The 112,372-nt window shown below is 39.1% G+C and overlaps 2 protein-coding genes and 1 pseudogene across 3 annotated transcripts; 2 read left to right on the forward strand and 1 right to left on the reverse strand.

Moving 5' to 3' along the window:
- Positions 1-986: 986 nt before the first annotated feature.
- GPALPP1 (GPALPP motifs containing 1) lies at positions 987-40,724 on the reverse strand. Its single transcript, XM_082700646.1, has 9 exons — positions 40,550-40,724; positions 27,851-27,980; positions 26,930-27,031; positions 24,378-24,486; positions 18,199-18,330; positions 17,614-17,778; positions 12,384-12,482; positions 5,043-5,261; positions 987-4,296 (listed from the first exon to the last, which is right to left on the reverse strand). Exons 1-8 carry the CDS (start codon positions 40,635-40,637, stop codon positions 5,043-5,045), a joined length of 1,044 nt encoding a protein of 347 aa, XP_082556772.1. The 5' UTR covers positions 40,638-40,724; the 3' UTR covers positions 987-4,296.
- Positions 30,728-32,979, forward strand: LOC309849298 (large ribosomal subunit protein eL21 pseudogene; annotated as a pseudogene). Its single transcript, XR_014316583.1, has 2 exons — positions 30,728-31,309; positions 32,235-32,979. The product of XR_014316583.1 is annotated as a large ribosomal subunit protein eL21 pseudogene (transcript).
- A 100-nt stretch (positions 40,725-40,824) lies between the features above and the next one.
- NUFIP1 (nuclear FMR1 interacting protein 1) lies at positions 40,825-85,884 on the forward strand. The gene is made up of 10 exons (XM_082700645.1): positions 40,825-41,263; positions 43,478-43,560; positions 44,816-44,914; positions 45,619-45,681; positions 46,501-46,577; positions 59,334-59,426; positions 66,522-66,715; positions 75,967-76,083; positions 83,747-83,964; positions 85,579-85,884. Exons 1-10 carry the CDS (start codon positions 40,831-40,833, stop codon positions 85,693-85,695), a joined length of 1,494 nt encoding a protein of 497 aa, XP_082556771.1. The 5' UTR covers positions 40,825-40,830; the 3' UTR covers positions 85,696-85,884.
- The last annotated feature ends 26,488 nt before the right edge of the window (positions 85,885-112,372 follow it).

The following is a 112,372-nucleotide window of genomic DNA, read 5'->3' on the forward strand; positions in this document are numbered from 1 at the left end:
AGAAAAATGACTCCAGCTCTACTTAAAAAATAATAATAATACTTAAAATAATTAGTTTTGGTGACATGTATGGGCAGAAGTTCAATGTGTTAATTTTCTGTTGAGGACATGAGTACATGCTGTCTTCAGAGCACTGGGCCTAAAGGGTGAATTCAGACATGGTTGGGAAATTCAGACATAGCCAGGAGGGTAGATCTTTAGTATTAGGACCCATCTGGCTAACTCCTATGTGAGGTTTATGACTTGGCTAAAGCATACTCTCCTCTGGGAGGCTTCCTTTTGCCTTCTAAAACTGGGTCAGATGCCCTTGTATGGGGTTCCTAGCATCAGTAGCAGGGACCAACCTTGAGCCCCCATATTTTTTATATACCGCCCACACTAGTACAGTTCTTCAAACACTTCCCAACTAATGCTTCAAGGCCTTTGCATATGTGGTCAGTACTGCTCATTCTGCTAGCATCTTTTTCATTTTTAGGTTTCAGCTTAAATGTCTCTTCAGACTTTCCTTACCATTTTACCTGAAAAGTTTCTTGTCCTCAACTAACCCTATATAATAAAAAATCAGAATGTTATAAAAAGGGGGATTAGCCTCCCCACCTCAAATTAAAAAAGAACACATGCTTTCTGAAAGAATCTGGGAAGTAGAGAAAGGAAAAAGAAAAGGTGATCATCAAACACCCCTGAAAACACCCACCAACTGTTCTAAAGTCTTATGATTCACAGAACAATGGAATCTTGGTTATAAGCCAGCTCTATCCCCTCTTGGGTCATGATGCTCTTAAGAGCATTTCCAATTTGTCTTGCATGTCTAAAGAAACAGTTAATATTTGTAGTTAGACCGGGATAATGAAAACGTGGCAAGTGAGGTTTCTTCCTAAAATGATCTGATTGGCCAGAATATATTTTTGTGGAATATTTTTTTTGCTAGTATTGCTGGCTTCAGACAAGTTAATTATATTAAGAGAACACAAATAAAAGTCCACAACTTCTCAGAGATGAAACTTTATTTATACGTAAAAAATTATACACCAAGAACTCTTTTCTAAAAAGTCTTTTCCTGTAGAGTTCAAAATGAAGAGATTCAAAGGGGCAGTGTATAGCTCTTTATAGTATTTTACAAACTAGAGTCACAGTTGAACAATTTTTTAAGCTGCAAAAACCCCCAACTCTCCTATAATAGGAAATGCATGACTTCTGTAACTGCAGACTTAAATCTCACGATGGCATCAAAAGTCAAAGTAAAATAAATTAGTATCATGAAAGAGAAGAGCTGGCACTGATGTTACACAGGCACTATTTCTAACCAGTTCCCCCCACATTAATTCTTCCTCTGAGCTACATAACTCAACAGAGAATTGCTTTTTCTGACAATGCTTATCATTAGCATGGAAGAAGTACAAAAGAGACATGACAGAACTCTTGTAGACAGTTTAACAATTCATCTCCCATGATCATACGTTTGAGTAATAATATTAACATTATCCACCCTATATAAGAAATAAAAAGTGCCATCATGTTTGGGGACCAAATAATTTATAGAATAACTACTAATCTATTCTGGAGCATATAAGTTTTGGTACCATGTCAATCTCAAACTCACTTCTTTTTTTTTTAAAGATTTTATTTATTTCCTTGACAGAGAGACAGCGAGAGAGGGAACACAAGCAGGGGGAGTAGGAGAGGGAGAAGCAGGCCTCCCGCTGAGCAGGGAGCCTGATGCGGGGCTTGATCCCAGGACCCCGGGACCATGACCCAAGCTGAAGGGAGACACTCAACCGACTGAGCCACACCCAGGTGTCCCTCTCAACCTCACTTTTAAATAAGTCATTAAGTCAGAGAAATACTAAAAGTTTAAGAGATAAATTAAATGTCGAATGGTTGCTATATCCGAAGACAATTAAAAACTTTTAGTAAGACCATGGCTTTTTTTTTTTTTAAAGAGCAGGACTTAATTTACAATATTTTGCCCAATATAAAAAGGCTTTAATTTACCTGATAATGAATGGGTGAAGCCATCATCTCTCACTTTCTGTCCCCATTCCCAATTCTCTCACTTGCTAAAGTCACCATTTATTTATCAGTAATGTGGTTACTTGTGGAAGTAACTCAATCTGAGATGACGATTTACAGAGGTGGACAAAAATCATGTACTTTCAGGTACAATGAACTTAGATGTCACCTTCAATGGAAAAGAAAGTTAAAGTATCTGCTTCACCCTTTGAACTGAGTGTTGTTCTTTTTTCTTCTTCATTTTGAAGTTTCAAAGGAGGATGCAGTTCTAGAAAACTTAGCCAAGAAGTATAGGAAATTAAAAAGTTCTTATTAGAAGATGTCAGCAAAGCCAATTTTCTGCCAGATGGATGGAGACTTGATTTAAGTAGGCTTTTCACCACTTTGGAAGAGGGGAGGGGCTGACATGAGCACCTTTCCATTCTGTGTAAATAGCAACTCTATTCTATTATCAATACTGTTATATTGGGCATAGTCCCTGTTGGGGGAGGGGCATAAAAACCTCCCGTCTGGCCTTACATTTGATTAAAACTGTCCTGGGGTGACAAGAAGCAATAAGGTGGTAACTCATGGAAAGCATTAGGCCGAAAAAAGAGGTTTTCTCCCTTTTGCTGAGGACAAAGATGCTTCAAGGTGAGGGGAAAAACAGTAAATAGGTGATATGGAAATATCCTATCTCTTTAAGATGAAGAAAACAAAGAAAAATAAGTAACCAAAGGTGACATTTTTACTTTAAAAAATACCAAATTTCCCAAAAATATATGTTAGGAATTCATACAAGGATAAGGAATTAGAAAACATTTCTTCCTTTCATTGGCGAAAAATTGTAACAAAATTAAATAAGAGCAATGGATGCTTTTATACAAAGTTTTGGGTTCAGAAAATATTACTCACTAAAAATGAGATCTTAGGCAAACGGTAGTTCTGTTCAAGTTCTGAGACAAGAGGCTTTCTCGGTTTGCTTGGGAGAATAATTCATCGTTTTAGTAGCTACACTCCTTGATTAGGCTACTGTTTAGGCTGATATCATAAAAGCAAAGAATAATTTGTGCCATAATCTGAAGAGGTCACTCAATTGTCATAAAGCCTAAATGAACAAGGAATCAGAATGTTTTTCCACTGAAACCTCACACTTCCCACCTCGTCTCTCATTTTGTGTTTTTCCCCATAAAAAACAAAAAACAAAACCCTTCATGCTTTATCAAGAATAGACCACAGAACTAGTGAACAATTAGAATGGCTCCGTAAGAAAACAAAACTTAGAGAATTTGAATTTAGGATTTAACCATTTAGAATATTCTATTTAACATCCCGACAGATGGTACCTCAAGCATTACAAACTTACATACTCTCATTAGGGTGGTTATGATTAATGTGTCCATTTATATTTCTGTATTCAGGGATTAGGAGCTTGATTTTTTTAAGAGACTATTCATGACTGATAAAAAAGATCAGTTTATAATAAATTAGCTAAAATCTATAAAAGGGTAAAATAAGATCATCGCAAAGCAAAGTTTAAAGACTTAATTAGAAAGCTTTGACTGAGACCATGGAGACCAAGGCTTAGACTTCACACTGCTAATGCTTAAGGGCATATTTTGTCCCTCAGATTGCCTCCCCCAGAAATACTTATTAATATTGGAAAAATCAATATAGTTTTTCCTTAGCACATGAGATAATGCAGAGGCCCTTCTTGCTGACTTAAAAACAAAAACCAAATAGAACCAACCAAAATAGAAAAACAAAAGCCCAAACAAATAAAAAACCCTGATCGCCCAAACAAGCAAATGTGAACAAAACAGATGAAACCTCTGAGCCCTCTATTTGTAAATGTGTATTCACAGTTTAGAGGGAAAACCCAAACAATTTCAAATTCATGGATTTACTGCAAGGACCCGGCACATTTACTCCAGGGGCAGGTGAGTAACATTTGATGAGGAGGTCTAAGCTTTGGTGGGGATTTGGTGGGTAGTCCTGACCAAGATCTTACAGGATACTTGTGAGACACCACAAAAATTAGGGCTCGGATGGGAGAGCCTCAAAATAATTATTTGAAGAAAAGCCCACACTTCCTCAGAAGCCGAAGACACACAAAATTCTATTCCACATAAGAAATACTGACTAGGTTTCCATAGAACTTACAGGATATACACACAAGGTAAGTTTGTATGGTTTTTAAAACTGAAGTCATCTCTAATCTCAAGAAACTCAAAACAAAGGGATAAAGGTGGACAGACAGATAAAAGCGTATTCTTCAACTTTTCTTCACTGCACAGAGAAATCCCCCTGAAGAATAAGAAAGTTCAGTAAGTTGGAAAATATTTCTAACTTTAACTGTATTTTCCTTTATTTTTTTAGATTTTATTTTTAAGTAATCTCTACACGCCGTGAGGCTCGAACTCACAACAACCTTGCGAATAAGAGTCACATGCTCCACTGACTGAGCCAGCCAGGCGCCCCTGTATTTTCTTTCAAAGCCACACTTTAATATTGATACAGGTTTCATACATTTAAAAATGCTCAAGATTTTAAGAAGCAACCTCAGCTTTTACATAATTCCTTACTCACCTTTACGAACCCTTGTCAGACTGGGCTGTGGATGAAGGATATAATGATTTTGAACTTAAGCTTAACTCACAGAGAAGCTTTCAAAGCAAAGAATGTTTTCTAACTGTGATCTTGTTTAACACAGAGATTATACATGCATCTCCTTTCTTCGTTCTTTAAAAAAGCATGCATATTTAACCAAGCTTCAAATCACTCATTCTTTGGCCATTTCTTATAAACTTTAACTTCAGTGTCTTTAATAGCAATGCCTGAAGACAAAGCTATTTTTCAAAGTAAACTACATTTTTTAATCCCACAAGGCTGAATATTCAAAAAATCATGATCGACTTATCAAAAAAGATTTTCATGTTTATAATCTACTTTATTATAAAAGGAAATAGATTTTACACACAACTATTTCTGGATAACAGAGTATTTAGAAAAGTTCAAATTTATCAGTTTGAAAAGAGACCTCTCATACTTACTTATAAAAACATACTGCCTTTGCCATGTGAAAATCTGGTGTTTAGTTCTCTAGATTTCTTTATCAGAGCTTTTTTCTGAGCTTCATCAAACCGATTAACCTTGAGATCTTTATCACGGTCAAATGGTATTCTTTCTTGGGGCTTATTTTTTTCTTCAGCAGCTTTATTCTTTAATTTTTTATGATGAATGTCCATAAGAGATTCTGATCTTTTTGATTCCTGGGGGAGAGCAAGAGAGTAGAAATGAAAATCCTTGTCTAGATTGTGGACAGAATAGGATCATGAAGCAAAATGACTAAGCAGTAATGATGAAATTAAGGAGGGCTTTTTATAGACCCTGTCAGGTTTTGCCAAATCCAAGACAGGATCCATGAAGAAAATATGTAGCGGAGGCAAATTCAATTCAACCATAATGAAGATATCTACTAACTACCATTACATAATAGTAATAAAAAAAAAAAAACCAAGACAGAGAGGAAATACATTTTGAAATAACCACATGTGGTGTGTCATAATTAGAGTCCAAGCCAAGAGCATGGTGAGGACGGAAGAGCAATTACATCGTCACTGAGGAGCCTGGGTAAAGAGTCATGGATGTGCTGGTCTGCCGCCTGAATAGGTGCACAGGAAGCAAAGGGTGTGGCCAGGCCAACGCAGAAACAAGGGCAAACCCAAAAAATAATGGCACAGGAGTGACAAAATTCAAGGCCCGCTCAGGATCTACTGGCATATTCCATAAGCTAAGAGATTTTTGTTCCTTTCAGTTTACTGTTCTTTCTCTTACATCGCTCATTCTCTTTCTTCTTAGTTGGGACAGGTGCTCACGGTTTCAAATATACCTAGTAGGATGAGTTCTGAGCAAAGGCCATTAGTTTCAGTGGGGGGCAGATGTGGGCCTGCGGGCTACAGAGAGTGGAATTCGTGTGGTACAAAGACATGGATAATTTTAAGGTTATCTACCCACAAAGCTCAACTTCTTCATGTACCCTCACTTAAAATTGACTTGCTCCATAAGGCATCTTGCTAGCTTGATCTCTCCCCTTTTATTAGAGCCCTTGGCTACTTCACAAAAGAGAGGCCTCTCAGAATCTTACTGTAAGAATACTGCCTAGGAGAGCAAGTCTCCAAGGTTTCAAACAAAAAATGTGAAATACTTCCTCTAACTGAGGTACTATAAACTCAGGAAGGCTTTGGTTCTTCTGTGTGTGTGTGTGTGTGTGTGTGTGTGTTTTAAGACTTTTATTTATTTAGAGAGTAGGAGTTGGCGGGGGCAGAAGGAGAGGATCTTTTTCTAAAAAAGATTACCTGACAGAGAGAGAGATAGGGAGAGAGAGAGAAAGAGAGAGAGAGAGAGAGAGAGAGAGAGCCTGAGCAGAGGGAGAGAATCTCAAGCAGACTCCCCACTTACTGGGGAGCCCAAAGTGAGGCTTGATCTCACAACCCAGAGATCATGACCTGAGTGGAAATCAAGTCATATGCTTAACCAAACTGAGCCACTGAGGCGCCCTGTTCTGTGTCTTAAACATATTTCTCTTAAGTGTGTGGTGTCTCTCAGAAATTGGTGTTTTGGTTTTTGTTTGAATGTTCTGTGCTCAAACAGACTGAATAGAAGGGCAGTGGAAGAAAGGGCAATTTTTGCTTAGCAATGACATCTCTTCCAGGCCCTACTCTGTTAAAGAATGTGTTTGAGAGCAAAGAAGTAAAGGCAGTGAAAGCAACATAACACTGGTAAGAAACGGTGAAAATGGCAGCACCCTATTTGATCCAAGAGAAAAACTATCCTGCCCACCCATCTGCTTCAGAGTTCTGAAGTGTCACTGGGATAATCATTAACACGTCTATTTGAATGAAAAAATGAAGTAAGATTTTCTGACAGAAAGTGAGTCTTTTTTTTTTTAAAAAGATTTTATTTATTTATCTGTCAGAGAGAGAGCGAGCGAGAGTGAGCACAGGCAGAGTCAGAGGGAGAAGCAGGCTCCCTGCGGAGCAAGGAGCCCGATGTGGGACTCGATCCCATGACGCTGGGATGATGACCTGAGCTGAAGGCAGCTGCTTAACCAACTGAGCCACCCAGGCGTCCCCAGAAAACGACTCTTAATTGGCTGATTTAGCAACCAGAACCGACTTTGCCAATTAGGTCATGTGGTAGTTATTCCCCATCAACTGAATGAGTTCAATCTGGAACTGTAGGTTTTAGCAGAATGTACAAAAGATGTTATGTTGGGGCACCGGGGTGACTCAGTCAGTTGAGTGTCTGTCTTTGACTCAAGTCACAATCCCAAGGTCCTGGGATCAAGTCCCACATCAGGCTTTTTGCTCAGCAATGCGCCTGTTTCTTCCTCTGCCTGCTGCTCCCCCTGCTTGCACTCTCGCTTTCTCTCTCCCCCGTGCTCGCTTTCTGGCAATTAAAAAAAAAAAAAAATCTTAAAAAAAAAAAGATATTATGTTAGTTTAGTATTTATTTGAATTACCACTCTCAAATTTTCCTAACCCCTCTCACTCATTTCATAAATCTTCGTAAAATCTTTTAGAAACAAATTGATTTGCAAGTCAAGTGCTTTCCACTTTTTTTTTTTTTTAAGACTTGTTTATTTTAAAAGAGTGTGCATGTGAGGTGGGGAGGGGCAAAGGGAGAGGGAGAGATACTTGTCAATATTATCATAAAAGATTTTCAAGTGTAAGAGACTTCTATTATGAAAAAATTCTGTGGCAGAAGAGAAAATTATGAATTCAAGGAGAAAAAAGGATGAAATAAAACTGTCAAATGTTAAGAAAGTGCTTTTTCAGGTATATATTTTAATGGCTAATAACTGATCCTGAATTGCTATGTCACTTGGATTCCATCTGAAACACTGAACAGAGTAATACCCTATACTATACATTTTTTGTAATTACTGAAACTTACAATAAAAATTTTTAGTTGTTAAGGATAAAGGTTTCTTTTAGGGGATACCAAGCAAAAACACCTGAAGACTGCTGGTCTCCACTCCTGACTGAAAAGAAATACAGATTCCTGAGCCCCGCTGTTAGATTTCGTGAATCTAAATTGCCAACTCTGAGTCTCAGAAACCCGTGCTTTTAAAAATCAGAGGAGAGAGAAAGCAAGACAAAGGACATGAAGAGCAGGGTTAATTGTAGGATGAGGAACTATAATGTATCATATATATATATATAATATATATATAACTATAATGTATCATATATATATATATCATATATATATATATACAATATATATATATACAAATGTAAGAAAGCCATACTAGAAAACCTTAATCTTTTAGATTTCTCCACATTTTCCCCTCCCTCCCTCATGAATGAGAAAAAACCTCATTAGTGGGGTAGTAAAGCTGAAGGTAGACAGGCTATCAAGAGCTGGCAGGGGGTAGGCCTGAAGTATAAGAAGGTGCTGGAGAAAACAGAGAACAAGGTTTGAAAGAGATGTGTGGTGATGTGAGAAAGAATGATGCTATAGAGGCCCTATTTCACCTTGAGCCACTTGAAGAACGGGATTGATACCGATGATCAAAACTGCACAAAAGGATGGGGTGCCTGGCTGGCTCAGTTGGTTAAGTGTCCAACTCTTGATTTCAGCTCAGGTCACAATCTCAGGGTCTTGAGATCAAGCCCCACGTCAACTCGCTCTTCCTCTCCCTCTGCTCCCCCATCCCTCTCTTTAAAAAACAAAACAAAACAAAACAAAACGGGAAACTGCACAAAAGGTAACAAAATCAAACAATAACGGAGGAACAAAGATGGCGGGCTTCAATTTACCAATGCCCTCTATTATTAAATTAAACACCAGTAAAGAGAGGACTACGTTAAACCACTGGATTACTACAATCAATTCAAACGATTCAAGTGCTCAAATTCTTTATGATAAATGAGCTGTTTTGTCTGCAGCTTCAGGGACACTGTTTCAGCGTAATTTGTACCTTGAGATCCCCAGGACCAAACCAATGCTGGAGCTATAAAAAAAAATTATGGAAACAACCAGAAACAGTCCATTCACTAAAAATCACCCTGAGGACCATTCACGTACAGAGTAATTTGCTAAATGACCAAATTGCTGATTTGCCAAATTTACTCATTTAACAAAATGTGTGTTTTATAACATTTTCTAAAAGCCAGTGCAATTTATTTTGAATGAGATCATTTTTTAACTGCTTTTGAAAATTCACGCTAAGAGGCTAGTTTTTTGTTTTTTGTTTTTGTCTTCATGGTAATACTTTAAAAGAGTGTTCGATTTATCCAAACCAAGAGTTAGAGGGTGGTCTTAAGACTATTACTATTTTGAAAAGTAAATCTTGTGAATAAAATTTCAGCATAAGATTATAACTATAATCTTTTTCATATATTTTTAAAATTTATTTTATTTTATTTTATTTTAGAGAGAGAGAATGTGAGGGGAGCTGGGAGGAAGGGCAGAGAGAGAATCTTAAGCAGACTCTATGCCCAGCACCGAACCCAGCTTGGGGCTCAATCAAAATCTGGAACATTTCTATCACTGAACACTTTGCCTCTTCCTAGTCAACGCCCACACTCAACTCCTACAACCAGTATTCTGCTTTTTTTCAACCACAGACTCATTCTGCTTAATGTAGAGCATCACTTAAATGGAATGGTGCAGTATGTACTTCCTTGTACATATTTCCTTGTACTCAGTGTAATGACTTCGAGACTCATCCATGTTGTTCCATCTATCTGTGATTTGTTTCTTTTTATTGCTAAGTAGTATTTCACTGCATTCAGTTTTTCTTTCTCTTCCTGATGAACATCTGAGCTGTCCATAGATAGTTGCTTATATGAACAAAGCTTCTATGAACGTTCTTATAGAAGTCTTTTTTCAATGTGCAAATCTTCTTTTTAGTTTAAATTCAGTTAGTTTACATATAGTGTATTATTAGTTTCATAGGTAGAGTTTCTTTTTCTTTTTCAAGATTTTATTTCTCAGAAAGTGAGAGAGAGAGAGACCACAAGCAGGGGGAGCAGCAGGCAGCGGGAGAAGCTCGATGTGGGACTCCGACCCTGGGATCATGACTTGAGCTGAAGGCCGACGCTTAACCGACTGAGCTAACCAGGAATCCAGAGTTTCTTCTAGAAGTTTTTTTGAGGACATTAACAATAAAGCATATTCAAGTCTTTGTGTGAATAGGTTTTCATTTGCCTTAAGTAGATAGATGCCCAAGGGTAAAACTATAGGTTCTGGGGGTAGATGTATGTTTACTACTGGAAATGCCTATTTGGAAAGAGGCCCAGCTCATTGATTTTTAGTTAGTCTTTTCTAACAGAACTCATGAGAGCTATAATTTTGCCTCTAAGTACCACCTGATAGTGCACTGCCCACATTTTTGATATGTAGTATTTTTGTGTTATTCATGTCTACGTATTTTCTAACTTTCATTATCATGTTGTCCTTCATGCAAAATTTAAATTCTGAATTTTTCTAATTTTAAGTTGTACAAGGCTTTTAAATTATTCCAAATTTTAACTTAAATTCTTTGTGGTCAGAGAACATGGTTTTAATGACAGTAATTCTTCCAGTTTTATTGAGATTTGACTCTTAAGCTGGTCAGTTTTCATAAATGCTCCATTGTGGGTTGAGTTTTGGTCAGTTTAAAAAAAAATGTTTCATGTATGCTTCACTGTTTGTATACTGGTCTACACGGGTCCAATTAATCACGCTAACTATATTTTTAATGTTTGGGAAACTTTTCATTAATTAATACGCTGGGAACAGAGGTAATTTTCCTTAGATACCTGAACACTGTAGGGCCCAAAGGGTCTGGTGATTTACATTTAGCTGGACCACTCAAAAGTTTTTGTTTTGTTTTTAAAGTAAGAGAATATAATGAAATAACAAAATGTTAACTGAACACTGTTTAGTTTATAAATTTAGATTGGACTGTATCTTTTTTTTTTGATTGAACTATATCTTAAAAACCATTTTTCTTCCATATTTAAATCTTCACATCAAACATTCCAAATCGGCTTATAATTTGAAATATGAACTGAGGATCTCTAGGAGTTAGTAGGGCTCTTGCTTTCTTTTGTTGTTGTTTAGTTTTCACGCCACAATCATAAACTTAACTCTGCAACCGGCTGGATTTGGAAGGGGGCCAAGGAAAATATGGAATCCATTAGCACTGCAGCAAGAGCACAAAGATTACCGGTACTTCGAGCAGATGGGGGTGGAGGTTGCTTTCCTGGGCTACGGAAGGAATGGTCTGCCAGCTAAGGTAAAATACAAGTCAAATTTTTTAGGTGCGTCTACAGTCAGCAATAGTGATCTTGCTAGTCTTGCCGTTTCTGGTCCCAAACAGCCCCATGGCGTGCACAGTATTCCTGCCCTCTCACCTCGCCCGAGACCACTGCCTGCTGCCCAACCACTCTGTGTGGGTGGTTCCGATGAAAACCTGGCAAGCGTTTGTGTGGGGTGCAGCCTTTGGACAAGATGCCAGGACCTGTGTGCTTCAGGACGAAATTCTCGCCAGCGAATTTCTCTTCCTGTATGGACAGGCCACCAGTGCCAGTACGGGGGGGAAATCCCCAGCCTGGCACAGAACTGCCAGAATGATCCTGTGAAAGCCGGCACTTTATCACCGAATCCTTTCTCCCCAGAGCTCAGAGCACGGAAGTTCTCTGCTGTGTTTGGAACCTGGTCTGAAACAGCTCCAAGGTGAGGCGGCCCAAGGGCTCCCTGTTCAGGGTGACATCACAGAACATGGTGGGACTGACCATGGCTGGATGGTGCAGGCCCCCTGGTGGGGTGGGGAGTGGCTGCAGGGCAGGGGCTCTTGCTTCTGATCATCTGTTTCTAATCTCTACAAATTAAATTTCTAACATAAGACTTAAGTAAAATACAAACTGAAAATATTATACACATACATTAAAAAAATCCTATAAATAGGATTTTACATAAAGACATGTAACACAATAGATTGGAATATTTCTCAGGGCAGTTGTACAGAAAAAGACCAAGCTAAAAAGGAAGACATAGAAAAGAAAGAAAAACAAGAAAGAGAAAAAATATGAGAAGAACATTGAAGGATAGAAAAAAAAAATAAAAGCTTAGGGGCGCCTGGGTGGCACAGTCAGTCTGACTCTTGGTTTTGGCTCATGTTGTGATCTCAGGGTCTTGGGATCAATCCACAAGTCAGGCTCGGCGCTCAGCGCGGGGTCTGCTTGGAATTCTCTCTCTCCCTCTCTCTCCACCCCTTCCCCCACTCACGCATGCTCGCTCTCTTTCAAATAAATAAATAAATATTTAAAAAACAATGAAACTTATGACCACTCTGTTAAAAAAAAGAAAAAAAGCTTATATATTTTATTCTTACTTACATTGTATGAGGATACCTGCTCAGCCAATCTCTTTTCCCTTCCTGACAATGTATGTTCTTCATCCTTCTTATTAAATGATTTCCTTGCTTCTTGTGTTTCCTGAAAAATGAACACAGGCAACACATTACTGAACCATATAGTTAAGAAAAACTAAAAAAGAAATATTATTTTTACTCAGATTGAGTACTAAGAGACTAAACTAAGATTGTTGAATCTTTTCCTACTAGGAATATACATATACATATAGTTGATAAGGAATCAGTTGGTGTTCTACTCGATGATTTTCTTGAAAACAAGGAAGAAACCTATCCAATCAACTAATTGGAAGAAGCCAATTATTTATCAAACTCACAAAGGAGTCTGACAAACAATGATGAGATGTAGGAGAGAAAATGAGGCTTTAAAAAATCCTACAGGGGTGGCTGGCTGTCTCAGTTGGTAGAGCATACGACTCTTGATCTCGGGGTTATAAGTTCGAGCCCCATATTGGGTACAGAGATTACTTAAAAATAAAATTAGAAAAAAAGAGAAAGAAATTCTGCATTATCTGTTTTTAAAACTAGTAAAATCACTTGAGGGGACAAATAAAGAGAAAAGGTTTAAAAGTTTGGAAAAGAAATAAAACTATCTTTATTCATAGATGACATGATTGTTTATATAGAAAATTCCAAAGCATCTACAAAAATACTCCTGGAACTAATAAGCAAGTACACTATAGCAAAGCTGCAGGATACAAGGTCAATATACAGAATATACCAACAGTGAACAACTGGAATTTGAACTTAAAAAAAAACAAAAACAAAAACAAAAACACAACATTAACAACACTGCAGGGAAGCCTGGGTGGCTCAGTGGGTTAAAGCCTCTGCCTTCGGCTCAGGTCATGATCCCAGGGTCCTGGGATTGAGTCCCGCATCGGGCTCTCTGCTCAGTGGGGAGCCTGCTTCCTCCTCTCTCTCTGCCTGCCTCTCTGCCTCCTTGTGATTTCTGTCTGTCAAATAAATAAATAAATCTTAAACAAAACAAAACAACATTGCATATACAAGATGAAGTGCTGATATAAATTTCCAACAAATCTCAAAGCATATTTGTAAACTGTTGTTATCTGCTTAAGAAAACCAAGGATGTCATCTAAAATTTTTATCTTAATAATGTACAAAACGGGCACGTGGCTGGCTCAGTTGGTAGAGCATGTGACTCTCAATCTCAGGGTTGTGATTTCAAGCCCTAAGTTGGGCATGGAACCTACTTAAAAAAAAATTCTATAGGGACACCTGGGTGGCTCAGTCAGTTAAGCCCCTGTCTTCCATTCAGGTCATGATCCCAGAATCCTGGGAACAAGTCCCGCATCAGGTGCCTTGCTCAGGAGGGAGCCTGCTTCTTCCTCTGCCTGCTCTGTTTGCCACTCCTGGTTGCGTGTTCTCTCTCTGACAAAGAAATAAAATCTTAAAAATAATTGTACAGAACAATGCTGTATTTAATAAAGCACTGTTAAAAACAGGACTAGCTCAGCTCTTACTTTCTCATAAAATATTTTCCTAGAAAACAGATGCTTTCATTTATAAATATTAAGGAAGAAATGATGTTATGGTAAGACAGAGATAAAACCTGACCATTTAATATTAAGAGTTAATAGATCTAGGGCGCCTGGGTGGCTCAGTGGGTTAAGCCGCTGTCTCTGGCTCAGGTCATGATCTCGGGGTCCTGGGATTGAGTTCTCTGCTCAGCAGGGAGCCTGCTTCCCTCTCTCTCTCTCCGCTTGCCTCTCTGCCTCCTTGTGATCTCTGCCCGTCAAATAAATAAATAAATAAATAAAATCTTTAAAAAAAGAAAAAGAGTTAATAGAGCTAGTCAAGACTGGGAGGCGAGGGCATAACAGATGTCTGTCAATTTATAGTGAACACTTCCATTTCTTTCTAAAGAGCAATCTTACTTCTTTTAGGCCACCTTGGCTAAGTGAATGTGAGAATTTAGTAGCTTAGTCTCCACTTAGCTTAATCTCCACCTAGTGGAGATTATGCTGGGAACTCAAATATTAAAAAAGAAAAATGAGTAGAAGAAATAAAAAATACATGGAAACAAATGAAAATGAAAACACAATGGTCCAAAATCTCTGGAATGCAGCCAAAGCAGTCCTCATAAGAAAGTATCTAGCAATACAGGTCTATCTCAAGAAGCAAGAAAAATCACAAATCTAATCCTATACCCAAAGAAGCTAGAAAAAGAATGGAAAATGAAGCAAGCCTAAAGCCAGCAGAGACAGTAACGATTACAGCAGAAAAAAATGACAGAAAATAAAAAATAGCAGGACAGATAAATGAAACCAGGAGCTGATTCTTAAAATAAAGATAAATAAATAAAATAAAATTAATAATCCTCTAGCCACACCTATCAAAAAGAAAAGAGAAAGGGCCCAAATAAATAAAATTATGAGAGAGGAAAAATAACAACCAACACCCCAGAAATATAAACAGTCATAAGAGAATATTATGAAAACTATATGCCAACAAATTGGACAATCCAGAAGAAATGAATAAATTCCTAGAAATATTTAAATTACTAAAACTGAAACAGGAAGAAAAAGAAAAGTTAATAGACTGATAACAAAAGTTCAAGACCAGATAGATGGCTTCACAGAGAATTCTAACAAACATTTAAAGAAGAGTTAAAATCTATTCTCAAGAAATAGAAAACTTCCAAATTCATTCTGAGGCCAGCATTACCCTGATACTAAAACCAGATAAAGATTGCACTAAAAAAAGAGAACTACGGGGCACCAGGGTGGCTCAGTCAGTTAAGTATCTGACTGTTGTTCTCAGCTCAGGTCTTGATCTCAGGGTCATGAATTCACAGAATGTCTACTTAAAATTAAAATAACTAACTAAATAAATAAATAAAAGAGAGAAACAGAGAGAGAGAGAGAGAATGAAGGACAGGCCAGAATTCCTGGTGAACACACATGCAGAAATTCCCAATGAAATGCTAGCAAACCAAATCCAACATTACATTAAAAGAATCATTCACTATGATCAAGTGGGATTTATTCCTGGGTTGCATGGGTGGTTCAATATTTGCAGATCAATCAATGTGAGGCATCACATTAATAAAAGAAAGGGTAAGAACCATATGATCATTTCAACAGATGTGGAAAAAGCATCTGACAAAGTACAACATCCATTCATGATAAAAGTCCTCAACAGGGTAGGTTTAGAAGGAACATAACCTCAACATAATAAAGGCCATTTATGAAAAAACCACAGCCAAGATCATCCTAAATGGGGAAAAAGAGAGCTTTTCCTCTAAGGTCAGGAATACCACAGGGATGTCCACTCTCACCACTTTTATTTAACATAGTACTGGAAGTCACAGCCACAGCAACCAGACAATAAAAAGAAAGAAAAGGGACCAAAGTCATCAAGGAAGAAGTGAAGCTTTCACTATTTCCTATGACATGATACTCTATACAGAAAACCCAAAAGACTCCCCCTCCACCAAACACTATTAAACTGATAAATGAATTCAGTAAAGTCACACAGAACAATATCAATGTATGGGAATCTGTTGCATTGGTATACAACATAACAAAGTAAGAGAAAGAAAAATTAAGGAATCAATCCCATTTAAAAATGTACCCCTATTACCTAGTAATAAACCTAACTAAAGAGGTGAAAGAACTGTACTCTGGAAACTATAAAACACTGATGAAAGAAATTCAAGATGACACAAAGAAATGGAAAGACATTTCAGGCTCACAGACTGGAAGAACAAGTAGTTAAAATGTCCATACTACTACTCAAAGCAATTTACGTATTTAATGCTACCCCTATCAAAACACCAAGAGCATTTTTCACAGAGCTAGAACCAGCAGTTCTCACATCTGCACGCAAACACAAAAGACCCCAAATAGCCAAAGCAATCTTAAAATAGAAGAAGCTGGTGGCATCACAATTTTGCACTTCAAGATCTATTACAAAGCTGTGATCATCAAAACAGTATGGTACTGGCACAAAAAGACATACAGATCAACGGAACAGAATAGAGAGCCCAGAAGCAAAGAACCTACAAGTATATGGTCAATTAATCTTCAACAAAGCAGGAAAGAATATCTACCAGGAAAAAGAATGTTTCTTCAACAAATGGTGTTGGGAAAACCGGACAGCAACATGCAAAAGAATGAAATTGGACTACTTTTTTACACCACACACAAAAATAAATTCAAAGAGGATTCAAGACCTAACTGTGAGACCTGAAACCATAAAAATCTTAGAAGAGAACACAAGCAGTAACTTCTTTGACATCAGTCTTAGCAGCATCATCTCGATATGTCTCCTGAGGCATGGGAAACAAAATAAAAAATAAACTACTGGGACTACCTAAAAAATGAACAGCTCTCTGACACTGATACTATATAGTTCATGCCATAAATACAGGTCTGCTGTACTATATGCTTAACATCATACAGCATAAAATTTAAGGAGTTTTAATAACCTCTTTATGAGTTCACTGTAAAACTCAGAAAAACACTTTCAGTACTGAAAAGGAAAGGATCTAAAGAACTCAATCTCAGGACCTAAAATCACTGTGTTGCTTAATTTCCTTTTGCTCCATTTTCTGTCATAGTGTCCTCTGAAGAACAGTCCTTGCATATCTGCCTATATGCTAATCTATTTGCCTATAATGAGGAACAGAAGGACAGAGAAAAGCACAACTAAACGTAGGCATGAATAAATCCATGTAAACAAGGGAATGTCTTTTTTGAAACAATCTTAAAGGCTAAATTACAAAAATTCCAATAGATTATTTTTGTAAAAGACCAGTTACAAAAGAGTAGAAAGGCACTCCAACATTAGCCATTCCAAGTGGGCCGCTCACTTCCACATCTCTTTTGTTACCTCCTCTCCTTTTACAGGAAGGTCTAGAATAGAAGCATTGTTCATTACTTACCAGCCCTCTAATTCCAGAAAAGTCGACCTCATAAAAGTTGGTTTCTTCTCTATGAAATTAAGTCGAGAAGTCTTATCTCTGAGTTTTCTTGAGATGTAAATGAGACAGTTCACTGGGACACAGTACGCAACTGCTGTCACTTTCCTTATTTTCTTTCAGGGAGAACTCTGTATTTTCCTTTTGGAATCATAATTTTAAAAATAGTACCCTGAGACTATTGTGCCTTATATCCTTGCAAAATAGAGTGAACGTGGGCAGAAATACATGAACAAACAAACACTCTCACCTTGGCTTTCTTCTCCCTGTCTGCTGGAGTGTCTGTCCAGACTGATCGATCTCCAGATTTGTCATCGGCCCTTCTCTTAAAAGTTCTGGGCCCCAGACCAAAGTCTTTCATTTCTGGAGGAAGCTCAGTCATCCATGACTCTCTTGTCATTGGTTTAGATGAATCCTTTAAGAGAAGTAAATAGTCAAAAAAAAAAAAAAAAAAAAAAAAAAGGTAGCCTAGACAGAATGTGTGTGTGTGTGTGTGTAAAATTCTCTATAAATGGCCATGTTTTTTAATTGAGGCTTTAAGGTTAAAAAATATACTTTAAGAGAAAGAATTTAATATAAATTGATACTTTGTCATATATGTTATAAATACCTTCATCTAATTTATCATTTTTTGGATTTTTTTACCTTTTGCCATACAGAACTTTTTAGATAGGCAAATTTGCCAGTCTTTTCCTTTACCAGCTTCTGGGTTACCTTGCTCCTAAATTTTCCTTATATACATACGTGCCTATATTTTCTTTCATGTCTATTTTTAAAATTTAGATTTTTAATTCACTTAGTCTATCTTTCAGAGTACAGTCTCTTTAAAACTTACATTGTCTCCTTTGGTCAGTTTCTCTTTCATTCGCTGGGCCCTTTTTTCAAACTCTGTTGTGACGCTATAGTTAACTGGTCCTTTGGCAGGCATTGGTCCAACAATGTCCTCATCTTCACTGCTATCTGTTTCCTTTTGAAATAAGACATTACCTTTAACCCAGGAACAGAGCTACAGGTTATAGAAAATGAAACTAAATTACTTAAAATTTTGCCGAAATTGATTACCCAGAGACACTGAAACAAAAATGCAAACAACATATTGCTAACCATTGAACAATGAGGAATTTTTCCTCATCTTCCTAAAGTTCACAATACAGAGACGACAAATCCACACAATGTGCATTGTCCCCGCCCTCCCCTGGTCATGGCAGACCTCATTAAATGATTTCAGCTTTTTTCCTGATGGACATAGATGTGGCCTCACAATTCTTCTCACAGTAATAGTCCAGGTAATTACTACTAGCTGGTCAGAGATGACACAAGTTGAAACCATTTTCGTTCCTGGTACAGAAAAAGCTCTCTGGAACAAGACACAGTTCTTGGAAGCTGTATGAGCCTTTATGAATCAGCAAGGTGCACAGAAATAAATGCTATACAACAGCTCACAAATACTGGCCCCAAAGAGTTAGCTTCGTTTTCAAAACACTCTCTTGACCCTAAACACGTAATAGTATTGGAATAAGTGAATTCAATTTGCTCTCAATAAATCATCTGAATAAAGGGTTTATTTTGCATGTAAGACTCTGTGTTAAAATCTAGATACTCTAGGGCTTCAAGCAGTCCTTGGCCTCAAGGAAGAGGTAGGTTAAGATGAACAACAATAAGATATTTGTCCTCCAGCTTGAACCCAGCTTCTTGCTTCTATTTTTTAAAAATTATCAGGATCAAGTTCATTTGTGTTGTTTACATTTTCCCCACTAGCTACTCGGTGGTAACTTTGTATCTGTGGTTTCTTCTCTGCACCCTTAAAGCAATTGCTATTGGTACAAACAATCAGATAATTACGTATTATCTCTCGGCTTACTCTAAATTACACACACACACACACACCACACTTTCTCTAACTATGGACTTTGGTATACAATGCATCATTTGATCCTTATAACACAATTGTGAAAAGACATTATTATTCCTGTTTTCTTTTCCAGGAAACCTAGGTTTAGAGAAGTCTATTTAGGAAGGTTAAACAAATTGTTCAAGGTTACAAAACTGGTATTTAAGATGAAAATATTCTAAGATTAAGGCCAGTGTATGTTTTCTACTTATACTAGAGACTCTTCTCTATTTTTTAAAAAAATTTCACTTGTTAATGTTTAACCTTAAGTGTTTATAGCTCATCTCTATCAGGATAAGCTCCTTGATGTCAAACATTATTATAAGAAGCTATAATATGTCAAACATATTTATAGCCCTTACAAAATAATACTTGGTGACATAAAATGAGGAAATATAAAAGATACAATGAACTTTTACAACTATAAGAGGCATGACATTAAAATAGTATTAAAGTATGGGATAAGAAAATTTTATTTTTACTTCCATCTAACAAGAGATGATCTTATAAAGATAGAATTTGGCACATCTTGCATGTCTTGTTAGGATGATGCCTGGAATTTTTAGAAATAAAGATCACTTAGGGTGTTGGGAGTTATAAACTAAGGGAGCAAAATGAAAATCAGGCCCAACATACTAAAATGAAAAAGAGAAGCTAGAATCATAATCCAAATCCAATCTAGATATCTAATCATTTTGGTATCCTGGTTGAGTTAAAACTAGGTGAATTATTTTATCTAGAAATACAGTAGAAATCATATACCTTACTGGTTTATACTATGGGCTGCAGTTAGAACTAGTTTCAAGGCCTCAATCTGCTATCGTATTAGCATGTAACCTCAGGAGTGCTATTTAGCCTTTTTAGGCCTTGGTTTTTTGTCTTTTATTTATGTATTTTAAGATTTATTTATTTGAGAGAGAGAGAGAGAGAAACAGAGACAGTGGAGGAGTGGAGGGGAGAGCAGAGGGAGAAAGAGAATCCTCAAGCAAACTCCCTATTAAGTGTGGAGCCTGACGTGGGGCTTGATCCCAGGACCCTGGGATCATGGCCTGACCTGAAATCAAGGGCTGGCTGCTTAACTGACTGAACCATCCAGGTGTTCTGGCTTTTTGTCTTTTCAGATGGGGATTATAACAGCTCCAACTAGTAACTACTCTAAGAGAACCCTGTTTCTGTTCATCCTCTTAGGGGCCATGCCTTTCTCAGGAACCTGGGAACTTCTCTAACTCCTAGGGGAAAAAGTTGGTAATTCTAAGCCAGTCAGTTTGGTTGAATTCCTCTTGCCCAAATGACTAGCCAAGGCTTGGGCATGTGATCCAATTCTGGCCAAAGAAACCTGAGAACAGGTCTACAGGAAACCTGGAAAGGTGTTTCTTCCTCTACAAAAGGGGCACAGGGTAAGATCATTCCCTCCTCTGTCTGAACATTGGCATGTGCATGGGAATCTTAGAACTTTGACAAGCTTCCTGGTATAATGAAGGGTCACCCTAAGAGGAATGAACATCCTGTAGAGGACAGAAAAGACGGGAAAAGCTGCAGTCCTGTATCATTTAGGCTGCTCAACCAACCAACCTACAATGACCCTAGTTGTATAGCTTTTATTACATATGAAACACATTCTTCTTATTTTGGGAATATAGATGGCCCAGGCAATTACATATACAGCCCATTTGCTAATAAAATAGGTTAGGACAAAGTTCCACGTTGAGTAGCATTTTCTGTTATTTGCAGCTAAAAGCTTTCTGGCTGACACTTCCTGACATTTCCCAGGATTGTTGTTTTGATTAAATTAAGTTTATGTGGTCTGGGAATATAATTAAGTCATGTAAATATATGTTTATGTTGTGCTATGCAGTGTCAGACTTATGGCAAGTGCTCAAAGAATGCTAAATATTAGTACCATTACGTATATCTTAATTTAGGGGTATATGTTGTGAATAAGAGACTAAGAGAAGCCCCTCTTTGAAAAAGTAAAATATGAAAACGAGAAGTGTTTTTTGAAAAAGGTTTCATCGGAAGGAAATTATAAAGCAAGTAATTCAGAACCAAGAGTACAACCAAGTGCAACAGGTATGCGATGGTGTAAGCCCTGCCCTACCATTACCCCTCACCCTTTGCTAAGAGAAGCAGAAAATATAGAATAGATACCACCAGGGAATTAAACTATACATCTGCTGTCTAGGTGAGTTAGGACAAAATCCAAGCATGAATAAAACTGAATTATGCTTGAACAAATTTTTTGGAAAATGTAGTTCACAACTAACACTCATGTATCCTCACCCAAATCCATCAGCTGCTAACATTTTACCGTATTTATCTTTCTTTTCCCTTTCCCTTGCCACTCTCTGTGTGAGGCAGACAGATAGACAGACATATTGGGAATCATCTGAAAGTAGGTTATGGAGAGCATGAAACTTCCTTCCCACATTCCAAGGGCTGCAAGTTCTATTTCTCCAGGACTCCTTTTTTTGCAGAATGGAACCTGGAGGCTGTGGGTTTTATTCAGAGACTTCAATTCCCTCTGCTCTGCCTGCACAGCCGAAGCTACGGCTCTGGTCCCCAAGCCCAACTCTAGGGCTTATGACTGGCTTCCCTAAAACCACCCTGGTCCTCTGCTGTGTAAGCTTGTGTTTCCTGCTCTAGCTCTGAATTCTCACAATGTCACTAGCAGCTGTAGACTTCCCTTTCTTTTTTTGGAGCTTAGCTGTGTATTAACTTTGTTGCTATTCCCCACAGCCTGGGCATTTCTTTGAGTTTGTGGCAGGGAGCCCCAAGCAGGACCCGCCAGCTCAGTCTTCCATGTGCCTGGAGGTACTTCCTTTGGTAATGTATTCTTGTATTTAGCAACCTTGCTAGAAAGATTTCTTATAGTTACACTAAATTTTTCAAAGATACTCACATGGCATCAGTAGTGAAGATGGTAAGAATGATGACAATGATGAGAGCTCTTGAAAGTTGAAAACCTACTGTTCTGACTTAATCCTTGTAACAGCCCTCTAAGATAAGGAAAACAACCCGCACGATACTGATGTGAAACTAAGCTCGTCCAGGATTCCAAGCTCTGATGGCTCTTGCCTTCTCTCTTTCTCCTCCGACTGCAATGGACTTCTTAAACCCTAACTCTCCCTCTCCACACTTTTTTGCCTTCAAAGAAGATATCTGTATGTTCTGGAACAATCTTTCCTGCCCTCTTTGCTGAGATATCTCCAACTTATCAATCTTTAGACATTTTCTCAGAGATAAAGACTTTTTCTCATTTCTTCAGATTAGTTTAGAGTCATCCATCATGGTTCCATTGTATTTCGTTTCACCTTTTGAATCACTCATAATGTTAGATTTTTGTTTAGTGTCTGTATTCCCCACTACATTGCAGGTGTGATTAGCTGGGACTATGTCTAACTTATTCATTCACTCAACAAACCCTTCTGAATGTCCACTAGAGAGAAGACAAAAATCTCTGTCCTCAATAGAGTCACATTCTAGTGGGCAGAGGTCATCAATAAATAAAAAGAAGCAGTAAAATAAATGGTGTCTGAGGTGGTGACAGATGCTTGGAGAAAATTAAAGGAGGGAAGGAGAGAGGAGTTAGGGGAAGAGGAGTTAGCAATTTTGGATTAGGAGGTCAGAAATGACCTCATTAAGGTGACATTCCAGCCAAAAACTGATGTTCTGGGAGGCAAGCCACATAGATACCTAGGGGAAGACCATTTTGGAGAGACTTACAGGCATCAACACTCTGGGGTAGGAGCCTCCCCGGCCTCTGTGAGGAGGAACACCAAGGAGCACAGTGTGGTCGGATTAAAATAAGAGGGGACATCAGGGAGCTAAAGGAGACCAGACTGTAGAGGGGGCCCTGGGCTTTGGCTCTTATGCAGAGACAGGAGGAGCAATCCGATGGTTTTGGGTGTGAGTGACACGATCTGACTTCATTTATCTGGGCCACTCTAGCGGCTGTGTTGAGAAGAGGCAGCAGAAAAACCAGGGATAAAGTATCAAGACCAACAAAACAGGGGAAGTATGATGTTGACTTAGACCAGGGTGACTGCAGAAATGGTTGGATTGTGGTTATCTTTTGAAGGCAGGACAATAGGATTTGTTGACAGACTCACTTCTGTGACTATGTGCCTGATACATTGTAGGTGCACTATAAATATCTGTTGAAGGAATGAGTAAACGACTCTGAAGTTCATGGTTTTAACCACTGTATTTTATTTTCCTTAGTAGCAACCTCAGTGTAACTGCTGAATTCTCAGTAGAGATGAATATACAGGAAGCTACTGGAGAATAACAGACCAACAGGTGATCTAAAATCTTAAGAACCGGGTTTAAGGGGCACCTGGTGGTTCAGCTGGTAGAGTGACTCACTCCTGATTTCGGGGTTGTAGCTTCAAGCCTGAATTGACTGTAAAGATTACTTTAAATTGTAAACAAAACAAAAGAAAACAAAAACTGGGTTTAAGCTGTGGCTTTGATAAGTATAAACTGCAACATTGGGTAAATTACTTAACTTCTCTGTTTTTTAGCAACTGTAAGATGGCAGATCATATTTATTGCATATGGTTGCAGAGAAGATAAAAATAATACTCACCCATAGATGGGGAAAGAGCATTACAAGTTATAAAGTACTCTACAAATCTCAGCTATTGATAAGGACCAGGCCTCTAACAAGAAAACAGCTTTTGTACTTGACTCATCTGATCTATCTTTTCATAACATCACTTAACTCCCAGCTTTGTTATATACTGGCACTATAGCTGTATACGTAAGAGCTGATTTCAAGTCAAAGATCATGGTCAACAAATTCCTCAGCTTCCTCTTTTTCAGGTCAAATCACAATGATTCCTTAAACTTTTTATCATGTTCTATTTCCTAGCACTTTAAAGCTTCCCTCAAAGATGAGAAGGATGAATAAATAACATCCTTGTCATCATGTAACTGTCTTGTTATTTTTGTAACATCTCCATTTTGGGACAAGCTTTTGATTTCATCTCTGTACTTTACAATCCTAGATTCAGGCTAACAGGGCTGCATATTCGTTACATTTGAGCCAAATGAATACAGTTATTACTTTGTAAAGTTTTGAGTTTGCTACATCTTATTCTTTAGCCAAAAATTTTCCAAACCTCAGAGTTGAAATATGATGATACTTGTTGTCCTGGATCATCTCTGCCTTTGTCACTTTTCTGAGTAGATTTAATAAAACCAGGTGGTAGTGCAGGACCTATTATAGGCCTGAAAAATAAAATGTACCTTTAGCATTCTCCCTGACTTTAAAAAGCAGTTTTTAGAATAAAAGTTCACAAAGCCAAAATATAACAAAATGTTGAAAATAACAAAATAACAAAATGTTCAAAGCCAAAATATAACAAAATGTTGAAAACAAGAATTTTATTTAACATATTTTTATTTTATAACCTAGTATTTTTCCACTTAGTAGTATCTTTAAAAAAAATCTATTTTCTCCTTTTTACTTTCTATTTGTTAGCCAATGCTAAGATATTAAACCAGTAATTCCCAATCTTTGTGGCACTGGTGTATGCCACTTCCTAAAAGAACTACATTAAATAGAAATACCAATTTTTTAAAAAGTCCTTATTAAGAATTGAAGCCTGTGTAGATCTTTTTCTGTTTTGTGCTTTGGCTTTCACTTTTGACTGTCATTGTCCACCGACACATTTTTCGGGGGCGATCTAATTATAGTCAGAACTCCTTAAGTAGAAATTGAGTTCTAAGAATGTAAACAGCACACGCATACAACGGAAGTTGGCAATTAATGGTTATGTGTGCCAAGGTAGTATAAAAATCTAAACACTGTCCTCACCAATGATCCAACAATGATGTGGAGCTCTACAAGAATGAACGTAAGTCTACAAGAATGAATATAAGTCACGTGAGACCTCCAGACAAGGGAAAAGGTGCTGTGCTAACCACATTTCAACTAGAGCACCTTTCTGTTCCTTCAAACAACCCTGGTTGGTGTAAGTCATTCCATTTTCTAGGTTAGCAAAATCATACCCAAGGATATCACAAATAATTAAGTGGCTGAGCTAGAGTTTAAACCATGGTCTCCTTGATGCCAAAGTTCATTTTCTTTTCTTTTCTTTTTTTTTTTTTTTAAGATTTTATTTATTTATTTGACAGACAGAGATCACAAGTAGGCAGGCAGAGAGAGAGGGGGAAGCAGGCTTCCCGCTGAGCAGAGAGCCCCATGTGGGGCTCGATCCCAGGACGCTGGGATCATGACCTGAGTGGAAGGCAGAGGCTTTAACCCACTGAGCCACCCAGGCGTCCCCCAAAGTTCATTTTCTTTCAAGCTGCCCCACTGCCACATTTCTGAGGGAACTGACATCATTCCAAATGAGAGAAGCGCCTAAAATCTCATCATTCCAAATGAGAGAAAGCCTTACATCAGGGAAAAAAATAACAGACAAGATATTTTCTCCTCTCTTTTGAGCTTTTCAGTTTCTTCATTCTTTCATACCAACATTCTCCCCAGAGATGTCACTGTGCCAGGATTACCAACCAACATGGCACTGAAGTCCTGAGCTGAATTTTCCAGGTTGTACTGAGTTCAACTAGAGCCTCACAGGCAAGCTTCTTGGCAGAGGAAAAACGCTACCAGGAGAAGATCTGGGTTCTGATCCTGGCCATTTAATAGCCAAAATACAACTCTCAAGAAAGAAATTGCTCTACACCTAATAATGTGTTTTCTTGAAAGGAATATTGTGCCCCAGTGGTCAGCAAATTTTCTGTAAAAGGCCATAGAGGACATTTTAAGCTTTGAGGCCACCTATGGGACTTGTAGGCATGCTTGTCTTTGTTTTTTCAGTGACCATTTAAAGATTATTCCTGACTTGGGGGCCATACAAAATCAGTGGAGAGTTTATCCCTGTTAATTCTAAAAAGACCAAAGTAGTATGAAAATTGGAGCTGACGAATGTGATTACAAAGTTTGAAAGTAAAATGTACAATAGCCCCTTCTATTTGCTCTTGTATATGAGTAATAACGTTCTGAAGTATAAACAATTTGCTGTACAATTTCATATTCAGCATTTAAAAATTATACAATTCCAAGAAGATAGGAATCAATACTTACTATATACTCACTTGGGGCTAGGTATCATGTAAGAGACATACACACATGTGTATATGTATGTAAATATGAAATCTCAATCATCGCAACAATTTTGAAAGGTACTTGTTGTTATCCTATTTATCAGATGGCAAATTTGAGGTACAGAAAAGTCAGTCAAACTGTTAAACGTGGCATACAGGAATTGTTTCTTCTATCACCAAAAAACTGAAAAAGTGTCTGATATTAAAAGTCAAATACCAGGATTCCAGCCCCAGGCCAGACAGGACACTCCCTATGTGTGCAACCTTAACTATTTTTAAAAAAGGGGGGAAGAAGGATAATGTTCCAATCAGTCTACTACAAAACACTCTTGTGAGCATCACCTAAGAGATGCAAAGTTTTTTTTTTATAAACCACAAAATTTTTATACAGAATGAAATAATCATTTTTGTTATAGGAGACAATTACTTTTCCCTATGCATTTCATATGTTACCTAAGTCTGTAAGTTAAACAACAATTTTGGACAACTCTTTAGTGAATTAACAAACACCAATTGAAATATTCAGACAAGACAGGCTTGAACTATCACACATTATCACCTTGGAGGAGAATCATCCTGCTTTTTAAATCCAGGAGGAAGAGCTGGTCCAAAAAACCCTTCATCATCATCATCGTCGTCATCTTGATTTCTCCTTTGTTTTCTAAAAATACAGTAGCGCAACTTTATGCTAATGTTTTTCACAGAGAAGTTTTGAGTTTTAAAGGAAGCATTAACTCCCAACTAGTTGTATGAATGCTGACAATAAATACTAACAAATTAATCTTGCCCAATAACAGCAAATGGATACCACAGTAGATCTTACACTAACCTTTTCTTGGAATTTATTTTTGGTCTAGAATAGAGACTGGTTAATTCTCTCTGGTGGGAATACTTTATCAGTTTTCTATATTTTCTACAGTGTTAATTCAAGATTCCACTTGCTGAGGTTTTGAACAGTGTACATGCTGAAAATTTTGGAGCAAAAAGTTCATGATTCTCCATTTTAATCTCATTCAGGAAGGGTTTTAACTTGCTATTTCTGTCCATAATCTTTAAAATGCATAAAAAAAACCTTGCAACCCAATACTAAACAAAGATTCCACTTCTTATTTACATGGATCTATGGTAAGTAAGATTGTTAGAGGGAAGTCATTCATTTACTTAAGCAAAAACCATCCACTATAGAAAAAATTTTTAAAAGAAATGCTATGGCTTATTTAGAATATTTAGTCATTGCAGCAATACTTTCAGGAAAAATCCTTTCAATAAGAATTTAATCAAAATCCTAGGTATCTCCACAGCTATCTGCTACTAGAATAAATTTCTTTCTCCACAGCATAGTTCATGAGGCAATGCTGTGTGAAAGGATTTCTTCTTCTGCTGTAAAAATACAGATATGTTGTTCTCTGACTAGCTATCTGTTTCAGCCAATGTATGCTAGATTTGAAGCTTGGTTTATCATTTAATTTAAGTGACCGACCTTGCCACTGGACCACTGTCATCGTCTTCAGATTCTTGATTTTCTTCATATAATGAACTACTGTCCTCATCACTGTCTGAGGACTCCGAGCTACTGCTTTTATAATTAGGGGGCAGAGCTGGTCCTGCAACTGAAGAAAATTTCTTGTGTAAGTCCTAAGTGGCCACAACTGTTTCAATGAACCCCCTAGCTGACATCTTATATCTTCTCTTCTGAAATTCACAGCACCTGTGGGCTATTACTTATTAGGAACATTTAATCTCATTTGTCCCTGTTTTGTATGTTGTGGCTTTGTCTTTCCAACTACAGAAAGGCAGCAATCGTGGTTTACGTAGTATGAGATTCACAAAAAAATTAATATACCCAAACTTGTAACTGTAACAATGGCATATAACTTCCCTGACATCTTACAATTTTTGCATTGGTTCCAATTTTGGTTGGTGCAACTGCCAAGATAGTTTCACGAGTTTTTGCTCCTACAGACAGCATTTGATAGGCAATATTTACGTCACGGTGCTAACCAAGCAACAAATTTGCCATTCCATACTCTAAAAATCAATAATCAAGACTATCCATTCTGGTTTATGATTAAGAACCACCACTTTAAAAAGTATCTTTACTGGCATCATCATACTTCCCAGTTTTGTTTTGTTTTTTTAAGATTTTGTTTATTTATTTGAGAGAGAGAGATAGCACAAGCAGCGGCATAGGGAGAGGGAGAAGGAGAAGCAGACTCCCCTGCTGAACATAGAGCACAACTCGGGGCTTGATCCTAGAACCCTGGGATCATGACCTGAGCTGAAGGCAGATGCCCAACTGACTGAGCCACCCAGGCATCCCTGTTTGCTTTTTGAGATGATTTTTCAAGCTGAAACAAAAATTAGTGTCACTTTAAGCTTTACTGCTTACTAGTAAAGTCACAGAGAATGAGGCTACACCAGGATGTCTATGCTGGGGATGGGGGATGGGGATTTTCTGGAACCACTCACCACAATGACTTGCTCTCACTCTACAACTTAGCAAAATTACAAATTACTGTATAATGCCATTGCATGATGTCACGTCATACCTGTCTATACTGAACCTGAGCAGTGACGCTAAAACTCTGCTGCCATAGTTCCCAAACCTGGATGCTTATCACAACTGCCAAAAAATCATATATATATACATATATATATATATATGTATGTATATATAATATCTATCTATGTATCTACATATGTATATTTATGCATGCATGCCCTAAGCCAGAATATCTTTTAAAAAAGATTCCTGGGCCCTTTCCACAGAGATTCTGATTCAGCTGGCCTGGAGTAGGGCCTGAAAATATGATTTTCCAAAGAACTTTCCTGGCATGCTAGTCATTCAATATTAATAATAGCAAAAACTTGAAAATAATAAATAAAAGAGAAAAAATATGTCTTGAGTTCTGATATGCGATGCACTTTTACCCACAACCCTGAGATTAAGAGTCATATGCTCCACTGACTGAGCCAGCCAAGAGCCCCTTCTATGCCCTATTTTCAGAAATTCACATGCAAGGGGCACTTGGGTGGCTTAGTCAGTTAAGTGTCTGATTCTTGATCTCGGCTCAGGTCTTGAGGTCAGGGTTGTGAGTTAGAGTCCTGCATTGGGCTCCATGCTGGGTGTGGAGCCTACTTAAAAAAAAAAAAAAGATTCACATGCATTACCATTAACTTATTTAATTCTAACAACAACCCTATTAGGAAGTATTATTATTTCTACCTTTCAGATAAGGAAACTGAGGCAGAAAGCAACTTGCCCAACTTCACACAATTAAGTACAGGAGTTGGGATATGGACCCAGGATTCTGATTTCAGAGCCTCTACCCTTAATCACTATACTAGGCAACATTCAATGAAGAGTCAACATCCATCCATCCAACAAATACTTACTAAGTAAATACTCCTACAAAAACAATATAAAAAGGAGACAAATATAAAGAGTGACTGTAAATATGTGGGAAAGGAATTTTAAAGACAGAGGTCAGGGAAGGCCTTTCAGAGAAAACATCTGAATGGAAACTTAAATGATGAGATGACAGTGGCCACCAAACCATCTAAGGAAAGAACAGTCTAGACAGAGAAAGAGCGACTGCAAAAATCCCATCATGGAACTAAGATTGATATGCTTGAAGGACAAGCCAAGTCAGCAAAATGACAAGATAAGGCTGGGATAAAGGGGTCAGACTGTATGCTCTGGAGTCGACTCTTTGGCTTTGCATTCCAGCTTAGCTGCTAACTAGCTATGTGATTTGGATGTTATTTATGCATTAAAGATTTATTTATTTATTTGAGAGAGAGAGAGATAAAGAGAGAGCATGTGCAAGTGGGGGGAGAGGTGAGGGAGAATCTCAGGCAGACAGTCCCTGCCCCACATTGAGTGGCAGTCCAGTGTGGGACTTGATCTTACCACCCTGAGATCAGGACCTGGGCTGAAACGAAGAGCTGGTCACTCAGCCCGCTGGGGCCACTGGGGTGCCCCTGGATATTATTTAACCAACCTGTGTTATACTCTTGATCTGTAATATGAGGTTAATAATATTCCCAATCTCAAAAGGCTATTGTGAAGATTATGTCAATTAACACACGCAAAGCATCTTACACAGTAGCTGGCATCCACTAAGCACTCAACAGATACTAATATGAGATGTGGTAAGGAGTTTGGGTTTTAATGATAGGCAGTCACTGAGAGGTTTTAAGTCTGGAGAGACATAATCTGAATTACATTTTTTTAAAATACCTGTTTGCTTATGGACAATAGACTGGGGGATTGGGAGTAAGGGAGATGAGTTAGAAAGCTGGCAAGAAATAATTTGATTTGCAACATAATTTGAAGGAAGGGCAAAGAGGACTTGCTAATGGTCTGGATGGGAGAAGTGAACCCCCCCTTCCCCCAAAAAGGACTTGAGGCCTTTTGGCTGGAACCGCCATCTTCCAGTAATTCACCAAAATGACCAACACAAAGGGAAAGAGGAGAGGTACCCATTATATGTTCTCTAGGCCTTTTAGAAAACATGGAGTTGTTCCTTTGGCCACATACATGTGAATCTACAAGAAAGGTGATATTGTGGACATCAAGGGATGGGCACTGTTCAAAAGGGAATGCCCCACAAATGTTACCATGGCAAAACGGAAGAGTCTACAATGTTACTCAGCATGCTGCTGGCATTGTTCTAAACAAACAAGTTAAGGGCAAGATTCCTGCCAAGAGAATGAATGTACACATTGAGCATATTAAACATTCAAAGAGCCGAGGTAGCTTCCTGAAGTGTGTGAAGGAAAATGAGCAGAAAAAGGAGGAAGCCAAAGAGAAAGGTACTTGGGTACAACTGAAGCGTCAGCCTGCTCTGCCCAGAGAAGCACACTTTGGAAGAACCAATGGAAACGAGCCTGAACTGCTGGAACCCATTCCCTATGAATTCATGGCATGACAAATGTAAAGAAAATAAAAGACCTCAAGACTGTGTGTGTGTGGGGGGGAGGACTTGAGGTTGAGTCTTAGGTTTCTGGCCTGAGTGGCCAGCCAGGAGGATGGTAATGCTATTTGCTAATATGGGGAAGACTAAGAGGAAGGCAAGTTTGGGGGAAGTGTCAAGAATTTGTTTTCCACATCTTTTTTTAAAAAGCTTTTTTAAAAAAAGTTTATTTATTTAAGTAATCTCTTTACTCAACAGGGGATTTAACTCATGACCCTGACATCAAGATTCACAAGCTCTTCTGACTTAGCCAGCGAGGTGCCCCCAAGAGTTTGCTTTTCACATTTTAAGTTTAACATGACCACTAAACATGTCAGTGGCACTACCAGTGGTATCTGGGTTTACCGGTATTAAGCTGAGGGAAAAAGGGCCAGTTTTGGAACATTTGGTCTATTTCTGAACATTTTTTTCCTATCCCCTCTTCATGTATTTCTACAGAAGAAATACTCAAGGGGTCACCTAGGTGGCTAAAGCCTCTGCCTTCGGCTCAGGTCATGATCCCAGAGTCCTGGGATAGAGCCCTGCATCAGGTTCTCTGTGTGGTGGGGAACCTGCTTCCTCCTCTCTCTCTGTCTGCCTCTCTGCCTACTTGTGATCTTTGTCTGTCAAATAAATAAATAAAATCTTTTTTTTTTTTAAGTACTCAATACACAGTAAGTTGACTTAAAAATCCAAATTTTTGTTTTTAAAAATCTGATGCATTTTTTTCAATATTCTTCTGTATGTCATTAAATAAAGGTAGGAATTTTACCACATGCTACACTAGTAATTCAGCATGCCTAGAAAAGGACCATCAAGCAGCAAAAGAGGAAAACATTAAGAATTAAGGGACAGGAACCATATCTCCAACTCTTTTTTTAAAAAGATTTTTAATTTTTTTGACAGTGAGAGACACACTGAGAGAGGGAACACAAGCAGTGGGAGAGGTAGAGGGAGAAGCAAGCCTCCAGACAAGCACAGGGCCTGACGCGGGGGCTCGATCCCAGGACCCGGGATCACGACCTGAGCTGAAGGCTGATGTCCAACGAGTCACCCAGGTATCCCTCTCCAACTCTTGTTTAAGATTGACTGCATAGTTAGTAGGTAAGTGTTCCCCAACTATACATGGAGACTGAATCTGACTTGCAACCTTAATGATTAATGTCTTTAATAATTTCTAATTATCTTTTATGTATATTAATTCCTAGGGAAAACACCTTTTAGACTATAATAAGAAGGGGAAGATACCACCTTCTATCAATAACCCTTTCTTCAGAATTCTAGAGGTCACAGCTGCACCATGAAAATGACTATGAAAATTTCCCTTTCATAGAGATTAGCTCTAATCTCTTCCTCTTCATTCTATGTATTAAAGATTTTTTTTTCCTGTCTCTCTCTTTTTTCTCTTTTGCTTCCATCTTTTTCTTATATGAGAGTGTTACCAATGTAATTTGTCAACTTGACACTAACTGGGTAATTTTGGATTGGTTTGGATTAAGGAAAGATTTTATGGGGAGCCTGGCTCAGTCCGTAGAGCACATGTCTCTTGATCTCAGGGTTGCAGGTTCAAGCCTCATGCTGTGTGTAGAGATTATTAAAAAATAAAATCTTGAGGGGCACCTGAGTAGCTCAGTCAGTTGGGCGTCTGCCTTTGGCTTAGGTCATGATCCCAGGGTCTTGGGATCAAGTCCCCCATTAGGCTCTCTGCTCAGCAGGGAGCCTGCTTCTCCCTCTCCTCCCCACCTGTGCTCTTGCTATCTCTGTCTCTCTGTCTCTCTGTCTCTCTCTCAATAAATAAATAAGATCTTTAAAGAAAAAAAATCTTAAGAAAAAAGATTTTACTATTCTTTTATACAGTTTGAATGATTAAAAGACTAAATGGTCTAAATAGGTGCTGTCCTTGGTTTTATAACTAACAGATAAATTTGCCTTAAATTTTTAAAGAAACAAGTGTGGTATATAAAAAAGAGCATAGTTAAATAGATGGAGATAAAACTCATCTGAGAAGAATGCAAAGCCTTATTTTTGAAAAATGATCACAGGAAAAATACTGTAAAAGAGTGAGATTCTACTTGGGTTGTATCAAAGGAAATACCTATTATATAATGAAGGAATAGAATATTAAGAGACAGTGACCTAAAAAGGAAAAAGAATATTGAAAATGTAAGTTGGTATAAGCCACTATAAACTTTCTAATAAAATTAAGGACACACCTGGCTTCAGTCTTTCATAGGTATTCTTCTTTAGGATTTGTCTCAAATTTGTCTCAAAATTATTTTAGGCACTTGTAATGAACTAGTTCATCTCTGTCCTAAAACAGTAATGCTATATTAGAATTATTAAAGTAGATCTCTCATTGCAATGGTAATTTTACAAACAGATAATTAATTCCATGAGAATAGGGGTTATGTTTCATTATTTTTCCCTTGTAACATCTGTAATGCAAAACTATGCACAGAAAAAAATATATTCAGTATAGTAAATAAAACCTTGTTACGGGGCACATGGGTGGCTCAGTTGGTTAAACATTCAACTCCTGACTTCTGCTTGGGTCATGATTGTAGCGTCATGAGAATGAGTCCTGCATCGGGCCCACACTGGGCTTGGAGCCTGCTTGGGATTCTCTCTCTGTCCCCCTCTGCTCCCTGCCCCAACCAAATCCTCATGTACACACCCTCTCTTTCTCTTAAAGAAACAACCTTCATTACAGATTAGCAATGGATTCTGATGACAGGAAACACTAACTCAGAACCCCAATTAAACGAAATGTTATTCCCACCAAAAGTAATCCCATTCTTCTCATTAGTAGGCTTATACATACAATAAAATTGTACTCCTTTTTGTTTTGGATTTCAACAAAAATTATGAAAATTTGTTTTCTCTCTTATTGTATACATACTTTCACACTAATCTTGATTTTTACCTGCAAAGTCTAAAATGTTTGCTATCTGGTCCTTTATAGGAAAAAAAACTGCTGATCCTGGGGCATCTGGGTGGCTTGGTCTGTAGAGTGTCTGACTTCAGCTCAGGTCATGATGCCGGGGTTCTGGGATGGAGCCCCTTTGCCTGGCTCCCTACTCAGCAGAAAGCCTACTTTTCCCTCTCCTTCTGCCTGCTGCTCTGCCTACTTATGGTCTCTCTATCAAATAAAGAAATAAAATCTTAAAAAAAAAGATTGCTGAACTTGTGACAAGATTGAGTCTGGAAATATCATTAAGAACCCAATTCAGTCTTTTGTAGAGAATAGTTACGTCAGAGAATGTTTCCTGGAGAAAGTGATGGTTGGGACGGGGCTGAAGGATTCAAGTGACTTAGCTGGTGAGGATTGCCGGACGCACCATCCAGGCAGAGGCAAAAGGATCTCTAAAGAACTGGAAACACAAGGGCCTATCACATTTAGAAAAACTGGAAGTGTGATCAGGGACTGGTACCAAGAATGGATAGAAAGGAGGCATCCATGGGGTTCAATGTTGCAGTGGGGTCAAGCACGGTCAGGACTAAAAAGAATGCCTTGGATTTAGCAAAATGTGTGAAAAACAATTGGTGGGTGGTCTTCATTTACTTTCACAGTGAAATCAGTGGACTGCCAAGAACAGAAGCCAGAATGTAGTGGGTTAAGAAGGTACAACGCAGGGGGTAAGGAGAAAATGGAGAGGATCCAGAGAGAAAGAATACTAGCTACAGGGGGATGTAGAGTAGAATTTTCATAAAGACAAGAATGATTGGAATGCTTTGGTCAAATGCTGCGGGCACGGAGCCCTGAGAACAAATACTGCATGGGATTCAGAGTAAAAATGGAAGGATTTAGCCTTAGAAGCCAATAGTGTACAGTTTCTACTGTAATCAAAGAGAAGACATATGGGGCATAGATTCAGGAAAGTTTTAGGCACACTTACAGAAAATTAAGGAAGATCTTTTAAGATGGCATTTACTCCTTCAGCAACGTAGAGGGAAAGATAGTCTCAGGGGAAAAAAAAAAAGAGGCTTTTAAAGAACCACAGTTGATAATGGGGAAAGAGCTGCACAGGGAAACCTCTGAGGACTGCTGGGCAGAGCTGAGAACCCAGCTGGGGAGGAGACTGTAATTTTTAGTAACATTAGCCTGTGGAGGTCTGAGGTTTTTTCCAGCTGCATTTGGAAGACTGGAGGTAGGCTCACAAGAGGTCAACATTTGGATTTATCCAGAGCTGGGTTTTTGCCAGATGGGTTTAACAGAATCCTGAATGGGTAAGGCAGTTGAAAATATTACAAGAGAGTGGATGAAGTGATGCATTGTGAGGTCTAGGTCTGGGGGCAGAAGTGATTAAAAGAAGGAGGCCAAAAAGGACAGAGGGTAGAGATGGCATAGCTTAATGAGGTTTTAAAACAAAAATTAAAAAACAAAACAAAAGAAAACCAAGCAAGTGTAACAGGAAGTGAGAATGATGGCTGAATGAGGGATTCTTGCTCTGAATGAAATTTGAATTTAAGTTTTCAGAGACGAAAGAGTCCAGTGTGTGATTACAAATACAGCTGAAATTAGTGGAGGTGAAGGTCATTGCACATGAGGAATCTGGGGTTGGAGTCAAAAGAGTCAAGGCTCCACTTAACTTCCACAAAACAGCATCTGGAGTATATGGACTGGTCTTGAGAAAACATCTCCACCTTGAGTTTTTCTAATGACAAGATCTAAGGGGACATTTTCCAGCATTCAATATTCTAGAGTATTTGAATAAAGTTCATTTGTTCCACTCCCTCCTCCGAATCCTGTCAGTGATCTCTCTCGGGGAAGTAGCTAAGTACGAGAACACAGGGCAGATATCCGACTGGGTCTAAGAATTCCCACCTGAGGAAAATTCTGGCACATGCTGCAACATTGACAAAACCTGAAAACATAGTGGTAAGTGAAATAAGCCAGTCACAAAAAGAAAGATACTGTATGATTCCACTTACTTTTTTTTTTTTAAGATTTTTATTTATTTATTTGAAGAGAGAGGGGGAGAGAGAAAGCATACCAGTGAGAGGAGGGGCAGAGGGAGAAGAAATTGAGGCAGAGCCCCAATGTGGGGCTGGACCCAGGACCCCAGGATCATGACGTGAGCTGAAGCAGACTTTTTTTTTTTTTAATATTTTATTTATTTATTTGACAGACAGAGATCACAGGTAGGCAGAGAGGCAGGCAGAAAGAGGAAGGGAAGCAGGCTCCCCACCCGAGCAGAGAGCCCGATGCGGGGCTCGATCCCAGGACCCTGGGATCATGACCTGAGCTTAAGGCAGAGGCTTTAACCCACTGGGCCACCCAGGCGCCCCCTGAAGCAGACTTTTAACTGACTGAGCCACCCAGGTGCTCTTGTATGATTCCACTTATACGGGAGACCTAGAGTAGTTAAATTCATGGAGATAGAAAGTAGAATGGTGATTGCCAGGGGCTGGAGGAAGTGGCACCGGGGACTCACTGTTTAATGGGTACAGAGTTCAGTTTTGCAAGAGGAAATGTTCTGGAAATGGATAGTGGTGATGGTTGTACAATGTGAATGTACTTAATGCTTAAAAATGGTTAAAATGCTTAAAAACGGTTAGCATGGGATATGTTATGTGTATTTTATCAGAATAAAAAAGTAACTAGATGCATATATATGGTCACATGATATATAAAGAAGGTGACATTATAGTATCATGAAGAAGGGAGGTTGATGACCAATTGGATATCTGTAAGGAAAAATATAAATCTTCACCCCTATCTCACACCATACAGAAATATCAATTCCAGATGAACTGCAAATATAAATGTGAAAGCTAAAACAATAATGCTTGTAGGATAAAATGAAGAACAACTCTGTAACCTTAGAGGAGGCAAGGACTGCTTAAATAGGGTACAAAAAACTCGAACCGTAAAAGAACCCCCCCCCCAAATCAGAATATGTTAAAATTAAAAACTTCTGTTCAACAAAACATACTAATGAGAGAGTGAAAAGGGAAGCCAGAGAATTAGAGGAGATACCTGCAACACACGTAACTGAAAAATGATTTGTTAAGACTATATAAAGAACTCAATAGGTCAGTAAAGGCGGACAAATCAGTGGAAAAATGAACAAAAGACTAACACACATCAGCGTTTCCAAAAAATAAAACAAAACAAAAACCCAACAACAAACAAATGAAAAGGTAGTGGACTTCAATTTGTTATCATAGACCCGCAAATTAAACTATCTTAAGACACTGCTACAAACCATCAGATTAAAAAGACAGAGACAACTAAGTGAGAATATGGAATCATTAGAATTCTTACCCAGGCTGGTGGGAGTGTAAATTGGTACTACTTTGGAAACTGTTTGGCAAGCTGAACCGATGCATGCCCAATGATCCAAAAATTTCCAAAGGAATGCAACACGTGCTCACTAAAAGACATGTACTATAACGCACAGCAGGGCGCTGTTAACTGCCAAAAGAGGGAAACTACTCAATGTCCATCAGGAGTAAAATGGGTGGGATATTACAGAACATTCACATAATAGACTGCTAGACAGCAGTGACAATAACCAATCTGCGGTAACACCCACAATAATTCATCAACATGATGAATCTCACAAAATAATGTTATGCCAAAATATGAAGCCAGTTACAAGGGAGTTCATATTGTATTTTTCAATTTACATAAAGCACACAAAACCAATCTATGGTAAGTCAAGACAGTCATTCCCCTTTGGTTGAAAGAGGGATGGGGAGGCAGATAGTGCCTGGAAGAGGGCAACAAGGTAATTTCTATGATGTAACCAAGTGTATTTCAAGGATATTGGTACTGATAAACTTAAGAAACCAGACAAAAGAATAATGAGATAAGAAATATCTCAAGATGGGGTACCTGGGTGGCTCAGTGGGTTAGGCCTCTGCCTTTGGCTCAGGTCATGATCTCGGGGTCCTGGGATCAAGCCTCCATCGGGCTCTCTGTTTGGCGGGGAGCCTACTTCCCCCTCTCTCTCTGCCTGCCTCTCTGCCTACTTGTGATCTCTCTCTGTCAAATAAATCTTTTTTTTTTTAAAAGATTTTATTTATTTATTTGACAGAGAGAGATTACAAGTAGGCAGAGAGGCAGTCAGAGAGAGGAGGAAGCAGGCTCCCTGCTGAGCAGAGAGCCCAATGTGGGGCTTGATCCCAGGACCCTGGGATCATGACCTGAGCTGAAGGCAGAGCCTTTAACCCACTGAGCCACCCAGGCGCCCCTGTCAAATAAATCTTAAAAAAAGAAAATCTCAAGATTTTTTGGCCAACAGTTATAGTATCAGTCATCCAGGAGGTTATGAAGGGAACGGAATTATAGTAGGGGGGATTTTAGGTGTTAAAAAGAACATGCTGTGCATAAGAGATTGTGCTTGGTGAGCAAGTGGCCATCAAATATCTACCGAGGATCTTTTATGTGCCAGGCAGGGTAAAACTTGGTCAAGATAGAGGGGAGTACCTACACACACAGTGTTAAGTGCTGAGGGTGGGGGTGAGAAGAGAAGGAATACACAAAAGAAATAAACACAAGAGAGTAGACAGAGAAAGGAGTACCTGCAATAAATGCTGCAGAATGATGGAAGCCAATCATTATTAAAGTATCTATTTGGGAGATTAGTGGTTATTTAATGCAAATCCTACCTTGGTTTAAGATCAGGGAATATGGTGAACCAAAAACAACATACATGTAGAAACCCAACTAAAAAACCTGGTTAACCCTACTTTTCTTCAACTTTAGTTGAATGGTCCTTCCTTGCTAAAAATAATCATGACTTGTTGGCAGTTTTAAAAGAAGGGAGATCTGGAAGAGAATCTCTAGGTGGGAACATGCCTCTACCAATTCCCGTATCACCCCCCTCCCCAGTCAAAGAATGAAAATTAGATTAAGAAATTGGAGGGTTAGGGGAGTTTGGGTGCCTTCTGCTGGGGTCATGATCTCAGGGTCCTGGGATCCAGCCCTACATTGAGCTCCCTGCCCAGAGGGGAGTCTGCTTCTCTCTCTCCCTCTGCCTCTCCCCTTGGCTTGTACTCTCTCTCCCTTTCACTCACTCTCTACTCTTTCTCAAATGAATAAAATCGTAAAAAAAAAGAAAAAAGAAAAGAAAAGAAAAAAAAAAAAAGAAATGGGTGGGTTGGTTTTCCAGTTTTACTCTTTTCCAACTTTGGTGTCAATCCCAGTGTACAAATTAGAGCAAACATTAAAGGAGATAGAAAGCATTTATTTGGTAAGTGCTCACTCTGTTAAACTAAAAGATCATACTGCCATGGTGAGGCAGATATATCACAGATCATTTTAAAAAAGTATATTAAAGGGGCGTCTGGGTGGCTCAGGGGTTAAAGCCTCTGCCTTTGGCTCAGGTCGTGATCCCAGGGTTCTAGGATCGAGCCCCACACTCGGCTCTCTGCTTAGCGGGAAGCCTGCTTCCCTTCCTCTCTCTCTACCTGCCTCTCTGCCTGCTTGTGATTTCTGTCTGTCAAATAAATAAATAGAATCTTCAAAAAAAAGTGTATTAAATATGTTATGTAATTAAATAGAAGAAAACCCGGGGGAAAAGGAAGGCGTGACCATTCTTGGGAGAGTTTGGAAAAGCTTCACTGAAGCCTCACTGACATTTAAGTTGGGCCTTGGAGAATGGAGTAGGAGTATGTCAAGAAGTGGAGTGAGGCCAGAAAGAGCCTAGAGTATTGAGGAACAGCGCAGAAACTCGGGACTGGTTTCAGCACTGGGCTGTGTGTTCCATATATAAAGAGAGAAAGAGGAGCTAGGAAGGTAGGCTGGAGACTAGGGAGCAGAGCATCTTCTACAAGAGTTAAGAGCATGATACGTCAGAAGACGAAATGGCACAGAGGTTAGGAGCACTGGCTGTGTTCTAAATCCGGCTCCACCGTTTATTCACTATGCGATCTGCGCAACAGCCTGGGCCTCAGTGTTAGCGTTTGTAACATGGAAATGATAATCTTTGCCTTATACAGTGGCTAGGAGAATGAAATGACTGAATGTGTATCGATCGTTTAGCACAGGGTCCAGCCCATTCACCGCTAAATGAGAATACATCATCATTGTCATCATTATCAGCCCACCCTCTCCTCCCCGCTACCGCTAAAGAAGCCAAGTTAGTTCGGTTCGGCCGCGCCCACAGGCCACCGCTCCGCCCTCTCAGGCCTTAGACCTCTGTTCAAAGAGTGGGGCCGGGCCAGAGAAGGGGCGGGCGGGCCTGGCGGGTAGCGTCCACGCCGCCGCTTACCAGGGCTGGGGTCTCGCTCCTCGTCCTCGGCTGTCCCGCGGGCCTTGAAGCCGGGCGGCAGCGCCGGCCCGATCAGATCCCTCGCCATCCGCAGTAGCGGACACTGCTCAAGCTTACAACTCTAACCACGCAGAGTCAAATCTACCCAAGAGGCAACCCGGGATCCGTCGGAAATGCAGGAAGTTTTCCCGGCGCCTACCGATGACGTGGCAGCCCCTGGTTGGCAGAGTTGCGTAATTCGCGAGAACGGAGGTGACGCCTAAGGCTTGTGCCACATTCGCATGCTGGGTTTCCACCTGGCGGGAGGCATGGCTGAGCCGGCTAGTGATTTCGTGTCTTCTGCAGGGTGGTTGCCAGCATCCGAGCTGACCCCCACTTTGGGGCCTCCGAGGGACACTGCCGCGCAGCGGGACAGCTGGATGCTCTGGGCAATGCTGCCGCCGCCACCACCACCGCCTTCGTCGTCCGCCCCCGTAGCAGGGTCACAGCCTTCCTCAGAGAAGCAGCCCCTTCAGGAAGCCCAGGCTCTCCCCGAGGCGCCTCCTCCCTTCGACGCCCAGATTCTTCCCGGGGCACAGCCTCCCTTCGACGCCCAGTCCCCGCTTGATTCTCAGCCTCACCTCAACGGCCAGCCTTCCTGGAATTTCCAGGCTTCGACATCATGGTATTGGAGACAGTCTCCTGGTGTTTTTCCTGGGCATCAGAACGCTCCAGGTAGGCTCTTACTCCCCTCCTCACCACCCCTTTATTTTTCTTCTCCCCTTCTTCCCTCTCTCACTTTCCCCCTTTTCCTCTCTCTACTTCTGATTCTGCCCTGCACTCTTGAAGGCTGTTCATTCATGTCTCATAATTTGTACGGCAGTAATGTTTTTCCCTGCCTATTCAGTCAGTTCGACAGTTATTTATTGAATTCCAACTATGTACCAGGAACTGGGAACATAACAGTGAAGCAAACATACAAACATCTCTATCTTTATGGAGCTTAACATTTCCTGGTGGCAGAAGACAGAATAAAGCAGTGTGCATTAGAAGGCAATGAGTGCTACGGAGAGAGACACAGCAAAGAAGAAGAATGATAGGTAGGGCAGTTTTAAATGTCAGTGTCAGTCATAAAGAAGGTGACATTCGAGCAAAGGGAGGTGAGCGATCAGAGCTGTGGATAATCTGGGGGAATAGGGATGTAAGCAGAATGAACTGCAAGTGCAAAGATCTTGAGGCAGGAGCTGTAGATTGGAGCTGAAGCCCATGTTGCTAGAGAGGAAAGAGCCCCTAGATTGGGGAAGAGGGCAGACCTGCTAGGGCCTTGTAGATGTTGGGACTTTGACTTTTTACTCCTGTGATAGGGTTAGTTTAGGGGCGTGACACAATTTGATTTATATTTTAGAAGGATTATGGGCCACTGATGGAAATTGACTTAAAGGGAAATGAATTAAGAAGCTTTTGCACCTATGCAAGTGAAAGATATTGGCGACTTGGACCAGGGTGGAGCTCAGGAGATGATGAGAAGTGTTGGATTCCAGATCTAATTTGAAGGTAGGGTAGGGCCAACACGATCTGCTAAAGGATCACACAAGGTGTGAGGTAAAGATAAGAAAAGAATAAAGTTTTTTGCCAAACAAGCAGAAGAATGGGGGTGGAACAGATTTGGAAGGAAGACCAGGAGTTGAGTTTGGAGTATGTTTGTGTCAAATAGAGATATTGAATAGGCTGTTAGTTTGTACTTTCCAGGGGGAGATTTGTAAATTTTTTAAAGATTTTATTTATTTGACAGAGAGAGAAATCACAAGTAGGCAGAGAGGCAGGCAGAGAGAGAGAGGAGGAAGCAGGCTCCCCGCGGAGCAGAGAGCCCGATGCAGGGCTCCATCTTAGGACCCTGGGATCATGACCTGAGCCGAAGGCAGAGGCTTTAACCCACTGAGCCCCCCAGGAGCGCCCAAGGGGGAGATTTGTAGCTGGAGCTGTGAATTTGGGTATCAGCATATAGATCGTATTTAAAGCCATGAGTTTGTTCACTTAAAACACTTCTCCAACTCTGCCTAAGATTTAATTTACATTAACCTGAATCCAGATCAGTGTTTGGGTTCCAGCCAAGTGCTGGGAATAGGAATGTGCCTAAGACAGTTGTAAATCAGATGAGATGAGCTCATAAATATAAATCAACACAGCATGACTGGTGATGGAGGCATATGAAAGGTGATTTCAGAGTGTAGAGGAAGTTGGAAAGCTTTTGGAGGAAGTGTCTTGGGAGAGTGAGTACAAGGTGAGTTCTGGGAATTGCGCTGTTCTGGTGTGACTGAAGTAAAGTAAGTGGAGGGTATGGAGTGAAGAGTAGGTTGAGGAAATAAACCGAGATCTCATTAGAGGACTCTGGGAAGCCATTTATAGATTGTCCAGCAGGATTGTGACCAGTGGAGGATTATTTTGTGATGTCAGTGTGCAGGGTCTGTTGGAAGAGAGGGGTTAGGAACTGGAAGACAGTGGGGTAGGCTGTCAGAGTAATTGAGGTGAAAGATAAGGGTTTCAGAGTTGAGTCATGGCAATAAGACAGGAAAGAATTTGAGAGAAAGTATATTTCACAAGGCTCTGTTTGCCTAGTGTAAAATTGATGCTGAAAGCACTATATTGGGATTTTATTGTTTACATTTCTACTGTTTGAAATAACTACAAGGAATTTCATCAGGTTAGGGTGGCCACTCCTTTCTTTACTTTGACACCTAAAGTATGTATGGATTTGTAATCTTACCAATTATGTATTCATCTGAAAAATATTTATTTGGTAGATTGTTCTTAATCTTTGTTAATATGTTTGAACTATTACTCTTCTCAGAAGAGGTAGTTTTTGCTCAAGTATTTGTGACATGTTAGGGCAAATAAAAATTTAAAAATTGTGTCATTGCAAATACTTATGGATTTATATTTGTTTTTTAGTTAAACATCCTTATTTTCCACGAAAATATGATCCAAAGTTCGCTGATGTCAACTTCCCTCCCAGTAGAAAACAGAAAAAAAAGGTATTTTTAAAGATATTCTTGAATGTGACGCTTGGGTCCCTGTCACTGTTTCATGCCTTATATTTCTGTCATAACGGTCTCAATGTTTTGCATCCATTTTTGACACAGGCCTGGCTAAAATAGGATCTTAACTTTAAGGAAAAACTTTAAGCAAAATCTTTTTGAGAAATAAATGGAGAAATTGTAGAAAAAACATTCAATCCAGTTCAGTATATTTTCATGAATAAATATAATTGAGAATTATATTACTAGTAAGTATAAATGTTATTAAATCTTGCTGAGCTAAAAAAAATATGTGTGTGTGCCGACTTCCCAGTGAGCACTCAACAGACCAGGGCTCAATCTCAAGACCCTGAGATCATGACCTGAGCTGAAATCAGGAGCCCTGGATGCTTAACTGACTGAGCCACCCACGTGTCCCAGGCTTCTTTTATTCTGATGAGGGTTATAAATCTGGTCTGTTTTAAGGTATATGAATGTCAAGGTGCCTTGCTGGCTCAGTTGGTAGAGCATGTGACTCTTGATCTTGGGATTGTAAGTTTGAGCCCCAAGTTGGGTACAGAGATTACTTAAAATCTTAAAAAAAAAAAAGTAATGTCATTATTTTAGAATGAGTTGAATAAAGTCTATAGCATGAAATTAGTATCCTTCTTCATTTTGGCATGGAAACTGTGTAGCTAATACTAAGAAAATATTGTGCATGTATAATGTATTTATTAACGTAATCCCACCATTAAATGGGATTTAATGGGAAACCATTAAATGGGAAACCATTTCCTATATAGTCTGTCATGGTGGTTATCTTTTTTTGTTTTATGTTTAAACATAAAAATAGCAAATTTGAAAAAAAAAACCTGACCTTTACTTAATAATGTTTTTTGGGGGGTTTTAAAAAAATGTAATATAGTTGTTTTTCCTATAAGTTAGAATGCTGTCTTTACCAGGAATACTGATCATTAGATTATTTTGACATATGCTGTACTCTTAATTAGATTACCAATTTGAAATCTATGATTATATTTGCTTTACTTAGATTTAAAATTTCTTTACCATGCCTGGCTTTTCCTAATGTATTTCCAAAAAATAAAATAAAAAAACAAATACTCCTTCATTAGACATGTACTCAAAAGTTTCTCCAACATACATGGGTTATGTGAAAAATCAAAGTACATACCACTGGAAGGATAGTTATATTTTTATTATGGATTAAAATTTTTTTTTATCAAAAGCCTAATGCCTCTGTTTTTGTTTGCAGAAAAGAAAGGAACCAGTTTTTCATTGTTTTTGTGATACCTGTGATCGTGGTTTTAAAAATCAAGAAAAGTATGAAAAACACATGTCCGAACATACGAAAGTAGGTTTTTCTTGGTTTCCCTGAAATTGATAGCAAAGTGGGTATATTTGGTAGAAATTCTGAGCTTTTTTCCATAAAAGTTTATAATTTTCATAAAAAAGTTGTTTGATTACTTGACAAATTGAGACTGAGACCCTGGGATTTGCAGTTTGAGGGCGGGGAGCCCACTGCTTCAGGAAGAGGCAAGATGGCAGCAAAGAAGGGAGGTCTGACAGCTGTGTGTGTGCATCTCCTCTGCTTTGTAAGGGTGCTGGACCTCACCTATGGTCCTCTCTATCACCTTTGTGTGTTTTTTCCCCTTAAACACTTCCCTTGACTATTTAATCACACTGTAACTTGCCATGGCCCATTACTCTCTAAGGATGGTCTGGACCTTATTAAGTACTTTTAAGAAATTTTTAATCATAATGTTCTTAATTTGGAAAGGTTCTTTTCAGTTAATAGGAATGCCCCTTCAACTTTGGGAATTAAGAAAATTTTATAACATTGCTGATGTTATGCATTTACTAAGTAGAGAAGTAAGTGATATACATTATTGTTTTATATGCTTTGAGAATGTCATTCCTTTTTAAATACAATCCTATTTTGAAATGCTGTTTTGCTATGGACGTAAGTAATTCAACCAGATTATGTCTGAATATGTAGTAGTAGGATAAATTTTATATGGAAAACATCGAATGGTCTTTTTCCCTAAACTCTTTCAGTGTCCTGAAGTAGATTGTTCTTTTAGTGCACATGAGAAGATTGTCCAGTTCCATTGGAGAAATGTAAGTTCTTGTGTGGGTTTTTGTTTTTTTTTTTAAATTTAAATTCATGCTCTTTTTATTTCATTGATTTGCTGTCCACAGCTCTTCGTTTACTTAGCCTAATAATAAGTAACAGTCATGGAGTACTTCGTACTTTGTATTATTCAGTTTTATCCTCATAAACCACTATGTGAAGCAGATAAATATTGGCCAGAGTTAATAGATTAAAAAAAATAATAATAACTAACTTGTCCAGGGCCTTAGAAATGATTCTTGCACTTGAGTTTCTTGACCACACATTCTATACTTGTTTTACTACATGGTGCTGCTTCAGATCATTCTATTTATTCATTATTTTTTTAGTTACCTCAGCCAGTTTTGGTTGGTCGGTCATTCATTTGGGTATTTGATGTCGGTTGAGAAATAATGACATACCTACTTTGTAACCAAAGTTATGTTACTCCTTTTTTCTTTATCAATAGCACTAATCTAAACACATAAAAAATTACTCTTTTTCCTTTAAAGGAGGAGTCATAATAATGGATAGATAACATCTGCTTACTTTTTTTTAAAATTGTCTCTGCTAAGAAATTTAATGTTGAGTACAGAGTCTCCATTATCCCTCATGATACTGGAAATTTAGTGAGAAACATACAACATGAGGGGGCCTGGTTGGTTCAGTCAGTATAGCATGTGACTGTTGATCTCAGCATTGTGAGTTCAAGCCTTGGGGACATGGAGCCTACTTTAAAAAACAAAAAGTTAAAAAACAAAACAAAACAAAAAACAGCCAACACATACAATATGCTTCCTGATGTTCAGCAAGCTTTTTCTCCCTAGATGCATGCTCCTGGTATGAAGAAGATCAAGTTAGATACTCCAGAGGAGATTGCAAGATGGAGGGAAGAAAGAAGGAAGTGAGTCAAGAGTTCAGAACTAGTGAAATAACTTTCTTGTACTGTGGCAAGGTTGACTACTTCCAAATAATGCCCGTTCTGGCCCTAATGAGTACTTTGAAAAAGGAAATGATGGTGTTTTTCAACATTGCAAATATTCCTCTGAAAATGACTAGTACTAATTTTGCTGTTCTTCGGGGTTGGTATATAGTGAACTTGAGATTGTTACTTGATGTTTTAAAAAGAAGTGTACAGTTTTTACTAGGGCAGTTTTGATTGATTGAATTCCCTTATAATGTTGATACTAGGGAATGGGGGTGTGAGCTATATTATATGAGGTTTGTTATTGAGGAAGTTTTGAGAAGACCTAATAGGATCTCTTTGTGAATAACTGGTGTTGTCATGGGACCGTACTCTACTCTTTGAGGGGAGCTACCGCATGCCTCCTGTGTTAGATGTTTAGTGCTCAGGTAGTCAGTCATGAGTGGGTGCTCTTATTCAAAAATATATAATACTTCACTATGTTTTTCTTTTGATTTTTTTTTTTCCTCCCCCAACAAAAACTTGTTGGATGACTGCAGTATGCTTGGTAGAGGAAGTATAGCAATGATACATGTGTTTATGCTTGTTAGGGAGAAAGTTTAATAGATGTCTAGCTAGATATACTCATGAAAAATCCCACTCTTTTACTGTCTTCTCAGAAAGGAATATGACAGCTCACCCTGAAGCTGAAACCAGGCAGAACTATTGAATGGTCAAATGCATTTTTAAGTCAGATGATGGTTTTCTGGAGTTAAGAAATGAGGTACCTGTACCCCTGGGGCTAATAATACATTGTATGTTAATAAAAAAATAAAAAAAAAATGAGGAGAGCCTGAGATGAGAAAGAGGATAGTTATCTTCTGAGGTCAAGAAAGGTACTTAAAACTCTTTGGACCAGCAGGTGAAATTTTTGCTTTGTTCAACTTAATTTTTTAGTTTATTTTTAAATTCAACGTTTTTATTTGTAACAAATAATTTGAGACTGTGTTGGCATTATGGAAAGAGGATGTTAGTAAAATTATTGGTGTTTATTATCACCACAGTTGTCATCCCCAGAGTCTGGATATGTGAGTGAGATAAGTTTGATGGGATGCCCAGCAAAGAATAAAGTATGACTTGGCACGTTTTATTAGTTCATTAATATGTGCTGTGGGTACAATGTGAAGTTGTGAGTAAACGTACCAATGAGAAACAGCACAGGGTATCTTTTTTTTTTTTTTTTAAACATTTTATTTATTTATTTGACGGAGAGAGATCACAAGTAGGCAGAGAAGCAGGCAGAGAGAGAGAGAGGGAAGCAGGCTCCCCACTGAGCAGAGAGCCCGATGCGGGACTCGATCCCAGGACCCTGAGATCATGACCTGAGCCTAAGGCAGCGGCCCAACCCACTGAGCCATCCAGGTGCCCCCAGCCCAGGGTATCTTAATGCTTTTGTATAGCACTCACTGTCTCACTTGTAAATCTCTTAAAATAAACGTTTTTGGTTTTTTTTTAATATTTGAGTATAGTCGGTACATAATGTCATATTGGTTTCAGGTATAAAGTGTAGTAGTTCAACAAGTCTATAGATTATGCTTTGCTCACCACAATGTAGCTACTGTCCGTCACCACACAACACTATTATAATACCATTGACTATATTCCTATGCTGTACTTTTTATCCCAATGACTTGGTCATTCCATAACTGGAAGCCTGTGTCTCCCACTTGCCCTTCACCCATCCTTCCACCCACCTCCCCTCTAGCAATCATGAGTTTGTTCTCTGTGTTTATAGGTTTGATTCTGCTTTTTGTTTATTATTTAGTTTTATTTTTCAGATTTCACATTTAAGTGAGGTCACATGATATTTGTCTTTCTCTTTCTGACTTACTTCACTTACCATAATTCCTTCTAAGTCCATCCATGGTATCTTCAATTGTTAATTTAAACCCACTTGCATATGTAATGTCATGGCAGATGTTATACTGTTAGGTGAAAAAGTTAGTGACTGCCCTTTAAAGCTACAGGGATAATTCTGTGGGAAACCAGCATAAACATTAAGATTTAGAACCAATTGAGAGCAAACAGAATTTAGTCGAGGGGTATATAAATATCAGTTATGAATACTGTAAAATGCAGAGATGGATGGTGGTGAAGGGATGATCAGAAGAATTTAATTTTGAAGCAAGTAGAATCTAGCCACTTAGAATTTTAGTCACACCTTTGGCTAACACATGAAGGAGTTTAAGCCACCAGGAGCAGAGTATACTGGAATGCCTTTTTCTCTTTACCTCCTAGGCAGAATCTTATCTTGAGAGACCTGTGTCAGATGTCACCTCAAATGTCACTCTCTTCTTAATCTTCATTTTCTTTATCTCAGTGCTGCCAGAGTACTAGTCTCTAATGAGATAAGGAACTTGTATTAGAATGTAAATTGATACATTACTTTTTTCTTAAGATTCTATTTATTTATTCGACAGACAGAGATCACAAGTAGGCAGAGAGGCAGGCAGAGAGAGAGGAGGAAACAGGGTCCCCGATGAGAGAAGAGCCTGATGCAGGGCTCGATCCCTGGACCCTGGGATCATGACCTGAGCCGAAGGCAGGGGCTTTAACCCACTGAGCCACCCAGGCGCCCCTCCTTTTTTTATTGAGAGGAAATCTTGGTGAAGATGTCAGCTGATTTAAATATTTACTTAGGAACATAGTTGGTCTATACTCTGGCTTCAGCGTGTGGATTGGCTGCCAATCCATGGACCACCCTAACCTAAGGCAGTATGGACTACCTCATTTGTGACTATGTAGCTTATGAATACAGCCATGGTAGCACCTCTTGCATAGTATGCTAGTCATCCCTAGTCTTAGACATCTTTGATTCCACTGCACTTTGCACTATGCCTGGAATTTAGTATGTGGAGAATAAATATTTGTTGATTGAATTTCTGTTAAATGGTACAGGGTAGGAACACCCAGTTTCAGCATGAGGGGAGCTCAGCCAATTGTGTGGTCAAACTTAGGAGCAGTTAGGACCATAATGTGGTTTGACTTAGTGAAGAACTCAATATGCATGGCATATTGAAGCACCTAGCTCCTTGCTCCCTTTAGCTGGCTTCTTTATTGATAGAGTTGTTTCTCCTCACAGCTCCCTAAGTATGTGGTTATTTTGTTGTGTTTTGTTTTTTGTTTTGCTTCTTTGCTTTTATCAATAGGTTATATCTTTTTATTATTTTACACAGAGGAATAATAAAACAAGAAGAATTAACTCCATTTCCTGTTTGATACTTTGGTTTTGAAGATTGAATGCGACCGTGTTGAAGATTGTATCCTGCTAGATGGGATGGAAGTGACCTAACTGCTAAAACACTAGGCTGTTGTTCCCCTTGCTACTTAGCCCTGACTTTGATCAGTTGGGAGTTTGTACTGCTCAATGGTGCCAGGCCTTTTTATAAATGTCTAATTCTTTTGAGGTGGATGACAATGCTGCTAGTCAGCATAGATTATAAAGCAGCTAAGAAGTTAACTAAACTCAGTTGTTGAATCTTGCAAGTTTTGAGTTCACTTAAGTGAGTAGGAAAGGTCTGAGATGAGTTTCTAATTTGCCAGCTTTGGTTCTCTTATCTCTGGTGGCTGTATAAATTGAATCATGAACTTTGAGAAAGTTAGACCAATATTAGTGATGGTCACCACTTTCAATGACTGTTCTACAGTCCACAAGACTGTTCTACAGTCCTTCCCTCTTTCTCAGCATGTAGTCTGGAGGAGGGCAGTGTTCCTTGGCAAAGGGAGGTTGAACTGAACTCAGATCTAGCTAGGAGAAGATGAGGGGAGGCAGGGAGGCATATCTAGATGGATTGGCATGTTCAAGGAACTTGAGTATAGGTAAGAGATTATAGAAGTTTTTATTTTTTATTTTTTAATTTTTAAAAATTTGTTAAAAGATTTTATTTATTTATTTGACAGAGAGAGCTCTCACAAGTAGGCAGAGAGGCAGGCAGAGAGAGAGGAGGAAGCAGGCTTCCTGCCGAGCAGAGAGCCCGATGCGGGGCTCAATCCTAGCACCCTGGGATCACGACCTGAGCCGACAGCAGAGTCTTTAACCCACTGAGCCACCCAGGTGCCCCCGACATGATAGAAGTGGTTTTTTTTTTTTTTTTTAAAGATTTTATTTATTTATTTGACAAGGAGAGAGAGAGCACAAGTAGACAAAGAAGCAGGCAGAGAGAGGGGGAGGCAGGCTCCCTGCCAAGCAGAGAGCCCGATGCGAGGCTCGATCCCAGGACCTGAGATCATGACCTGAGCCAAAGGCAGAGGCTTAACCCACTGAGCCATCGAGGTGCCCCCATGATAGAAGTTTTTAAAAGATGGCAGTGATGTGGACAGAAAGAACCAGGTGGATTTAGAACACTTGGGTGGTAAATGGGCACTATTTGGGGATTGGTTGATAAGAGGTTCAGGAGGAAAGAGGTTTTGAGACTTCTGGATTCTACTCTGAGCCCCTCTGAACAGTGAATTGTGGAATAAGGTTTGGATGTATTGATTTTGGACATTGTTGAGTGTCAGGAGATTCTGAGATATGTATTTGAAGATGTTATGTAGACATTGGGTCTTGGACCAGACTAGGCTGGAGATACATATTTTTAAATCCTAAAGTTATAAATGTAAAGACATCCCCCCCCCCCCCCCCAGAGAGAGAGGATAGAGTGAAAGGAGAAGACAGCCTTACAGTAGAAACCAGTAAGACTTCCAAGTGAGGGCTGGAGAGGTAGAAGAAAATTAGGACTATGACATGTCATGGAAGCCAGTAGAGGGGAGGATTTTGAGAAGGAAGATGTGATTAGTAGTAGCAGTGTAGTTTGCTGTATTAAGAGGAAATAAAAGAAGAACAAAAAGTGACTATTTGATTTTGTGACATATAGGGCCTTCTTGATGTGGATTCAGATGACTGCTCCTTCGCCCTTCTTTGAATTTCCTGCCATCTGTCTACACAGCTCTCTGCAGTTCTAACACCCTCCCCAGTGACTTGTAACAAGATGGGTTCCAGCGGGTTGCAATTGCCTTTGCCACCTGTCGTTGGCATATTAGATGTTCCAGCAGAAGCGTGTATACTTAGAATTCCCCTGACTTTTTGAGACTCATAGCTTATAATAGTTCATTAGGGCCTTTTTATATTTGGATTTCTGGTGTCCTTCACCTCCATGCAATTTTAGCTGCTCACTTTCATGATCACAGTCTGGATTTTACATTCTGGATTTTTTTTGCCTTGAAAATCCTAAAGCTGGGCATACTCGTCTTTCTATAAATTAAAAAAAATTTTTTTTTTAAGTAATTGCTACATCGAGTGTGGGGCTTGAACCCAACCTTGATCGAGAGTTGCGTGCTCTACTGACTGAGCCAGCCAGGTGCCCTTGGGCATACTCCTCTTTTTTTTTTTTTTTAAAGATTTTATTTATTTATTTGATAGATAGAGAGATCACAGGTAGGCAGAGAGGCAGGCAGAGAGAGAGGGGGAAGCAGTCTCCCCACTGAGCAGAGAGCTCGATGTGGGGCTTGATCCCTGGACCCTGAGATCATGACCTGAGCTGAAGGCAGAGGCTTTAACCCACTGAGCCACCCAGGTGCCCCAGGCATACTCCTCTTTGATCATAACTTCCATTCTCTCTGGCTCCCACTGTCACCTGTACCTGGTCTTGCACTATTTGAGACCTCCCATCCCTTACCCCTTTACCTTCTGTCTTCCCTTTCTGTTTTCACCTCCTTACCCAGTTTGTTTATTTATTAAAAGGGTTTTATTAATTTATTTGTCAGGGAGAGGGAGAGACTGAGCATGAGTGTGCACAAGGAGGGGGAGTGGCAGGCAGAAGGAGAAGCAGGTTCCCTTCTGAGCAAGGAGCCTGGTGCGTGCGGGACTCAATCCCAGGACCCTGGAATCATGACTTGAACTGAGGGCAGACACTTACCTAACTGAGCCACCCAGGTGTCCCATCTTTGTTGTTTTTAAAGAAATTGGGTAAAAGTGTGTTGATCTGGTTGGTAATTACAGTTGGAAATCAGTAATAATAGCTAACGGTACTTAAACTACTGTGGTTTTGAACATTAAATTCTCACCACATAGGACAGACCATCACTAGACAAACCAGACTGATCTGTTTGAATGCGTTACTTTCTAGATTAACTCTCCCTGTGTGAATATGAACTATGCCCCCTTGTGGTTTTGTGTAAAAAATGCTTTAAAGGAAAAATTCCCCTGGCTAGAGAAATTTAAGGTATATTAATATGAAGACAAAAACCAGCTTTGTTAGCGAATGTAAAGGCTCTGGTGAAGGCTGGTTTGATTTTCTAATGTTAATGAGATATCTTAGTAACCTTTGAATTTATATTATGTTAATTTGTAAATTATGATATGTTTGTTTTGATACTTTATGTTAATGTATATTATGATACCTTTGGCTAACTTCTTGATAATTATTTAGCTTAAAAGTCAGAGGTGAACATTCAGTATTTGAAAAGGCAAGAATTTTGTTACATATGGCTGAGGTCACCAAAAACATATAGGGAGTAGATATTTCCCTTGCCTTTAAGACTCTTACCCTAATATGACATAAAAGATAAATATATGTGAGATGGCTATGAGACCACAGGCAACTGAAGCATTAATTTTAACCTTATAGGGATAATAATGTTTGGTCAAGGGGTACTTGGAATCTTAGGAAGGCAGGGCTACTAATTTGTTTTGCAAGACTTCTTGTAGGAGGTATAGTACCTGCCCACCCACCCTCTCTGTTTATTTTAAGGTATGTTTTACATACAGTGAAATTCATCCTTTTTAATATATGGTTCTGACAGATGTATATCGACATTTAATCACTGCCACAATCAAGGTATAAGACTGTTCCGCCACAATCAAGGTATAGGACTGTTCCATTAACCCCCCAGAAATCCTCATGCCCTTTGCGGTAAACTTCTACCCCCAGCTCTAGCCTCTGATAACCAGCGGTCTTTTTCCTGCTCCTATATTCATATCTTTGCAAAACATGATGTAAATGGAATCATACAGTATGTGGCTTTTTGAGTCTGACTCTTTGACTTAGCTGTAGTGCATTCGAGATTCATTTATGTTACTACATGTAACAGTAGTCAGTACCTCTCTGTTGCTATTCTGTTTCATAATATGGATGTACCACAGTTTGTTCATTTATTTCCCAATTGAGGGATATTTGGGATGTTACCTGTATTTGGTGAGTATGAGTGAGTGAAGCCTCTGTAAACATTGATGTACAGGTTTTGTTTTGTTTATACTTTTTTTTTTTTTTTTGACTTGGGTAAATACCTGGGAATGGGATTGTTTTGTCATATAATAAGTATAGCTTTATAAGAAGCATATGGTTAACTTTATAAGAAGCTACTTTTAGGGGGATGCCTTGGTGGCTCAGTTGGTTAAGCATCTATCTTCAGCTCAGGTCATGATCCTGGACCTGATCCTGGGTTTGAGCCCGTGTCAGGCTACCTGCTCAGTGGGCAGCCTGCTTCTCCCTCTCTCACTCCCCCTGCTTGTGCTCTCTTGCTTGCTCACTCTCTGTCAGATAAATAAATAAAATCTTTTAAAAAGGAACCCTGCTTTTAGGAGGCAAGTTTTAAATCAAGATACGCCTAGTAGGACTTGGACAGCATTCAGATGAAAGAGGATGGCTAGGACGCAGTGGTGCTTGCATCAGTTAGGATCCTGTTTCAGTAAATGGAACAGCGACCTTACTACCTTAGCTTAGCACAAAGAGGGCTATTTTCCCAGGTAGGAAAAAGTCCTGGGCTACTGTTGCTGCTTAGCAGTACCATCAGGCATATTTTCTTGCTTATTGCTCCTTAGTAGGTGGCTTTCATCTTCGTGTCCATCAGGAGATTCCTGCCTATCCAAATATTAGACCCTCATTCTAGGCAGGATGATGAGAAAAAGGCAAAATGCACACAAAGCTGAATTTGCCTCTTTTCATTGAGACAACAATATCTTTGTGTTTTCAATCCAACCAGGAGACTTCCACCTAGCTGTCATTGGCTAACAAGTGGGTTGCTTGACCACTTTTAGTGACAACAGAGTTGATTGAACATCCATAAACAAAATTGTTAAGGAAGAGGGGCAGAACAGGCCTTTAGGAGTATTTGCCTCAGTGCTTGGTGGCAGAGTTTAAAGCTCATTGTATTTCAAAACTTTTTTTTTTTTTAAGATTTTTTATTTATTTATTTGACAGACAGAGATCACAAGTAGGCAGAGAGGCAGGCAGAGAGAGAGGAAGGGAAGCAGGCTCCCTGTCAAGCAGAGAGCCAGATGCAGGGCTCGATCCCAGGACCCCGGGATCATGACCTGAGCTGAAGGCAGAGGCCTTAACCCACTGAGTCACCCAGGTGCCCCATGTATTTCAAAACTTTTCAGTGGTATTTGGAAGCAGGTCTGTCTTGAAAAAGGAATAACTCGAGCAAGTGTTATTGGTGATGATTTTTATGAAAGATAGGTGAGGGCACAGGGGATAGGCAGTGCAGTTCTGTTTTCTAGAATGTAGACTGAAGATATGCTGTGATAGTGGACAGAAATGTCTCGGAAGAGGAATGGGTAAACCTTTGAAGTGAATAATTGAAATGACAGATTTGTGAAATTTAGAGATGTTTAAAGAGAATAAGGAAATTGGGTGAGGATAACTATTTGGGGTAAAGTTTATTTGTACCTGTGATGTGGCCTTGTTAGTACGGTGTCCTGAAATTATCACTTGGCACTTGCTGATTCATCTGAGGTTTTTCCATATCTTATTTCTGAAGTTCTTTTGCTGTAACGTTCTCATACATTATTTCTATAAATGTACTTTATTAATAAAAAGTATGGGAAACATTTCTCTTTGGCACATTTGATACATTTCTCAAGAATACATTAACATTCTCTCCACTAGCAGTTTTTAAAGAACTTATTATAAAAATATATTTACTTTCTAAATTTCTATCATTCTCAACTTTAAAAAAATGTTATTTGAAGGCCTGAAAAGAATAAATTTCATGTTGATGTGGTAGAATAGTCCTTATGTCTTGAATTTTCTTTTGAGGGCCACATTCTTTCTGAGGAAGGCACCGTGTTCTTTAACATGCTGGAAAGATAAGATCTTTATGTAATAGCTATGTTAGGAAACCTTGTAAAAGGCTTCCATATAGCAAGAATTTTTAGAGTTGGAAGAAAATGCTAAAGATTTGCTTGGTATATTAAGTCCTTCCTTGAAGAAGGCATATCTTTGCTCTTATTCCTTCAACTAGCCAAACCCAGAGGTACCCACTGTGTTTAATTAAAAACTTTTAAGGCTTTCTACTAACAACTTTTAACCCACTTCTCACCCTTCACCCCACCTCACCCTGCTTGAAGTGATTCTTTCTTAATTCCTGACCTGAGAGGTACAAATGCTATATGATTGGGCATTACAGAAAATAGTGATAGAGGTTTGCTGGAAACATTGAAACATATTTTACAGTAGATTGTGAGCCCACTAGGTGGTGTAGTTTCGGGATCTGTATTTCAGTGGTTACTGTGGTGCTGAGGAAATCCTTTTAAATTGTATCTCCGTTTCTTTCAGAATTCTAATAGAGAGGGTTGGCTTCTGAAAAAAAAAATGCTATGTCTTTTTGAAGTTCAGAAAAACTTCGAAATAAAAATACAGCAGAATGGCTTGTGTTGAAGCAGTTTCGGGTCAATGCCAGTAAAGAGGGGTTGTGTTTTTATAGAGAAAAGGCTTAGGGAAAAGTCAAGAAATGGGTGGTGATTTGAGAGGGAAAGAAGCAGTGTATAATGTAACCAAAATGATACGTGCTAGGATCACAATTGGCACAATTTTCCCCATTTATTGCTGGTAGTGCTTAAGGATTGTCACTGCAGACTTAAGGCTTAAGCAAGGGGAGGGCAAAAAGTAGGGAAGACATGTAAGAAAGAGGAGGAGGAGAAAGGACATATGGTTTCAGGGCCAGTTCTTCATGGAGTATTGGGCAAATGTGAAAGTATAGGGAAAAAGTGATTTTAGTAGGTAAAAACACAGAAACCAACTATGGAAATAGCACTTGTCACAGGCTTTATAAGTTCATAATAGCCATTCTCTAACAAGAGACACTGGACTAAGTTTTTTCTGTATGTAGTGGTGTAACATAAGACAGTTTGTGATTTTTTTTTTCTCAGCAGTGTTTGGATTTATTTCAGGTGTACTTTAGGAACCTTAACTGTGTTTCATTTGTTGTTGTTCATCAAAGCTCCAAACTTTTCCTTATTCTTTTATTTTAATATTATGTTGCTGGAGGGGGCTTTCTGATATATATGTGGCAAGGTTTTATGTTTCTGGTTTCCTCTTTTTTTTTGATTATTTGCTATCTAGTGCCTTCATTTTTCTTAGTGTTTTGTCTCTAGGTTCTGTGCAAATAAGAATGATACACATTTTGGATGAGGGTTTGGGTTTTATAATAAGCACTGAAAAAATGGCATCTTCTAGCTTTGCAAGGGGTATTGAAAGGTTTCTTACCTTTCAGGAAGTGTTACTTTGATCTGTCAGAAGGAGAAAGTGAGCTGTTTTAAAAGACTTCCACCAGGGACGCCTGGGTGGCTCAGTGGGGTAAGCCTCTGCCTTCAGCTCAGGTCGTAATCTCAGGGTCCTGGAATGGAGCCCCACATTGGGCTCTCTGCTCAGCGGCGAGCCTGCTTCCCCTGTCTCTCTTCCTACTTGTGATCTCTCTCTCTCTGTCAAAAAAAAAAAAAGACTTCTACCAAAGGAGATTGCACAACATCTTTGATGTCTTGTTTAAGGAATTCTTTCTCAGACCTCACATAAAATCCACTTGCTATAACAACCATTTACATGTTTTACCATTGGGAAGCACTTAGGTAGCATCTGCTTGCTTGTACATGGTAGACTGTAGTACCAAATCTTTATTGTTCAGCATGTGACTCAGCATGTTAAGGGTCTGCAATGCTCAGAAGAAAAATGGTGAAGAGACTACTAGTAAGAATAAGTGCATTTCAGAAATGTGAAGGGTGTTGAGTAGCTGTGAGTTATATGCCTAGACAGCGTGGGGCCTGTGAAAGTCATCACTGTTTTTCTCACCATTTCTGCTTCTGCATATTTCTGTCTTCAGATTGAGACCAGCTGGCTACCATCCTTTCTGTAAGAGCATTTATTGTCACTTCTCTTCCTCTTTTAGAGGCTGCAAATAGTTCCAGTTCCTTTCATCTTTCCTCAGAGGTTTTAGTTTCAGCCTGTTAATCATCTTTGAGTCTCTTCTGAATCCCATCCAAGTTTTATTTTTCCTTAACATTCCTTTTCAGTTTAGAAGCACAAAACTGGACACTGTGCTCTGAGAGTTTCTGACCACTTCTGAGTACTGTGAGAGGGAGATTTCACATGTACACATGCGCCAGACTCCATTTCACATAACCTTAGATGATGTTTGCTTTCCAGAAGTCCAGTCATATGTGCTGACTGGCTGTCAGATTTTTATCTCCTATGACCTTGATCTTTCCCTCTTATGTTTATTTATAGCTTGTGCATTCATCATTTTTTATTTATGGAGTTTACTTTTCTTGGGTGGATTGCTTTGCACTGTCCTCATTGAAATTCATTGCCCTTTTTTCTAATTATTTTACCACTTAATTAATGTCATTTCCATGATTATCTTCCAGTGTGGCCAACCCAAAGGCTTCATATTTTCTGTGCCATGCAAGTCAGTGATGCAGATGTTAAAAAAAGAGAAAAAAAAAAAAAAGGAGGAGGGTGAAACAAAGTTCTAGAAACAGTGGCAGAACACAATTTTTTGGTATTCTTAAAATTTACTATGTTGACTAGCCAAACTGAATGGTAGTGGGCCATCTCTGTTTCCCTTCATTTGTACTTTCTTATACTCCTAGGATCTGTTCTCTTACCACCAGAGTTTGGTGCTTGCATCTCCACACAGCTTTGCCAAGGAACAAAGAAAGCTTTGTTAGAGCAATTCACCTTAGACACTGTTGTCAGATTTAATCTTAATCACTGCCTTGTACATACCTCACCCTGTTCATAACTTTCAGTGGCTCCCCACTGCCACTGAATTACATAAAATTCCTGATTTGGTATTCAAGGCCCATTATTTCATTTTTCATGGCCTTAGCTTCCCTTTCTGTCTGATTGCTTGTAACTATACAAAACAAAACATTTGCCTTCCCTGGATATCTTGCACACCTTCTGAGGCCTTGGTTTGTTTGCATTGTTTGCTCTGCTTAGACCACTGAAGCTTTTCCATTAATTTCTGTTTAACACCATGTAAGATCAACTCACTTTCTCCCTCTTTCTCTCTCTCTTTTTTCTCTCTCTCTGGATTTCTGGATTTCTCCAGCAAGATACCATCTTTTCCTCCCGCCTCATCTTTATACTCTTTGGGGGGTACTTTTTTTTTAGTAGTATTTACAGGTACATGGCAAATAGATGAACTATATTAGTTTGAGCACATTTTATGATATTTGATTCAAATTCTGGTATAAGCTCCCTACCTACTCGTAGCAAAGTTTGTGGATTAATAGCCAGTTTACATTTTGAGTAGCACTGGAACAGTCTGCTTTTTCTCCCTTAAAAAAGTTCCAAAAACAGTTAAAATGATTTATTATATTAGTCATTAATTAAACAAAAATTGCTAATTGCTAATTAAACATAAATTGCTTGATTGCATAATTAAATTTGTACTCTAAAAGCCCTTTTATAATTGACTTTTACTGTTTCCTAGAAACTACCCAACTCTGGCCAATATTGAAAGAAAGAAAAAGTTAAAACTTGAAAAGGAAAAGAGAGGAGCAGTTTTGACGACGACACAGTATGGGTAAGTTCCTTAAAATTGCTTTCATTCTCTATGCTTATTTCAAATGAGTATGCTTACAAATAATAAACAAGAGTATGTACCAAAATCTTAAAATTTCTATACTCCTAATTCTGAAATCTTTGCTTTTGTAACTTTTTTACTTCAAAATTTCTTTAAATTGTGTTTTTAAATAAGTAGTGCCCTATATTCAAGTGGTTTTTCAAAAAGATTTATTGTTAATAAATCTTTTGTCTTTGTCTACTAGCTAAACAGTTCTCCTTCCCAGAGACAACCCATTCTATCCTTCCAGAGATACTTCATTTGTATGTAGCACACAAGATAATAGTCTTTTTTTCTTTCCCTTTTTGACACTATTCTATACTTTTCTTTTTTTTAGCCGAATGATATATTTGGCCATATTAATAAATAACTAGCTTTTTCTTTCTTCAAGGATGTGTAGAGCCCTAAGGGGGTCCCACAGTTTTTTTTTGTTTGTTTGTTTTTTAAAGCCAATTTCCTATTGACAAATACTGAAGTTCTTACCAGTCTTTTACTAATAAAAATTTGCCATTATTGCCCTGACATACATTTTACACATACGTAAGTATTCCTTAGGATTGATTCCTAGAAGTAGATTTGCTAAGTCAAAAGATAATATGTGAATTTATTTTTATTTTTTAGTTTTTTATTTATTATTTTTTTAAGATTTATTTATTTATTAGAGAGAGGGAGAGAGAGAGCATGGCGGAGAGGAGCAAAGGGTGGGAGAGAGGAAGAGAATCCCAAGCAGACTTCCTGTTGAGTGCAGAGCCTGACATGAGGCTCGATCCCATGACCCTGAGACCATGACCTGAGCTACAGTCGAGAGACAGAAGTTTAACTGACTGAGCCAAACAGGCATTCCAGATGTATGTGTATTTGTAATATTAATGGCTAACTGCCAAATACCTATCATAGTTAACTCTCCCACCAGTTGTATATGAGACACCCTATTTTTCCCAACCCCTCACCTTCATAGAATTTTTTTCAAAACTTTTTGTTTCAATTTTTACTAAATTTAATTTTTAATATAAATAGAAGATACAGATCTCAAATGTACAACTCAAATTTATACACATACACACACCAACACACCCGTGTAATCTCCACACAGGTTAATAATATTCAAAATGTCTTCACCTCATGAATTTTTCTTAAGCTCTCCCTAGTTTATTGTGTCCCGACAAAGATGACCTCTTTTCTGATTTCTGTAATCATAGATTTGTTTTACGTGCTCTTGAAACCTTAGGTAAGTAGAATCGTAAGATATATATTCTTTGGTGTGTGATTTCTGTGGTTTGGAATTGTTTTGTGGTATTCACCCATATCGTGTGTAGCTCTAAACTGTTCATTCTTATTGTTGCGTAGCACTCATTAGTGAGAATAGCCATTCTACTGTTGGACATTTGGATTGTTTCCGGTTTGGGTTATTATGAATAAAGCTGCAATGAACATTCTTTTACATGTCTTTTGGGACATAAGTACTTGTTTTCATGCGTCATAGATATATGCTGAATCATTAGGCATCTGTATATTTAGTTTTAATAGATAAAGCCAAGCAATTTTTCTGTAATGGTTGTACCAGTTTACATTCCTACTGATTGTGCATCTAATTGTTCTGTCTTTGGTTCATTCTTGGTTACACCTTTTCCTCATGTCCTCCTATCTCTATCTTGATTTCCCTCTTGACTAATGATGTTGGACACCTTTTTATATGCTTATCAGCCATTTTGATATTTTCTTGTGAAGTGCCAGTTCAAATTTTTGACCAGTTTTAAATGGGGTTGCTTTTCTTGATTCGTAGGAGTTATTTACTTAGACACAATTCCTTTCTTGAGTAGATGTATTACAAGTATACCCTTACAACTTGTGACTTGCCTTTTTACTCTCTTACTGTCCTTTTTCCCCCAATATAGTAATAAGTATTAATTGTTTAGACATCTGGGGTCATTTGGGCTTCAGTTAGACATATCTGCTGATCTTGACAAGGCTCAGTCATGGCTGAGGGTTGGTTAGCTGATGGCTAATCTAGCCTAGCTGAAGGCTGGGATACCTACGTAGTTACCATTTCTGGTACGCTTCACTCTTTAGTGTTGATCCATCATCTGATAGCATTTTCCTTTTGCCTAAAAGACTTTCTTTGGCACTTCTTGTAGTGAGGATCTGCGGAGGTGAATTCTTTCAGCTTTGTATGTCTAAAAAGGTCTTTCTTTGCCTTTCTTTTTGAAAAATATTTTTGCTAGATATGCAGTTCCAGTTTAACAGGTTTATTTATTTATTTTATTAACATATATAATGTATTATTTCTCCCAGGGGTACAGGTCTGTGAATCATCAGGCTTAAACATTTCACAGCACTCACCGTAGCACATACCCTCCCCAACGTCCATAACCCAGCCACTCTATCCCTATCCCCTCACCCCGCAACTCTCAGTTTGTTTTGTGGGATTAAGAGTCTCTTATGGTTTGTCTCCCATCTGATCCCATCTTGTTTCATTTTTTTTCCTTCCCCATCCCCCACAACCCCCAACCTTGCCTCTCAAACTCCTCATATCAGAGAGATCATATGATAATTGTCTTTCTCTGATTGACTTATTTTGCTCAGCATGATACTGTCTAGTTCCATCTACGTTGTTGCAAATGGCAAGATTTTGTTTCTTTTGATGGCTGCATAGTATTCCATTGTGTGTGTGTGTGTGTGTGTGTGTGTGTGTGTGTGTGTGTGTCACACACACACACATATATATATACACCACATCTTCTTTATCCATTGATGGACATCTAGGTTCTTTCCATAGTTTGGCTATTAACAGGCTTTTTTGTTTAGTTTTAGTTTTTCTTTTTTCTTTTAATTTAAGGACTTTGTTCCATTGTCCTTTCATTTGCATTGTTTCCAAAGAAATCTGCGATTAATCATTATTTTCTTCCAATATATAAAATGCTTTTTTTTTGCTAGCTGCTTTTAATATTTCTTCTTTATTACTGTTTAAGCAATTAGATAATGATGTGCCTTTGTATTTTCTTCATGTTTCTTGTGCTTGGGATTTGTTGAAATTCTTGGTTTATGGGTTTATAGTTTTTGTCAGTTTTGGAAAAATTTTGAGAATCTCAATCAGGCTCCACACCCAGTGCAGAGCCCGATGTAGGGCTCAATCCCACAGCCCCAGGATCATGACCTAAGTTGAAATCAAGATTTGGAAGCTAAACTGAGCTACTTAGGTACCTCTCCAACTCATTTTAAGAGTTGGTCTTAAAAGGGGCGCCTGGGATCGAGCCCCGCATCGGGCTCTTTGCTCAGCGGGAGCCTGCTTCCTCCTCTCTCTCTGCCTGACTCTCCGCCTACTTGTGATCTTTCTCTCTGTCAAATAAATTAATAAAATCTTAAAAAAAAAAAAAAAGAGTTGGTCTTAAAATATATAGTCTTGTATATTGTACAATGTTATAATGGAGGTCTTGGACAGTATAATAAAGCAAAAAAAAAATAGGACGTATAAAATTTGAAAAGGAAGAAGTAACTGTCAGCTATTAAAAGTCGACATGATTGTGTGTGTAAGAAAAATCCAAGCAAATCTATAATTAGAATTAATAAAGTGAATTTAACAAGGGAGCTGAATACATATAAAATCAGTATTTAAAAAATCAGTTGGATTTCTATATGCTATCAATGATTAAAAATGAAAGTTTAAAAGATACTATTTATGATAGCATCAGAATATCAAATACCTAGGAAAACATCTAACAAAAGATTTGTAAGGCCTCTATATTGAAAACTATAAAATGTTGCTCAAAAATGAAGGCCTAAATAAATGGAGGATATATGTAATGTTCATGGACTAGAAGACTCTATATGTTTTTCTCTCCAAATTTATCCCAATCAAAATCCCAGAAAGTTTTGTTTTGCTTTGTAGCACGGTAGAAGGGGAGGTTAGTATTGGTAAGATTTAAGACTTACATGAAAACCCAGAGGATCCAGACAGCTAAGAAAGAGATGAAGGTAGTATGGCATTGTCCAAGGATAGGTAAACAGAACAGAATACAGTCCACAATAGAGCCTCTGGTAAATAGTCTCCTGATTTATGGCTGGTGGCAATATGGTGCATTGGAGAAAGGTAGCGTTTTCAACCCTTTCCTTTTAAATTTCATATCTATGTATTTAAAATATATATATTTTCTCTGAGAAAATATATATAGAGAGAAAATATATAGAGAAAATATATATTAGAGAAAAAATATATATTTTCTTAGAGAATATGTAATTGGTCTTATTTTTTTTTTATTTTATTTATTCATTTGACAGAGATCACAAGTAGGCAGAGAGGCAGGCAGAGAGCGAGAGGAGGAAGCAGGAACAGAGACCCTCATTCAGGGCTCGATCCCAGGACCCTGGGATTATGACCTGAGCCGAAGGCAGAGACTTTTAACCTACTGAGCCACCCAGGCACCCCTGGTCTTATTTTTTATTATCTAGGCCAACAGTCTTTATCTTTTAATTACATTTAAAATAATTACTGGGCGCCTGGGTGGCTCTGGGTTTAGCCGCTGCCTTTGGCTCGGGTCATGATCTCAGGGTCCTGGGATTGAGTCCCGCAGCAGGTCTCTGCTCAGCAGGGAGCCTGTTTCCCTCTCTCTCTCTGCCTGCCTCTCCATCTACTTGTGATCTCTCTCTGTCAAATAAATAAATAAAATCTTTAAGAAAAATAAAATAAAATAATTACTAATACAGTTGGGTTTCAGTCTACCATTGTCTTATTTTTTAAAAAATATGTACTATTTTTTTCTTTATTTCCTTCCTTTGTTTTTTGTTGTTGTTTTAAGTAAGCTCCATGCCCAGCCCCAAGAAGGGGCTTGAACTCATGACCCTAAGATCAAGACTTGGAAACTTAACCAACTGAGCCAATCAGAGACCCCCTTCCCTCTTGCCTTCTTTTGGATTAATTGAATATTTTTAAAATATTTTACTTCTCCTCTATTAGCTTTTTAGTTATAATTATTCCTTATTTCTCTACTTCATGTGTATCTACATATTTATTTACATTATACTTTTTGTAAGTATTTTTAAGTGCTGATTAAATAAACTTTTCCTTTTAAATGATTGTCAATCAACAGTGTAAAGGAACTACTCCCTAAAGGTAGGGTAGTGCAAATACCAGATATACCACTTTCAATGAAGTCTTATTGACCAATCAGGTAAAGGTCTTTCTAGGGGCACCTGGCTGGCTTAGTTGGTAGAACATGAGATTTGATCTTAGAGTGAGTATCTAGTCCCATGTTGACTGTAGAAATTACTTTAAAAGAAGGGCGCCTGAGTGGCTCAGTGGGTTAAAGCCTCTGCCTTCGGCTCAGGTCATGGTCTCAGGGTCCTGGGATTGAGCCCCACATCAGGCTCCCTGCTCAGTGGGGAGCCTGCTTTCCCCCCTCTCTCTGCCTGTCTCTCTGTCTACTTGTGATCTCTTTCTCTGTCAAATAAATACATAAAATATTTTTTTAAAAAAATTACTTAAAAAAAAAAAAAAAAACCTTAGAGCACCTGGGTGGCTCAGTTGGTTAAGCATCAGCCTTTGGCTCAGGTCATGATCCTAGGGTCCTGGGATTGAGTCCCACATTGGACTCCCTGCTCAGCAGGGAGTCAATTTATTCCTCTCCCTCTGCCCCTCCTCTCCATTTGTTCTGTTCTGTCTCTCTCTCAAATAAATAAAATCTTTAAGAAAAGTAAAATCTTAAAAAAAATCATTCTTACTAATGTGAATATTTTAAGATGATCATTTAAAAGCCATCTGTGGTCAGGTGCTATAGGAGCAGGATACAGGGAAGGCATTTGTGAATGGGAACCTAAGGAAAGTGCCATCTCTTCATTATCTTCATGGGGCCAGTGGGCCAGAGGCAGAAACTACCTGTTTTACCTGTGATGACACTGTTGAGGCCTGACTTCTGTGCTTGCATATTGGAAATTGGTCCATGGTTTTCTGCAAAATTTGGAGTTTATACATGATTTTTGGAATGAGACTGTGTAAGGATTATGGTGACCCTAAAAAAATTAAGAATCTTTGGATTGCAGAAATATTAACCAAATATGTTAGTTTAGAAAATTATTTAGAAATTGTTGTGATAATAACTACCATTTATTAAGAGCTCAGTGTGGCACTTTATTATTAGTTCTATGTCTCTTTGATTCCCTTCTACAAATGGGGGAGTAAACAAATGCAGGGATATTAATATTGTCCAAGAGGCACAGTTAGTAGGTGGCAAATTGGGATTTGAATCCAGATTCCTAATTTCTGTATTCCTAACTGCAGCCTGCATTATTAATGAAAAAAAAAAAAAGAATTCTGCCAATAAATGATAAATTAGAAAAATCATGTATTTTTGTGAAAACTCAGTCCTACTAAAGGATAACTTGTATTGTTGTCTATTGAAAACGTACAGTGAACCTTTTTTTGAAAATTTTTTCCTACACAGTTTACCTTGGAATATGCTCAGGCAAGCATTTGTTTTCCTTCTAAGAGGGGTAATTATAGTTGTTGAGAGGGCACTTGATTTGAAGTAGCTGTGAAATTGTGCTCAGTTTATGATCTTTAAGTTTATCCTCTAAAGAGAAGAGAATAGTAATCTGTCTAACCTACTTTCAAAGAGTTGTCATGAAGATCAAACAAGGCAGCATATTTGTAAATGTGTCAGAAACTTTTAAGACTCCTGGAGAATGAATAGACAAGAGTTACCACTCTTTCAAATCTAAGAAATACTTTCATGTACAATCAAAATGAAAGAATTTTGCCAGTTAAATTGACCTGCTGTTGATCATACAACATAGACCATTTTCAGAGGGGTTAGAATATGGGAGGACATACGCATCTCAGAATTGATAAAGGATAGTATATTGTGGTATGTTATTTTAGAGGTCTGCCATAAAATTCCTTGTCTTTGGAAGCTGTTGAGTTTATTTATTTTGATTTCTTTAATGTACTAGGCTACAAATAATTGATAAGGCAGCTAAGTTTCTTTTGCATTCAGTACTCTCCTTTAGATTTCTCTTGAGAGGTCAGTGCCTTTTATATATAGAATTGCATTTTTCTCACTCCAGCAAGATGAAGGGGATGTCCAGACATTCACAGATGGCAAAGATTAGAAGTCCTCACAGGCATCACAAATGGAAAAATGACCGCGTTGGACAGAAAGCAGCCGTTGGATCTGGCAGTTGCTTGGGTGATGCGAAGCCTGAAGATCCACCTGAAGCAAATTCAGACCCTCTGGGTGTTTTGGTAAACACGGATTCTGGTAAGCTGAAAGGAAAGTAGTGTGTTTATAAGTGTATAGACCGTGATGCTGAAGTTGATGCTTCACGGCATTGTTTGTGGAGAATTTAATGGCAAATATGTTAAAAAAAAAAAAAAAAAAAAAGACTGATGCTTTTGTTTTTGTTTGTAGTAGGAGTGTCTTGTTAAAACCCTCATTTCTGAATCTTGGGGAGTAGGTGCATGAGGCAGGCAGGATGTAGAAGAAAGATGATATTTATTGGATAATTTTCATAGTATTGTGTAATCTTTGAAATGTTCTTAAGATTGTTCTGTATGGGGGCGCATGGGTGACTCAGTCGGTTAAGTGTCCAACTCTTGATTTTTGGCTCAGGTCATGATCTCAAGGTCATCAGATGGAGCCCCATGTCAGGGTTAGTGCTCAGAGGGGACTGTGCTTGGGATTTTCTCTCTCTCCCTCTGGCTCCCCCCAAGCCCCTGCACCATGCTCTCACTCTCCAAAATAAATCTTTGGGGAAAAAAAATTGTTTTGAATGTTTTGATGCTGTAGATTCAGAGTTGCTTAATTATCTTAATTTTTCCCCACCTACGAGGTGGCTAATTTCAGTGGAAGCCAGTACTGTTTATGCTGCTGAGCATGAATATGATCTCCTTGAGTAAATAATATTATTTCATTGTTTTTGATACTATTCTTCCTTAGCGTGTAGAGTATCTTTATATTAGCTTTGAATTCCCTTACTCTTGCTTAATAAATTGAGAAATTAAAGGACCAGAATGCTGCTAACCACACAGAGATATCATTCAGCCTCTGAGGCTCCATTTTCCCTTCTAAAAAATGAAAATATAGGGGCGCCTGGGTGGCTCAGTGGGTTAAGGCTCCTGCCTTCGGCTCAGGTCATGATCTCAGGGTCCTGGGATCAAGCCCCACATTGGGCTTTTTGCTCAGCGGGGAGCTTGCTTCCCCCTTTCTCTCTGCCTGCATCTTTGCCTACTTGTGATCTCTATCTGTCAAATAAATAAATAAAATCTTTAAAAAAATAAAGTAAAATAAAATAAAAAATGAAAATGTAAATGTAAATATTTCTACCACCTTTCCTTCCAATATCATCATGAAGCTTTATCTTATTATATGTATTTTCTCTTCTGCAAAGGAGTAGTATTAGTGAGGGGACTGATACTAGCAGGCACTGTTTAACTCGGAAAACAATGGCTTCTGTGATAAACACATGGCAAATATTTAAACTTGTGGTTGGCAAGAAATGGAATAACTAATTCAATGACTGAATTAGGATGGAAAGGATCTTAGCATAGGGAGTGTTGGGCTAAGAATAATATATAATTTAGTTAGAATAATAATAATTATTTTAACACCAGCTAACACTGAGTAAGGTACTTACAGTGCTCTACGTGCTTTATACTTGTTAACTCTTTTCCTTTTACAATGCATATGTACTGTTGCTACTTGCATTTTAGAACTGAGGAACACAGGTAGGTAATTTACCTTAGCCCAGCTGTTCATTGGCAACAGTGCCAGAGTTTGAATTTAAGAGTCTGATTCCATTAGACATTGTGCTTCTTTTAAATGTGAAATCTGAATTTATCTTAAAAAAAAAAAAATAGTGTATGAGCCTAGGATAGTTGTGATGTGGGAGAGAGTTTAGAAAAGGCCTCTTTGTATCCTTGCTGATAGCAGGGAAAAGGCAGATGACATTTGGGGCCAGAGCTGAGTTTACTCTTGGGCACTGATTTCTTTCCTTCAGAAGGTGTTAGAACCCACACACTTCTTCAGATTTATAGTGTGTGACCTTGATGATAAAAACCATCTGTATCCAAATACAAGCTTTCATGTCATCAAAATACTTGAAACACAATACAAAGACTACTGTTAAAATTAGTAAGTTACTAATCTGAAAATTATGTAATTCTTCATGCAATTCTCTAAATGAACATTTAAGGGACTCTGTAATGTTGAATAGTCTTTATTCTGTTAGCTTTGGTAGATGGGTAATTGTTACCTTTCTCTCTTTTAATCTCTATACCTAACATGGGCCTTGAACTAATGACCCTGAGATTGAGAGTTGCATGCTCTATGGACTGAGCCAGCCAGGCCCCCTCTGTTTTCCCATTTTTTATTTTTATTTTTTAAAATATTTTATTTATTTTGGGTGAGCATGGTGATGGTATTAAGGAGGGCACGGATTGCATGGAGCACTGGGTGTTATATTCAAACAATCATGGAACACTGCATCAAAAACTAATCTTGTACTGTATGGTGACTAACATAACACACCAAAAAAAGGATTTTTTTTATTTATTTAAGAGAGAGAGGGAGAGCACAGAGAGAGGGAGTGAGAGGGAGAAGCAGAGAGCCTGATGTGGGGCTCCATCCCAGGACCCTGAGATATGACCTCAGCCAAAGGCAGATGGTTAACTGACTGAACCACCCAGGTGCTCCTGTTTTCTCATTTTTAAAGAAGTATTTCAGTATATGGTAATCTGGTGAAATACCAGCATAAAGATCATTATGTATTTTGCTCTACTTAAGCCTGTATCTAGGTCTTTAGGAGATGCTTTCGATGTGAGAGATAATAGTATCTTTTATTGTCATGGTAGAAAGTGTTTAGTCAGATTCTTTTGTGTCCAAGCAGTTGTATGAGAGACCTCAAGTAATTTTGTTTTGGTGTAAATGTGTAAGCCTTTACCAGTACTGAGGGTCAAAGATAGGAATGCACCTATATTGAGGGTCAAAGATGATTATGTAAGAAAATATAAAAATCTTACAAGTAAGTTATAAATTCATAATATTATTCTTTAAGGAAATAAAAAAAACAATGATTAAGTTAGGATAACTTAATTTTGTAGGAAAGATTTTAAGTTTATATTATCCTTTATTTGGGATTTCTTCTGGATTATTTACATTTTCCAAATCAACGTTTAGACCATTGGTTCTTCAACTTTTCACTCCAGGTATAGCTACAAAAATCTGTGTGTACCATTTTTTTCTCATGCCTGAATATTCTCAGCATGTCTGCTCTCTTCATCTCTCACTCTTACACTTGTTTGGAGGCAGCTTCCTTCTCCCTGGGCCAGGGTGAGCCAACATTAAGATCAGTTGTGCTCATTATTCAGGTTTTTATTGGTGGGGCACCACTGAAATGATGTGGCCCTGTTTGTGCTCTCGGGTGGTAGTTAGTACTTTTTATCACTAATTTCACTTGTAAAATGAAGATCTCCTGATATCTTACATTTTTTTCCTTTTTTTTTTTTGGCTCAGAACCTTATCTAGATAACAGCATTCACATTTTATTTTATTTGTTTATTTTTAATTTTTAAAAAAGATTTTATTATTTGACAGAGAGAGAGAGAGTGCAGGTAGGCAGAGCAGCAGGCAGAGGTGGAGGGAGAAGCAGGCTCCCCGCTGAGCAGGGAGCCCAACATGGAGCCTGATCCCAGGACCCTCGGATCATGACCCAAGCGAGCATCACATTTTAAACAAGACAGCAGTTCTTGAGGATCTTTGCAGACTTCAGATCATGCTTAGAAAATCAGTATTTTTTGTGCTGGTTGGTAGTATGTGAACTCTCATTACTAGTGCAGGTGCTTTAAACTGGGGATTGATAGTGTTTCAAAGGGAAAGCCTGTCATTTGGAGTCTCCCAATTTATCAGTTTTAAATATGGCCTGTTTTCACCAGATGACCTCAATGGTGCTGTATTTTTTTTTTTTTTTTCTTTTTTAGTTCCTTGTGTGTTCTGCTAACTAGTTTCCTCAAGGTGTTATTGTTTTAAATCTTTTTTTTGCTATTTCAATAGTTAGGACCACATTTATTTTGTGGCCGTTGTTTAAATGCATATACAACATGTTTTATGACTTTCTTGACCTGTGGTTTTAATAAGTGTTGTCTGAGCTAGAGGGAGAAGAGCTGGTCAGTAATGGGCTTCAAGTGTCACTGACCGAAGTGCCTCAGCACCCACAAAATGAAAAAGACGCAATTTGTTAGTCGTTCGTTACAGTGTAAATATAGCTGTTGTCATAGAACACTGGGGGATATTAAGCTAGGTGGGCTTCTGGTGTTTAAAAGGTAAATGTTAAAATAAGAACATAAGCTAGCATATCAGCTGTTAAGAATGCTCATTGTTAATGTTTGTTTTTGAGAGTTGGACACCATTAAAGCAAGGTTTCCATTTTTTCTGGTGACTTTTTCTGCAGAATTGCATTTTCTTTAAGGTACTTAATCTGTCTATAAATCTTCTTGCGGCTAGAGCATGTAATTGTGTTTCGCTTCTTAAAGGCAATAGAAAATAGTAAGGGGATGAACGGGGAAAGACAAGTAAAGAAATAAGATGTAGGAAGAACCCAGATGAGAGCTTTTACCACTAGTGTTTATACTTACCAAGACTTACAAAGGGAGGGTTTTGGTTTTCCTTTTTTCATTTTAATAGGGATTTACTTGAGGCCCTATATTCTGCTTGTCCATCATTGTAATTCAGAGAAATTTCTCCCTGACTTCAAGAAATTTATAGTCTGGTGATAAATTTTAGATTTATATGTATATATTTGGTCAGAGGGCACATGATATCTGTGTATGAGAGAGAGGTGAGATTTACTTTAGGAGAAGTGTTGCTAGGTATTTTATAATCATTCTAAAGTTTGATTTTATCGTCTTCATTGCTCCTGTCTTTTTACTGGCATGTTTTAGTTTAGAGAGGTGTTTTGGCTGTTTTTGTTAAAAAGTGAGTGAATTTTCTTCAGTATTATTTTGTTAGTCAGTACAGTGCCTTCAACATAATCTTTCCAACTGCTGACAATGCCTATATTCGAACTGCTAGTAGATCCAAGGGACTATGGGAACAGCCCCCCACCCCCTTTTCAGATGAAACGTCACTATAGGGGATGTTTTGATAGGACCAAAAGGATGATACCTCTTTTCAAAATGTTATTGTGTGTCATGGATTCCTGAAACATAACTGAGGGAGAACGACCTAGGGGAGTACTTGTTCATTTTGTGAACTCCTAACTCTTACCCAGGAGGAGACATTCCAGTACAGTGAACTTTGTGACAGTCCTGGTAGTGAATACACCAAGCATCCATATTGTGGTTTTACCATTTTCCAGTTGAAGAAACCAGAGCCTTTTGGAGAAATGATTGATTGTAGAGCTGGGACAGAGAAAATGCAAAGTGAACCTAGAGGATCTTAGTAGTGCCAGAGGGTTAGAAAGTGCTCAGAAAACAATCGGGATTGTGGGCATGTCAGAAAGATATAGGGACCAACTGGAAAGTGCTCTGAATAGCCTAAGTTGGAACAACTTGAGCCACAAAGAAAATAATAATAGATTATAACCCAAAGAATTTAATAAATACCCATGAGTCCATATTGATGTGAATAAGAAATGGGGAAGGAGGGACAGATCTTTCAGAAAAATTCTAATTAATAAATGTAAAAAAAAATGAAGGAATTAAAAGTCACCATTAAAACACCACAGTAATAGTTGTTTCAGGCAAGACCCACTGATGAATGGTAAAATTAGTGGCAAAACTTTAAAACGTGGTATTTATGTAGTTTCAAAATATTGCTCACTAAATATTAGTTACTGTGGTGTTTTTTTGTTGTTGTTGTTTTGTTTTGTTTTTAATTTTTTTAAAGACTTATTTATTTGATAGAGCACAAACAGGGGAGTGGCAGGCGGGGTGGGGGAGAGGAAGAAGCAGGCTCCCCTTGGAGCAGAGAGCCCGACATGGGGCTCGATCCCAGGACTCTGGGATCATGACCGGAGCTGAAGGCAGATGCTTAACAACTGAGCCACCCAGGTGCCCCTACTGTGGTGGTTTTAACATGTCTAAATTTCTTTAATATTCATTACTCTAAGAGAGGGGAGCTTAATTCCCTTCCCCTTGAATGTGGGCTAGACTTAATCATTTTTTTTTTAAATGAAAGAGAAAAATCGTAACTTAATAACAAAGAAAACAGGCAGACCACCAAGAGCTCAAGATTAACATCACTCGTAATAAGTCATGTTGATGTGATGGACTCCTGGTATGAGATGATAGGAAGGACACTACCTAAAATCCGTAGCCTCTGTGCAATCATCAAAAAACCTCAGATGGACCCTAGCTAAGAGCCATTCTTCAATAACCAGTAGTCTTCAAAAGTGTCAAGTTCGTTAAAGACAAGGAAATACTGACAGATTGTCACAGATTTAGAGGAGACACAGATAAGGGGTCATGATGATTAATTATATAATATGATATGATGGATTGAATCCTGAAGCAAGAAAAGGGTATTAGTGGAAAAACTAGTGAAATCGCAGTATAGTCTGTAGTTTCAGTAGTGTTCTACCAGCGTTAATTTGGTAGCTATGATAATGTGCCAAGAGTATGTAAGGGAGGGGAAGCTATATAGTAGGGTATATGGAAGTTCTCTATACTATCTCTGCAACATTCGTGTAAATCTAAAATTGTTTCAAATATAAAGTCTTTTTAAAAAAGGGAAGGCAGGAAAAGGGGCGATATGTAGGCCTATTAATGCCTTGCCCCCCGCTTCTTGAACTGAATTGTGAGGAAACACTTTTCCTGGAAGAGAGTGATTCCTCCAGGGTTTATTTTCCTATGTTTTTCTATTACATTTTTTTTTTTAAGTTTCTCCTTTATTTTTTTTTTCTATTATATTCTGACTATAAAAACAAAAAACTGGAGAACATTTTAAAAAAATCTACTATCTTACAAAGATAGCCACTGCTCACATTTTGTTTTATATCCTTTTAATATTTTTTATATCACTTGTGTATGATTTTTAAAAATAAAAATGGAATCATGTTATTAATGAAAAGAAAGAAAGGAAGAAAATGGGTTTTGAATCCAGACAGAATTAGGTTTGTGTTGTGGCTCCACCTTTTCGTAGCCCTGTCGTCCTGTGCCAGTTAGACTTTTTTGAATACGTCTTTTCTATGTCTTTACTCATTCCCGCAAGTTTGTTCTTCAAATATTTGTTCAGTGCTTAACATACTGTTCTAGGCTCTGAAGATATAGTACTGAACAAAGCCAAACCCTTTCCCTCCTGTAGCTCGTACTTGTTCACATCTAAGTACAACAGATAGTTGTTTAGAGTTTGCTATAACAGGGAACAGAGAAATGGAACCACAGCTGGAAGAAGACATTTGTTAGCATTATTACTGACCCTAGGACATTTTGGGATAAAGTAAAAGGACCTTAAGTATCTGTGGAGCTCTTCCAGCCCATAAGTTAAGAACTGGGATTTGGGACAAACTGTAAGAGACTCTGAATCTCACAAAACAAACTGAGGGTTGCTGAGGGGAGGGGGTTAGGGAGAGGGTGGTTGGATTATGGACATTGGGGAGGGTATGGGCTATGGTGAGCACTGGGAAGTGTGTAAACCTGGCGATTGGCGATTCACAGACCTGTACCCTTGGGGCTAATAATACATTATATGTTAATTAAAAAAATAAATTAAAAAAAAAAAAAGAAATGGGATTTGGAGCCATAATTTTGCTATAACAGGGAACAGAGAAATGGAACTGTAGATGGAAGAAAGGGCATTTATTAGCATTATTATTAATCATAGAGACATTTTGGTAGGATGGCTTCATTTTAATAAAGAGGTTTTATGTATCTATAGGAGAGATTCTAGTCCATTAGTTAAGAATTGGGATTTGGAGTCAGATAGCCCAGATTTAACTTTGATCCAACTGTTGTATAATTTTGTTACCTGAAGGAAAAGTTACTCAGATTCTCTGAATTTTGGTTTTCTCATCTGTAATTAATAGTGAAAATTATAACCTCCTAAGGATTAATACAAGCTCATACTTTTAAAGAGCGTTATAGTCAACTGTATTGTGCTTTTTAGTATCTCTCTTGGGGTCTTAGATGAAAATAATAGTTGGGCTTATTATCTTACAGTGAGTTGAATAGTCTCTATATTAATATTGTTATAGATTTGTTTAGTCCACTAATAATTTGTATGTAGAACTGCATTATTTTTCTTTCCCCTTATTAATTCAGGAGGAAAGATCATAAGCTTAAAATGACAAGCAGCAGTTTTCAGAAGGCATGGCGCAGGGTAATATGGATGGGTGGAGGGAGGAGAGGGGATTTAATTTCATCCATCAGTAGGTTGTAGTTCCTTATTCACATAGAAGAAGTATGCCCCCATTCCTACTGACCTGTTTGTTTTCCTCTAGACTGACTTGGTGAATACTAAATGCTGCCTTGAAATGTTTCATATTGGATGTGGGTTGAGCTGGTACATTACATAGACAGGTTACTTCCTGTCTTCATTCTTCAGTCAGGCTTTTTATTTTTTATTGGTTGTTTAGACTAGATTTAATACATTTTTAGAGCTGCCAAAAACAAATGTAATAAATGGTGGCCTGAGGCTACAACTAGGCTCACTGGGCTATGATCAAACTCTGCCTTTGGCAGGCTCTTTGATACTTGCTAAATTCTCTGGCTTGGCTTGTTTACTTAAATTCTTAGAAGTTCTAAATATAAACTTTGGGTGAATTCATTGCAGTATACCTCTTTGAGTAAGCCTTTATATATGGAATGGTTTAAATATTATTTATGCTCTGAAAACTAGTCTTAAAAACAAAAAAGGTAGGGTGCCCGGGTGGCTCAGTCAGCTAAGTGTCTACCTTTGGCTCAGGTCATGATCCCAGGGGCCTGGGATGGAGTCCCATGTCAGCTTCCCTGCTCCACAGAGAGTCTGCTTCTCCCTCTGGCCCTCCTCCCATTTGTTCTTCCAATCTTTCTCTCTTTTTCTTTCAAATAAAATAAAATAAAAACCAAAAAGGTACTTATATTATTTATTCCTAAATCTAATTTTTATAGCCAGTCATTCTAATCCAGTGAAATTAAATGAATTTCTGGCCTTGGCCTTCCTACTACTTTAATAAAATTAATTAATAGCACAATAGCCTAAATAAAATAAAATTAATTAGTAGCAAAAACTGATAATTAATTTAGAGAAGACCCAAATTTCATAACCTGTGAATCATGGTAAGTAACTTAGCTGTGCTATAGCTGCCACTGGCCTTCTGTCTTCTCTTTGGGGCAAGTAGCTTCTCTGACCACGATGGTTTAAACCAAGGGAAAATGTCCAGGTTTCCTGAATTTTGTTTTGGGGGAAGGTTAAGGAAATGATCAGAAATGACTTTCTTTTCACTAATGTATGAACCAGTGGGGAGTCTGTCCGCTTTCTTTGCTCTGGTGGTACATGTGTTTGGTATACTGTTTTACTTCTTTCCCATTCTGTTTCAGAGTCTGATAAAGAGGAGAAACCGCAAAGCACTGTTATACCCAAGGAAGTGACACCAGCCCTGTGCTCACTCATGAGCAGCTATGGCAATCTCTCAGGGTCAGACAGTGAGCCAGAAGGTAAGTCATGGGCTCAGTTGTTACAGGTGGGTTTGTTTTGTTTTGTTGCTTTTTGAATTTGGTGTATACTCTGCGCCAGTAGCATCCTTTCAGGTGTGTCTTTCTGAGGACAAGATGTTTTAAGCATATTCTTTATTTCATCTTCACATTTTTCATTTGGTGTTAGCATGGGATAAAGGAAAACTTGAGAAATGAGGAAATGTATTGCTAGTCTGGGAGAAAAAGGCAAAAATAATATGACAGGATAGGAAGGGGAAGAAATAATGTTTCACTAATGGAGTCAAAGAAAATTCTAAAAGATACAGCAAAGAAAGTTAATTTCCTCTGTTTACTCTCAAGAGCCCTTGTCTTAACATATTTAGAGCACCTTTGGTCGGTGAAAAGAGGTCCTTTGTAAAAAAGTGAATGACAGAATTCCTTACATGTATGTAGAGCATTTTTTTATGGAGCACATTTACATAAATTACCTCATTTGGAGAACATAGTAACTCTATTCTTGTGTCAAATTAGCCTGTGTGTTTTAAAGACTGGATGAAACGGAATCCTTTCAAGGTTCTTTCTAAGTAATTGGTGATGTACAGTACAGGATATATGTCTAACCTTTAGAAATGACAACAAACCAGCTTAATCTAGCATCTTTTCTTAGAATTACTTCAAAGTTGTATGTTGTTGATTTGTTGTAGCATGGCAATTCTAAACCCACGGTTCATATAAATAATCAGCATATGTTTAGTGAATAAGTCTTGCCCTTCTGTTGTGGAAACTTGGCTTTGCACAGTAAGTTTATTTGGGCTTTACCACCTATGAGAGAATTCACGTGTCTGTCTCTGCACTAGATGTGTATTGAAGATAAAGAATACAGGGTCTACAGGTGAGTGTGTAGAAGGAAGGGAAGATTTTAGTGTAATTGGATGACGATGGTGGCACTTTTAATGTTAATTAAGCTAGAGATAATCACTGTATAGTTGGAAGATGTTGAAGGAGAACAAGTTGGCATTTACTGTGAAGGATAATGTTTAGATATATCTGTAACATAGGGATTTTTTTCTTCTTTTTTAATGGACCATGGTTTACTATGGTAGCTGTTTAAAAGCTACTTGAATTTTAAATATAAACTACTTTGGTTTTATCAGGTATTTCTTAACAGATGGTTGCCTCTTCTTGTTTTTATTTTGATTTTAAGTATAACAGTATTTATTTCTTTACTCTTGTTTCCAGTACACTGATAGAAGATGGAGTTATTCTTTAAACACATATTACATTTCCTGCTTATCGTGTGTTTTTATGACAGGTGATAGCAATGAAAGCTGGTACCACATTACTGAATCTTATAAAAACAAGCCACACTAATGCTCTTGCTCTCTCTCCCAAGATAAAACATTTAATACTTTCATTCTCATGTCTTTTTTTGCATATGCACAAGCAGACATACAGGGGGAGTGGTAGGGAGAGGGAGAAGCAGGCTCCCTGCTGAGCAAGGAGTGCCTGAGGGACTTAATCCCAGGACCCTGGGATCATGACCTCAGCTGAAGGCAGATGCTTAACTGACTGAGCCACCCAGGAGCTGCCACCATTTTTAAATTAGAAGAAAGGAAGGAAACTGGGAGGGATCTTTTGAGGTCACTCTTTCATTTGTAGAAACTTCTGCTTAAAGAAGATAAGTTTACAAAGCTAGTATGTGAGAGAGCTGATAGAAAGCCTAGGTTTAGGGACTTAAAAATCTGAAAAAAGCCAGCTGTATTGCCTTTCATTGTAGTCATTCTCTTTGTTGTATTTAGTGTCTTACTGCACAGAAATGCATAGCTTTATCTTATAGATAAGAGAAGGTATTTATCTATTAAAAGATACATTTTATCTTACATGAATTTATTTTTACTAATTGTCTACAATGTCCTGCCTGAAGGAAAAACCCCTTGCTTTTATATTCCTAAGGCTTCAGAATTATTATATGTAGTTTGAATTTCAGCTTTATTAAGCCATCCAAGTCACCAGCAAGTTTCCAACTTCCATTGTAAGTTCTGGGCTATGGGATAGGATATCGACACATAGGGACTTTGGAAGAAATAAACCAAAGAAATAAAGTGGGCTTTTCTGAACCATGAAATAGCATCTAGAAGGCTGCTTATTTAAGTGGATTCTAAATGAAGAGGAGCAGTTTGATTCCTCACAGATTTTTAACAATTGGATCATCATAGTTATAATCTTTCTTGACTTGGGAATCGATACAAAGGTATATAGAGTATCTTAAATGTGACCAGTGCTGTTCCAGAATGAGTTTTAAACAAGGAAGGGGTCCCTCAAGAAAGACTGAAGGAAAACAAGAGGCTGTGCTTGGCTCTGGGGACATCAGAATCATTAAGATCATTAAATTATACGTAACTTATATACATAACATATAAAAGAAAATTTCAGTGAGTGATATTTCCAAATGGGTTAATTTGATATCTGTTCTGGATTTTGCATGTTAGTTTTTTGTTTTTGTTTTGCCATGTTAGAAGTTAAGCACAGTTTTGTAGCTCTCCAAATTTTTTTTTCTCAAACTGGTGTGGGCTAGGACTGGGTGTCCTCCAAATTGAAAACTCTTTCTTTTTTTTTTTAAATTACCATATAATTTATTATTAGCCCCAGGGGTACAGGTCTGTGAATCGTCAGGCTTACACACTTCACAGCACTCATTATAGCACATATCCTCCCCAGTGTCCATAACCCAACCACCGTCTCCCTACCTCTCTACCCCTGGCAACCCTCAGTTTGTTTTGTGAGATTAAAAGTCTCTTATGGTTTGTCTCCCTCCCAATCCCATCTTGTATCATTTTGAAAACTCATTTTAAAACGCCACAAACCAAAAGATGTGATTTATAGATTTGAAAAAATTCATTGGTTATATTTTAAATTTATTTGGATTGATAAATATTACATTAAAATATGATTCTAAGCTGGGAAATGTTGTGAGCCTCAAGAAAAATATAGAGTCTCAGTTCCTCATTCCTTAGCAGAAAATTGACAGTGTACGCTCTGATTCTTTTGACTTTTGTATTCCTGGATTGGAGGATCAATACTTTTCTTTCTTTTATTTCTTTCTTTCTTTCTTTCTTTCTTTCTTTCTTTCTTTCTTTTTTTTTTTTTTTTAAGATTTTACTTATTTATCTGAGAGAAAGAGAGAAACTATGAGCAGGGGAGGGGCAGAGGGAGGATCAGACTCCCCACTGATGTTCCATCCCAGGACTCCAGGTTCATGACCTGAGCCGAAGGCAGACGTTTAACCAGCTAAGCCTCCCAGGCGCCCAGAAGATTAATGCTTGAAGGGGAAGGAAATAATAGAGAGTAGTACCCTGGCTTTTCTTTTTGCCTTTTGCTACTGTTCCCATAGTTTTGAACTCTATAAACCACTTTGAATTCTTTGTTCCATTCTTATATGGTTACATTTCTCTAATTATTTTTCTTTTTTCCATCATTTTGAAGGCATATCAAAACTGTGGTCATCACAACAAATTCTTTTTTTCTTTCTTTCTTTCTTTTTTTTCTTTTCTTGGAGATAGAGAGCATGCACACGCATATGCACTCGAGTGGGTTGGAGGGGGAGAGAGGATCTCAGGTAGGCTCCATGCTCAGCTTAGAGCCCAGCATGGGGACTCAATCTCATTAACAACGCTGAAATCATGACCTGAGCTGAAATCAAGAATTGGATGCTTGGGGTGCCTGGGTGGCTCAGTGGGTTGAAGCCTCTGCTTTCAGCTCAGGTCATGATCCCAGGGTCCTGGGATCAAGCCCCACATCGGGCTCTCTCTGCTCAGCAGGGAGCCTGCTTCCCCCTCTCTTTCTTCCTGCCTCTCTGCCTACTTGTGATCTCTGTCTGTCAAATAAATAAATAAAATCTTAAAAAAAAAAAAAAGTTGGATGCTTAACCAACTGAGCCACCCAGGTGCCCTGTCATAGCAAATTCTTACATAGTGCTTAGTCTGTGTCAGGCCCTATTTTATGTGCTTGACTCATCTAAGTATTATAATAACCTCATGAAGTAGGTGCCATTATTTATGAGGATATTTAGGTAGAGATAAGTAACTTGCTCCAAGATCACAACTGGTATGTGATGGAACTGGAATTTGAAGTTTGGGACCAGGGTTTGTGCTTAAAATACTTACCCTGTATTTCCCTTCTAATGCAATTAACACTTGGGTGTAAAGGTTTTGAGGGATATGATTAGACTCCTACACTTTTGTTCAGGCATTTGAACCGAGTCTCCCAACTTCTAGAATCGAACTCTTTATATCACATCAGCTTGTCAAAAATACAGAATAACCATTTTGGGGGTGAGGGGAAGGAATCCTTAAAACTTGTGAGTTTTCAACTAATCATATGGTTTTTCTTTTTTATTTTGTTAGTATGGTGAAATGCATTGATTGATTTCAAGTATCAAACCAGTCTTGTATTCTTGGAATAAAATCTACTTAGTCATAATTATTACCTTTTTAATACATTACTGGATTTGATTTGCTAATAATTTATTCCATGTTCATAAAGGATTATTAGTTTGTGTTTCTCTTTTCTTGTAATGACTTTGTCTGGATTTGGTATGAGTAGGGATCTGTTTCCTTCTCCACTTCTTTTAAGGGTCTGTGTAGGATTGCTACCATTTTTTCGTGTTTGTGGAATTCAATAGTGGAGTCATTTACCTGGCATTTTTGGGGGAGGGTAGATTTTAAATTATGAATTAAATTTCTTAGTAGGTATAGGACTATTTAGATTTTCTATTTTTTCTTGTTCAGCTTTGGTAATTTGTGTTTTTCAAAAAAATTTGTTTCATCTAAATGTCAAATTCATTGGCGTACAGTTACTTAAAGATATTTTCTTGTGCTATCTGTTGGATCTATAATGATGTTTTCTCTTTGATTCCTCATATTATTAAATGGTATTTAAAAATTTTTTTTCTTGATCAGTCTTGCTAGCTGTTTGTTAATTTTATTAATCTTTTCAGAGTATACCAACTTCTGGCTTTGTTGATTTTTCTCTATTGGCTGTTTCTTTTTCTTTTTTTTTTGGAAAATTTTATTTATTTATTTGACAGAGAGACAGCAAGAGAGGGAACAGGAGCAGGGGAAGTGGGAGAGGGAGAAGAAGGCTCCCTGCTGAGCAGAGCAGGGATCCAGATGTAGGTAGGGCTCAATCCCAGGACCTTGGGATCGTGATCCGAGCCAAAGGCACGTGTCCAGCAACTGAGCCATCCAGGTGCCCTTCTTTTGGTTGTTTCTAATTCATTGATTTTCACTTTGTTTTTTATTCCCTTCTCACTCTCTGCCTTCTGTAGTGGAAGTTCAGATCATTGATTTTAGGCTTTTCTTCATTTCTTTTTAATTTTTTTTTTAAACACATTTTGTGTTTTAGATTTTTTTTTTTTAAAGATCTTACTTATTTGACAGAGAGAGAGATCACAAGTAGGCAGAGAGGCAGGCAGTGAGAGAGGGGGAAGCAGGCTCCCTGCTAAGCAGAGGATGTGGGGCTTGATCCCAGGACCCTGAGATCATGACCTGAGCCAAAGGCAGAGGCTCAAACCACTCAGCCACCCAGGTGCCCCTCTTTTTAATTTTTTTAAGTTTTTAATTCTTTTCTTTTTTTCTTCATTTCTTTCTTTCTTTCTTTCTCTTTTTCTTTTTTTTTAAGATTTTATTTATTTATTTGACAGAGAGATGTCGCACGTAGGTAGAGAGAGAGAGGAAGAAGCAGGCTCTCCACCAAGCAGAGAGCCCAATGCAGGACTTGGTCCCAGGATCCTGGGATCATGACCTGAGCCGAAGGCAGAGGCCCAACCCACTGAGCCACCCAGGCGCCCTTTTTCTTCATTTCTAATAAAAGCAACCAAAGTTATAAATTTGCCTCCATGCATTGCTTTAGCTGCATCCTACAAATTTTGATGTTTTCATTTTTATTGTTTAAAAATGTTTTCTAGGGGCGCCTGGGTGGCTCAGTGGGTTAAAGCCTCTGCCTTCGGCTCAGGTCATGATCCCGGGGTCCTGGGATCGAGCCCCACATTGGGCTCTCTGCTCAGCAGGGAGTCTGCTTCCCTTCCTCTCTCTCTGCCTGCCTCTCTGCCTACTTGCGGTCTCTGTCAAATAAATAATAAATAAAACATTTAAAATAAATAAATAAATAAATAAATAAATAAATAAAAATGATAAACATGTTTTCTAATGTCTCTTGTGGTTTGTTCTTTAACATGTGGGTTAGTTAGATGTGTGCTGTATAGTTTCCAGAGATTTGGTGGTTTTCTAGATAGTTTTCTGTTAATGATTTTACTTTAATTCTGTTTTGGTCAGAGGGCACATTTGCACACTTACAGTTTTTTTTTCCAGTTCATTGAGACTTGTTTTGTAGCCTAACACAAATGAATGTTCATGTGAACCTGACAAAAATATGTATTGGGTTGAATGTTTGTCAGTTTGAGTTCTTAGTCATACTCAGGTCTTCTCTATTCTTGCTCATTTTTTGTTTAATTTTCTTCAGTAACTGAGAGCAGTGTTAAAAGTCTCCAACCTTAATAATGGATTTGTTTGTTTCTTGTTTTAGCTCTGTGGGCTTTTGCTACATGTATAGTGAAATGCTGTTATTAGGTGTTACTGTTTTGCTTTCTTGATGAGTTGATTTCTTTATCGTTATGAAGTGCCCTTCTTTGTCCCTGGTTATAGTCCTGTTCTGAAGTCTCCTTTGTCTGATATTGATAAAACCAATCCAGCCTTTTTATAATTGGTGTATGTATGGAATTTTCTTTCCTCCTTTTACTTTTAGTCTGTGACTGGTCGCAGGCAGTCCTTGCTTTGTACTTCCTTGGTAACTGAGATTTAATCTCAGTTCTGTTTGTGAAAGCAAGAACTACCTACAGTTTAAAGTTGGTTTCTTGTAGACTTGACATAGTTGATCTTGTTGTTCTCTACCACCCCTCTCCACTCTGACCAATCACCCTTTTAAGTGGGATGTTTAAACTGTTTAAACATATTGTAATTATTAATATGGCTTGTTTCTTTTTGTCACACCTTTTGTTCTACTTTCCTTCCTTTGGATTTATGCTGCCTAACTATTAGGGCAGTGCAAACATAGGTTTATTTGTTGACCTTTTTATTTTACTTTTTAGGAGTTGGTCTATCTAGAGTTTATAGATATCCAACTAACAATATACTTTCAATGATGTTATACCACTTCATATAGGATTTAAGAATTTTATAGCAATATACATACATTCTCCTCTTCTATTCCTTTGTGCTGTTGTTATCAGGTTTTCCTGCAGATGTTATGAATCCTACATGCACTGTTAACTATTTTTGCTTAGAATAGTCAGTTATCTTTAAAACCTTTTTTAAACCAGAAAAAAAAGTCTTTTCTGTTTATCTACATATTGATGATTTCTGATGCTCTTCATTCCTTTGTTTCTGTCTGGTATTATTTCCTTCATAGAGATCACTTTCTGTAACTCTTTATGGTAATCTTTTCAGTTCTTGGCAGTTATATTTCTGATTTGAAAAATATGGTACTACATTGAAAATGCCTAGTTTTTATTAATAAGTAGCCAGTATTATGGCTGCTGGGGGGAGTATTATGGCTTTTTTGGTTATTTTGTAAGTTTACTTTTTTTGGGGGGGGGTTAATCTTTGTATTTGTTTTTCATTACTTTCAGAAGCTCCCATTAAGACTGAAGCAGACATTCTGGTGGCCGATGAGGTTCTTCATAGCAATACTCCTAAGAGACCCAGTCCCAGTGCTAAAGAGACTGCTAGGAAGTATGAGAGCCCAAAGAAAAGTTTTAAAAAGACAAAACCTAAGAGGAAAAAAGATTATCACAACTACCAAACGTTATTTGAACCACGGACACACCATCCATATCTCTTGGAAATGGTAAATGATTTTTCTTTACATTCTAATCTTTGTGTTCTTCTCAAATGATAAAGATAGAACCACTGGGTTTCCTCATGGGTTCATGCATGCATGTTTTTAAAGTTTACCAGAGACATTTGCTCCTTGAAGACTCCATTAGTGTATCTTAATTTTGAAGCTGCATTTGGAGTACAGCTGATATTCAGTAAATGTGAAATAGTATACTTTTCAAAACTGCTTAAAATAAAAGGATCTGTAGAGTTAACTGATTGGTAAGGAAATATGTATTGAGGTGTACTGACATTTTTAAAGTTTCTCTTGAAATCACAACTAAACACAAAGGCAGACTGAAGGGAGAAGGAGTTTTTTTATGTGTTTATTTTGTGCATTATTGGCTTTATTCTTAGTGTGATGTGCTGAAAAATCTATTTCTTCAAATTTTAAAAGAAGCAGCAGCACATCTTTTGATTCTAAGTAATGGACATGAAGTCGTTCAAAGGTCTAGTTCTTTTGTGCTAGAAGTAATAGAAAATATTCCAAAATTTTTACTAGAGTTGTAGAACTATTGACAATATGTGAAAGTTGTTTTTGCCCTGTCAGCTAAGTGTTTCTGCTGTAGCTGAACTGTTCTGTGGCTACACTCTTTGAGGTATTACATGTAGACACAGTTGCTTCTTATTTAAATTGATCTGGAATGGACTATCTATTTTGTAAATTTCAGTGCTTCTATAAAGTAAATTGCATTTTTATTTTATTTTATTTTTTAAAAGATTTTATTTATTTATTTGACAGACAGAGATCACAAGTAGGCAGAGAGGCAGGCAGAGAGAGAGAGAGGGAAGCAGGCTCCCTGCTGAGCAGAGAGCCCGATGTGGGACTCGATCCCAGGACCCTGAAATCATGACTTGAGCCGAAGGCAGCGGCTTAACCCACTGAGCCTCAGGCGCCCCGTAAATTGCATTTTTAAAATACCTCCTAAGTTTTAAATTAAATCTTCTGTTCACTAGATGTTCATTCCTTTGTGAGGTCTCTCTATTGCACTAATGACATCAGGAGATAAATTGAGTGATCTTATCCTTTTTGACAAATCACAGATGATTCCTTGGTTATGTATTTCATCTAAATATGGGGGATTTTTAGATTTCCATTACAATAAGCACAAAAGTGAAAGGTACAAAAGCCTAGGAATGTTGGGATTTTTTTTTACTGCTGCTTTCATCATTACTATATTTACTGTATCGGCTTATCAGTTTCTATACTGTTTGTAGGTTTGGGTTTAGGAGGATCCTCTTTGACATGATATGTGGATCAAAGAATTGCAGACGTTTAAACCTGTATTTCCTGTCCTTTGTTACATACTCCCAGAGAGGATGCCCAATGTGAACATTTGTGCCATACAAAAAGCTAGATAATCTTGGTATAAGTTAAAAGGAAATGTTCTTATATTGTTTTTTAGCAAGATAATTTAAATATAATAATCTATTTAAATATATATTACAAATTTATTAAAAATTATGTTGTAAGTATGTAAATATATATATCTTTATTGTTCTGTTCTTTATATAGGGGAGACACATATAGTATTTTAGGATATATTTTATTTACCAGCTAATCATTTTATTTATTATTTTTTAGCTTTTAGCTCCGGACATCCGACATGAAAGAAATGTGATTTTGCAGTGTGTTCGGTACATCATCAAAAAGGACTTTTTTGGACTTAATACTAATTCTGCAAAAACTGAAGATATATAGGTATCTGATGTTTCAGCACTCGTGAAATAGCCCCATCTTAAAGTTAGTGGAGGAAAACCTTTTTAAAAAAACAAAACAAAACAAAAAAAAATGGATTAGTAATTAAATTGTAGGCCTCATGGGACGTTATGTTGGATTTTTAAATCTTTCCTTTGAATCTATGCAAATAAATACACAACTGATTTTTAAGACTGTGTCTGTATTGTTGGGGATGTGCGTAGTTATTTGCTGGCAGAATTCTGTTATTTATATTTACTTGTATGTATTGCTGTCAGGTAAGGAAGTCTGCTCTGGGGACAGTTAAGAATTAAATATACTGGTTTAGTAGTAAAGAAAAAAGCTTTAAAAATGTTAAATTCAGCTAAGCAAAACTGTAGCTTAGGGAGAGAAGTATATTCATTTTGTTTTTAATGCAGGAGAACAAGAATCATTCCTTAACCATAGCAAGGGAGATTATTTAGAAAAAAACTGTATCAAATTAATATATTCAGAAGGTCTTGAAATTTAAAATTTCCCTGTTTATTTCAAAGGACATTTTGAAATTCACCTATTGGCACTAATTAAATATTTCAAATATTGAATGTTTGGAATATTAATATAGAGAAGGCCTTTGAGTGTGTTTAGATTCACTGAAAATGCTTGTTTTTGCTATGGTTCAGAATTGGTCCTTTTAAATTTCTCTGTTGAAAACTATATAAAGCATGGTACTTAATGAAGCCCATCTAATTTACAGGCAAAACAGTAGTTTGTAAAATAAAGTAAAACCTTAGAACCAGTTTTAAGATTTAATTAAGATTCATCCTATGAGCATATCAATTGAACCCTTTTTGAATAGATCCTTTAATACCAAATATTTTTTTTTCCCAGAATTTTTTTAAAATTTTAATTTCTTTTCAGTGTAACAGAGTTCATTCACCCAGTACGCCATGCAATACATGCCCTCCATAATACCCACCACCAGGCTCCCACAACCTCCCACCCCTAACCCCTTCAAAACCCTTAGATTGTTTTTCGGAGTCCATAGTTTCTCATGGTACATCTCCCCCTCCAATTTCCCTCAACTCCCTTCTCCTCTCCATCTTCCCGTGTCCTTCATGTTATTTGTTATGCTCCACAAATAAGTGAAAAGATATGATAATTGACTCTCTCTGCTTGACTTATTTCACTCAGCATAATCTCTTCCAGTGCTGTCCATGTTGATAAAAAAGTTGGGTATTCATCCTTTCTGATGGAGGCATAATACTCCATAGTGTATATGGACCACATCTTCCTTATCCATCCGTCCATTGAAGGGCATCTTGGTTCTTTCCACAGTTTGGCAACCGTGGCCATGGCTGCTATGAACATTGGGGTACAGATGGTCCTTCTTTTCACTACATCTGTATCTTTGGGGAAAATACCCAGTAGTGCAATTGCAGGGTCATAAGGAAGCTCTATTTTTAATTTCTTAAGAAATCTCCACACTGTTCTCCAAATTGACTGCACCAACTTGCATTCCCACCAACAGTGTAAGAGGGTTCCCCTTTCTCCACATCCCCTCCAACACAGGTTGTTTCCTATCTTGCTAATTTTGGCCATTCTAACTGGTGTAAGGTGGTATCTCAATGTGGTTTTAATTTGAATCTCCCTGATTAATACCAAAGTTTTTGATCTTACGTTCTAGTCACTTGTGCTAGCTAGAGCTGGAGCCCTCCACTTTTGACTGGGATTTTTAAAAATCAGTGTGTTGTCGTTGAAAAATTGCTGTTACCTGACTGACATTGTGATTATTGAAGTCCATAAATCTTGCCTGCAAGAAAAAGGCAAGAAAACTTATGGCAACCCTGAAGAAAGACCTCTGTAAGATCCTATCCAGAATCCTGGAGCACCTGGTATGTAACACTGTGATACTACAGACCTGAGATCAAAATTCATACTTAGGCCAGTGTTTTACCATACAGATCTTACTCTCCTTCATTCTTCTCCTCCAGGGAATCCCATGTTTTAGAAAATTACCTGTCCACCACATTACTTAATTCAGTTTATACAACACTGTTGAGTTCTTACTTAGGTGCCGACTGGAAACATGGATTGATTGAAAATATAAAAATGAATGAGGCCTTGCCTGACTTTTTAAGGAACTCAGTTTAATTTTTATATTAGTCATAGCTGTGACTCTTAAACCAATCCATCTCATCAGAATGAAGTAACCAGTGTTACAAAACTGGGTTGATATTCTAAAACATGATTTAGTCTGTAGTTTTATCATAGGTTGGCATGCAAATTTCATAGACTTTAACTACATAAATGAATTCAGACTCTCAGGCTTTCACAGACCTCTGTAACCCCAGGAATGTTCACAATCACTGCTTTAAAGGGTTTTGTGCAGGGCGCCTGGGTGGCTCAGTGGGTTAAAGCCTCTGCTTTCGGCTCAGGTCATGATCCCAGGGTCCTGGGATTGAACCCCACATCGGGCTCTCTGCTCAGCAGGGAGCCTGCTTCCCTCCTCTCTGTCTCTCTCTGCCTGCCTCTCTGTCTACTTGTGATCTCTCTCTGCCAAATAAATAAATAAAAATCTTAAAAAAAATTAAAAAAAAAGTGTTTTGTGCAAAAAGTTTTATTTTCAATTTCTCTTGCTTTCTAATAAATGTATTTAAGACGGAAAACGCTCTTCTGAGTACTGCCTTGGCTGTGTCTGGCAGTCTTGAGCTCTGGTGACTGTTGTCATTTATTTCTAAATGGGTAATTTCAGTTTCAGTGGCTGGATTCAGCAATTAACCCAGGAATTCCTCAAGTGCGTTTAAAATTTTTAAGCACCTAGCACACAGCCCATGTGGTTTGTACTTTATGGAATACATGGTCAATATTTGTAAATATTGAGTGTTTTCAGAGGGAGGGGTGCCTATTCTTGGATACAAAGTTTTTTTTGGATTTGGCTTATTAATTGTTCATAGAGTCTACATTCCTGTCTTACTGTTCATATAGTGAATTGATTTCTGAATGTGAAAGAAAGAAAGCAATATATGATGACTTTTGGTGAGTTGTGTCTTTTGTAACTGTGAAATACTCTTGTTTGTTGTCAGGACTCTCTGCAATGACCTATTTCCCCCAATTAATGTAGTCAAAACAGCTTTCTGGGAGTTCAGTCTAATGGTCTCTGGGGAATTTAATCCATCTGTATTAATTGAAATTGTTGAAATGTTTGGATTGTCCCTGCCATTTTATTTTGTATCTTACTTCAACATTTCAGTGACTTGATTGAGCATTGTTTTTTCTCTTAGTTTTTCTTTCTGGTACTTTGGAAAGAATCAAACCTGTTGCTCTTCCTTTCGTGGTTATCCTTTTCTCTCAGTTTGCAGCTACAGTGGCTGTATCTTCTTCCACTCCTCTCCCTTACCATTCTTGCACTTCCCCACCTGGACCTCTCCTCCTGGTGTAATGATGTGGGATTTGTTTCAGATTAATCTCTGTTATCTTGGTGTATGTGTTTGTGTGTGTTTTAACAGTACGTGTAGTTATTTAGACAACTGTAAGTTTTACTGTTTCCTTCTCACTGCTTTTTCTTTCATCCCAAGGTTAGTTTTTTGGTTTACTGCAGATTATCATCAGTTAATCCCATCAGATTGAATCCTCCACTTGAATTTTTTTTAAATTGAGTTTTAGGGTGTTGGGTTCAAAATCCTTTCCCTTTAGAATTTTGAAGCCCTAATATGATGGTCTGCTAGCATCCAGTATTGCTGATTTAAAAACCCAACACCAATCTGATTCTCTCACCTTCTCTTTTTATATATTGATAAAGACCTGTTTTTTTCTGTCATTGAAAAACATTTAGGATTTTCTTTTTATGTGTTGAGTCCTAAAAGTTTCACCATTGTGTGTCTAGGTATGTGGGATATTTGTCATACCCCATGGTCCTTTCACTCTGAAGAACTGTACCATTCTTGGATGAAGAGCAATTTCTAATATGGTTTCTTTAATGATTTTCTTTCCATTTCATCAGTTTCATTTTTCTGGAACTCTTACTGAGTGAGTGTGGGACCTCCTGCCTTGGTCCTCTGTTCGCTGGACATTTATATTTTGTCATTTATATTTTGCTCCATTCTGGAAGAATTCTTCAGATGTGATTGTCCAGATCATGATTCGCTCCTCAGGCATGTCCATTACAATAGTATTTTAGGTTTTCTGTTTCCTTTTAAGTTTAGTCATTTGTTTTTAAATATTCAAGATAGCTCTTTTGGTCTAACTGTTTTTTTCATAGATGTGGTACCCTTACATTCCTGGGGATCTCAGTTGGAGTTTTTACATTATTTTCTATTCCTTCAATTACTCGTCTTCCCTATTGCCAACTGTTTTGTTAATTTATTAATTATCTTTACCACTATTTGTTGTCTTTAAAGGATCATTCAAGGGCGTGCCTGGGTGGCTCAGTGGGTTAGGCCGCTGCGTTTGGCTCGGGTCATGATCTCAGGGTCCTGGGATCGAGTCCCGTGTCAGGATCTCCGCTCAGCAGGGAGCCTGCTTCCTCCTCTCTCTCTCTCTGCCTGCCTCTCTGCCTACTTGTGATCTCTCCGTCAAATAAATAAATAAAATCTTTAAAAAAAAATAAAGGATCATTCAAATATATGGAAGAGATTCACTTGATTAATGTATTGGTAGTTGGGTGTGGAGTTTCCCCACATTGCTATGAGCTTTCTTTTCTCCAAAAGACTTTTTTACCTTGACTGGAAGAAGAGGGCTTGTTCACACAGACTTTTAATAATACATAGATGGGAATGGGCAGGAGATCTAGGCTCTTGTTCCATCCTCAGCCCCATCCCTGGAGAGTCACCATGTTTGCCAAAGTAGAGGTCTTGATTCTGAGTGCAGAGTTCTTCTCTCCAGGACAGAACTCTCCCACTCCCACTAATGACTTGGTTTTGGAAGTGGACAAAGTTAGGACGGGACAGTCACTGCTGGAGGCTCCCAACTTTCTGTCACTTGTTGTCTCAGCATAGGGTATCCTTAGGATTGCTTTCACCTTTTTGATTGTTGTTGCCTGGGTTGTTTGGGGCTGAAGCTCTCCATTCTTGTTTTTTGTTGGTCTGATCAGCTTTACGGGGGCTCCCCAACTTCAGTGGACATCAAAATCACCCAGAGGGCTTATTAAATCCAGATTGCAGGGCCCTACCCCTGAAGATTATAAGGAGGTTGGGATGTGGCCTGTGAATTTCCTACTCTCTTTTTCTGCCTGCCTTTCTGCCACTTGTGATTTCTGTCAAATAAATAAAATCTTTAATAAAAAAAAAAGAAAACAAAACAAAACACTGTGAGACGTTTAAGAACTTGAGAGTTTCTCAAAACCACTGGCACCCCAATATTACCTTTTGTATTCCTTCCCTGTTCCCAGTTCTTTTTTTTTCCCCCCTTTTTATTTATTTATTTATTTGACAGAGAAACACAGCAAGAGAGGGAACACAAGCAGGGGGAGTAGGAGAGGGAGAATCAGGCTTCCCATGGAGCAGGGAGCCTGATGTAGGACTTGATCCCAGGACCCTAGGATCATGACCTAAACCAAAGGCAGGAGCTTAATGACTAAGCTATCCAGGCGCCCCTAAATCTTCAGTTTTTTGTTTTGTTTTGTTTTTTTGTTTTTTTTTATTTTTTTATTTTTTTTCCTTTTTAGAATTTTTTTTTTATTGCATGCAAACTTGTATGATTTCATCGACTCTAGTTAGGCTTTCATAAGTTGTTTATGTCTATTGACCAAGGTGACTATAATATTTTCCTCACCTTGACAAAATTTTAGACTGTCTTCTGACTCTAAGCCCCTATCTACCTTTTCTTAGAGCATTTACTTGAGAAAGCTTTTAACTTCTTTCTCTGCTCTTTTAAACTTTAAATCTTTTTTTTTAAATTTTTTATTTTTTATAAACATATATTTTTATCCCCAGGGGTACAGGTCTGTGAATCACCAGGTTTACACACTTCACAGCACTCACCAAATCACATACCCTCCCCAATGTCCATAATCCCACCCCCTTCTCCCAAACCCCCTCCCCCCAGCAACCCTCAGTTTGTTTTGTGAGATTAAGAGTCACTTATGGTTAGTCTCCCTCCCAATCCCATCTTGTTTCATTGATTCTTTTTCTACCCACTTAAGCCTCCATGTTGCATCACCACTTCCTCATATCAGGGAGATCATATGATAGTTGTCTTTCTCTGCTTGACTTATTTCGCTAAGCATGATACGCTCTAGTTCCATCCATGTTGTCGCAAATGGCAAGATTTCATTTCTTTTGATGGCTGCATAGTATTCCATTGTGTATATTTACCACATCTTCTTGATCCATTCATCTGTTGATGGACATCTAGGTTCTTTCCATAGTTTGGCTATTGTGGACATTGCTGCTATAAACATTCGGGTGCACGTGCCCCTTTGGATCACTACATTTGTATCTTTAGGGTAAATACCCAATAGTGCAATTGCTGGGTCATAGGGCAGTTCTATTTTCAACATTTTGAGGAACCTCCATGCTGTTTTCCAGAGTGGCTGCACCAGCTTGCATTCCCACCAACAGTGTAGGAGGGTTCCCCTTTCTCCGCATCCTCGCCAGCATCTGTCATTTCCTGACTTGTTGATTTTAGCCATTCTGACTGGTGTGAGGTGATATCTCATTGTGGTTTTGATTTGTATTTCCCTGATGCCGAGTGATATGGAGCACTTTTTCATGTTTCTGTTCGCCATCTGGATGTCTTCTTTGCAGAAATGTCTGTTCATGTCCTCTGCCCATTTCTTGATTGGATTATTTGTTCTTTGGGTGTTGAGTTTGCTAAGTTCTGTTTTAAATATCATTTCAAGGAATTTGTAGCATAAGGAGAGGGATAGTCCACTGTTTTAGTCTAGACTTTTAATTTCTTCATTCATTAAATTCTTCAGTTTTAGAATAAGCTTCTTTAAAAATATTTCTCCTTTTTATGGCTATTTTTTAGAAAGATTTTATTTATTAGAGAGCACACACATGAGAGAAAGAGAGAGAGATAGAGCAAGAACAGGGGGAGAGTGAGGAGCAGACTCTCTACTGAGCAGGGAACCTGCCATGGGGCTTGATCCCAGGACCCTGGGATCATGACCTGAGCCGAAGGCAGACGCTTAACCAACTGAGCCATCCAGGTGCCCCGTTTCCTTGTTAAGGCTTTTTAAAGTATAAAGTATATAGTAAAGTATATTATAAAGTATAAAGTAAAGTATAGAGTAATGCAATGACACCCATCTTCCCACCTGTCGTGCAGTTTCAGTGCTTGATCAGTCTGTGGCCAGTCTCATTTCTATCCACACCTCACCAGTCCCTCCCCACCCCACCTGAGATTATTTAGAATCAAATGCCTAGGCATCTTAATTATTTTATTCTTACACATTTCAGTATATATCTCTAGAAGGTAAGGACTTAGAAAAACCCCCACCATATCTTTAAATTTAATAACTCCTTAAGATCATCAACTATCCAATCAGACAAATGAAGTTTCTATAACTTGTTAAGATAACATAGTTGAGATCATTCTGTGTATTTCATTTTGTACCTTGTTTATGTATCTCAAGTGCCAGATTAGAAAAATATATTTTGGACATATTTAAAATTTGCTCAATTTGCTATTTACTACTGGTCACCTTCCTCTTTTCCATGAAAAAGTAGACGTTTAAATTCTGAAATGGACTATGTATCTTCATTTAAATGTGAAAATGGCAGTGCCAAGCGCAATAGAGCTTACCGCTGCTCTTGTGAGGGGAGAGGAAGATAGGAAAGCCCTGCTGAAGGAACAGGCCAGGGCCGGGGATTTGCCTTGTATTTAATAAGCATTTGAAAGTTGCCCTATTGGCTTCCTTTGTCCAGTATGTATTTGCCAGATACACAAGGCTGAAATGGACTGAATGGTCACTCTGGGAATGGAAAGCCACTTCGACTGTGGTGGAAGCTTGTTCCAGAACAGTCTCCTGTTAGCATAGCTGGGGGCTTCTTGAGGGTGGCATAAGAAATGGTTATTTCAAAATTGGAAGAGGAGGAAACCAGTAAACGTGAGTAAATGGAGTAATAGAGGAGACAGATACTCAGAATATGCCTGAACTGACATTTCCATTCTTTTTTTTTTTTTAAGATTTTATTTATTTATTTGAGAGAGAGACAGTGAGAGAGAACATGAGCAAGGAGAAGGTCAGAGAGAGAAGCAGACTCCCCGTGGAACTGGGAGCCCGATGCGGGACTCGATCCCGGGACTCCGGGATCATGACCTGAGCCGAAGGCAGTCGTCCAACCAACTGAGCCACCCAGGCATCCCAGACATTTCCATTCTTGATCACAGTTGCCGTAGACTGTGCCCTGCAGTGCAGTGCACACTGTGAAACACTTTGGGGTCTTCTCTTGATCCGTTTTACCAGTTGACTGCAATGTGTCTTTGTGCACCCCCGGGACAACCTATAATGGCTTCACTTCAGAAATTTTCATAGTTTGTGTGAAGGTTTCCATACTGTGATTTCTGTCAGTCTCTAACTGGCTATTGGAGGGCAGTACCGCCATTTCCTGAGTCAGCTATTTTCAAACACATAGCATCTGTACGTTTTTCTAGTTACATTTCTGTTTTTATTTAATTTGTAAAGCTAAACTCTAGGCTTTATTTTGGTTACTCCAGTCTTCCATTGTGTCGTTTTTTGATAGTTCGGTTCAGGATACCACATTGCGTTTAGCAGTGTTTCTCTCTTAGTTACCTTGTTGTTCATTTTGTTGTTTTTTTATGACAAGAGTAATATGCTCATTGTAAAAATTCAAATAATCCAGTAATATATAAAATAAAAAAGTGAGGTTTGTTTTGCCCTATACTCTTATCGTCATATTACCCAGAGATACCACTGTTAATAGTTTGGAGTGCATTTCCAGACTTTTAAGATACACATATTTACAAATGTCTAAATATGCTCATATAAATTTTGTTTTTAAATAGAAAAATCATCATAGATATTGCCTTGCAAATTTTTCACTTGACGGTATGTCATGAATATTTATGTATATATATGTAAATATATGCATGTATGCATATATATGCTTTCACTTTTAACATCATTCCCCTATGGGGAAATTTGTTTCCAGTTTTTCTCTAATGTTAATGAGACTACAGTGAACACTGCTGAATTTACAGTGATACACACTCTGTGTGTGTGTTTGTTTTTATCTATGAATATTTCTGTAGGAGTCTTGGGCTCAAAGGTTGAATGGCCTTTAGAAGGCTATATCAAATTACATTCTTATTAAAAATATGTTTAGAAAACATATCGAAACTTGAAATAAAAATAGGTTGGCGTATGCCCTTTCAGTGTCACATGAGCAGTAGTTCTCAAAGTGTGGCCCAGGACCTTTCAGGGGGTCTGTGAAATTCAAACTGTTTTCATAATTCTAGGACATTATTTGCTCTTTTCACTCTAATTTTTTATGTATGAATAGTTTTCCAAAAGCTATATGATATGTGATGCTGTCTTCACTATGACAGCTAATGGGAAGTGTCCTTGGCTATTCTTGTGTTGTCTAGAATTTTCTAAAGTGGTAGGTTGAGGATAAACATACGTGAGTTTTTAGGGCTTAACTCAAGTTGTTGTTAGTACTCTTGCTGGCTATCTTTGTTTTGCCTGTTATAGTCTTTGTAACCTTGTAATTATTGAATTAATGTCATCAATAAATTATTATTTTCCAATGATCTGGAAAACTTTAAAATGATGCCACTCAGCTCACTACTTTTTTGTGTTAGAAAACAGATTTTAAAAATGTTAATTCATGTGAATATGTAAATGGTTTTTTGTTTTTAAGTGCATTATATGCTTAAATTTTAATTTCTAGTGCTATGTATATTAATAAATATAACCCATAGAAACAAAAGTTCTTGGCGATCTCAATAATTTTTAAGAGTGTGAAGGAGTCCTAAGACCAAAATGTTTGGTCTAATGAATGTACCTAATGGTTAACTGACCCTTTTTGTTTGACTGATTCATTAGGGCCCAGACTCTGTAAGGCCTGATAAGCCACAAATGAATTTTATTTGGTAGAGTGACCTGTTCATTTTCTCTAGTAGAAGGGAGGTCATAGTTGTTTAGCCTTGTAGGACATTAATCATTTGACTGTAATTTTACTCGTGCATTCTCTTCCAGTATCATCTCATATCATCCTTTGGGATCCTTTGATAATAAGTTAAAGGAGTCTTTTGACCTGTGTTTACTATCTTGTTTCCAACTTTTGAAAATTATTCTTTGACAAGTTCACAAGAGTTTCTTTTTATCCATGCCCTTACCAATGTATCACAGATATTTTTACTGGTTTTGCTGATGCTATTGTAAGACTTAAGGACTTAAAAGTTAAGAAAAATTTTTTAAACATTTCCTCAGTATTCAGTGCATCTGCTTTCTGTTCAGGGGCCTGAAGAGGATTCGGTACTCTAAGAGAAGGACTAGGCAGTGCCCAGGCTTCCCCTTCCATATCCCACATGGCATGGGGAGATGTGCCTTTCCTTCAAATACTCCTACCCCGGGAGTTGGTCCTGTCCGCAGCTGCCAGTCCAGAGCAGTAGTAGGGTCCTCAGTGTTGGACCTTTCACATGGAACACATGTTATATTCAGACAACCTTGTTGAGGGACAAGAATGTCCCAAAACAGCAAATACAGTAATTTTGTTATTCTGTCAGGTGAGAGAATGGCATCTTTTTTTGCATTTTCCTGACACCAGTTGATTTGGGAAACAAAGGCAGAAGAAAAATTACTAAATTTCCTTACTACCTACAGCCCATTGACAAGTCCTTGAAGCAGGCAGAGTGACATTCCTCTAGGGACTCAACTGCCTCAATGTTAATACTTTGACAAGTAGAAATTTCCTTTATCTCTAAACTTGTAAAACTGTTGGCAGTTACCCCCCAAGCATATGGCCCACCAATACACATCTGAAGGGTCTCTTGACTGAGGTTTTATTAGACCGCAGTAAATGACCTTTTCCGAACAATAGCTAGACCCCTCAAGGTCCTGGAGACCTTGCTTCCAAATTCCTTTAGACTTGTGCTATCCTTAATCTCCTCCCAACTTGAAAGTATATACTGGGTACTCCTTCTGACCCTACTGCAACTCTTTCTGCCCACAGGTCCTGTCCCTGTGCTTTAATAAAATCACCTTTTTGCACCAAAGACATCTCAAGAATTCTTTCTTGGCTGTTGGCTCTGAGCCCTAATGTCTTTGCTACATCACTAGTGAGGCCAACCACTTTTCCTGTTTTGTATGTTTGTTTCTGACCATTGCATTCTGTGAATTGCGAGTTCTAATCTTTATTTTCCTGTTGGTTGCTTGGTTTTTTTCTTTCTGATTTGTACACAGACTTTATGGATCTCAATCTTCCGTTAAATACTGCAGTCTCTTGCTAGTATTTTTATTTGGGGGGACATTCATTCTATTACTTTTCCTTTGATGGCTTCTAATATTTTTGTGATACTATATTTCGATCTTTATTTTGCATACAGCATGAGTTAGGGATCTGTTACTTTTTAAATTCCTTATTCTGCTGTTCTAATCCCTTTATTTTTATAGGTAAAATGGTTTACATTCTTGATACTGCCTTCCAGGTTTTGTGCTCTGTAGAAGGGTTCTGTTTTTCTTTTTTCTTTTTTCTTTTTTTTTTGAAGATGATACCATATAATAAGAAAGAATCCTTTATTACTACGTAACTACGTAACTTCATAGTGGTTTCTTTTTAATGTCGTAAGGGGCAATTACTTAATCAAGGCTGTGTTTTCTTCCTGTGCTCTCTTCTATGTTTTAAGAACTACTGAAATTGTTTCCATGTCTTATGGGAGTGGTAGTAGCACTTCCTAAACAGTGGTAGCCACTTCCCAAATTTTGATTTTATATAAGATTTCTGGCTCTAACCACTAAACTATCTGAAGATAACCAATAATTGGGACTTTTTTTTTTTTTTAATATTACAGTGACCGTTGATTATTTTTGGCCCTTTCTCACTGGACTGTGGCCTTCTTGTATCTTGAGGAAAGTAAGTCAAAAATTATTACCTTGTCTGAGAACACATAAAATTAGAGTAGACCGGTCAGTATTATTTGCAGATGAGCTGTATAAATTCCAGATTTTGGAAGAATTCTAAAACGGGAAAATTCTTTAAAATGTTATTGCTTTAAGATGAATCTATGATAATATCTGTTTTTTCAGCTCTGGAAAAATTTTCTGGTTTTTGTTTTTAGACATAATATTGGCTCAGTTCCTCCCATATTTATTTGTGTATATATATTTAAAACAATGCTGAATCATTGTGATAGAACATCTACTTCCTTGCAGAAGCAGGAACAAGAAAAAGTTCTGAATTAGATACATATTTGCATTCCAAGGCTGGGTGCTTTCTTTTGGATATTTTGAATCCTGGGTACATTTTCAAGAGCAGGTTTTTAGACCACAACTAAAATCACAGGGTTTGAATTTGGTAGGCATTTATTCAGTCCCATACGGTGTTTGACGGATGTGATGATAGGAAATTGTGAGACAGGAGACAGTCATCAAAAACCATCAGAATAAGAAATAAGGTATCAAGTCATTAAAATAAGAAGGTATCAATCAAATTAGGTATTGAGTCAGACTTGTAGAGCCTGTGGTATTCATTACCCTTAATTACCTAGCAAGGAAAAATGGCATTTGAAAATTCATTGTTCACTGTGTCAGTCACTATTATTTGCTGGCTCCCAAACCATGTTGATCATCTGAATATAAGTTCCTACCCAGAGATTCTGGGTTTTATTGATACTAGGATATAGCTCAGGAATATTTTAACAAGTTGCCCAGGTGAGGTGGTGAATATGGTCTGACAGATTTGGGAAGCACTGGTATTGTGTGTGTGGAAAAGCCCCTACAGTGTATCTTGCTGGTGAAAATACAGATTGCTGGGTCTCCCTCCTCTCAAGTTTCTGCCTCACAGGTCTCCCATTGGGCTTGAGAATTTGCAATGGTATTAAGTTCCCAGGAGATGCTGCTGCTGCTACTTTTGCTGGGCCAGGGACCACACATTCAAGTACTACTGACCTAGATCTTCCCCGAGACTTCCCAGTCCCAGACTAGTCACACCCAGCAAAGACAACAAACTGAATTCTGGGGCAAGATCTTATGTTTCTTTGGCTCAAGCCTTTGCTTTTCTTTTTCATGTTCTTCTTGATTGGTGATTTTTCTTCCTTGGGAATGAGCATGAATTGATGGACCTCTATCCCTAAGCAACGTTTCGAGTGGAAGGATGTTGATGTTTGCTGGATAGGGTGGCTTGGCAGGGGAATGAAAATAGCAGAGGAGCTGTGCAGATCTGGGCAGAAATCCCTGTGCTTTGACCCTGGTTTTATTGTGATCTTGGGCAGGTCCCCTAATCTGCTTTCCAGCCAGGGGAGCTCCAGCCCTGGTGCCTTGCCATGCTTCCCTCCTGCCAAGAGGCCTTTACTCTTCTCCATACCTGGGAAGCTTTTTCCTTTCCCCCAATGTCTTGTTATTGCTTGCTTGAACTTAGATCTCTGCTCAGCAATCACTTCCTCTGAAAGCCTTCCGTGACCTCCCTAAGTCGGTCAGGTCCTTCTTTACACACTCTGCACCGCGTACCTGCCCTTCCCAGCATCACCACGGTGGTATTTGTGTATTTGTGTCGTAGCTTGATTTGTCTCTCTCAGCTAGACTGTAAGCCCTGGGACTTATGCTGTGAAAAGGTGGATCAGTTTGTATTTCCTATTGTGGTCTAGCCACAGACGCTGTGTCTGGCACATAATGGGTGAACAAATGGGGTCATGTATACAAACAGCAGCACGGGCGGGGGGGGGGGGGCATTCCAAAATTAGCTTCAGTCCTGCCTCAGGGTTTCTAGAAGACACTGTTATTCTTATAATAAATTCCCTATAGTGCACAACTGTACACATTGGTTTCTGTTATTTGAACTACTATTTTCTGAGTGCTTCTATATGTCAGACACCAGCTGTAATCCTATGTTTGGCATTGATCTAGGAAGTCAAGAATCTCAGTCTGCTATTATCTTGGGTGTTATTTTTTCCTATGATTCTATAAGCCAATGTGTATTATAAAGATATGATCTGTAGATAGAAGATGTATTTCCTAAAGGAAATATAAACAAAAACAGCAGAAACCAATTTTATGCTCAAACTAGATCTCTAAGGTAGTTTTTGGGATTGGAGATAGTTGGTACCAAAGGAGAGTAAGGTAATTTTTAACTACTTGCAAACATGACTGCCCTCTCCATATAGTAGAATCCTACAATGGGTAACATCTGGAAATTGTGTTCATTTTAGAGAGACCAAATGTTTTAGTTACTGGCCATCACAGAGGAGAGGATAGAAATAACCAGCCCAGGATTTTTATTTATTTATTTATTTATTTTAAAGATTTACTTATGTATTTATTTGAGAGAGAGGGGTGGGGAGGGGGGGAAGAAGGGGCAGAGGGAGAGAATATCCAAGTGGACTCCCACTGATAACAGAGCCTGAAGCAGGGCTTGATTCCACCAGCCAAGAGATCAGAATCTGAGCCAAATCCAAGAGTCGGATGCTTAAGTGACTGAGCCACCCATGTACCCCAGCACAGGATTTTTAAAAGCCTGTTTGACTAGAGGTCAGAAACTGGGAGAAGGAAATGGTTTATTACCTGGGGGCTGTTGGGCAATTGCCTGAAGAGTCTCCAGCATTAACTTGAACTTAGTACCTTCAGGTCAGGGAAGGGAGTAGTCATGGACAGTTGACTTGCCATCCTGTATTATTGCTTCGCATCATGGGCAATTACTTGGCCTATCTTGTGGGGCACAGTGGATGGAGGCAGGAAGAAACATGTCCATAGGATCCAGAGAGATAGACCCACTGGCAACTTTAGTAGGTTGCATACAGTTTTATGAGCTTGTCGTGGAGCATGTGTAAATTCCCATGTGTGCCCACACCCTGATAATGACTGATACCTTCAAAGAGATAGAACACCACAGATGTGTGATTGTATTTCACCCATAGTTTGTGGTCCACATGACTTCATTGTATATGAGCTGATTTATAAGCTGTAAAGCATAATGCAAACAAGAAGTGGTATTTATTATTTGTATTCTTTCTGCTGCTTGGCTGAGTTCCAGGGAGGTTTCTGTATCCAAGGGAGGATTCAGAGGAGACAAAGAGAACAGAGAGCAAAGAACTTACATAATCATAGAGCAGTTTTATAGTTTTAAGATTTGGCGTTTATAAATAATGGCCCTCCTGAACATTCTTCTTGAAGTCAGAATTTGGACCCAGATAAATTGGACACATATCTCAATGGAGGGCACTAGTCCATGTCTTTGTGCTGATTTAAAATGTCAGTGACTGACTTCGACCATGTCAGTGTCTGAAAGTTTAACAGTAGACATTTTTTTGCAAACTCCCTTTATTTTTATTCAATGGAATTCATTTGGAATCTGGTACCAGAAACTGGACAAAAGCTCATGCCACATCAGACTCTCCTGGTAGATAATGGTAAGGCTTGAGGTGTTCCAGACAACAATCCGGATCTAGGTAACAGGCACTGTTATAACAGGATGCTGGTCCATCTTCCCTTATTATACCTACCCAGTTTATTTTGTTGATTGGATTATGAATGTGGAAGGGCCCATTTTGTTATTATTGCCTTATGACTTTTAGTTTAATAGTTATTGTAAGTGAGATTTGAATCCGTACCTGGATTTTATATAATTTATCTATAATATATATCTATATAGATATGTATCTTTCTCAGTCAGAACTGGGAGACTTTTTTCTCCTAAACATAGAGGAAATGCCTTTGCTGTGTTTTTGAATTTAACAAGAAAGAGGACCTGAGGAGAGAAAGATGCCCCCTGAAGTTAAACAGGTTACCAGAAACTGCCCTGACTGGTGGACTGGAATTGCTTCTCACTTTCCTAAGGCAAAGGTCATCGGCCATTAGAGCCATTCATTTACTACACATCCTCTCTGGCACTGTCCCAGTCCCTGGACAGTCTTGGGAAAAAAGGACACAGTCACTGCTCTTTATGTTAACACCACATGATAATACGAGTGCCGGCAAACAAGTAAATGACATGTGAATACTTCAGCAAGAAGGGGAACTGGAACCTTCTGGGGAGGCCTGTCTTCAGGTGATTTCCAAGTGGTTTTGAGTGTAAAGGAGAGCTCTTGCTCATGCAGTGTAGGTAGAAGGGACGGCTCCGGCAGAACGGAGGGAAGAACCTGCATTGCTGGGCCATAGGTGAGGGGGCTGTCCGGAAAGCAGAAGGAAGGAGTGAGGACTAGCTGAATTGTGTGTCTTGGCCTGAAGAGGTGCTTTGAAACTGCTGGAGCTACTAACCCTCTTGAGAATCAAGATTCAGTGTACAGACTGAACTCTGACCCCCACCGTGCAGCAGCCTGCCTGGGAAAATCACCCATGCTCTCCGATGAGATGCCCAGGAAGGCAACCAACGGGCCAGGCTTGTAGGAAGTCCTACAGCTCTCTCCAGTAACAATAACCCAGGAAGCTAAACACTAACCTCTGTAACAATCAGTCCCAAATGGGCAGGACTTGATTAATAACAGACAGCTTCCCTATTTTACCTCCACTTCCAACTGTAAAGAGCCCTTTACAGAAAGCTAAGTAGGCAACCCCACTCCCCAACCACATAGGGCGCTTCTAGTTAGCTTGACTCCTGCTTCCCCACACCAGCAGCCTCCAACCAGGGTGCTCCTGCAGCCTTTCCTCTCTTTCATTGTACAACTTTTCTCACTCCTCTGCCTGCCTTGGAATGTCTGTCCAAATGCAAGGGACAGAGGCTGACAGACTTGCAAACAGCCTTTGCTTTTCTCATTGGGTTGGTCTTCACTTACTTCCACAGGAGTACTGCCGCTGCTGGGTTGGATTCATTCGCTGCGTAGCTTCCCCCTTGCGTCTCTGTTTTTACTTTAACAAGCATCGTTTGTCCTTTGCTTGGCATTTTGCCAAGAGAAATAATAGAAACAGATAAACAGCAATGCTGACGGGAGTCTGCTGTTTGAGGGTCACTAAGAAATGCTGTTGACTGTCTCCTTTTATGTAGGGTGGCAAGAACATGGGCTCTAAGGGAACCCACAGTGGGAGACAGTGCTGTTGTGATGTGGTCTGAATAGCTCTTTAATTTTCAGGGACCGCTAAGGGGGAATTCAACTCCTCTTGGATCAGTAATCAGTAGTTGACTTACCCTGCACTTAGTAGTACATCCTAGTCCTCTTTATAAAAGTTTTACTATCTTAAGAGCGGCTCCAAAGAAAGATACTGTGGTTCAGCAGTGGCTAATGGTTGGGAACTATCAGCGGCATGGAAGTTAATTATATGTTCTACTGAATGGCCCCTCTGAAAATCACATTTGCTTCATGGTTTTGGGCCATACTTGCTTAGCCTGCTTTCTAATTTGCTGAGTCTCAGCTATGTATGCCTAATGGTAATACAGGAAAATCATCATCTATCGACTGGAAGAAGAATTCCAGTTTGTTCTTGAGTTTTCCTTTTATAACTCTAATATGTGCATTGCTAAAAACCCTAGTTCCAGCCTCCAGATGTTGGGGTTGAGGCTGCTTTTCTGTGCTTGGGAACAGTAAGTTAATAGGTAATACAGTAAATACAACTACCTGAGAAGAAATCCTGACATCTACTTACCTTATACCCTATGGTCACATCACGTATTGGACACGCTGTCGTTACAGAGCCAACTACGATTATGGTGTGGACAAAGCAAGTGGGAAGTTAGGCTTCTTGGCTTGCATTTGAAGCTTCTTCAACCCTCTCAGCTTAACTTCTTGGCATTATTTTCCTAGGGAACCTCCCTTCGAGGCACACCGTATTTGCTCCCAGGGTTTTGCTCATGTTCCATTCTAACCCACTGTGCTCACCCCACGACCTGCACCTGCCCCAAAGGTTCCTTGTTTTTAAAAGCCCAGCTCAGATACCATGTGCTTTTTTACATTTCTGTGATTGCCCTGGCAAGAATCGATCTTTTACCTCTTAATTCTCATGGTGGTTATCGTTATCCGGACCACTCAGAGTGCCCTTCAGTGCACTCTTCTGTGTAACTATCTTCATTCGTTCATTTGCTCTATAAGTTTTTACTGAATGCTCACTAAGTTCAAAGTTTTGCTCAAGTCAGGGGATCTCTCAGGGATTAAAACAGCAGAAGTTTTGTACTCTGGTAGAAAAGGCAATGAGCAAGATAAATAAACAAATACATAAAATAAATAGTGTGTCAAGTGCCAGTAGGTGCTCATGAGAAGGTGTAAAGCAGAAAAAGGCAGGTTACTGAAATTTGTGATAGGGTGAACAAAGAAGGTCTCACTGAGGAGATAATTTCTAATGGATTTGAGGGGAGCAAGGGAACAAGTTATGAAGGTATTCCCCTGCTACAGAAAGCTCTCTCCTTTCCACCCAAGTCCAAAGGGTGCATATCTAGAGGATGTGAAGATGACAGGAGAGTAGTGTGGCTGGAGCCAAATGCACTTGCTGAGGGGAAAGGATAAGTAATGGAAGGGGATGGTTGCCATGTAGAGCCTTGTAGGTCATTGTCAGGATTTTGACTTCTATTCTGTGTGAGATGGGAAGCCACTGGAGGGCTGTAGAGAGAGAAGTGACATGATCTGATTTGTTTTAAAAGTCTCCCTCAGGGACGCTTGGGTGTCTCAGTTGGTTAAGTGTCCGACTCTTGATTTCTTAGGTCATGGTCTTGGGGTCATGGTCTCAGGTCATGGTCTCAGGGCCATGAGATCAAGCCCTGCATTGGGTTCTGCGCTACGCGGAAAGTGTGCTGGAGATCCCCTCCACCTCCATTGTGCTCTTTCTCTCTCTCTCTTTCTCTAATGAAATAAATAAATAAATAAATAAATAAATATTTAAAAGAAGCCCTCAGGCTACAGTGTTGAGAATAGGCTGCAGAGATGGGGGGGTAGGAGAGCTGGTAGGCTGAAGCAGGAGTGAGACTATTACAGTGGTCCAGGTGAGAGATGATGGGGACTTGAGCCAGAGGAATGGGGACAGGTGATCAGATTCTGGGTATATTTTCATGGTAGAGCCAATAGGATTTCTCCAGGGATCAGATGGAGAAAGGAGAGAGAGAGAATGGAATCAACAGTGATTCCAGAATTTTTGGCCAGAGCAACTGGGGAAGATGTTGCTGCCATTAACAGAAACTGGGAAGATGGTAGAAAGTGGGCATGGGGGTGAGGGTGGTGGATGCTCACGAGCTCAGTTTTAAACATGTTCAGTTTGAGACGCTCCTTAGTCATCCATGTGCAGATGTCAAGTAGCTTGTGGCTTCGGAGGGGCAGAATGTCTTATGCCTCATAAGTCTTTGTGTCTAGGTTGTTGACTGCGCGAATCAACTAATTAATGAACAGTGAGCAGTAATTCTGAATACAAGTTAGGGGGAATTTCCCATCCTGGACTGTGAGAGAGGAAAAACATTAATTAGGTTTTGGATAATTGTGAAGGTGGGATGTCTGAAAATGGGAAGATGATGAGAGAGAAGGGACCAAGGGTGTTGTCTCTGTGCCAATGTCAGCAGCTTTGAAGACTTAGATCATGAACTGTTTATTTTCTTTTGTTTAAGAAGAGCCCATAACTTCTTTACTCTCCCCCAAAGATGCCATCAGGCTTCAGGACGTATGCTGTCATTATTGCTGAAGGCATTGTCATCATCATTATTATTACCAGTGGCAGCCCCCTATCCTGTGCGCTGTGTATAACAGTAGATTCAGTTTGGTATTAAGAGTCCAGATTCTGGGGCACCTGGGAGGCTCCACTGGTTAAGTGTCTGCCTTCTGCTCATGTCATGATCCTAGGGTCCTGGGTTCCACCTAGGGCTCCTTGCTCTGTGGGGAGTCCACTTCTTCCTCTGCCCCTGCCTCTCACTTTCTCGCTTTCTCGCTTTCAAAAATAAAATCTTAAAAAAAAAAAAAAAGGAGTTCATATTCTGGAATTCTTGAATTATGCTTCTACTGTTTCTAAGTTGTAAAACTTTTAGCAAGTTACTTAACCTTCCCATTTCAGTTCTCTAATCTATAAATTGGGAGTAATATTAGTACCTATCTCAGCGAATTGTTGTGAGAATTAAATTGTTAATAGATATTAAAGTGTTTAGAATGATCTGGCATGTAGTGAATCCTATATGTAATAGCTATTATTTTTGTATCATGCACTGTCGGATATATACTGGGTGCCATGACAAACATTGATCTTGACATAATTTCTGGCTGTGGATCTATTGATGGGAATTGAGACAGATTATTTCACAGGGCAAGAAGAAAATGAGTTTAGAAAGCTCACTCAACTCAGAACTACTGGTGGGAAGTTCAGAAATAGTTTTAACCTCCCATCCAATTTGATTTCCACCACCACTTAAGTGGCAAAGTAAATGAAATGAAGGTCTCAGAGGGCCATAATTTCAATATTTGAGCCATTGTCACACAGAACAGGAAACTACAATGCTGACCACATTTTCTGGATGCCAGGCCATGGAGTACCCAGACTCGTACCACTCCGGAGTATGGCTCTCCAGAAAAATGAGAAAACCTCTCTCTCTGTCCCAGGGCTAGACCCTGGTAGGAGCATACAAACAGGGGAGTAAGAAGACAGACAGTCTGCCAAAGCTCTCCCTGTCTTCTGTGAGCACAGCAGATGAAAGGAAGGTATTAGGAAAAAAAAGTATGAGGTGGGGAAGATTAGCAGACAGCGATGTGGTTTCTTGTTCTACGCTGTAGTTGTTCAGATGTTGAAATTATGGCCCCCTGAGACCCTTCGTGGCCTTGCCGCTTAACGTGCTTTGTGAAAACCAGGACTATTCCTCTGGGACTCATTGATGGACTGATTCCCAAATGAAGAAATGAATCAAATAAGCAACCACTCCAGCACTGACCGAGTGTCGCTGGTATGTCAGGAAAGATACTGCTGTAGAGATTATTTTTTCTTGGCTGAAGGATAGTTTCTTCCTGTGGTTTGTTGACTTGAGGAAAAAAGTAACCTTTATTATGAGAGTCCCCAAAGAAACAAAGATATCTTAGGACTGATTCATTCAGTAAATGGTTCTGTGTGCCAAGCACTGTGCTAGAAGCTGGGGCAAAGGAAGAACCAGACTCTGCTTCAGGAGCTTATAGACCGCCACAGAGAGAAGCAGGGAGTTCGTCCAGCCTCATGATTTAGTGGAGTGCGTGCACAGAACAGCACCTAACTCATTTTCAAGGAGTTCAGGGGCATTTGCCCTGAGTCATAGGATGAGTAGGAGTTGCGAGTTTTGGGGTAGAGGTGAAAGGCAGAGTTATATAATCTAAACTAGCCCCGAGGAAACTCTGTCATCTCAGTGGCCTCCTGAGCTCAGATCCAATTTTAGAAACTGAACCTAGTGTTAGGCCACGAAGTTGAACTCACTCCACCTGGTCAGCAGGGGCAGGTGCTGTTGTTACCCAAAAGAGCTTGGAGGTTAACTTGGTGCCGTAAGCTGGGTCTGTGCTGGCAGGAGCTCTCCCTGGGAGAGTGGAATTTAATTGGTGCTCATTTTCAGTGCCCTTAGAAAGGGTGACTCCTGGGCCCCCAGAAATAGAAAGCGTCCTAACTCCTAAATGACTGGCAGGCAGGGACCTGAATCGCACCCAGCACTTGGGCGAATAGAGATGCCCAGCAAGTACAATATGTTTGGGGCTTTTTCCCAGTATCAAATGAGGTGGCTCTAGATGCATGGGAACAGGAGTAGCTTTTCCTTGTGTCAACAAGGCGGCTTTGTGTGTGTGTGTATGTGTGTGTGTGTGTGTGTGTGTAACTCAAGAAATGCCGCTTGCTTACTGGTCTGGCTAAACTTCAAAACTCTGTGTTTTTTTTTTTTTTTCCTCCTCCCAGGAACATTTTGTTCATGTTGGTGGTTAAAAGGGGGCAGCTTTCACATAGAAGTACAGCAGGAAGTATTTAAGTTGGTTAAAAGGAAGGACTCTTTGGTAGAATGATTGAGTGCAGGACTGGGTTCCCAGGGGGATTATGAAGTGCAATTTTTATTCATGGACTTTCCTATTAAATAACTCAAATAATAAGTGTGGCAAGGCATTTTAGCCCACGTCACTACTTTTTTAAAGGCCTGTGCTTTGGGATTCAGAGGAAATGGGAGTGACTTGTGACCAGGAGGACCCAAGGCAGCTTCATGGGGATGAGCTGGCCTTGAAATTGGGGTCAGACGTGGAAAGAAGATTGGGGAGGGCAGTACACAGACAGGCGGAGTGAAGAGATCAGGGCGGGAAAGCACTTGGGACAAGTGGGATGGAGCACGGAGGGAGACTTGGAAAGTGGTGTCTGAAGGGGGCTCCTGTTGGATAATATTAGCAGAGTATGAAAGAGCTGGATTATGGAAAGTGTGGAAGTCTCGGCCAGATTTTTATCTGTCAATCTGAAATTGTCAGGAGGCAATAATTAAGCAAGAGTGTTTTATTTGGGATCAAAGAATTGCAATTCGGCTTACACAGGCAACCCAAATCGTGTCTAGGGACACTAGGGAGCAAAAGTCGGGGATTTTTAAAGCAAAAACAGAATGCTCACATGCATTGCTTATAAAGAATTTTTGATTGGGGTTGATGGCGGAAAGCTAGTCTTGGCAGGGTATATGTGGTTGCTGAGTCTATCACTAAGCAAAATCTCTTATGGTGGCAAGTTGCAGGCATTGGGGCTCAGCCCCTGGAGTTATTTGCAGTTTGGCCCAGTTCAAAGGCGTGCTGTTCCACCAATGAGGACGTGCATACGGCCCATCTCCTTAATGACTCCAGGCTCGGTTTTAAAATCCCGTGACACAAGTGACCCTTTTTTCACCTTTCCTCACCTGACCTCATTTCACCTTTCATATATTCAGTAGGCAACTACAAGCCTTTTTTTTTTTTTTTTTTAAGATTTTATTTATTTGTCAGAGAGAGAGAGAGAGCGCGCGCGCGCGCACACACACACACACACACACACACGCATGCAGAGCAGGCTTCCGGCTGAGCAAGGAGCCCCACGTGGGACTCGATTCGCCGACCCTGGGATCACGACCTGAGCTGAAGGCAGCGGCTTAACCAACTGAGCCATCCTGGGGTCCTTTTTTCAGGTATTTTGAGCAGGAAAAGGAAATGATGGACAGTGGATCACGGTCTTTTTACAGACTTAAACTTTTAGGGAACTCACAGTTCTGTCGTTTAGTGTTTCTCAAACTCTAGTGGCATGAGAATCATCGCAGGAGGGAGTGCTTGTTAAAATTCAGTCTCTGAGGGCCCCGCTCCTAGAAGTTCTCAGGTGGAAGTTCCGGGTGGGGTTGGGAATCTACAGTTAAACTCTGCCCCTGGTGATCCCGGTACCACTGGTGAAGACCCACACTGGGAGAGCTCAGCTGGCCTCCTGGGAGACGCTGTTTAAAAACCCTAACCGTGAAGCCTCGGGTGAAGCCTTGGATAAGCACTGAGAAAGACGGTCAGCTCTAGAACACTCTCAGGCCCAGAAAGCAGGAAGCCAACCTTTTTTTTTTTTTTGGAAGCCAACTTTTAAAGTCATACCAGTCCAGTAGAAACTCACTTCCCCATTCTGTTGCCCTCCCTACACTCCAATCTTGGAGGGCCTTGGAGTCTCTAAAGGAAGAAGGTCAAAGTGAAGTAAGGGATCACACCCTGTTCCCTGGACAGTAAACCTTGTCTGGGTGTTGTGTGGGTAAATATTGAAGCAGTGCACCACTGTTTTTTAAGCAGCACACCAAGTCCCGAGGGAGGAAGCCCTGCCTTGCAGCATTTGCCTCTTCCCTGTGGTATAATACTCCCAGCATGGCCATTCCAGGCCACAGGTTACCCACGTGATGTCACTGAGCACAGACTGTGAGCCCGATGGGAGCCTGAGCCAGCTCACACCCAGTGTTCCTAGCCTGAAATCACACTCAAGCTGGCATGGAGGGGCAGAACTATCTAAAAATGAAGACTGAGTTGCTGAAAAGCGTATGGTTCTGCCCTGCGCTTTATTATTTAAAGTGCCCATAGGGCTTCCCATTTCTGTCCGTTTCCACCCAGTGACAGGGGGAAAAACTGAGCAGATTTCAGTTTAGGGAGAGTAAGAGACAAAGATATAATCGTATTTGGTTATATCCTAAAGATGGTGCCTGTTTGATGTATGGGTTACATTGGGTACTTTCTGTTTGTTTGTTTAAATATTTCATTTACTTATTTGAGAGACAGTGAGAATGCATGAGTAGAGGCCAGAGGCAGAGGGAGAAGCAGACTCCCCGCTGAACAGAAGTCACACAAGTGCCCCACCTAGGGAACTTTTATCTTAAAAACTTGCAGGACGCTTTTTAAAAAGATTACTGTCAAACGTGAACACACAACTGAAAGTTACATGAGAAATCACGGTCCTTAACTGAGAACCACAGGATGTAAGCTATTCTGTAATTGATGAGGTTTGCTTTGGAGATTTTTCTTTAGTGTTCCCAGACGTCCCCAAAAGAAGACAACTATCTCACTGATTAAAAAACCAACGAAACTGTTCAAAGATGTCAAGATAGTACAGGAAGAACCACCAGAGACTGGGATAAGACCCATCTCATAAGTCCAATGTGAGGATTAAGTGAGCAGACCTCTTTGTGTCTAATACCCACAGTAGGTCTGCAGGCAGTGGGTTCTAGTTTCTCGTCGGCACTTCATGCTGTTCCAGAGATGTTGGGTTATGTTCACTCCCTGTGAGGAAGCTTCATCTATGCTCGAAAGTGCCAGGCGGAATAGTTCCTATTTCGGGTCTCTCGTTGCCCCTTCCCCTTGCCGCTGAATGTCACAACTAAAGCCTTAGAGAGCCTCAGTTAGTTCGGGGAGAGAGCCAGGACCTGCAAAGTTCCTTTGGCAGGTGGGGGGGAGTGGGCTTTTCAGTGGGCCCCCAAGTGTCCGCCGCTGGCAAAAACAGCTTCTGTGTGGCCTAAGCCACAACGAGGACCCCAGAACCGTAGCTCTCCCACCCGGGTTATCCCGAATAACTGACTCGTTGGACTCGCCTAATGCAAACAGTAGATGGCTAACGCGTACACTGCTCCCAATGAAATGCTCCTTCAGCCCCAGATAGGTTCGGAAACCACAATGAATTCCCATCCACCACGACTGCCTGCGGGAGGGGGGCTTCCTCCAGGTTCATAAGCTACTTTTACAAACCACCGTCGCCTGCTTTCGGTGGTGACACAGATCCTGCCTTTTGCCGTTGGGTCAACAGATCCCGAAACGCTGCGGGCTTCCAGGCAGCCCTCGTTATCGCTTCTGGAGAGGAAAGAGCAACTTTCCCGGGCCGGGGCACAGCGGGACCCCGGGGGCAGCCGACGGGCGCGCAGCGCGTCCCGGGGTGGAGGCTCCGCGCGGCTGCTCGGCGGCCGAGGCGGTTGCTCGGCGGCCGGGACACTGGCTCCAGTCTGGCCTTCGCTGGGGCGGTGTGACGACTCCGCGCGGCCCAGGTTTCTCATTCCCGAGTCTAACCCTCAATCTCCAGTCCTGTCACGTTCTGAGGGGTTTCCTGTGCGGAATGAGGAACAATGACTCATCCAGGCGAGGGTCTACTCGGGTGTAGACGCGGCATCTAGAACCAGGGGACTGCATGAGATCACAAAGGACGCGAGGGTGGGAAGATTCCGCCGCCCTCGGCCGGGAGCGGAGTAGAGCGGGGCCACAAGGGGTTAAGGGCGTCTCAAGATCCCCGCAGGCGCAGAAGCAAGCCTGAAGCCGGAGGCCTCGGGAAGCGGCGGGCGGAAGCCGCTGTGAACGACTCAATTTACCTAGACTTGCAGCTACGCTCGTCGTCTCCCACATGGTCTAGCGGTTAGGATTCCTGGTTTTCACCCAGGCGGCCCGGGTTCGACTCCCGGTGTGGGAACGCCCAACCTTTTAGGAAAAAAAGAAACCAATTTAGGCCCTCCTCAACCAGCAGAAGGCTGGTGTTTTTAGAAAAACCTATAACCCAATTTCAGAGCAGCAGGGAAGTTGGGGCCTGAAGGGAATCAGGGCCTCCCTCCCTAAACCCGGCGACGCCGGCGGAAGCGGGCGGCAAGGCAGTAGCTGCGACGGTGAGGGAGTTAGCTTTTGAAATGGGGGATTTAAATCCGAGTGAAGAAGATGGGTCTCGTGCTAAAATACACGTTCCAGCAGGTACTACTGATGTAATTGCCCCTTGTTCTGTGGACATGGAGCAGATGACCAAAAAGTGCTTCTTTGAAAGAAAAAGAAAAGACGCACGGGGTGTAGGGGGGGGGGCATTATCATTATAAGACTTTTAAGTTGCCTAAAGCCATTCTACTGAGGACAGCAAGATTGCCAGAAAAGACGTGTTAAGGGCTGAGGAGCTCAGCGTTGGGCCTATGGCGTTCACCATCCGAAGAGCTCACTGAACTGGTTGCGTGGGGAGAGGGAGGGAGGGAGGGAAAGGGAAACTTAGGTTATTGGAATTATGGAGCGAGGAAATGGAAAGAAGGAGAAGGAGAAAGGAGAAAGGAGAAAGGAGAAAGGAGAAAGGAGAAAGGAGAAAGGAGAAAGAAAGGAGAAAGGAGAAAGGAGAAAGGAGAAAGGAGAAAGGAGGAAAAAAAAAAAAAACACCCAACCAAAAAACCAAAAAACACCACTTTCTTCTCCAGCCCTAACATTTATTTGACACATTCTG

The sequence above is a fragment of the Mustela nivalis genome (assembly GCF_964662115.1).
Source record: "Mustela nivalis genome assembly, chromosome: 15".
Lineage (NCBI taxonomy): Eukaryota > Metazoa > Chordata > Mammalia > Carnivora > Mustelidae > Mustela > Mustela nivalis.

Excerpts from the sequence above, each read along its gene's own strand:
- NUFIP1 (XM_082700645.1), top strand. The coding sequence starts at position 40,831 with ATGCTGGGTTTCCACCTGGCGGGAGGCATGGCTGAGCCGGCTAGTGAT. Across the intron at positions 46,578-59,333 it reads TGGAGGGAAGAAAGAAGGAA|AAACTACCCAACTCTGGCCA; the intron begins GTGAGTCAAGAG and ends ACTGTTTCCTAG. Across the intron at positions 66,716-75,966 it reads TTTGGTAAACACGGATTCTG|AGTCTGATAAAGAGGAGAAA; the intron begins GTAAGCTGAAAG and ends ATTCTGTTTCAG.
- GPALPP1 (XM_082700646.1), bottom strand. The coding sequence starts at position 40,637 with ATGGCGAGGGATCTGATCGGGCCGGCGCTGCCGCCCGGCTTCAAGGCC. Across the intron at positions 27,032-27,850 it reads GACAGTGGTCCAGTGGCAAG|AAAACAAAGGAGAAATCAAG; the intron begins GTCGGTCACTTA and ends CTGTATTTTTAG. Across the intron at positions 24,487-26,929 it reads CAGGATGATTCTCCTCCAAG|GCCTATAATAGGTCCTGCAC; the intron begins GTGATAATGTGT and ends TTTATTTTTCAG.